The following is a 105,758-nucleotide window of genomic DNA, read 5'->3' as shown; positions in this document are numbered from 1 at the left end:
AAATAAACTTACTTACCATGACTAAACTACGACTAGGGGAAGATCACGAAAACTCATGCGGAGTCACTCGCTGCCTAAGAATGGGCGAGCGCCTCTTCCTTCTCCCTTAACTTACCTAGGGTCACCAAAGGTAAGATGGGGAGGGGATGCGGGCAGTAAGTGAGAGCAGGCTCAGAAAAGCCTGCTCGGCAGCCAAAGTTGCTCCTAGAATCATAGAGTTGGAAGGGACCTCATGGGTCATCTAGTCCAACCCCCTGCACTATGCAGGACACTCACATCCCAATCGCTCATCCACTGTCACCTGCCACCCCCTTGACCGTTCACAGAATCAGCCTCTCATGTTTCTCTGCAGAAGGCTCCCAAGGCCGGGGGGGCGGGGGGCGGGGTGGAGTCATAGGCGTTGTTCTTGAGTAATTTCTACAGCCCCAAATGTAAAAAGTTCACTGCATGTTGCCAGGTAGTAGTAATAAGTGCTTGTGAGTGCCCGGCCCAGCAGATAGAGGTTGGCACCCTTTCCGGACTCTACCATGTGACTGTGCAGCGGAGGGAGGAAATTACCTGCCACCTTTGTTCATTTTTTTTAAAGCCTTCCTGTACATAGGAGAGCTGGATCCAACTCTACTGGCCCCTTCGACTAGTAGATGTTCAGGATATAAGCTTTCAAGAGTCAAAGCTCCCTCCGTCAGAAACTTCCGGCTCTTGAAAACTCGTCCACTGAACGTCTTGCCAGACTAAGGGGCCAGTGGACTCGAACGCAGCTCTTTGATGGCAGCTCGACAGTTTCCGGACAGCAGCTATCTCCTTGCCTTAAAACATCAGAAGAGAAAGTTCTTCCCAGCATTTTTGTTTTTCATAGGGTGTCTCACAGGGTGTCTGTTGTGGGGAGAGGAAAGGGAAGGCAGATATAAGCCACTTTGAGACTCCTTTAGGTAGAGAAAAGCGGCATATAAGAACCAACTCTTCTTCTTCAGTGATATCAGGGCTGTCTCAGCCTCCCCTCCCTCACAGGGTGTCTGTTGTGGGGAGAGGAAAGGGAAGGCGACTGTAAGCCGCTTTGAAACTCCTTCAAGTATAGAAATGCAGCCTATAAGAACCAACTCTTCTACTTCTTCTTCCAAGTAAGATCAGCCCTGGGTAGCGCTTGGATGGGAGACGTCCAGGAAAACCCAAGACAGGCAGCAGCAAGACCCTCTGAACGTGTCTTGAAAGCCCCACGGGGTCGCCACAGCCGTGACCCAACAGCAAAATAAAAGGGGTGGGGGAAGAGCCATATGACTGCTTCAGTTGGAGAATGGTACAGTCCAGGCATGGTGATCCCTCTTCTTTTCCATTCCAGTTTGCGTGGGCTTTGGCCACAGCAGAACAAAGCCATCCCCAGAGGTTCGCTGCTCCGGGACAGCTGTACTTCATGCCTGATTGCTAGTACTGTATTTGCCGGCGTATAAGACGACCCCCCAACATTTCCACTCAAAATATAGAATTCGTTATATACCCGGACAGCCCCTGCATCTCTGTGGCCGGCACTAGTGCACAAGTGCGCATGTGCGAGCTCTGCGTAGACAAGGGGCAGGCCGGAGTGCCGCTGCTTCCCGCCGAGCAGAACGGGCCGGTCGCGCCGAAAAGGCTGGCACCCCTGTCTCGCTGCTGATGCTCACCACAGCCACGCTGATGACCCCCCGTGGCCACGCTGGATACCGCGCATACTTGATGGTATGTAGAATGAGGTGGGTGGGCATCGGGAGGCCACTAGGGGCAGCTCTGTCTATCCCAACTAAAGTGCACCCAGCATATAGGACGATCCCCCCACTTGGAGGCATGTTTTTCAGGGGGGAAAAGTAGTCTTATACGCCAGCAAATACAATACTTAAAGACTACATCGAGCGGCTGGGAGGGGGGTTGGTTTTAACAGAATTAAAAATTCACGTGCTGCAGCCCACCTACTTCTGATGCCAGGCCTGGGGGCCACAAGGAAACAGAAGGCGGCTGACCGAACTTAGCCCCCGCCCCGCCACGCAGGGTGGAAGCCAGAAGGCCCTGCGAGGTCCGCCTTGGTCAAGGCCCAGGAAGATTTTATATGTGTGCTTTAAGCCGGATCTCAACGTTCGAAGTTGGAGACTGTGAAACACTAGCCCCAGGGAGGATTTAGATGCTGGATGAAGACAAGTCCGGCGCGGGCCCCTCCTCAACGGCCAGGGCGGATCGCTTGGCCCAGGAAAGCTGACAGCGGCGAATTGGGAAGGCGGAAAGGAGGAGCAACGAGGACAACAGCTGGCTCTGCCAACGATCGCTGGGAATTTATTGCAAACTGGCCCATCGTTCATCCAGACAAACAAAGTTAAAAAAAACTGTCGACCAGCTCCCTCCGTTGGGCGACTGGGTTGGAAGGCAGGACGGTGCTGGGCCCCGGAGGCCTGGGCCCCGGGGAGGCAGGCGGAGAGACAACACCCCCCCCCATCTCACCCGAGGGCTATACCCACTTTGACAGCAGCAGAAGGCCCAGGGCAGCAGCTCCAGGCAAGGCTGAAATAGAAAGGGAGCACAGCTGTTAAACTAATAGGACAGAGATGCTGATTTTATGCACTTTGGCAGATGGTGATTGGGTGGGCAGGAAGGGATGGGCCAGTGCTTGTCTCTTCTGGTTGATTGCCGCTGTGAGATGGTGTCCTCCAGACCAGGCTGGATTTTGGAGATTTTTGGTGGGGGGATCACCGGGGCATGAAATTGGGGTCACTGTGGGTGGGCAGGTAGTTGTGAGTGTCCTGCATTGTGCAGGGGGTTGGACTAGATGACCCTGGAGGTCCCTTCCAAATCTGTGATTCTAGAAGATGACAACTAAGTTGAGTTTTTTAAAAGAATGGACCTTTTGTACATCATAGAATCATAGAGTTGGAAGGGGCCATACAGGCCATCTAGTCCAACCCCCTGCTCAACGCAGGATCAGCCCTAAGCATCCTAAAGCATCCAAGAAAAGTGTGCATCCAACCTTTGCTTGAAGACTGCCAGTGAGGGGGAGCTCACCACCTCCTTAGGTAGCTAATTCCACTGCTGAACTACTCTGACTGTGAAAATTTTTTTTCCTGATATCTACCCTATATCGTTGTACTTGAAGTTTAAACACATTACTGCGTGTCCTCTCCTCTGCAGACAACAGAAACAGCATCCTGCCTTCTTCCAAGTAACAACCTTTCAAATACTTAAAGAGGCCTATCATGTCCCCTCTCAACCTCCTTTTCTCCAGGCTGAACATTCCCAAGTCCCTCAACCCATCATCCTCGTCGCTCTCCTCTGTACCCTTTCAATTTTATCTACGTCCTTCTTGAAGTGAGGCCTCCAGAACTGCACACAGTACTCCAGGGGGGTCCCTCTCCTCAGGAGGGACCCTCTCCTCTCCTCTCCTCTCCTCTCCTCTCCTCTCCTCTCCTCTCCTCTCCTCTCCTCTCCTCTCCTCTCCTCTCCTCTCCTCTCCTCTCCTCTCCTCCCCTCCCCTCCCCTCCCCTCCCCTCCCCTCCCCTCCCCTCCCCTCCCCTCCCCTCCCCTCCCCTCCCGTCTCCTCTCCTCTCCTCTCCTCTCCTCCAATTTAACCTTACAATCACCCTGCAAGGGAGGTTAGGCTGAGACTCCGACTGGCCCAGGGCTGTCCAGCAAGTTTCCGTGGCACAACGGGGATCTGAACCTGGGTCTCCCAGATGCTAATCCCAAGGTTCTAACCCTGGGGTCCCCAACGGTGCCGATCCTCTAGGTGCCTTTTGCAGTCTGACAGTGTGGTGGGTGCTGCCACAAACCGGCAGCTGCACCTTACTGTCGGTCACACAGGGAAGACCTAGGCTGCCATTGTTGCCGAAGCAACGCTTTTAAGAAATGGGTACAGCCAATCAAGCCTCCAATGGCCAATGAGTAGTGCAGCTGGGCCAGAGCCGCACCTGGTCCCACCCACTTTCTGAAAACACTTGGCAGGCTCCAGGAAAGATGACAAGCATCCCGGGCACCCCGCTGGAGACTGCGGCTCTAACCAGTACACCACACTGCCAGCCAAGATGGAAGAAGCAGCTAGAGCCCCTGTCCTAAGAGGAAAGTCTCTGGACAAAGCTTTCTCAGCCAGCATTTTGTAGAACCCTGGGCTTCTTGGCGGCCCTGGAAGGGTTTCCTGAAGGGGTGGGAGCGAATTTTTAATATATATATTTTTAAACTGTTCAACATCTACCGGGGGATATGACCATATATAGTCATGTTAATCTGCTCCCCCCCCAAAGGCCAATGATGGGCCTGGAGGGGGTGGGAAGGGGAGGGGCCCTGGGTGGGCATGTCCACAGCTATGCTTCCCAACCCTATTCTGCACAATGGTGCCACTTCTGGGGTTTCTCGAAGCCTGAAGAATGTTTCAGGGGTTTTTCAACAGAAAAAAAGTTGAGTAAGGCTGCTCTGGACTCTTCAGACTCCAAGCGGTGGGCCAGTTTTGCCCTCGCAATAAAGGCAGTGTCTTGCTCTCCCCTCCGGACTGAATTATAACTGTTTAAATTAGCAGTCCCCAACCTTTCAGAGGTCAGGGACCGGCTCCGGAGGTGAGGGGAGAGCCAACAGCCCGGGTGCCGCAAAAACGCGCATGCACAGTTGCAGCACATGCGCATTTTTGCAATCAGGGGGCGCTAATGCGCACGCACAGTTGCCATGCATGCGCGTTTTCACCACCAGGGGCGCTAACGCGCATGCACGGCCACTGCACGCATGCGCGTTTTCATCGCCAGCATGCCGGCGGCCGCGCCTGCCTCTTCCCTTCCTTCTCGCTGTGGGCAGGGGGAGGTAGGCGCGGCTGCCGGAGGCCCGGTACTGTGGCCTTTGCGGCCCGATTTCGGGCCGCAGACTGAGGTTGATGACCCCCGGTTTAAATGAATGGGAGAAAAGTTAAAGGCCAAGAGGTGGGACAAGGTGGGAATTCGGCTTGTTTCTCTTCTTGTCGTCTGGCCCTGGCTTCTGTTTTTGACCTGCCACGCTTTTAAAAAGCACTCGTGTGCTCTGACAGTTAGCCGCAGTGACCCCACCCTCCCAAAAGAACAGATGCTGCCCCCTTACCAGCACTCCACAGGGGGGGGGGGCTCAGATTCGCCCGCTCTCCTTGAGCTTCGCCACCAGGTCGTCCACAGTCTCCACCTTGACCCCGGCCTTCCGCTGGGGAGGGTCATCCACGCTCAGCGTCTTCACCCGCGGGGTCACGTCCACGCCGAGGTCGGCGGGCTTCACCACCTCAATCTTCTTCTTTTTGGCTTTCTGGACGGGGAAGGGGAGACACAGAGGAAGGCTCCTTCAAAGCACTGCCCTTTGGTGTGAATCCAGCACACTGCATGCATGGGGATCTGGGCCTTTTATCCATACAGTCCCCCCCCCATTTTCTCATCTGCTCCCAGGGAAGTGTTTTGGGGATTTAAGACTTTTGGGTTTTTTTGGGCCAATTGTCGTCTGGTCCTCACGAAGGCAGAGGCGGTCCCAAAGGGTCAAGGCAAATCTCTTCCCTTTGAGTCCCTTTCCGAGCTACAAAGCTCTCTTAAGCCAAAGAAAGCTACCTCCCAGGATCTCTTGAGAACAGCTAGTTCAGGGGTGGCCAAACTGTGGCTCTCCAGAGGTCCATGGACTACAATTCCACTAAGCCCCTGCCAAAGGCAGGGGCTCATTGGAATTGTAGTCCATGGACCTCTGGAGAGCCCACTGTTTAGCCACCCCTGAGCTACTCACCTGTTCCAGTACGAGAGCAAGAAAATGTCTTCTAACCAAGCTGGTAGCGCCCATGCACCTTAGCGCATGGGGAAGAAAACTGGGATATTGTGGCCTCAGCGCTCCTTATCTGTGGGACCCTCTCGGCCCTTGCTCCACCACGACAACTTTGCTCAGCTCAGTGAGCCTGCAGACGGGCAAAAGGAAGCATTGCACGTGCATGTGCGCTCTCAGTTGTGGTGCCCACCTTGCAGAGCTGCCCGTCCGAAGAGATGAGGAAAACGCCCCCATTTATTAGTATTACTATTTATTTAATTTATATACCTCACCCCTCCCCCAGATGGCTCAGGGCGGTGTACACCACAGCCAAAAAGGCAATACAGAATTAATCACATTAAAATTTCAACATTACGCTAGTCACTCAAACCATAATTATCAGTCATCCGGTCCTCAACCCCATTGGGCATTTCTGATGCGAGTTCTGGAGAGCCCGAGAGATGCTGTTTCCTCCCTAACTTTCCAAAATGATGCAAAACTGAACTGTGAACGGGCTTTCCCACGTAGGTCACAGGGTTGCGCTGCAGAAAAGTTTTACAAAACTGCGTGGAAAAATTGGCAAGAGATTTGTTATTTCTTATACTGCCCTGTCTATTTCAGAGTCTGATTTTACTGTATGTTTATGTCCGGACTTTTAATGCAGATGTTGCTTCCAACAGCATCCTAAAAAGCAGAGACATCACCCTGCCAACAAGAGTGCATCTAGTCAAGGCTATGGTATTCCCAGTTGCAATGTATGGCTGTGAAAGTTGGACCATAAGGGAGGCCGAGCGTCAAAGAATTGAGGCTTTTGAACTCTTTGGCTGGAGAAGACTCTTGCGAGTCCCTTGGACTGCAAGGCGAACAAACCGGTCAGTCCTAGAGGAGATCAGCCCTGACTGCTCCTGAGAAGGCCAGATCCCGAAGAGGAAACTCAAATACTTTGGCCACCTCATGAGAAGGAAGGACTCTCTGGAGAAGAGCCTAATGCTGGGAGCGATTGAGGGCAAAAGAAGAAGGGGACGACAGAGAATGAGGTGGCTGGATGGAGTCACTGAAGCAGTCGGTGCGAGCTTAAATGGACTCCGGGGAATGGTAGAGGACAGGAAGGCCTGGAGGATCATTGTTCATGGGGTCACGATGGGTCGAACATGACTTCGCAACTAACAACAACAACATGGACACATTGTACCCCGTCACATGTGGCGGGTAATAAATCTAATTAACAAATAATAATGAAATAATCATAATAATATCCATGCTGCTGTGTCAGGTGACCACTTCTTCCCTGCTTCAGTTCTTTCTGGCAGCTCCAGATTTCTAAAATCCTAATTCACTGGTTATTGAATGCCCCGTTTTATAGATTGGACTGATTCACTAGCAGCTTAAGAGTCCCCGTAAGACAGGCGGCCTATGAAAGTGCGTTAAAGAGAAGGAGGAAAACAAACTCCCCCCACCTAAAGGGCATCCAAATCCCCTTGGCCTCACCATGATGTTCGGCAGGGTGGCGTAGCGCGGCTCGTTGAGACGGAGGTCAGCGGTCACGACGGCCGGCAGCTTGAGACGCACCGTCTCCAGGCCCCCGTCGACTTCACGCTCCACCTTCAGCCAGTCCCCGTCCACGGTCACTTCGGAGGCAAAGGTCCCCTGCGGGAGGGAGGGAGATGGGCAGCTATTGCTTAGAGCCAACGCACCCACACCCACCAGAGCACTGTGAAGGAGCCAGCTTGGTATAGTGGTTGGGCTTCTAATCTGTCGAGAAGGGGTTGATTCCCCGCAGGAAGGGACGGGTCAGCATTTGTCTCTCATGGCCCTTCCTTGCATACCCAGGGAATTGTTGATCACCACTGTGGGGTGGCTGGTGACTACAGGCCAGGCTGGATTCTGGAGATTTTTGCTGGGGGGGAATCACTTGGACATGAAATCGTGGGCATTGTGGGTGGGGAAGTAGTTGTGAGTTCCTGCATGGTGCAGGGGGTTGGACTAGATGACCCCGGAGGTCCCCTTCCAACTCTCGGATTCTCGGATTCCTCCCCTCGGAGTCAGCAGGGTCACCATGCCCACACCTCACAGTCCTAATTGTGCTGTTCTTATAGAGCAGTGCTATCAAGGCTCTCCCAGCCCCACCTATCTCACAGGGTGTTTGTTGTGGGGAGAAGGGAAGGTGACTGTTCAGCACCAAATAACATAGCTAAAAGTATCCCCTGTGCAAGTCCTGGGTCATGTCTGACCCTTGGGGTGATGCCCTCTAGCGTTTTCATGGCAGACTCAATATGGGATGGTTTGCTAGTGCCTTCCCCAGTCATTACCAAATAAAGATAAAGGTAAGTATCCCCTGTGCAAGTACTGGGTCATGTCTGACCCTTGGGGTGATGCCCTCTAGCGTTTTCATGGCAGACTCAATATGGGATGGTTTGCTAGTGCCTTCCCCAGTCATTACCAAATAAAGATAAAGGTAAAGGTATCCCCTGTGCAAGCACCAGGTCATGTCTGACCCTTGGGGTGACACCATCTAGCGTTTTCATGGCAGACTCAATACGGGGTGGTTTGCCAGTGCCTTCCCCAGTCATTACTGTTTTACCCCCAGCAGCAAGCTGGGTCCTCATTTTACCGACCTCGGAAGGATGGAAGGCTGAGTCAACCTTGAGTTGGCTGTTGGGATCGAACTCCCAGCCTCATGGGCAGAGCTTTCAGACTGCATGTCTGCTGCCTCACCACTCTGCGCCACAAGAGGCTCTTCTCATTACCAAATAGCGGGGTGTAAAAACAAGCTCTTCTTATTCTTCTTCTGAATGTCAAATTGCGCCTAGCTGTATGCATTTTCAATTTGGATCTGCTTTAAAAACAAATCAGAGCAGGGGTCTGCAACCTTGCTTGAGCCTCGCGGGCACCTCTAGAATGTTGGCAGAACATGTTCGGGAGAGAGGTCAGGCATAACTCAAAGGATAACTCCGCAGCATGTCAGGCGAGGAGCTCTGTTCAGCAGGAGGCCTTTTGAAGTGACCAGGCCGTTTTCGAATATCTCCTCGCGCACACGCGGCTCGCTTTCAGCCTCAGGGTGTACGTTCTTGAGCTGTGAGGGCAGCTGCTGTCAAAACTCCTCCTTCTGAAAAGCAGGCATGATGGAGTGAGGGGTGACAAACTTCTCTAACTTTCGCTCAGATAGTAGAAACTGGTTAAGACTCTGACTTCCGGAATTGTTGTTTTAAATCGGAAGGCCTAGCTTGCAGGGGGGTATCTTTTGGAATGCTGTTTTGGATAAACTTGCGGAAGGGGGATCCCTATAGCCAACATTGATGTTATGATTATGTCGAGTTGACCTAATCTCAAGGCTAAAGGAAGAAGTCACGATTGCTAGATTGGGCACTAGATTGGGGGGTGGAGTGGAAGAACTCTGTGGACGGCCTCCACTTTCCCCCAGGACCTGAAAAGGCTGCAGGGAAAGGCTGTTAGGGAACCTGGAAAGGCTGTTAGGGAACTCACCGTCAGGGGCTGCTCTCACGCAGCAGGGATCTGCAGCCTCCAAGCCTCAGAGGGAAGTGGAAGGTGGAGGGGTGGTCAGGGGTGGGGGACAGAAGGCGATTGGCTGGCCGCTGGACAGACAAGCAAGCCGGTTGGAGGAGGCACTCGGGGCAGGACAGCCGCCCTGAGTAGCACTTAAGCCATGAGGCCAGCTCCTCCTCCAAGGCCTTATCAGAAATATTAAGTGGAACAGTTTGGAGGTTGGGCGGGGAGGCATGGAAGCAGCTTTTCAGAACCTGGCAGCAACCTTTTGGGGGCTGTCTCGGGGGCTGCAGGGTCATCCCATGGGATGACCTAGGGTGGCGGAGACCTCAAGTTATTGGCTTGACCCGTAAGGGCATCACCTCTCCCTGCCTCCAATGGGAAGGTATTTAATCTCATGTAATTGCATTGTTCAGGTCCTTTTTGGGGATCCATCCCACCTGTATCAAATTTGTTTATCTATGCTTCTGCCTTTAGGAATGGACTCCGGGGAATGGTGGAGGACAGGAAGGCCTGGAGGATCATTGTCCATGGGGTCGTGCTGGGTCGGACACGAATTTGCACCTAACAACATTCTTCTGCAGCTGAATAAAAATCGTAAAAGGTTTTCCAGCCGAGGGATCATTTTACATTGTCCATTAGGCAAGCAACCCTAAAAGGCCCAGCCAAGGCCCCGGGCCACCAGGCACAGCAAATCTGATCTCCGATGACCCGTCAGAAACCCTGGCGGGCGAGAACCCCGTCGGGCTATGCCCGCTCTCTAAAAACATTTAGTGGGCGGCACAAAAGGCGTCAGAGGGCGTCGCAGTGCCCACGGGCACCCTGTTGGGAGACCCCTGATTCAAATATTTAAATTGCAGCGGCTTTTGTATGTGTAGATATACATTTTAGGGCAGGGGTAGTCAACCTGTGGCCCTCCAGATGTCCATGGACGACAATTCCCATGAGCCCCTGCCAGCATTTGCTGGCAGGGGCTCATGGGAATTGGCGTCCATGGACATCTGGAGGACCACAGGTTGACTACCCCTGTTTTAGGGTGTCAACAGATGTCAAATGCGTCACTGAGGTGGGTCAGCTAGGAATCCTGCCCATCTCCATTCAGGGTGGCCTATTCCCCCTTGGGAGCTTTCCAGAGTTCACTCCTCTGCAACCCAGCTAGGGTATTGCAGGAGTCACCCTCACACCCCACTGCCCAGATGGAACAACGTCCAGCATTACTAGGGCAACTCTGGTAAAGTGCAAGCATCCGGTTGGTCCAGGGCACCGTGAGGCTGAGGCTACGACCTGTTGGCACTGCCAGAGCTTCCCACAGTCTTCTGGACCCTATGAATGGCTGAAAGCCACAGGCATCCGCTGCAGAGAAGCTGGGGAGGGGGGAAGAGATGCACAGTGCCAAGGCACAGGCGGAGAGCCATCGGGAGGTCCACGGGTTGCCCCTTCGCCGTGATCTTGGAACCGTTTCCCATGCAAAAGGGCACGAGAGTCTCTCTCTCTCTCTCTCCGGAAACTGGGCCACTGTGCGCTAATAAGATTTCAAACGGTCATTTGCCTCCCCACCGCCCCGGTGTCTCATCTGCACGTTAATTAGGCCGCCGCTCACTGGAACAAAACAGATTGCTGGCAATTGGGTCTGCCCTGGGCGACGGCTTGGCCAGGGGGCTTCTTCCTTTCGATGGAAACAGGCGAGGAGAAAGAGAAAAAAAGGGAGATTTCCTTGCTGGGGGTGGTGGCAGCGGTGGAGATCGATCCATTCTTCTTTGGGAGGAAAGAACAATCTCAGGCTTGTCCCCTGCCCCCCCCCCCCCCATGAACTAATCATTGATGTGGTCTTTGGAGACATTTTGAGCATTATAATGAAGGGAATGTAAGGAAAAACTGTTCTTCTTGTTCTGTGTTGGGTAGTCTATGATTTTCAAACACATATACCGGTAGCCTCTCCCTCTACCTTTGTGTCCCTTGTATAATGTGACGTTGTTTTTATATATTTTTTAAAGATATTTATCAAAAATCAAACGGAAAAGAGTTGCTTGCCAGTGGAGAGTAGACAAGCTGGTGTTCCACTCCTGGTCTTGACTGACCCAGCTCCAGAGAAGGTTGTTTCATGAGCTCAGGGGGAATGAGAAGGAGGCTCAGGGGTGGAACCCTGGCTTGGCATGTGGAATGCGCCACTTTCAATCCCTGCAACCTCCAGCGAGAAGGGTCAGGAAGCAAAGGAATAAGGAATCCTCACTAATTGAGAAAATTTAGGCAATTAAAAACAGGTGGGGGGATGCTCAGGAAGGCCCCAGGTTCCATTCCCAGCATCTCCAGTTTAAAGAAGAACTCGATTTTTTCATACCCTGCTTCCATGAAAGCAGCTTGCAGACACCTTTTCCCTCTTGCAACAGGTACCTGTGAGGAAGGTGGAGCTGAGAGAGCCCCAGAAGAACTGTTATTCAAGAAGAGCTCTAAGAGAACTGTGACCAGCTCGAGACCACCCAGCTGGCTGGATATGGAGGTGTGGGAATCAAAGTGGGAGGGCACAGGAAAGCCTCTGCTGGACCCTCCAGAGAGCGGTGTCGAGCAGGGTTGGCAAGACTGACTGTGCCCCAGCCAGGGTCTTGCGCAGGTGGAATCGGTGTTCTCTGCCTGCCCTGATGGGCATGATGGCGGCACGCATGGGGAGGGAGCAAGCAGCCCATCAGCCCCGCCACCTTGGCTCACCCCTCGCCCCTGCGCTCACGTCGCACCTGAGGCCAGTCTAGAAACGCCGCTGCCATCTGCCCCGTCTGGTTGCAGTCGTCGTCGATGGCCTGGGAAACAAGCAACAGGTTGGGGAGTGTGTGTTCACACGGGGGTGTAAGCAGAAGATGAGAACCACCAAGGGCAGAAAGCCACTTCGAGGCAAGGCGCAGACTGGCCCCCTACAGCCGAAATCCCCTGCGGACGGTTCTCAGGAGTAAACCTGAGTTTCCCCCAACCTCCCACACATCTAAGAGTGTTTCACTGCTGTCCAGAGAAGGGCTCTTGGGCCAGGGGGAACGGTTGTGACACTCCAGGAAAAGGCTTACCTCCAGGTAAAGGATAACCTTTGTCTGTAGGAGGCCTTCTCTAGACTGGGCGAGGGCCCCCAGCCTAACCCTAACCTTTGGCTGTGCTTTGCAACCACGAGGGCTAAAGGCCGAAGCACAGCCGGCTGGCTGTGCCTACAGAGGCTCTGCTTCCAGGCTGGGTGTGGACCTCCGGGCCCTCCCTCGCCGGCCCGTCTCACCTGCTTGCCGAGGAGCAGAAGGTTGGCGCCCTCCTTCTTGGCCAGTGCGGCAAGGAGCTTGGAAACGTGGAAGGGGCTGAGGTGCTCGTAATCGGCGGCGGGGACTTCCACATGCAGCCCCCGGTCAGCCCCCATCGCCAGGGCTGTGCGGATGGTCTCCTGGGGAGGGAGAGAAGCACAAGAGCCGAAGCATCAAACCCATTACCTGCCTGATCTGCGTACCCCGGGGGTGAGGCCAGGTACCAGCGCCTTTCCCCCTCTGCAGTGGCTGGACAGGGCTGTTGCTACCCATTGAGCCTTCTGTGTCACTGCTAGGAATCACGCAGCCAGAAGCAGGGGGATCCAGAAGAGAGGAGGCTGAAACTTTTGCCTGGACCATTTTGGCAGAAGTGAACCAATGCATTCTGTCCTGAATGGTCTGGGCTAATCCGATCTTGTCAGCTCTCAGAAGCTAAGTCTACTACTTACTACTTGGATTGGGGACCACTAAGGAAATCCAGGGCTGTTGCGCAGAGGAAGACAATGGCAAGACACTTCTGCTCCTCTCTTGCTTTGAAAATCCTACAGGGCACCACCACCACCAAACAGACCAGGCAGAAGATACTTTTATGCCCATTTTTTAAGAGGGGGTGGGGAGGGATGGCCAGGAGGAAAGGAAGGGTAAGTCATGGATTGTACCAGCCCCAATCCCAGGGACAGGGAGAAGCGGGCCGTAAGTCGACTCAAGCCACCTCTGAGGGCCTTGACCAGTCTAGGTCTTGCAACTCCTGATCTCTCATCTGGCCACTGGAAACAGGGGCCTATCTAGGGCAGTGGTTCTCAACCTTCCTAATGCCGCGACCCTTTAATACAGTTCCTCCTGTTGGGGTGACCCCCAACCATAAAATTATGCAAGGGTTCTTTCACTGAAATTAAGCCCAAACTAACCAATGGTGTGAAGATCCATTGTTCACGATTGTATATAAATTGGTTTTTTTCTGAGGTTTCTCTGTTCAGTTGTGCCTCTTGTCCCACCATGCTGATCTCACTCTTTTCCGCTGCTCCAGACAGATGAACACTATCTTGATCTACTCCACAAGGCTGTTGTGTGGATGGTGCCCCCCCCAGCCAAGCTGCTTGCCCTGCCGTGATCCCTGTAAAAAGGTCACTTGACTCCCAAAAGGGTTCCGACCCCCGGGTTGAGAACCACTGATCTAGGGCAGGGGTAGTCAACCTGTGGTCCTCCAGATGTTTATGGGCTACAATTTCCACAAAGCGTTTGCTGGCAGGGGCTCATGGGAATTGTAATCCATGAACATCTGGAGGACCACAGGTTGACTACCCTGGATCTAGGGCACATGCCTGCCATGTTTCTCCAAAGGACGTCTCAGTAGCATCAAAGGAACTATCTCCTTTTATCTTCACAACGAACCAGTGAAGTCGACCCAACTGTGAGGTGAGAACTTGAGAATTCTGCGGCACGGTGAGCATTCGAACTCAGTCCCAGGCCCAACAACGCATTGGTTGAGAGCTTGGAAGCACTCCCCTTAATCATTTCACAGAGCCAGAGCTGGGGAAGGTTTCTGGTGCACCATGGATGGGAGAGGTTACTATCAAAAAGCAGCGCAAGAGGGGGAAGCATCGGGGTCCCCAAACACCCCCACCCCAGATTCTCTGCCCTCCTACGAACAGCGTCGAGGGGGAAGGAGAAGCGTGTCAGCAAGATCCACCGCTGTCTCCCGGATTCCCATCCTCACCTCACACCTTTTTGCATGCCTAACAACCCACACGCCACGCTTTGCAGGGCCGGGTTTTCACCCAAGCCGACAGAAGTGAGACAGCACAAGCAACACGCTCTCCCTACCAGGCGGGCATCGCGGTGGCATGGAAAATTTATTACCTGCTCTGCACAGGGCAGGATAAATAAAATATTGATGCCGAGTTTTAAGGGGGAGGGGGAAGACCCCGACGCTCGCATGCAGGAACGGGAGATCTCTTCCAGCTTTCTTAAGCGCCGGGATAATCGCGCCTCAAGGGGAGGCTGCCCCACTGGGAAGGCCGCCAAGGTGCTCGGCACATACATCACGGCTGCCTGGCGTGGCGGGGATTGAGCTAGCAGCCCCAAACGCCCCTGCCGCAACAACCAACCCCACGGTGGCAAGCGGGAGCGCGGGTGGGGGCTTACGGGGGAGAAAACAGAGAGCAAAGCCCCCCTTTCCCCTCCCCACGGAAGGCCAGCAGACTAGAGGGTTGGGAACCGGGGAGGGAAAGGGGAGCTGGGAAGAAAAGAAGGCGAGGGGAGGGGGGGAAGGAGCGGGGTGAACCGCAGAGCGTGTCTGCAGAGTGAAGGTCACCGGGAAATGGGAGAGGAAGCAGCGGTGCAGAAAATAGCTGGCGACGGTGGGGCTCTCGGGAAGCCCGCAGCCGGCAGAAAATAGAAGCGAGCCAGGTCTGCAGAGAGGAGGATGTGAGAGAGAGAGAGAGCAGGGAGGGGGGATGTCTGAACCGGTTCCTTCTGCAGGGCAGGAGTAGGCGGGTTCTCCCTCCTCCCCACGCTCTGTGTCATCGAGGGCGGAGCTTCCCCAAACGGACAGAGAGGGAGCCCCAGCCGGTCTCGGTGTAAACAGGATAACCTTCCTAAGCATCAAGGGCCCCATTCCGCTTGCCACCTCCCCACCCGGGCTGTAAAGGTACTCAAAATCCCTGTGTCGCAAAACTGTTAAAGACCCGGGGCGGGGGAGACCTCCCCCCTTTGTAGTTGGCAACTTCAAGGCTAGCAAAGTAAACTTCCGTCCTTGCACCTTTCCCAGTCCGAAACACTTCCGAAACACTTTCGTGAACCTCTGGGGTTTCTTGATGACCCTACAAAGGGGGTAATTTTTAAAATATATTTTTAAAGTTTGCTAAACATTTATTGGGTGATAGGACCGTATATGGTCATCTGGGGCCCCTCCCCTTCCTGCCCCCTCCAGGCCCATCACTGGCCACGGGGGGGGGGGGGGAATGCATGTGATATGACCATATATGGTCACCTGGAGCCCCTCCCCTTCCCACCCCCTCCAGGCCAGTGGCCAGTGATGGGCCTGGAGGGGATAGGAAGGGGAGAGGCCCCAGGTGGAAGAGTCCACAGCTCTGCTTCCCAACCATATTCTGCACCATTGTGCCACTTCTGGGCTTTCTTGAAGCCTGAGGAATGTTTCAGGGATTTCTCGATGGTAAAATATTTGAGAAAGTCTGCTCTGGATTTCACCAGCGCAGTGCTAATCAGAGTAACACCACTGAAGGCAATGGGCTTAAAGGTAAAGGTATCCCCTGTGCAAGCACCAAGTCATGTCTGACCCTTGGGGTGACATGGCAGACTCAATACAGGTTGGCCTTGCCAGTGCCTTCCCCAGGCTTAGAAGGGTGCAAATACACTTCGGAGGGGCCTGTGTGGTGCTGAAGAAATCAACACCATGCAGACCCTCCTGTGTCTCCCTGCTGCCACCTGGCGGCCCATCTGTTTCTTGGGTGCAAAACCCACGAATTAATCATGCCGCTCACAGCCTGCTGAGCACGACAGCAGATGGGAAACCGCGACCTGCCCACCTCCCAAACAGCCCTTGGAGAAAGACAGTCAGGCCACCAGAGAGGCCCGAAGCAGAAGCGGTTCGGGAAACCCCCTCCTCAATCAGGGAGAAGACAAGTTCAATGGCGTGAGGAAGCCCTTCCTGCAGAGATCGAGGGACCCGAGTAAGCGAGCCAAGCTCCGTACCGACTGTACAATAAACTCCCAAGGCAGACTGGTGCTGGGCTTAAAAAGTGCATGACCTTTAGTACGACATTCGACCCTTTATAAGTGCCCAGGAATAAAACAAGAAGCAACACACAAGAAGCTAAGGCCTTGGGGGCTTGATTCCTCAAATCCTTTGTCTCAGTTCTAAAGTAAATTCCATGGAAACTGTGCACGAAACAGACTCGATCCAACTGGATGATCCAACTGGATCCAACTGGGAGCTTCCTGGCCTCCAACTCGACAGGGGGCTGTTCTGGTTGAGGGAGGTTCTGATGCTGGTCTGTGATTGATTTCCTCTACCCAGCCATTCTGGTCTCCCTTCCACCCAAGACCTAGCCACAGCCAGCCCTGCTTGGCTGACGAGTACGGGCTAAGCTGGGCTGCAACCCTCAGGATGCTGAGGATGGGGGGGAACAGAGCACACCATGGCACTGGCCGCCTCCATGCCACCTCCAGATTATTGAGCGCCTGCACACCGTCCCGCTAGTTGTGGTCACAGCGTTACGGTGGTTGAGAACCGCTGCATTAGAAGAAGAGTTGGTTCTTATAGGCCGCTTTTCTCTACCCAAAGGAGTCTCAAAGCAGCTTACAATCGCCTTCCCATTCCTCTCCCCACAACAGACACCCTGTGAGGGAGGAGAGGCTGAGAGAATCCTCATATTACTGCTCGGTCAGAATAGCTTTATCAGTGCTGTGGCAAGCCCAAGGTCACCCAGCTAGCTGCATATGGGGGAGTGCAGAATCAATCCCAGCTTGCCAGATTAGAAGTCCACACTCCTAACCACTACACCAAGCTGGTTAATATGTGGTATTTACTGCACTTATATCCCGCTTTTTACCTTGGCAGGGACCCAGAGGGCCTGACATCCTGCTCCTCCCCTTTGTTTTATACACACAACAACCCTGAGAATCTGAGAGTGCACACCTGGCCCAAGGTCTCCCAGCAGGCTTCCCTGGCACACGTTGGAATTCGAACCTGAATCCCTCAGATCCTGAATTCGACATTGTAGCCTCCACACCACACTGGGAGAGCTTAGAACAGTAGTTCTCAACCTGGGGGTCATGACCCCTTTGGGGGTTGAACAACCCTTTCATAGGGGTGGCAAGCAGCCTGACCGGGAAGGCGCCATCCACACAACAGACTTGCGGGGTAGATCAAGATAGAGCGCTTGTCTGTCTGGAGCAGCGGAAAAGAGCGAGATCGGCATGGTGGGACAAGAGGCAGAACTCAACTGTGAAACCCCAGAAAAAAAGCAATTCATATACCATCATGAACAATGGATCATGCCGTTGGTCAGTTTCGGTTTAATTTCTGTGAAATACCACTTGCCTAATTTTATGGTTGGGGTCACCACAACAGGAGGAACTGTATTAAAGGGTCACGGCATTAGGAAGTCTGAGAACCACTGGCTTAGAACAACTTTGGGCACTCAGAGGAAGGTTCTGGTTCAAGCCTTGTTCCTTCTTCCCCCCCTCCCCAGCCCTCCTCCCTCCGCATCCAGGCACCGGGCCCTCACCTGGCACTGCTGCGGACCACAGCTGACCACGACCACCTCGGAGACCAGCTTTTTCTCCTTGAGGCGTACGGCCTCCTCCACGGCGATCTCGCAGAAGGGGTTCATGGAGTGCTTCACCCCGTCCGTCACCACCCCGGTCTTGTCTGGCTTTACCCGGACCTGTGAGGAAGGCAAGTCCTTTGAGGAGAGATCCACAACCCTGGGGCCGCACAATTCAGGGCAGCAGCCGTGCCTCATTTGGATAAGGAAGCAGCAGCATCAAATTGACTGAAGACGAGGCAGGCAGATTCATAATTTCTGACAACATCAAGGGGTGGTTGATTTATGGCAATGCTGGAGGACACAGGTCCCCGAATGGGCGCCCATGGGCACCGTGGGGCCCGCCAACACTTTCCCTGGCACCCACCTAGTGTTTTTAGGGAGTGGGTGGGCCTTTTGCCTAACAGGGCTTCCAAATGGCCACTGAAAATCTCATTGGCTGGGCAGATTTTTAAAAATACGGCTTCGGCAGGGAACCTTTCTAAAGCAATATGTTTGTAATATATCCAGCGAGTCAATACAATTTCTTTTACATCTTTTATATATCAGAAGGTACAACCATGACGGCTTCTAGGTCAATTCCGTTTTCATTGGCTTCATCAGCGGTTGAAACCTCCAATCCCCCAAAAACAGTTTGTAGTATCAAAGGTGGCAAAATCCTATTGCCTTTCCTTATATTGCTATTGTTAATATTTTAGTATCAATCGGCCATAGGCTCTCTAGGGCAGGGGTAGTCAACCTGTGGTCCTCCAGATGTCCATGGACTACAATTCTCATGGGAATTGTAGTCCATGGACATCTGGAGGACCACAGGTTGACTACCCCTGCTCTGGGGTACTGCGGGGAATGCTAGTCATTGTGAATTTTTCTTTTTTTGTATTATAAACTCTACACCAGCAAAGCCACCCCTGTAGAGAAGAAGGGCAGATCATCTCCCAATCTGGACCCAAGCACCCTTTGTCTTAATTTATCTTGAGCAAGCTCAGACTGCCCTCAACGTGAAGGAATGGCACATTCCAGTTTCTCCAGCACTAGTCTCTGAGGGGGCCAAGTAGTCACGCTGTCCTTTTTAGATGATTATTTCTCGCTCTTTCTCTTTGGCCGTGCGTGGAAATTAAATTACACAGAGAACAACTCGGCCATGACCCGGCGTTACGAGGATATGCTCAGCAGCGGCTTTTCTGATGAGAACCCCTCTGCAATTGTGGCATCAAATCGTGTCCCCAGACAGTCAGCTGGCGGAAGAAGAAGAGCTGGGAGTTTTGTACCCCACTTTTCTCTACCTGAAGGAGCCTCCAAGCAGCTTCCCTTCCTCTCCCCACAACAGGCATCCTGTGAGGGAGGTGAGGCTGAGGGAGCCCTGAGAGAACTGTGACTGGCCCAATAAAAAGTCTGAGAAGAAGCAATAAAGGTTCCACCAATACTCCAGTTGAAGTCCAAGTGGCCTTAAAAGGGGATTAGCTCAGAGGTGGCTACTAGGCACGGTGACTAAAGGGAGCCTCCGTACACTCAGCCTCTGAACAGAAGTGCCAGGAAGCAGCATCAGGAGAAGGTCTTGGCCTCGAGACCCCGTTTGTGGGCCATCCCGAGCAGTTTGTCAGTCACTGTCAGGGTGCTGGACTGGAGGGACCCCTGGTCTGATCCGGCAAGGCCCTTCTTACGCTCTGGAAGGACAACGCAAGCATGAGAAACACCTGGCAACTGGGAACCTCGACTGCATTTGCTGGCTAACTTCCCTGCCGTTGAGCCTGATTGGGGGAAAGGAACCGGGCAAGTTGGGTGCTTAAAACGGCACTGGTGTTGCTGAGACTTCTCCAAACTGCTCTGGTTAAAGGTCTTCAGGAGAAGCTTCTGTTTGCATAAGGCTTTAGGTCAAAAATCCCCCCTCCTCCTGTGTAAACATAGTACAGTCCGAAAGAAGGGTGTCTGGACCCAATCTTGACTTGCCTGGTGACTACTTGTGACCGAGGTTCCCTCTGATTTCTTTCTCCTCTCGTACTGAGCAGAGCAGTTCACATCCTGAACAGCTGTAATCTTAAAATGGGCCACAGGCAGGGCAAGAAAGACCCTGTGTGGCTCCAGACTGCTATTCAGCGAGGCTTCCTGTGTGAATGTGTGGGCGCTCATGTGCACAGTTCAGGGAACCCTGCTTGTGACTTTATTTGCAGCTGCCAGACTGGCAGTGTTTCTAGAGACCAAGGTGTGTCATTCTAGAACAGGTTTTCTCAATCTTTTTTACCGTCAAACCCCTCCTGAAACATTCTTCAGGCTTCGAGAAATCCCAGAAGTGGTGCAATCGTGCAGAATATGGTTGGGAAGCAGAGCTGTGGACATGCCCACCCGGGGCCCCTCCTCTTCCCACCCCCTCCAGGCACATCACTGGCCATTTTGGGAGGGAGGGGCAGGTCAACATGACCACATCACCCAATCAATGTTTATCACATCAAACAAAATATATTAAAAAATGAATTCCCATTTGGGAAACCCCAGGATTTCACAGAACCCTGGTTGAGAAACCTGCTCTAGAACCTTACACTGCAAATTCACTCTTGGCGTATCTTGCTCATGCTCACCCCACAGCGGCCCTGAGATGTCGATACCTTCTTTGAGCTGCAAGTGACACAGTGCTGGAGAGAAGCCCCACCTCTCTTGTTGAGATTTAGACCATTCCAGAGGGCAGCTGTGCTGCTATGCCGTACAACCATGAGATTCCAGGCCAGCAGCCTTTTAGAGACCAGCACTATTTCAGAGTATCTGCCTTGGAGAGCCAGTCTGATGAAGGGAGCACGAACACTCATGATATTATCTGGAAGGGGTTACTGAACGCAAACCTATGTGATTTTGAGAGCCAGCGTGGAGCTGCGGTTAAGAGCGGGGGCCTCTGATCTGAAGAACCGGGTTTGAATCCACATTCCTCCTCCACATGCAGCCAGCTGGGTGACCATGGGCCAGTCACAGTTCTCTTACAGCTCTCTCAGCCCCACCTACAAGAAAACCAACTCAGCTTCTGCTTTGATGAAGGCTTCTGTGTTGGCAGAGGGGGTGCTTCACTTGGCGAGCGGCCAACACCCTTTCCTGAGTCAAACTGTCCCACCAGAGGGGGCAAAATGTACAATCAACCTTGCCATACAGGCGCCACCAGCCAGGGGACCCCGATAGATGTGCAAGGCACCCTAAGCTTGTGCCAATCCCTCGGGGCTTCCTCCCCAAACTCTGCCTGCAGGTCCCCGGAGATGTCTCAAAACAAAATGATGAGTCCAGGGACACCTTTACTACCAACCAAGTCTTATTAAAGGGATGAGCTTTCATATACATGCACATGCCCAGGAGAGCTCATCCCTTTAATAAAACATGGCTGGTCTTAAAGGTGCCCCTGGCTGGACTCAACATTTGTTCTGCTGCTTCAGCTCAACAGAGCTGCCCATGTGGAAAGGCCTCAAGGCAGAGTTGGCAACCCTGAGAGCAGTCCTTCTGTCTCTGCCCCTTCTCGCCCCGCTTGCTTTCTAAAGCGGAGCCTCCCTGGATGAGGCAGACCGACCGCTCCAGGCCGGCTTCCTGTATAGCCAGGCGCATGCGCAGGAGAACGGCCAGGAAGCTTGCGCCCCGAGGTAGACTGCCCCTGCACATGGAGGCTCAGGCCGCCCTCCGCGGGACGTGCAAGCGAGGCCAGCCCCGACGGCCGCGGGGGAGAGAGGGAGAGAGGGAGGGGCGTCCAAGCCACGCACCTTCACCGCGTAGTCAATGACCCGCTTCACGCCCACCATCGCCCTCAGCCCGGACGCCGCCATCTTGGCCCTCTCCCAGCAGCCCCGCCTCCACCGCCGAGGCCCCGCCCGCGAGGGGGCTCTCCTCCCGCCCCCTGGACTGGGCTAGCTAATCGGGATAGGAGCGTCGCTACAGGGGGAGGAGAAAGGAGAGAGAATTCGTATCGCCCAATCGGGACACAGGCCCGTGTTTCTGCGAGCGAATGGAACGGCTCTGTGGGCGGGAGTAAGAGCCCCGAAGGCTCTCCGTTCCTCTTCGGTCGTCCAGTGAAGAAGCGGAGCGAACGAGGGCGGGGAAAGGGAGGGTTTGTGACGTCACGGCCCCAAGCCAATCACAGTGCGGTGGCTCGTGGGCCGGGCACCGGCGGACAGACTGTGGGGCAAAGGGCGAGACGCCGACCGTCTTTCGAGAGACCACGAGCGGCCAGTAGGCGGCTCTCCGCGTGTCCCCAGACTACAATTCCCAGAAGTCTCGACAAAAAGGCTTTTCCAGGGGTGACAGCTGGTGCATGAACTGATCATCCATAAATTTGCCCAAGACTAAACATTGGCCGTTGACTTTACAAAATGTTTGTTTTAAGTTTGGGGCACAGGCTGGTGGCTGGCTACAGTTGCCAACCTCCAGATCGTGGCCAGAGATCTCCTGGGATTACAACATCTCTAGGCAACAGAGATTTTATTTGTTTGTTTGTTGGTTTATTTGTTTGTTCGTTTGTCATATTTGTATACTGCCCTCCCCGAAGGCTCAGGGCGGTTCACATGAAACAGCACAAGCTGTACAGATAACTTAGATTAACAATGAGGAATGAAGGTCAGCCTGACTGCTTTGAAAGAGGATCTCTAGTGTTATATCCCACTGAAGCCCCCCCTTCCTCAACCTTCTCAGACTCCACTCCCCAAATCTCCAGGTGTTTCTCAACCCGCAGCTGGCAACGGTGTGGGCTGCAATGTCAACTACAGCAGTTGACTCAAAATCCTGATCTGTCCAAAGTGATCTATGCTCTTTCAGCCCTGGATTAGCCATTAAGCAAAATAAACGATTGCTTAGGGCACCAAAGGAAGGGGGGCGGCATTGCAGAGTTCGCCCCCATTCCAGTTTCAGTGACACATTCAACTTTAGTCAACTTAATACATTAATTAAAAATATATCTGCCTGCCTCTCTCTCCCTCTCTCTCTCTCTTTGCTTGCTTGCCTTTTTATACTGCCCTCCCATACGGTTCCGGCCAGATTACAATATAGGTCCGTAACATATATATGCTCCGGTATGAACCAGTACAATATACAGCAGGATCAGACTCCGTGAATTGTCTCGACATCATGAAATGTGTACCCATTTAACATTTAACTGTAACCCAACGCAAACTCAACATTTAACCATTAACTATTTAACCATTTCATGTAACCTTTGACCGTAACTCAGCAGGTTGGATGGACCAATCATATTCTGCACGATCCCACCACTTCTGGGCTTTCTCGAAGTCTGAAGAATGTGTTAGGGGTTTCTGAACACTAAAAAGCTTGATAAAGGCTGTAGGGCAAACAGCAGAAGAAAGCAACCCAGGTTTTTAACTAAGTTTCCCCATCCTTTTAAAGATATTTCATTATCTGAGTTCTGTTTTACAGATTGTCTTAGATCAGGGGTAGTCAGCCTGTGGTCCTCCAGATGTCCATGGACTACAATTCCCATGAGCCCCTGCCAGCAAATGCTGGCAGGGGCTCATGGGAATTGTAGTCCATGGATATCTGGAGGACCACAGGTTGACTTTTTTATCCCCTACCCTGATCCTGAGTTCCAGGACAGTATCAATCCTTCTGTTCTCTGGAGATCCAGAACAAATGGATGCATCATATAAATATTACAAAGGTTTATTAACAGGGGCAACAACGAACAAGAAGGGCTTTTTAAACAGGAAATATTTCTGACGTATGGTGTGTTCTGCATTACTCTGGTTGGAGACCTGTTTTGCTCCATGTCCAAATGGCATTATTGTAACCCAAAGTCAGCATCTATCACTTTCTTCATGGGGAAAATGGAAGACGCCTTCCCAAGGGGAAGCGTGAGCGTTATTTCCATGCAGGATGACGTGAAGTTTGCTGTTCTTCAGGGTAACGGGCTTGCAGCCTATGTTCCCTTGTGATCGGTCTCCTGATTCCCAAAGTTCAGAGCTTGGGCGTGTCCCCCACCACTTGGGGGCAGCAGGCCAAGTGAATTCACACAGACGTGTCCGATATGCCGCTCCTGTGTCTTGGAATGGAATCTTCCGACTCCATCAACCTGCATTCCTCAGCCAGCGTCAGAAGAGTCCGGCTGGTGCACATATTTTCGGAGAGCAGTTCTTTTTCCCATCGGGAAGCCCAGAAGTAGCAAATGGCTGCAGAGAAAGAAAGAGAGTTATTTGTGAGGGATATTGTGGGGGCGGGGGGGGAGGGGCATCGTGTGGGTCTGCAATGGTGTAAGCTGCACGGAGCTTTTATTCCAATCCCAGGTCGATCCCAGTCCCTGCCATCTACATAGAATGAGATTTCCGTTTTGATTTTGGGCGATTTAAAATTTCCCTCTGCAACGAGCAGAATTGATCTGGAGTCACGCTGCCTTAACCCTCAATATTTAGGAGTGGAAATAACCCTCAATATTTTCAGAATCGGACTGAGAAAGCATGTGGATCTCCGGCTGCGTCACATTTGCCGTGGTAGAGATGCCCTGATTGGCCAAGGCTGCCCAGGCTGTAAGCTTTTCTTAAAGGGAAAGTCCTAATTTTCTCTCCCCAGAAGCTGCAGAAGCAGTAACTTCTGTGGGTAGAGATTTGCCTTGTGGTTTTTTCTCTCCCTCCTCTGTTGTCTTCAATCCTCCCCTTCAAGAAAAGAAAAGAAAAAAAGAGGCTCCGTCTGGGCTTGGCTCCCCCCTCCCCTTTTGAGCCTCCCTGACCTCATGCAGAACACTTTCTGTTTCAATTGGGGGTGGGGGAGAGGAAGACCGAGTTGAAATCGATCTGGATTCAGCAGGATCCACACCGGAAAAAAAACAAAGTAAGTGCAAAATCAGCCAATATCCGTAAATTGAGCTAGAGTACGCAGCCTGGCATTGCTGGCTACTGAAAGCACAGACTCTGATTACGCTATTACGCTAATATAACAACTATTTATTAGAGAACCCCATTCTAGACAGGCAAAGTAAGAAGATAGTCCCTAATCTAATCTAGCTAGCTGGACGGGGAGAGACGCACCCAGCAAATGCTGCAGGCAGGCTAGATTGAGAGAGGGGGTGGAAGGAGCAGGAGGGTTGTCCCTAGGAGACTCGGTCTAGCCTCAAAGGGGGCAGCATTAGATCAGCAAGGTGAGGGGTCGGTGTTGTTCCTGTCTATCTCACTGACTCTTTGGTAAGGAATCTTCTCCTGCAGGCTGAGGCAAGAAGCCTCGCTCGCTCAGCCTGCCGTAATCTGAGCTAGCACAGTTCTACTGTGCCTGCAAAATGGAGCTCTTCCGCCAAGCATTCAGTTGAAATCAGAGGCCACCTCTATGGAATGCCTGCTGGTGTTATTGTGGGTAACCCAGATGTGAGTCCTCGGCTGGGTTGTGATAGAAATGTTCAAGCTGCAGTTGTTGAGGTGGTTGTTATTGTGGATGCTGAGGATGTAGCTACCGAACTCCTCTTGTATCAGCCGCACAATTTCTTGTTCTCTGAAAACCGCCCTGAGCCACAAAGGAGGGTGTGTGACTAATTAATGTGACTAATTAATGAATTAACAAGTAGGGTTGTGGTTCAGGCAGCTTCCTGGATGGGGGAAACTGGCCTCCCTCACCACAGCTAAGTCAGAAAAAGGCCTATATCAGTGGTTCTCAACCTGGGGGTCGGGACCCCTTTGGGGGTCACCCTTTCACAGGGGTCATGGCAGGGCAAGCAGCTTGGCCTGGGGGGGTGCCATCCACACAACAGCCTTGCGGGGTAGTTCGAGATAGAGTGTTCATCTGTCTGGGGCAGCGGGAAAGAGTGAGATCGGCATGGTGGGACAAGAGGCAGAACTGAACTGAGAAACCCCAGGAAAAAAAAACAATTCATATACAATCATGAACCATGGATCTTCACGCCATTGGTCAGTTTCGGTTTAATTTCTGTGAAAGAACCCTTGCATCGTTTTACGGTTGGGGGTCACCACAACATAAGGAACTGTATTCAAGGGTCGCGGCATTAGGAAGGTTGAGAACCACTGGCCCATATGCATATTTCTTCCTTTATTGGTGTGTGTGTGGGGTAATTCCTTGAGCACAGTGTTGCCAGCCTTCAGGTGGTGCTTGGAAATCTCCTGTGATTACAATTCATCTCCAAGTGACAGAGATCAGTTTCTCTGGAGAAAAAGGCTGCTCTGGAAGGTGGACTCAGGGTCTATCACTAAAATCTCCAGGTGAACCCAAACCCAGAGCTGGCAACCTTGCTTGGAGGATCCCTAACATGGCTTGGCCTTGCCTGCTTGATTGACTGTCTCCCTCCACTGCTTGCTGACTTGTCTCTGGCTTCCCCTCTTAGGCCTAGTCTGCACACATAGCATAATGCACTTTCAATGCACTTTAGAAGTAGATTTTCCTGTTCTGCACAGGAAAATCCAGCTGCCAAGGCACATTGAAAGTGCATTATGCTATGTGTGCAGACTAGGCCTTAGTCTCCCCATGGTCTTCCCTAGTTTTCATGGCCAAGCCTGACCGGGATTGTGTTTGTGCTCAGCTTTACTAGAGTCGCCAGCTCTAGGTTGGGAAACAGCTGGAGATAGGGAGGGGGCGGAGCCTGGGGAGGGGCGGGACTTCAGCCGGGCGCCATGCTAGAGGGTCCACCCTCCAAAGCCGCCATTTCCTGCAGGGGTTCTGCCATCGGGAGACCAGCTGCAGTCCGGGGAGATCTCCAGGCCCCACCTGGAGCCTGGCATCCTTGGGACCTGTGTGTTAGCTATCAGAATTGATATTGACAATGTGGTGGCTGACTGTAGGTTTACCCACTGCTGCTTGCTAGTGGTGACCAATCTCCTCCCCAGGGATGCTCCTGTGGTCAGTGGCCAAAAGCAAGCCGGCAAAATGGGGAGTAGGTGGGTGGGTGGGCCAGGAGGTGATCGCTCCACAGTGATTACCTGCCTCCCTCCAGATCCCGCTGGAGGCCGATCCACCCATGAAAGCCCTATAGGCTGAGTCAGGTTCGGTGCCTATTTCGGCCCTCTCCTCCTGCAGGCCGCCTCCCCGCCCCTTTGAGCGCCGCATCTCCTACCTGCCACAAAAACCACAATCACCGCTAACCACCCGGCAGCCAGTGACCACGAGAGGTAGGAACCGGACTCTCTGGTTGCGTTGCGCATGAAATTGAACAGGCTCATGGCTCCCGTGAGGCCTGACGGAAAAGAGCCAAGGACAACGAATTAGGCTGCTGCCATGAGTTCCAAACTAGGTTGGAGCCATTTTGGCTTGGAAAAAATGGAGTGTGTGTGTGTGGGGGGGGTGCAGGTCCCCAGGGATGCCACCTCTGGGTTGGGAAGTACCTGGGAGGTTGGCGGGGGGGGGGGGGGAGAGCCTGAGGAGGGCAGAGATTGTGAAGGGGAGGGACTTCAATGGGGTATAAGGCCACAGAGTTAACCTTCCCAAGCAGCTGTTTTCTCTGGGGGAACTGATATCTGTCGCCTGGCGATCTGTTAATAAGCCCCGATCTCCAGCCACCCCCTGGAGGCTGGCAACTGTACAGGACCCCTCTCTCCACTGCAATCCTGAGCCAAATTTGGACCCTGCAGGGTTTAAAAATGACGCCTGCATGGGCCACATCTGACAATCTGGGCCCAACTCACTTTAAAAAGCACTTTGTAGGTTGGCCCTTATCCATTCGTTAATTTTTTAGGCTTCTTCTCTTCAACTACGAGGGCTTGAAGCAGTTTCCGACAATGAGCGGTACACCAGTTAGATCCATTAAAAGAAATACAAAATACAACAGAAGAAGAGTTGGTTTGTATATCCCAGTTTTCACTCTCCGAAGGGGTCTCAAATCAGCTGACAATCGCCTTCCCTCTCCTCTCCCCACAACAGGCACCCTGTGAGGTAGGTGGGGCTGAAAAAGCCCTGACATCATTGCTCGGTAAGAACAGTGCTATCAGGGCTATGACTAGCCCAAGGTCAGCCAGATGACTGCACGTGGAGGAGCAGAAAATCCAACCCTGCTTGCCAGGTTAGAAATGGCTGCTGCAGCAGAGGGAACCAACCACGACACGTCAGGTATCAAGACTACATACGTGCCTAATTTTTAATGCTTCAGCACTTCAGGCAGAAGCCCTGTCGAACAGGATGCTTTTAAATCTGCAGAGTGGATCCGAAGCCCTGCTGGGAAAAAAGCCTCACCCACTCTCTAAAAGCACTTTCTAAAAGTGGGAAAGAAGACAGGTGTCAGGAAGCACCATGGCTCCCATGGATACCATGTTGGGGACCCCTGTTATATTCATTATTAATAAACATGGTATGAACTTAGCATTCTGTGTATGGCTGATTCAGACTGATGGAATAGGCAATGTCTGGTGTACAAGGAAGAAGAGAAGAAGATCTTGCAGCTAGAAGACTGTTAGCTAAGATAGTGAGGACAGGACCTTCTCTCCTGTTAAGTGTCATTCCTTGTCTGTCACCAAATTGCTACTCTTAGGGGCAATTTTCTGCTTCTTCTTGGAAGCCACAATTCTCTCTCTCTCTCTCTCTCTCTCTCTCTCTCTCTCTCTCTCTCTCTCTCTCTCTCTCTCTCTCTCTCTCTCTCTCATAGGCATGTAGTCAGCTATTATCTCTGTCCCTCCTCTGCACTATCATCATCAAGTATATTAATTCCTGAATAAATCTTTTTCTACTCTTTAATCAGGTTGTGCAACCTCGCTGTGTTACTTACTCCGCTAACACAAAGGGAAATGAGCTTTCAATCTGTCTTATTACTATTATAACACTGTTTCAGCCTTTCTAACATCCTTTAATTAATTTTATTTATTTATTTCAAGACAGCTTCCATCATTCTCCTCTCCTTCATTTTATTCTCACAACCATCCTGTGAGGTAGGCTAGGCTAAGAGTGTATGCTTTCAACGTACTGAACTCATAAACACCCTGAGATCTAGAGATCAAACACTACCATCTTAATGGTACCACTACCAGCTCCCAGTTGGTTGACAGACCCAATGCCAAGTGCTTTTACGGCTCCTCTAGTGAAGGATGGCAGAGGTCGTCTTTTTTTCAGGAGTAGCCTCAGAGAGGGTGATTTTTAAAGACAATGCCCCCTCCCTCCCTCCCTCCCTCCCTCCCTCCCTCCCTCCCTCCCTTCCTTCCTTCCTTCCTTCCTTCCTTCCTTCCTTCCTTCCTTCCTTCCTTCCTTCCTTCCTTCCTTCCTAGCAATCCAGACTGTACACACTAACAACTGTAATCCGATTTTTAAAATCCCCAGGAATGTCTAATCACAGATAACCTGAGTTTACACTGTTGGAATTTGCAAAACCTGCAGTTTGCATGACTGAATAAAATTGAAAGGGTGTCCTGCAGGGGGCAGTGTAGGAGATGTACATTTAGCATAGATGATTTCTAAATTCTCTCCTCCAGTGTCCCAAGTGGCTCAACAGGAGACTTCCTGCTTTGTGAGCATAACTCCCCCCTGTTTGCCTCGAGAAAAGCAGTTGGTCAACTGAAGAATGACTGCAAGCAACAGCTAGCAAGCTGGTTGGCTCTCTTCTCCCCTATTTGTTTCTGTTCGGAATAAAAAGTAAAGACAAAAATGGGTGGGGGTCAATTTAAAGGCAGGGGGCAGTCCTCCATAGTCATCTTGGGGATCAGAGGGAAATCTTACCAGAGACGAAGCATAGGGAGGTTGCAAGCCACGGCCACGATATCGCTTTTAGACGTGGCAAGGGCGTGAAACACAGCGTCCCGCTGATCACCGATCCGTAGCAGGCCGTCACCGAGATCAACATCAAAAGCATGGAGCCCACCACATACACTGGAAAGGAAAAAGGGCAGGTGAGCTGGCTTGGAACATGCAAGACCTGCAGTGTGCATAACTGAGCAGAACATAAAGAGTGCCCTGCAAGGGGCATTGGAGGAGAAGTGTAATTAGCACAGATAGGAAAGAAAGGCATGTCCTCCAGAGTCCCAGTTGGCTCCACAGGAGCCTTCCTGCTTTTTGAGCCCACTTTGTCCCTGCATGACTCCAGAACAGAGCCTGCAGACAACAGCTAACTAGATAGTTAGGTCTCTCCTCTCTTTCTTCCTACACGTAGTTGTTTCTCTTCAGAATAAAATCTCTTTGTATATTCCAACTCTGCCAACATGCTGTCGAGAATTCATTCTAGGTCTTCTCTTGCTTTGGGTGTCACGGCACATGTGTTTCCCAAGTGGCTGACCCCCAGGGAACCCTCTCCCCACTGACTGGAAGGCTGAAGAATTAGATTGCCACCTCTGGGTTGAGAAATACCTTGAGATTTTGTGAGTGGAGCTTGAGGAGGCCAGGGTTGAGGAAGGGGAGGGGCTTCCACCTTCTAAATCGGCCATTTCCTGCCACCCGGAGAGCAGTTGTAATCCCGGGAGACCTCCACCCAAACACCTGTAGGTTGGCAACCCTATCAATGCCTTGCCAAATCCGTGGAAAAGCTCTTGGAAATGTTGTGGGTTATTTGAACAGAATGAGCCTCTTGTGGCACAGAGTGGAAAGGCAGCAGAAATGCTGTCTGAAGCTGTCTGCCCATGAGGCTGGGAGTTCAATCCCAGCAGCCGGCTCAAGGTTGACTCAGCCTTCCATCCTTCCGAGGTTGGTAAAATGAGTACCCAGCTTGCTGGGGGGTAAACGGTAATGACTGGGGAAGGCACTGGCAAACCACCCCGTATTGAGTCTGCCATGAAAACGCTGGAGGGCATCACCCCAAGGGTCAGACATGACTCGGTGCTTGCACAGGGGATACCTTTACCTTTACCTATTTGAACACAGTGTTTCCCCTCCCCTCTTTATCATTGGGACCAAAATCTGGGAAATCCCTGTTTAATGAGAGCAGCAACACGGTCCCTGCCTTGCCACAAGTTGATTACGACTTGACAGGACTTACACATGTCTGTATAAGACATTCTGCAATGCACTGCAGCTCAGGATCGGGACCAACCTTTTCAGGCCTTTTGACCATGGAAGAGCCCCTGAAATAATTGGTCAGCCTTTGAGGAACCCCGGAAGTGGAGTCAGCTGGCCACATCTCCCTGCCACGCCCCCAGAAGTCACCGGAAGAGACATCACCACCTGCATTAACAGGCAGGCTCCGAGGAGGACTGAGGAGGGGGGGGGGACAGGAGGTGGTTTAAAGTGGGAGGAGACATGCAGGCTCCACCCCCTCCCAGGTGCAGAAACCACAGGAGGACTCACTAACCCTTCGGAGGGGGGAGGGATCAGTGGAAGCAGTTGGTTCCCTAATGTGGCTGAGTCCATTAAGGCAGGAGGGGAAAGGCGATGGACCCCCTCTTGAGCTTCTGTGGACCCCCAGTTGAGAATTCCTGGTCTAACCTCTTGGTTTGCCCCATTCTAGATGCTTGGTTTGCTCCCATCCTCCATGTGTTCAAATCATGTGCAGGCCAAAGGGTTTCTCAGCTACCTGGCCAACAGGTACATGGGAAAGATGCCCAGAAGGTAGGAAGACTAAAAAACCCTGAACTTATAAAAGAGAGATCGTAGGTCAAGTTTAGGTCATCCTGTCTCTTCCTTGCAATTCCAGGGAATATCCAGCAGATGGTGCCAAGGATTTGTGGGAAAGCAGGGAAGACGCAAATAATCTCTGCGGGGGGGGGGGGGGGGGGATGTCCAAAACTGGGAAATTGTAGTGAAGAAATCTATAGCGTTTTATGAGCAGGCTTCAGCTATGATAAGAGAACCCCAAATTACAGTTTACTGAAATATGTAACACTAGCAAGTCGATTACTGTTTAAGCCCTTAGTTCGTTGCGAAGGGAGAGCCTGTAGCTCAGAGGCCGAATATCTGCTACTCACGGAGAAGGTCCTGGATTCAAATCCCGGAATCTCCAGTTGAAAGGACCAGGTAATAGGTGAGGCATAAGACCTCTACCTGAGACCCTGAATAGCAATCGCCAGAGTAGACAATATGGACATTGGTGGACCAAGGGTCTGATTCTACATATGGTGGCTTTAGGTGTTTTTCCCCTACAGCACCAGGAAGGCTTGTCTACCTGTTAATTTGTTTGAAGCGCTATCCCTCCCCCCCCCCTATATATGAATCCATCCTTTAAACAGCCCTGGGCGTCTGAGGTATGTGTGTGAGAGGTGGGGTCACTAGCCAATAGGTGCCTTCCACAGATTCCCCCACTGACCGAATCTTCCAAAGCTCACCAGAGAAATATATTTTCTCAGAGCACCCGAACTGCAATGGAATTGCCACTCTGAAAACGTTGCGTTCGCCTTCCAGGGACTCTTTGCTACAGAAACGATACCTGAGCCTTTTACAAAGTGGGGCGGAGTCCGTTGCCCTTACAATGAACTTTTTCGGGACGGGCACAGCTCCCCATCTGGCAATCGATCCACAGACCCCGGAAAACAAAGATCCCCCGGACAAAGCGCTTGACCCAGAATTCTGTCGCAATCGTGATCGTCACGAGGGTCGTGGCAATGCACGAAAGGAGGATCCCGGCCAGCCGGCATCTCTCGATCTCGTCCAGGCTGAAGAACCACCAAATCGGGGGAGAATGATAGATGGCAGAGCAGCAGCGGGCAACAGGCTGGCATTGAATCGTGCCCGAAGGATTGGGAGTGCTGGACTGACACCCGCCCATTGTCGACACCTTGGGGCCCGATCCCTTGCCGATGACTGGGTTGAGTCTCGCTGGAAGGGCCTTGACCCTTCAGGTGAAACTCACAGATTCTATTGGGGAATAAAGGGGATTGGTGCCACCATAGTAACGCCAACCATAGAATCATAGAATCATAGAATCATAGAATCATAGAATCATAGAGTTGGAAGGGGCCATACAGGCCATCTAGTCCAACCCCCTGCTCAACGCACGATCTAGAACCTCTGTGGATTCTGCACAACTGCATTAGTTCCAGCAGGGCCCGTAGCTCTTCTGGGAGTTTATTCCACCAGGCCAGGGCCAGGTGGACCTCATGAGGGTTGGGGATCACAACCTGTTAGTATTCACAGAGCAGAGTGCCCTGCAAGGGGCATAGGGAGTAAGACGGTTCTGCAGACTACACATCAGCGTTTGACATAGTTGATCATGAGCTCTTCATTTACCACCTTGCTGACTCGGAAATACGGGGGACAGCCTTACGATGGTGGGTCTCCTTCCTCCCAGGTCATGGACAGAAGGTTGCAATTAGTGAGAATTTATCACAGCACTGCCAACTGCTTTGTGGAGTGCCACAGGGTGTGGTCCTCTCCCTATCTCTGTTCAACATCTTGTCCACTCTTGCCCAGCTTGTTTGAGAATTCGGACTGGAATGACACCCAGCTCTGTCTCCTGATGAGCGGCCACCTGGACTCGCTCCCAGAGTCATTTACCAGCTTCCTGGAAGCAGTGATGAGATAGATCAAGCAGAGTCATCTGAACTCTTCGAAGACAGAGGTCATGAGGCTGGGTAGAGAAGGGCCAAGTGAGCAAGTGCACCTCCCCTCTCTCGATGGTGTTCAGCTAACAGCTCTTCACATTGCCAGGAATTTGGGTGTGGTCTTCTATGCCTCCCATGCTGGAGGCAGAGGTCACAAGAGAAGCACATCTGGCATTCTTCCATCTTTGCCAAGGTAAGCTACTAGAGCCCTACCTGGCCCGGGAACACTTAACCGCAGTGACCCATGCAACAGTCACCTCTAGGCTAGACTTCTGTAACTAACTTGATGTGGGCCTACCCTTATCCCTGACCCAGAAATTACAAAAGGTCCAGAGTGCAGCTGCCTGGGTCTTCACAGGAACTTCTTGGAGGGCCCACATTCAACCTATCCTTCAGCAGCTACCCTGGCTTCCGGTTGAATTCCGGATCAAGTTTATGGTTTTCATCATGAAGGCCATTCATGGTCTGAGCCAGGCGTACCTAAGGGACCAAAGAGCTCTACATTCTGTAGATTCCAACCGGTTGGTAGACTCTGGCCTTGAGGAAGCATGTCTTGCTTCAACCAGGGCCAGGACGTTTCCAGTCCTGTCTCCTACTTGGTGGAATGAGCTCCCCTAGGAGATCCTGGTCCCATTAAAAATGACACAGTTCCACAGGGCCAGCAAGGCAGAGCTCTTTCAATAAGCTTTTAGTTGGGGCCAGTGACCTAATAACATCAAATTGTCCCCCCAAGGGAAATTTTCCACAGAGAATAGCCCTTATAGACTACGCCAGAAAGAAATTGCACGGAGATGCATTGACAGATTTCAGTGGCTCTTTATTTTTCAATGTTTATTGTTTATGGATGTGTAATTAATTTATATTACTGCAATACAATGCCCTGTGGGCAGTATATAAATCAAATCATTAATTGAATAATAATGATGATGATAATAATAATAATGATGATGATGATAATGATAATGATAATAATAATAATAATACATTTATTTGTAACCTAGTCTTCCCCGGAGGCTCGACATGGGTAACATATATATAAACCAGGAAATAACTCAATACAAACGCTATCATCACAAACATCAAAATCATTGATTTGCAATTAGCTTAAAATAAACCATTCCAAGGCCGCTGCCTCTCTTCTAGTGAGAGGGATATTTATTAGTCTGATGATAGTTGGGCTGATGTTTTGACCAGGGAGGCCAGAGTTCCGGGGTTATCTCTGGCCTCAACCATAGGCTTGGTGGAACAAGTCTTGAGTGCCATGCAGAGCTGTCCAAGGTCCTGCAGTGCCCTGATCTCCACCCGGCTGGAGCCATGACTGGAAAGGCCCTGGCCCTGGTTGAGGCCAGTTTAACATCTTTGGATTGTAAATGATGTTTTTATAGACTGTAATAAAAGCTGATTGTTCACCAGTAACATTTGCAAATGTTTGCAATTTTTTTAAAAAGCCAATCCCCCCCCCCCACACACACACACAGACACTTACCAATTTTTAAATGTGTACAACAGCACCTTCCAAAGTGAGTATCAAGAATGTATTGGCGGCTGGGCTGGATAGGTTGTTTGAGTTCCCCTGATGGAGACAAAGGCTCCTGTCCCTTGAATGTGTTGCACGCTGAGGACTTCCTTTGCATAGCTGAGGGGTGGCCAAACTGTGGCTCTCCAGAGGTCCAGGGACTACAATTCCCATGAGCCCCTGCCCTGGTAGAGCCAGTTTGGTGTAGTGGTTAGGAGTGCGGACTTCTAATCTGGCATGCCAGGTTCGATTCTGCCCTCCCCCACATGCAACCAGCTGGGTGACCTAGGGCTCGCCACAGCACTGATAAAGCTGTTCTGACTGGGCAGTGATATCAGGGCTCTCTCAGCCTCACCCACCCCACAGGGTGTCTGTTGTGGGGAGAGGAATGGAAAGGTGACTGTAAGCCGCTTTGAGCCTCCTTTAGGTAGGGGAAAGCGGCATATAAGAACCAAGTCTTCTACTTCTTCTTCTTCTTCTTCTTCTTCTTCTTCTTCTTCTTCTTGATGCTGCCTCAAATGAAACAGGGAGATTCCAGTCTCTTTGCCTGATATTTGACTCTTGATAACTCATACCCTGAAAATCGCTACAGGGGAGAGTGTAAGAAATCTCTTTTTTGGAGCAGCAGCTGGTTGCAAATAGCTGGAGTCTTTTTGCTCAGAGAGAAAGTTTTCCGACCAATTATTTACATGAAGTAAATGGCCTTTTTTTCGATCAGGATTGTTTGGAGAAGAGTTCACAGAATCGGATGATTTGATATGATAATCCCCTGGATAAAGCATGTGCGAAACAGGAAGGCCCAGTATTTGTTGGGGAGTTTTTCCTCGTATCTACCGGTTGTCCTGGCCAGGAGTTTCCTAGATTGCATTTGAGGATTCAGCAGACACAGTGTGGAGACCTGGAAGTTAGAAGATTGTGCTCCTTTTTATGGGACTTATTATGTGGTATGTGTGTCAAAAATATGTCTGTGACAGATATGTTATGTAATTCCTTGTAGAAGTGAATAGCGAGTGTGTTTGCTGTTTTGTGTCATTCATATTTAGATTTTCTGTATAACTGTAGTGAGATTTTTTTTCTAATTTATTTTTCTTAGAGAGCCACCTTGGTGTAGTGCTTAGGAGTATGGACTTCTAATCTGGTAAGCAGGGTTTGAATCCGCACTCCCCACATGCAGCCAGCTGGGTGACCTTGGGCTCGCCACAGCACCAATAAAGCTGGTCTGATTGAGCAGTAATATCAGGGCTCTTTCCGCATCACCCACCTCACAGGGTGTCTGTTGTGGGGAGAGGAATGGGAAGGCGACTGTAAGCCGCTTTGAGACTCCTTCAGGTAGAGAAAAGCAGCATATAAGAACCAGTTCTCTTCTTCAATAATATTAGAGCTCTCTCAGCCTCACCCACCTCACAGGGTGTCTGTTGTGGGGAGAGGAAAGGGAAGGCAAATGAAAGCCACTTTGAGACTCCTTCAGATAGAGAAAAGCAGCATATAAGAACCAATTCTTCTTCTTCAGTGATATCAGGGCTTTGAGCCTCCTTCGGGTAGACCTAAATTACAATTTCTTTGATTAATGTTTTATTGTTTATTACAATTTATTGTAACCAAAGGTTTGTAATTTCAGATGGGAAGGATGGATTATAAGAATAAATTTATTATTATTATTATTATTATTATTATTATTATTATTATTATTATAAAAATTGGGCTGTGACTTGACAGGATGTTCCATTACCGATAATGGAGAGAGGATACCCTGGTTGAGAACGCTTGCTTTAGAGCAGGGGTAGTCAAACTGCGGCCCTCCAGATGTCCATGGACTACAATTCCCATGAGCCCCCTGCCAGCGAATGCTGGCAGGGGGCTCATGGGAATTGTAGTTCATGGACATCTGGAGGGCCGCAGTTTGACTACCCCTGCTTTAGAGTCTCTCCCCTGCCCTCCCCAAGCCCCGCCCTTAAACCTTCAGGAATTTCTAAGAGAGCCGCTGGCAACATGTTGTTGGACTGTAGCACTATCTCTTTTATAATCCAGACTCTTGTTTTGAATCTCTGTCTCTATCATTGCCGAGGAAGGTGGAGAATGATTTTAATAGCTCTCTCTTTTTTTTTAAGCTTTCCTGTTAGAAAGCATGAGGATCCCAACTTGCTTTTGTTGATGTGGAACAAATCTTCTGGCATGCCTCGTCAACTGGAAATGGAGATGGATGTGACATCTGTTGTCCCAACCACAAAATGAGCCAGAAGATGGAGGACCCAGCCAGTGGCCGCACAAGCCTCTGGGGCCTGGGCAGCCCCTGCACAACTCATAGGGGCCGAGGCAGTGGATGACCTCCCCCAAGGCTGAGGCACTAGCTGCCTCACCCCCAAGGCTGAGATAGAGAACACACAAGCCCCAGGGCCGAGGCAGCCTCTGTGTGACCTGCAGGGGCAGAAGCAGTGGCAGAGGAGCAGATAAGAAGTAGGGGCTGGGGGGGAAGGGAGTAAGTGAGTGCGTACTCGTGTGCTTATACTTGTGTGCATGCTCGCATGCGTGTGTGTGTGACCCATGGTGATAAAGACAGCAGGTAAGCAGAAGGGGGGAAGTGAGTGTGTGTGCACACATATGCATGTGTTTGCTTGCTTGGAGGGCGGGAAGTTGGGAAGCCATTAGGTAAGGGGGGAAATGGGAGGGGAGAGGGCAGTAAATCTCTGTCTGTGTTTGTGTGTGTGTGTGTGTGTGTGTGTGTGCATGTTTGCTTGCTTGCTTGGAGGTAAGTTGGTTGGGAAGCCATTAGGTAAGGGGGGAAATGGAAGGGCGGTAGGGAAGTGAATTTCTGTTTGTGAGTGTGACCCTGACAAAGTCACATGCCCTCTGAGTGTCAGGACAAATTTTTGAACAAAACTTGAGTCCAGGGGCACCTTTAAGACACAACAAAGTTTTATTCATGGCATGGGCTTTTGTTTGCATGCAGACTTCCTCAGACAATGAAACAGGAATCACCCCAAGACAGATATAAGGAGAGAGTAAATTAGCGGTAAATTAGTAAACAGCATGGTGAAGATCTCCGACAAATATACAGCATAACCAAAGGCCTTGCTGTCAAGCGTTGCAAGAACTCACAACAAGCTTCTTTACTAAAGAAAGCGTTTATTGAGAAGTTACTTCATACACCTAAGCTAAGAAAGTCAAATCTGCCTGAGTTCACATTTGCCTCCTCTTATCAATAGTGTTCTCCCGCCCAAAACTTGAGAGTTCCCAGGGGAGGGGGGGATGAGGCGCCAGGTGCCATAAACCCTAGTGTTACTTCTCGCACGTCCTTGGTGCCTCCGGACAAGATAAGATGTTATGGTTACAAAAGGCAGACCCAGCCGGGAGGTTCAAAAGACAAATAATTCACAGCTCCCTGAGATAGCAGGATGCAGCAGAATAGTTTCGATTTCAGGCATGCAAGCATAATATATGGGCCTTGGTTACATGGGGCCCCAGGAACAGAAAGGCAAAAAAGGCAAAGCAAACAAACATGGAGATTCTCATGTCAATTCATGGCAGGAACAAGCAGTGATCCTGACACTTGCTAGAATGACTTGCTTTTGCAAAGCTGATTCCAAAGCTATCAGTTCCCCATACACAGTCAGGATTGTGTGTCATGGTCTCATAAATTCATGGGTCAGCCTAGTTTCTTAGGCGCCTAGTTTCTCACTCTAATCTACCTACTGTCCTCAAAACAAGAGAATGGGCAGAGACCATCCTCTGAAGCAGCCATTTTCTCCAGAGGCACTGATCTCTGCGACGGGGAGATCAGTTGTAATTCCAGGAGATCTACAGCAGGGGTAGTCAACTTGTCGTCGTCCAGATGTTCGTGGACTACAATTCCCATGAGCTCCCTGCCAGCAAATGCTGGCAGGGGGGTCATAGGAATTGTAGTCCATGAACATCTAGAGCAGGGGTAGTCAGCCTGTGGTCCTCCAAATGTTCATGGACTACAATTTTGGTTTGGGGGAATGTCTCCGTTGTAAGTTTCTCCTCTTTGCTTCTGCAGTTCCGGGCTCTCACACTCTCTCGTAGCTGGAAGCGGGGGAGCGTAGGTGCAGAAGAAGGCTCAACGCACCTGCCAGGAAGGGGGGGGGGAGAGAAAGGTAAGGTGAGTGCCTGAAGTTAGAGCCAGAGTGAGTGCTTACTCTGAATTATAATGAACTTACCTTCTTGTTTCCTGTGTGCCCAGAGCCGCAAGGGGAGGGGGTATATAAATATAAGGAATAAATAAAATAAGGGCCGCAGATAGACTTAGGTGGGTCATTGTGTTAGTCTGAGGAAGCAGGACAACGTTTGAGTTCAGTGGCCCGCTTAAGACCCACCAAGTTTCATCCTGGGTATAAGCGTTGGTGTGCATGCGCACTTCATCAGATAGAGGGAATCAGAATATTCCTGACCATTCCATACAGATAGAGAGAGATTTAATTGCCAGAAAGGGCTGGCGGGAGTGAAGATGCATAGCAGATAATGGCTGAGACTGGATTAAGACCAGAATCAAGATCTGTAAATTGCTGCAAAGAAGCATACAGATACAAGAACTAGCAAACAGACCTGAGAAGGAGTTTGAGTCCCTTGTCAATGCAAAAGTCAACAAGGACCACAATCAGGGCTGCTTTATCTGTGCAGCACATGCTACAGGCCCTGTGCTTCTGGCGGCCCCCTCACAGCACCTTCCCCCCATGGATGCTCAGAGTGACACCCCTTTCCACTGTGGGAACCCCTCTACCCCCAGGCTGGCTGCTCCCACCAGAATTGTACTCCCCCACCTTAAACTGGCTCTGGTGTTATGGGCCCCGTGAATCCTTAAACCCCTCCTGTCTGCAATAGGACCTTTCCTTCTTCAGATCCCAGCTCTTGAGCCTTCTTCCCGCCACACCCTTTGACCCCTGAGCTCACCGGCCAGCAGAAGCATGGGGAAGGTTGCCCACGCGAGGTAGAAGGACCACTCGTAAGTGCGCTGGATGCTGGAATCTTTGTTCTCCCAGGATTCTGCCGTGTACACGGCCACGGCGATGAGCGTGCAGAGTCCTGCAAAGAAGACACAGACAAGACGTTAATTCAAGCCCCAAAATCACGCAGGAACACCTCTTCATCCTCGGATCACTGGCAGGGAAGGCGGATTCGAGTTGCCTGTGCCTGAGGAGCGTACGAGAAGCTCTGTTGCTGTATTATTTCTGTCTCCATCTGTTTCTTATGGCAGGGGAGGACTTTGCTTTTGAAACACTGATGTCCTCCATCCGTGGTTCAATTGTGATTGTGGGAGGTCTCCATTCCCTACCTGGAGATTGGCAACCTAAGGAACAGCTCCATACTCCTGGGGGGGGGCACCACCCCACGCATTCCACCTCACACCATCCATAGCCATGCAGTTTGCCAGCCTACCAGCTGAGAAGGCCGACATGGAAGCGATGAAGGATCCCCGTACATTGTAGATGGTGTGTCGTGTGAACAGGGCAATGATAGAAACCGTGAGTGCGAAAGCTGCCAGGGAGGCCAAGATCAGGAACACGCGCGTGGCCACAATGTAATCTGCAAACAAAGCAAATGGCTACTAAAGGTTAACAGACACGCCCCCCCTCCCCGTTTCTTAATGAAGGAACACACCGGAACCAAATAGACTTCAAAAATAAAATTGGGTGCCACGCTGGTTGATCAACCAAGCAACTTTTATAAAGAAAGGTCTGTGCATGAAAATGGGGCTCCTGATGCCTGCCAGCCAGGTGAATCAATGTTTAATTTCCTTTCTACATGTCAGGAATGCTACCCATATGGATATTAATACTCATGCCAATATGGATCTGGCCCTTTCATGAGGGAGACTGAGCTAGCCACCAGGAACAGAAGTTGACAGCTAATGTAGAATTATGTTTTACTATATGGATCATACAATTTGGTTCCTCTGCCTCCAGATCCAGATCCTCTGCCTCCTTTATCCATATTTTTTTTAAAAAACTACTTGGTCAGTGGAAGGTGCTTCCATCAGTGGAGCAGAACTTTCCTGCCTCCTTGCCTCCTTCTGCAGTTGACTGAAATAATTCTCCTGGGGGAGAACTGGGAACGCATCAGAATGGCATAGAGGCAAATGGGGCATCTACAGACAGAAGTGGAAAGTGGCGGAACTTCCTTCTCTCCTTCCATTAACTGAATTTTCAGTTTGGATCCAACCCCATATTTTGTAAATAGAAAGCTAGTGATCAAACGAAGCACAAGCTTAGAAAACAGGAAGATGCAAGCAGAGATCCACAGGAATTTTGGAAAGAGTGATTCCCCCTGCTCTTCTGATCCCAGCTTTGCCATGGCAGATTTAAGTCTCCAGATTGTGGTGCAGTTTGTTATTACATATTTTGATGTTCATATATGAAAATAAATACTAATGAAGAACAATTTATAAGATCTTAAAATGAATAGTAGGTATGTGAACATTTGCCCAGACAAGTAACTTCATGGTGGAAAGTGGTATCAAGTCATAGTGACCCTGTAGGGCAGCCTTCCTCAACTTTTTTACCATTGAGAAACCTCTAAGATGTTCTTTAGGCTTCAAGAAACCCCAGAAGTGGTGCGATCGTGCAGAATATGGTTGGGAAACAGAGCTGTGGATATGCCCACCTGGGGCTCTTCCCCCTTCCCACCCCCTCCAGGCCCCTCAGTGGCCATTTTGGGAGGAGAGGGGCAGGTTAACATGACCATATATGGTCCTATCACACAGGGTTTTTTTTAATTAATTCGCTCACACCCATTCGGGGGCCCCTTCCAGGGCCATCAAGGAACCCCGGGGTTCATGAAACCTTGCCTGAGAAAGCCTGCTGTAGGGGTTTCAAGGCAAGAGATGAACAGAGGTGGTTGGCCATTTCCTTCCTGCCGACAGCAACCTCCAATTTCCCTGAAGCTCTCCTATCCAAGTACTAACTAATCTTCTGAGATCTGATGAAATCAAGTGAGCTTGGGCTATCCAGCTCACGGCTTGGGAAGCTTACTCAGAAGGGTCTGTACCAGGTGTGGACAATCTGTGGCTCTCCAGATGTCCGTGGACTGCCAGGAGTTAATGGGAACTGTAGTCCATGGACATCTGGAGAGCCACAGATCAGCCATCCCTGGTCTATTGGAGCTACATGTTGGGATTCCGTGGCTAAGTTTGAGATCCCTCCATTGTGCTCCTTACCATCAGGCATTAATGGGGCAAAGCAGTGTCCCCCACGGCAAGTCTTCCAGAGGCCACTGTGGGCTATATCTTTTGCTCCATAGGCCACTAGCCAGTAGTCAGTCACAAGCGCCATCAGCAGACAGGCAAGGCTCACACAGGCCACCAGCAGGTTGAGGATTCTGCAGGCCAGCATCTTGTAATGGTCCAGATGTTTCTGTTGGATGGGCTTCTTGCCTGAGACCAGAGAGAATGGAGTTTCATGAGCGAGAGCATGGGACTCAATGCACAAAGGGGAGGGGGTGAATACCCAGAGGTGACAACCAAGAAATGCCAATCCGGCTACAAACAGACCCGTCTTTATTTAGAAAAGGTGGACTCTTCCGCAATCTTGTTTTTATCAGTTGTGTGTCTCTATTGCTGTTCTGCCCATGTTTTGCTCCCTCTAGTGGTCAATTTGGTCTTACATTGCTGTATGTTCGGCATATCAGAATTTAGGCAGATTGTTGTGAGCTTAGGCAGTGGGTGGGCAGAAGGGATTGACTCTTGTGGCCCTTTCTTGCATTCCCAGGGAAATGACGATCACCAATTTGGCATCAGGAGGCAAATTTCCTCCTGGCCAATTGGCCAGGGATTCTGGTTTTCTTGGGGGGGGGGGCATCATCTGGACATGGAACTGGAAGTCACTATGGGTGGGCAGGTAGTTTTGAATTTCCTGTATTCTGCAGGAGGGTTGGACTAGATGACCCTGGAGATCACTTCCAACTCTCTGTTTCTGTGATTCTGTGATCTCCTTGCAGAGTTAAATGGCTGTTTTGTTTAATGCTGGGCACACAGAGAAGTAAGATTGAATTGGCCACTAGAGGGACCAAACACATGCAGAAAAGAAAAAAACACACACACATACAAAGCAAGTGAAAAAATGAGAAGGCAGAAGGGCCCTGTGTTATGTCACTTCTCCAGAAGGGGTTGGCTCATAAAACAAAAGCATTAAATGATTAAAGCAATTATCACTATAAATGAATGGTGCATGTGTTATCAGGTCCCAACGTACTCAGAGTGAGTCTTTTCCTCCTAATCCATATAACTCCCAATGTAGCAAGATGGCCAGGTCCCTCCTGCCTCCTACCTTTATAAATTTATAAAGAACAGGTAATTGAATAATAAGAATTTTTATTTAAATTCCCCTCCCCCTTTATTATGTTATATATGGTGAACTTTCTGTTTGGATCATTGTTAATGTTAATATATATAATAAATATATAATAAATGTTTAATATATGATAATATGTTTCACATAGAATCAATAGTAATGATGAAAATTAATGACACGGTAAAATGGACGAGTTGTAAAATATTTGAAGCAAGTATAGTTATCATTAACTTGTTAACTATTAGTTAATGTTACAGTTATGAAGAGGCAAAGATGGGAGAATTCTTTTGCTTTTTTGCTTGTCTTTTATATATATATCAGCGTACAGCAATTTTTGAATGCGATGATTTGTTAGACACAATCCTTTTCTTCAACTTTCCAAATGTTTTATCTTTTTCTTTAAAAATACGAACACGGACACTTCCTCGTCTTTTGGGGAAAGGGCAGACGGGTGGGAAATAGAAGCTGAAGAAATTTGGTGGTCATCACCTGTCACACCCTTTTCACGCCCTGCCATTCTAATTCTAATTCCCGCCAAGTCTCTGGCTGTGGGAGTCAGCCATTTCGTAGAAACAGATCAGAGCTAAAACCTTCATCTGCCTCATATGACCCCTCCCCCTTTTGCCCCATATGAGAGACAAAATTATGGTCAACTTTAATGTGTAATACGTAATCCTGGGTTTTAATGTTTAATTTTAAAATCTAATACTGGTTAATTTAAATGTTATTCTACATTTTTGTAATTTACGTGTATTTTATATTAGCGTAATCCGCCCTGAGTTTCCAAAGATAAAGCGGAATATAAATTCCTAAATGAATTGAAACGTGACTGCCCCTGCGTGAGAGCTTGCCTCCCCGCCCACTTCAAGCAAAGCATGCTGGGAAAGAACCTTGACTTTCCTCTGCTCTGGATTTCGACCAATGAATGGCTGAAATACTGCCACCGGCTCAGTTTTAAAAAATGGCCCAGCCAGTGTCATTTTTTATTTAAAAACCAAGAGGCAAGATCATCCCCCCCTAGCTTTTCTTTAAGCCACACACGCTCAATAGCTTAATACTGGGCTCTGTCTAGGTTTGTCAGCTCTGGGTTGGGAAAGACCTGGACACTTTGGGGGTGGAGGCTGGATTGGGTGGGATTGGGTCTGGGAGGAACTGCCAAGGAGTAGAAGATCAGATGGGGCTCCCCTGGAAGATAGGCTTCCACACTGGCCCATTGGCATGGCTGGTTATCACACCCATCTCCCAGCCATCCTGGCTGCTAGAGGAAGGTGTTAAGATAGAGTATTACTATTTCTGCTATAGGGTTTTTGTATTTTTCTGCCATTTTATGGGGGTTTTAATTGGGGATTGTATTATTGTTCTGAACTTTGTCTCTCTGGGAAAAGCGGTCAATAAATCCAACAACAACAACAAAGCTATGGAATTCACCTTCCAAAGCAGCTATTTTCTGCAGGGCAAGGAATCTCTGTCACCTGGAGATGAGCAGTAAAACCAGGGGATCTCCAGGTCCCACCTGGGGACTAGCATCCTTTGCATCCATCAGCAACTTTGGGGATCTGCCCTCTGGCCCCCACTCCAAGAGCTGAGATACTGAATCCAAAAGTGGGGCTTCTTAAATGGCTAAATATTGGCTTGTGGACATTAGAGTCTCAGCATTAAAATCCTGCTGTCCCATATTGCTTAGAGATATAAGTCCCTAAATCTTACAAGGAAGTGAATGTTTTTATTTAATATTAAAAATGACCCAGTCCCGTGTTACAGTGAAAGGTGGGTCTTCCTAGATCATGAAGGATTAAATCCAGGGATCCAGACACATAGCATAGTGGTTACAGTGTTGAAGTAGCATCTAGAAGACCCAGGTTCAAATTCCGTCACCCACTCCCAACAAGAAAGCTTGCTGTTTGACCTTGGGCCATTCACACTTTCTCAGCATAATCTACTCTACAGGGTGGTTGTGAGGATAAAATGGGGGAAAAAAGACATTGAATAGTGAACTTTCAATCCACTTTCAATCCACTTTTTGTGAAATAGCAAAACCCACTTGCAAATGAACACTAAAGGACACTGAAAAGGGATTGTAAGAGGGTTGTTCGTATAAGAATCAACTCTTCTTCTTCTTCTTCTTCTTCTTCTTCTTCTTCTTCTTCTTCTTCTTCTTCATGATGACCTTGGGACCTCAATCAGCATCCATTTTCTCCAGGGGAACGACGCCGGAACATAGTCCTCCATAGCCTGGAGATGAGCTGTAATTCTTGGGACTGCCCAAGTCCCACCCCGAATGTGGCCTCCCTACCTTGAGCTCTATGCCTTGTCCGTTTGCTCTGCAGGGAAACCGGTTGGCCGCTGGGTGAGTCGGGATGCTGAACGAGATGTTCTTAAAAGCTGCTGTTTTTGAAGCCCAAACGGTTATCCAGGATGCTGTTTGAAAGCCAGGGGCACCAATCTAAGTGCACCAGCTCCTTCTGGCGGGAGACACGACGGGGGCCCAGTGGCCACAGCCATTCACGGAATAGCTGCGTGCGCTTCGCCTCAAGCCACTTCCTGAAGCTCTCTCTCACCTCTGAGGTCTCCATGACGTCAATAGAAACCCTCAGCCTAAAACTCCATTCTCCCCCCTCCTGTCATGCACACCAAAAAAAGAGGCCTTTCCTTGAAAGACGGGGGACTGTCCTCAGCCTCAGTCCAGGTTGGGAAATTCCTGGGGGTTGGGGCTGGAGCTCGCAGAAAGCCAAGTCAGGTTTTTGCTGCTACAGACTCTCCCCCCCCCCCCTGAAGCGGCCATTTTCTCCTGGGGAAGTGATCCCTGTCGTCTGGAGATACCAGGAGAATGCCAGGACACACCTGGAAGTTGGCAACTGCTGGGGAGGGCAGAGTTGGCAACTTCTGGGCAGAGTTTGGAGATCTTCCAGAATTACAATTGATCCCCAGACTAAAGGGATCCATTTCCCTGGAGCAAATGGCTGCTTTAAATCCCGCTGAGACACCAGTTTTTATGTCGTCAGAGCTTTTAAAAATTTTATACCGTTATTACTGTGTTTTTTCCCTCTTTTTAATTGTCTTAGTTTTTAATTGCATGTATATGAATTTTAGTCTGAATGACCGTAAATAAATATTGATGGATGACATTTCAGTCGTTTTTCCAAGGCCATCGCTAGGGTTGCCAACCTCCAGGTAGGGCCTAGAGATTCCCTGCTACTGTGACTGATCCCCAGACAATTCCCTCACAAAAAGGAGATTCCTGTGCTGGCAGCTGCTGCCAAAGCTGTGTCTTTTAAAACAGCTGCACAGCCAATCAAACCCCCAATGTCCAATCAGAAACATTGCTGAGCAAAAGCCATGCCTAGCCCCACCCATTTTTGTGGGCTCTAGAAAAGGATTTCAGTGGGCACCACATTGGAGACCCCTGCTCTAACCACACCAGGGGTAGTCAAACTGTGGCCCTCCAGATGTCCATGGACTACAATTCCCAGGAGTCCCTGCCAGCTTTTGCTGGCAGGGGCTCCTGGGAATTGTAGTCTATGGACATCTGGAGGGCCGCAGTTTGACTACCCCTGCACTATACTATACCAACCTGAGACCGAAGATGCTGAAGTTGCCTCTTTCCCCATTCCTGTTAAAGAAAGAGGAAGGTTTTCCAGGGGTCTTTCTATCCTAGTAAGGCGACCAGATTGTCCCACTTTTGGAGGGACATCTGGGGGTACCTGGCAAATTGTACTTATGTTGAAATTAAATACATATATATATTACAATACTATTTTTGCATTCTAGGCGTTCTATGAAACTTTTTGTTGCTCCATGTAGACCAAATTTTTAATCAAGAACCCCCCCGGTCAATGGTGTCCCACTTTACCAATGTTAAAATCTGGTCACCTTATATCCTAGCTAAGTTTGACTTTGGGTTCTACCTGTGCTAGGCATGAAAAGGGCTTTCTACTGGCGAGTGCTGAAGGCATTTTCAGAATTCTCTCCCAATCTGTCATCTCTTCTACTAAGGGTTATAGAGCAGGGGTAGTCAGCCTGTGGTCCTCCAGATGTCCATGGACTACAATTGCCATGAGCCCCTGCCAGCAAACGATGGCAGGGGCTCATGGGAATTGTAGTCCATGGACATCTGGAGGACCACAGGTTGACTAGCCCTGTTATAGAGGACCAAGGTGTTTCCCTCCTTACCTGAATCGCCTTTCAGAAGGGAATCCTCAGTTGGCGATGATTGATCCTGGGCAGGAAGTCCTACAGAAGAAGCAAAGAACCTGGGACTTGACCAGAGGAGTCAGTGAGACTGCTGGCCTTCCCCTCCGAACGGTCCTTCTCTCCTCTCCTTTTTCAGGCCGGATTCTCTTTCCTTCCTGCCCACCCCCCCTCTCCCCATAACTCTGCTGTAGCTTCTCACAGCTGAGGGCGGGGGTGTGAAACAGACATTTCTGTGGCCAACCCCCCTCTGCCTGCTCAGGCAGCCTGGCCCACTTCCTGCTCCCACCGAAGAGGCAGTCGTCTTTCTTCTCCCCGCTCTGCTCTTGCGCTGCTCACAGCAGCCTGGCCCGTGGGCTGACGTGGAGATGAGACCAGCTTTTCCTTGCTAAAGTTCTTCTGCTGTTGGGGTGCACCGGACCACAGCGATCTTTTCAAAAAGTTCAACAAAACTGGAGTCTAATGGAACCTTTAAGACCAAGAACAATTTATTCCAGGCATGGCATTCGTGTGCAGGCACGATTCTTCAGACACGGCTACCCCTCTGAATCTGCCTTTTAAAAAGTTGTCATCATGCTCGTCACACAATTCAGCTGCTCCAAGCAGGAGATGCCCTTTGCCCTGGCTCTGGGCAGAACTTTTGTGCTTCCAGAATTCCGTGATGGATAGAAATAGAGTTGCAGATTCCCTGGATATCGGGGGTGTTTTGAAGAAGGGAAGGTGTTGTGTCTGCAGTTCTGCCAAGTACCAAGAGAGAGGTCCCAGTCAGGATTATAGGGCTACACTAAAATTGACCAATTAAAGGACAACTGACCCATAGCATGCACTGGCAGGAAGATCTATTGTGGGGCTTGCGTATATAAGTTGTGGTTGGTTGTGGGTTTCTTCGGTTCAGTTTTAGGGAATCTCGTACCATCATGCTGGGGTCAAATGAACTCCCAGTGTCCTGGAAGATGACTAAGAGGTGATATGATAGCCATCTTCAAGTACTTGAAGGGCTGTCACAGAGAAGATGGAGCAGAGTTGTTTTCTGTTGTCCTCGAGGGTCAGATCAGGACCAATGGGGTGAAATTAATTCAAAAGAATTTTCAGCGAAACATCCGGAATAAGTTCCTGACTGTTAGAGTGGTTCCTCAGTGGAACAGGCTTCCTCAGGAGGTGGTGGGTTCTCCTCCTTTGGAAGTTTTAAAGCAGAGGCTAGATAGTCATCTGACAGAAATGCTGATTTTATGACCTTAGGCAGATTGTGAGTGGGTGGGGAGGGAGGGGTGTGCCAGTGTTTGTCTCTTGTGACCCTTGTGGTCCAAAATGAGGGAACTGCTGATCATCAGTGTGGGATGGTCGGTAAATTCCCTCCAGGCCAGGCTGGATTCTGGAGATTGTTGGTGAGAGAGATCACTTGGGCATGAAATCGTGGTTACTGTGGGTGGGCAGGTACTTGTGAGTTCCTGTATTGTGTAGGGGGTTGGATTAGATGACCCTGGAGACCCCTTCCAACTATGATTCTATGGTTTTTGGATCTAACATAGGGACTTCAGTGGGGTGCAAAGGGGCTGGCCTGTGTATATGGGGAGATCTGGGCCTTCGAGGCTTGGCTCCTCTCCCTTCACTTATGGTAGCCCTGCAGGGACACATAATTCCCCATTCGGCTTTGCTCTACTATGCTTTTGAACTGGAGTTGAATCCAAAGGACTATTTAGTTCATAATTTGGTGTTGTGGTTAAGAGTGGTGGCTTCTGATCTGGAGAGCCAGGTTTGATTCCCCGCTCCTCCTCCACAGGCAGCCAGCTGGGCGACCTGGGGCCAATCTTGCTCCTGTTACAGCTGTTCTCACAGAGCAGTCCTGTCAGGGCTCTCTCAGCCCCACCTCCCTCACAGGGTGTCTGTTGCAGGGAGAGGAAGGGAAGGTGATTGGAAGCTGCTTCGAGACTTCTTTGGGCAGTGAAAAGCGGGGTATAAAACCAAGTCTTCTTCTGTATCTTAAAAACTCAGCTTGTTTGGTATTTTCATGATGCTGTTTACTAATTTTCTGCTCATTTACTCTGTCCTTATATATTTGTCTAGTGACTTCCATATCATTGTCTCAGGAAGTGTGCATTCGCATGAAAGCTCACACCTTGCTTAAAACATTGTTGGTCTTAAAGGTGCCACTGGACTAAAACTTTATGAGACTTTTTTCATTTTTTTTTTTAGGGAATCCAACCCCATACCAGGAATGCACGTGACTTGTGAGTCTCCCAACATTTGGGGGGGGGGGGGGAGAAAGCACATGGACCAATAAACACCTTTCTGTTCTTGTTTAAAAAACAAGCAAAAATCTGCACATTTACTCATGGCAGTTTTTGAAAAAATGAGGCTTATATCCATTCCAGGATATCGTGGGGAAAAGGTAGGGTCACCACGAATCAATCATGCATGTTGCAGAGGGAAAATTTAAGGCGTTCAAATCCAAATGGAAATCGAATTCAGTGTAGACGGAAGGGATTTAGTCGATCTGGGAGCAGGTCAAAAGCCCCGTGCAGACTACAACCAGGTTTCTTTGTGGCAGCTTACAGCCTAAACCGTTAAACCAACCAAACAAAAGAATGAATATCAACTAATCATACCGATCAGAAACAAGCCAAGTTGGCCAGACAAAAGAAAACATGGCATCTCAGCCTAGCCCTACCTCACAGGGATTTGTGAAGATAAAATGGAGGAAGAGCAAACTTTGGGAGACTCTTTGGGTCCCCACAAAGGAGAAAAAGGGTTGGCAAGTGAGCATAAGTGAGGGAAATGAATAAATAACACGCACAGTTCCCATTCTGGAAAAATTATCCATCTTTGATATTGATGGTCATCAGTTACCAAAATGGGGGTGGGGAGGAAAGAAATGATGAAAACTCAGTTACGGAAAACACGGCACACATTTATTATAAGTACTGGGGATTCTCAAAATACCTCAAAACATCACATTTGGGAAGGCTGTGAAAAAATATAAGAGAACCTGGGCCGGAGGCCTCAAGCGAACGGATGGCCATGGGTAAAAACAGCAGAGAGGTGTAGCAAAGGGGTTACTCCTGAGTTCTGACTTTAACAGAAAGCTGAGAGGCCACCAAGTTGAACTCCTAGACAGGATCCAAAAGGAATGCCCTCGGGGACACTTCCTTGGGCATCATTCTTACAAGAGAGGAGAAATCGTTGCTAGCGTTGCCAGAGAAAGAGCAACCTGACAGGCCTGCGTTCACTTGCTAGTGAGCCCTTCATCCTAATGGGCCGTATTTCTAGTTTCCTTTTGTTTAATGAATTGCACAGCTGCTTTCTGATGACAAATGCTCCCCATCTGTTGTGGGCTGTCGTTCGAAATCACCCCCTGCCTTGATTGTCTGATTTGTATCTTTAGAAGGGAAAACGGATGCCTTTTTCACAAGAGAAAGGCAAGAGAGCCTTCCTGTAAGAGGTGAATCCATGCAGACCGCAAAAGCCTGTCTCCCCGTACTGACGATGGTGGAGAATAGCCAACTGATTAGCAGCAAAGGTTCATCCCCTCTCCCCCCACCCCCAGCTCAATTTTTTTGAATGGAACTTGTCTATCTGTGCTTGTGAACAAACCTGGTCCAATTTTACCTCTTAGTTCAACACTAAGTGTTCTTGGACAACAACAAAAAGCCCATTTTAAGGACCATTCAAGGTGTCATGACAGTGGTATTTTATCCCCAAGGATATAGATTAGTTTTGGACACTCTCCTCTAGGCCACCCTAGAGGGAAGCAAAGTACTTGCCAGAAGCTCCAATATCCGCCCCACCCCTGAGGAACTCAAGAGCAGGGCGGGAAATAAGACCTACATGGTGACGCTCTAGGAATTTTCCCTGGTCTCTGTGGAGAGAACCATAGAGACTGGAATGGGGGCAGCCTAAATATCACTCAGAAGTAACTCCTATCCTTCCCAAACCTCACCTTCCCCAGACATCCCCCCCCCCAAAAAAATCTACTAGCAAAGGTAGAGTGTGAGGAACCCTACTCTCATCATGGGTTCAAAATGGGGTCCTTCCCATTTTTGAAGGGCAATTAAAAACAAACACAGACACACCTTGGCTGAGCGCGGGCAAAGAGACAATGACAGAGCCTACAACATCACTTTCCGCTCTGGGAACAAATGAGTTGCGTCTTTGTATTCAGACAGACCAGCTGCGGTAGGCGGGAAGAGGAAAACACACCCGGCTGCTACATCCAAGTTGCAGTCGAAATACATGCTCTGATACCACCCCGTGATCCACGCAGGAGAACTTAGAGGAGGGTGGAACTCATACAGATGGAAGGAACCAGGAAGGCGTTGCTCCCCGGGTTGGTAGGGTTCCCTTGACGGGGGAGGACTAGGGATCCGACAGCCATGTTGTCCCCGGAGGCTAGTTCCTGCTCTTGCTCTTCAATGAAGATCTGGTTGCCATGCCATCCAACAGCCGTGACTGGATAGAGGATATGCGTCACCAAGCTAAAGAAACCTGGGGAGTTAGGAAAGGGGGGGGGGGCAGGGGATAAATCAGTCCAGCCCTTTGTTCCAAGCCAGTGTGTTTGATGATCAAGGAAGATCCAAGTTCTACTCCACCCTGTGCCCCAATCTACATTTAAGGATTTTCAATTTTCGGTTTGGAGCCAAAGGGAAGTGCTGCGGTTTCGTTCCTCTGTTTTTTAAGCTTTTAAGATCTTATATTTTCATTCTTTGAATGCCTCCACTTACTTACTTGGCTTTGTTTCTTGTTGCGTTGCAAGCAAATGGAGCAAAACACACACAGACACACACACACCATCTACCACACTGGCCTTAGGAATCTACCTACCAGGCGGGGCTGTTGTAGAAAGAAAACGGGAGTTTCATGCATGTGACTTGCATAGAACTCCAGATCCCACCTGGACCGCATCCACGTGAGGGATTTGGCTGCCCTCTCGGTTTGCATCCAGGAGAAGGATCTGTCCAGCCGCTCAAGACTGCCAGTGAGAGGAAACTTACCACCTCCTGAGGCAGCCCATTCCACTGCAGAGCTACTCGGACTGTGAATTTCCCCCCTGGATATCTAGCTGATATCATTCTCTATGTAGTTTAATCCCAATACTGTGGGCCCTATCCTCTTCTGCCAAAAGGAACCATTCCCTGCCCTCCTCAAAGTGACGACCTTTCAAATACTTAAAGACAGCCATCATGTCCTCTCTTCTCCAGGCTGAACATTCCCAAGTCCCTCAGCCTTTCCTCCTAGGGCTTGGACCCCTGGCCCCGGATCATCCTCATCGGTCTCCTCTGAACCCTCTCCATTTTCTCCACATCCTTTCTGAAGCGAGGCCTCTAGAACTGCACACAGGACTCCAGGTGGGGTCTGACTCCAGGTGGGGTACACAGTGGGACTGTGACATTTTGTGGTTTAGATGTGATGTTTCTGTTGATACAGCCCAAGACTACATTCTCCTTCTCCCCAATATGGGCCTGAAGATGAACTCTAGTTCTAGCAGCTCACGCTAAGAACACAGGTAACAAGATAAAGGTAAAGGTATCCCCTGTGCAAGCACCGGGTCATGTCTGACCCTTAGGGTGACACCCTTTTGCGTTTTCATGGCAGACTCAATATGGGGTGGTTTGCCAGTCCCTTCCCCAGTCATTACCGTTTACTCCCCAACAAGCTGGGTACTCATTTTACCGACCTCGGAAGGATGGAAGGCTGAGTCAACCTTGAGCCGGCTGCTGGGATCGAACTCCCAGCCTCATGGGCAGAGCTTCAGACTGCATGACTGCTGCCTTACCACTCTATGCCATAAGAGGCCTTGCCCACAGAACATAGAAGAACACAGAAGAAGGCATAAATATCTGAATGAGCAAAAAAGAGCAATTGAAACAACTAATGGTCAGGGGAGCTGGAAGTTCTCCTGTGCCTGGAAAATATGGGGAAACATGTGAGGCTTCCCTGCTGGATTATGCTCCGTGACTCAGACCTTTCCTCCCCTTCGCCACTCCTGATGGTTCCCAGTATCTGTCGCCAGAGGCTCCATGCCTGTCCCCCCTCCCCATCCCCGGAAAATCAGCCTCCAAGGGTTTGAAAACTCACCATTCATGAAGTAGAGAGAAAACACCAGCCAGGCGAGGCAGAAACTCCATGTGAAATGGAGGTGTCCGATTGTGGTCATCTCCCTCCAAGAAATGTCGACTGTATACAAGGCCATGCTGGCGTACCCACATGTGCCTGTGGCAAGCCAAGAACAAAGGGTCATGCACTCCAGCCAAGGAATTGGATATAGCCTTGCAGGTTGGGTTTAATCTGGTCTGGAGTTCCACAGCCTGCTTCCTGAGTTGAGACGCAGTCCCGAAAACCAAGCCAAAAGGAATCTTCCATGGTTCTGCAGTATTTTGGAGGCTGGATGGCATGCGCCATGTAGCATTCCTTTTGGGGTTGGGTTTCCAGGCCTACCGGTGGGGGTGGGGGTCCCTCACTTTCTGGACTCCACCTCCCCACCCAACTAACCTTAAACAGGAAGAACAACTCGTATTAATGTGACTTGCTGACACCAACTGGAAGTGACATCAGCATGCTGGGGTCATCAGGAGGTCAAAACTGTGGTATGAGGGCAAAACTCTATGGTTTTAAGCAAATTTTACCATAGAGTTTTGCCCAAAGGTAGAGAGATTTCCCTCCCCCATGATCCCGACTTTCCAACTTTACTTCCGGGTGATGTAAAAAAATTGAGATTCTCCTCCTTGCTCCCAGAAAGCTCTCCCCATCTCTTGCTGGTAGCTGCAAAGTACATGGCAACCCTATTTTGGGGTCCATCATGGCTCTCCCCTCCCTGTCGTCAGTGCACATGTGATGTGCGCCAATGTCCATGCCCAAAAGAATGTTGATACATGTTGATATCTATATAAGATCGAGGGCCCCTTCTCAGTTCGGCCGGGACATCCGGCTCTCCTCCGATCACATCTTCTCCCATGAGGTGCCAGATGGGGGAATTGTGGAACAGACGGGGGTGGGGGGAGGGTTAGTCAGTCATCAGACTTTGAATGGTTTTAAGCTGGGGATGGTTTATATTTTATTGTGGGGTTTTAAATGTTGTAGCCCGCCATGAGCCAGCTTGCAGGGAGTGGTGGGTAATCAATCAAATAAATATATGATCACTTACAGAGTGCTTTTTTGTAGTGTTTTATCACCGGTGTGTGCATTGGTGAAACACTACAAAAAAGCACACTCTCGAAGAGATCCTATAGAGCAGCCTTTTGACTGTGGAGGAACCCCTGGAATAAATTTTCAGGCTTCAAGGCCCCCCTGAAGTGATGTCAGCTGGCCACGCCTCTCTGCCACACCCCCAGAAGTAACATAACAACACGCACCCGTTGCCCGCCTCTCACTCCCTCCCCTCACGTTTACTCCTGCTACAGTGGCTCTGCCTCATGTAGGCTAGAAAGAAGGGCAGGAGCTGAGAAGGCAGCCTGAACCCCCCTACTATGCCTCAACCAACTCCCCCCCTTTTGATTCATATACCTGTGGCCTACCTATTGAGCTCTCTGGGTGGAGGTGGCCAGTTCCTTAGCTTGTGGCCAAGTCCATTCAGGTGGGAGGGGAAAGGCCACAGACCCACTGCGAATCTCCAGGGGCCCAAGGACCCCTGGTTGGGAATGCCTGCTATGGAGAGTCGTATCATGATTTGTGAATTTGGAAGGATGCTCTCCTACCTGTAGTGAAGCTGGCCACTGCGGAGACGAGCATGTTGGATATTCTCCCATTGGGTCTGATGCAGCGGCAAGACACAAAGAGGGAGAATGCGGCAAAGAAACCCGTGGCAGTTGCCAGGACCAGAAGGATCCGTGCAGCTTTTGTAAACTCTGCTGGGAGAAAAAAATTAGTTTGATTTGTTTTAAGCCCAAAAGCTTATTCACATCAAAATCACAAGATGTCATAGTCCCATTGTGTATGGCACTGGTCAGACCACACCTGGAGTACTGTGTGCAGTTCTGGAGGCCTCACTTCAAGAAGGACGTAGATAAAATTGAAAGGGTACAGGGGAGAGCGACGAAGATGATCTGGGGCCAAGGGGCCAAGCCCTATGAAGATAGGTTGAGGGACTTGGGAATGTTCAGCCTGGAGAAAAGGAGGTTGAGAGGGGACATGATAGCCCTCTTTAAGTATTTGAAAGGTGGTCATTTGGAGGAGGGCAGGATGCTGTTTCTGCTGGCTGCAGAGGAGAGGACACACAGTAATGGGTTTAAACTACAAGTACAACGATATAGGCTAGATATCAGGAAAAAAACTTTCACAGTCAGAGTAGTTCAGCAGTGGAATAGGCTGCCTAAGGAGGCGGTGAGCTCCCCCTCACTGGCAGTCTTCAAGCAAAGGTTGGATACACACTTCTCTTGGATGCTTTCGGATGCTTTGGGCTGATCCTGCATTGAGCAGGGGGTTGGACTAGATGGCCTGTATGGCCCCTTCCATGGTTCTATGATTCTATAAGCTTTGCCCTGGCCTGGTTGAGCAGACGCAAGAACCGCAAGCACGAAACAATCAGCATCTCGGTGCGGCGCATGCCCCATGGCTGCAGTGCATGCATTGCAAAAGGTAATGCACCAGAGATGCGAGATGATCAGGGAGGCACCAAAGCCCCCGGGGCTGGGGCAACACCGTGATGTGCCAGGATGAGAAGGGGAGGTGCAAAGAGAAGACCAGGCAACATGGCTCTGATCTGAGCATGATTACCGCTGTCCTTGTTCGCCCGGATGCAGATCGGTTGGGTGCACGTTGCCTCTGTGGGGCCAGCAGGGTCTTTCGTTTCTGGGGTGATGACCTCCATCCAAGAGGGACTAAAAAGAGAGATGGACAGGAGGAAGAAGCTGATGCAGGTAGCGGCGGAGCTGCTGGCTCGGTAGGACAGCTTCAGCTGAAGCCACCAGGGAGTGCTGGTTGGAGGCATCTTGGCCAAGAGCAGGGCAAACTTGGGAAGGGCTGGAAACCTGGAGAGATTCACATCCACGAAGGTTTCTGTTTTTCCCACACTCTTGAGCAGCAAGAAACCTCTTCCCTTCTAGGACGATGACCACACAGGTGGATGATAGTCCGGGAGACCTCCTCCTCCTCCTCCTCTCCCCCTGCTAATTCTTTCCCCACAGTTCTGGTGTTCACGGTCCCTATGGAGACCCTTGGCTCGTAGCAACTGCCTTGGAATCTTCCTTCTGGGGGTGGGGCTGGAATAAGCCTCGCCTTCTGAGCCAAGAGTGACAGCTAGCTTGGGACACGGCTTAGGGAGGAGAGGAGAGGAGAGGAGAGGAGAGGAGAGGAGAGGAGAGGAGAGGAGAGGAGAGGAGAGGAGAGGAGAGGAGAGGAGAGGAGAGGAGAGGAGAGGAGAGGAGAGGAGAGGAGCATCCTTTTTGGATTTCAAAATGCTCTCAATGCCCTCTGCACCTGGATTTTCCTGTATCAAATGGCAAAATCCACTTGCAAATGGGTTTCTGGAATGGGTCCAAACTGGATTATTTAGCATGTGCAGAAATGTCCTTCGTAAACAACATGTACGCCTTTTTGTGAAACCCTTGGGTTTCTTGATGGTTTGGAAAGGTTTCCCAACCAGGTGGGAGTTAATTCATTTTTAATATATATTTTAAAATTTGTTAAACAATTATCAGGTCATATGACCGTATACGGTCATGTCAACCTGACCCGCCTCCCAAAATGGCCAATGATGGGCCTGAAGGGGGTGTGAAGGGGAGGGGCCCTGGGTGGGCGTACCCACAGCTCTGCTTCCCAACCTCATTCTGCACCATTGTACCACTTCTGGGGTTTCTCGAAGCCTGGAGACTGTTTCAGGGGTCTCTTAACAGTAAAAATGTTGAGAAGAGCTGGGTTAGAGCATCAGATCAGAATATGGGAGACCCCAGTTCAAATCGCTTATCAGCCATGGAAGGTTACTTGGTAGCCTTAGGCCAGCTGGACTCAATCACAGTCTAATCCACCTCGTAGGATTGTTTGAAGGCTAAAATGGAAGAGAAGGAATGATATAATGTGTGCTGGATCCCCATGGGGGAAAAATGGCTGTAGGAATGAAGTTGTTTCTTAAATAAAACTTGTGATCCTAAGGATTTGGGTTGGTTTATTTGGGGGTTTTTCCCCCACCAAGTCCCAGCTGACCTGTGGTCCCCCTCTAGGGCAGCCTTTCTCAATTTTTTCACCACCAAGAAACCTCTCAAACTTCCTTCAGGCTTCGAGAAATTCCAGGAGTGGCCCAATGGTGCGGAATATAGTTGGGAAGCAGAGCTGAGGACACGCCCACCTGGGGTCCCTCCCCTTCCCACCCTCTCCAGGCTTATCAATGGCCATTTGGGGAAGTGGGGGAAGGTCAGCATGACCATATTTGGTCATGTAACCCAGAAAATATTAACACATTTTAAAAATACATAAATAATCCATTCCTACCTACCCAGGAAACCCATGCAGGGATGTTAAGAAACCCCAGAGTTTCACAAATCCCTGGTTGAGAGAACCTGCATTAGGGTTTTCAGGGAAAGAGAGCTCAACACGGGGTTGACCATTGCCTGTTCTGTGGTATTTCTCAGTGATTTGCCTTGCAAATACTGACCAGGACTTACCCTGCTTAGCTTCCAAGAGCTGATAAGATTGGACTATCTGGGCCAGGGAACTATTAGGGATGCCAGGCTCCAGGTGGGACCTGGGGATCCTCCCGTTTTGCGGCTCATCACTGGAGAACATGGGTGCCTCGGAGGGTGGATTCCACCTTGATACACCATTTTTCCCTCTCTTGTTGTAACTCAGTAGCCCACATTTATATATTTATGTACACAATATTGGAGAAATATTGTTTTATTCGTATTTGTACCATGTTGTTTTAATTGTGCTTTGTAATGGCCTTTGGCTATATACAATAAATGTTATCGTATCATATCGGGTGGACTCTGAGGTCCCTCCCCACGTCAAATCCTGCCCACTCCTGGCTCCAGCCCCCAATTCTCCAGGTATTTCACAAACCAGAGCTGGCACTTGTAAGGTACGCAAAACAAAATACTTACAACTGCGTGAATGCAATTAAATCTTTAATATATCTAAGAATTAACCTTGCTATGAATCTTTCCCTGCATTTGGACTTCTCCTCATCACAGGGGGGGGGGAGGGGAAAATAATGGTGCCCCTGAAACCAGTCTGTTTGTTAAAATGTTTAAAATGTGAGAGCCAGCGTGATGCAGTGGTTAAGAGCAGTGGCTTCTAATCTTGTTTGATACCCCGCGCCTCCACAAGGGTGACCTTGGACTCATCACAGCCCTGATAGTGCTGTTCTCGCAAAGCAGTTCTGCCAAAGCTCTCTTAGCCCCACTTACTTCACAGGGTATGTGTTGTGAGGAAAGGAAGAGAAGGCGATTGTCAGCTGCTTTGAGACTCCTTTCAACAGTGAAAAGTGAGGTATAAAAGCCAGCTTTTCTTCTCTTTCTGTCTTGTTCATACCATCTTTCCTTCCGCCTTATTTCTTTGTTTTTAAGAAGCGGCAGCCACTTGCAATGCAAATCCCACGTCTTCCTTCCCAAGCTCTTCATGAGGTTCCCCTTCCCTGCCCTTCCAACCTGGCTGTGCTTGCATCCTTCATGCCTCCTGTTCTCCTACCCTGGGCCACCTGCACTGATTCACATAAAGCAGACAGCTAGGGTTATCATAGACTCAAAAATGGAACGGTTATTATCTGTAACTGCTCTGTAGGAGCGGTATAAATAAAGCAGTAGGGGCAAGGGGGTGGGCAGAGTCCGGGATGATGGAGGCCCTGCTCCTTTCCCAGCTGGGAACCTGGGGCCCGGGGCAGGAGGGGTGTGGAAAATGAGGCTTCTCCGCCTGGGAAAGGAGCAGGGACCCTGCTCCTTCCCCCGCACCGCGGCCGGGGTCCCAGGGGGGAGGGGATGGGGGCGCCGCCGTGCCAGGGGGGGCCCGCCCAGGAACAATGGTAGCGCCCGCTGTATTCAGCATATAGCAGGCTTGATTTCTAGTTACCCATAATAAATGGTAAAAATAATGAAACCTGCAGAGATGGCTAAACTTCTTTGATCAGAGAAAAGACAATATCTACATTTATGGCTGGCTGGAAACCATCGAGTAAGTGATAAGTTCCTAGTTTTACGTATATTTGTCGCAGAGATAATCGGAAGCTTCTTTATTTATTATATTTCCCCCTTTTTATCCTTCTCTTACGTACCTTTGGCCTTTGGCCTCAAGACCAATCATTTGCCACAGGCATGAAAGAATAAAAGGGTCTGTTTAACAAGCCAATGATTTAAACAACATACAAGTTACGGACAGCGTTCCTTAAGAGGGGTGACACCACCATAAAGACCCTGTCCTCAGTTGCCATCTGCTGCTCCTCTGAAGAAGGGCACCAACAGTAGGGTTGGGTAGATCTCTATGGAAGAAAATGGCCCCCAGGTACATCCATCCCTTGGTCTGTGGTAAAAGGTAAAGGTAAAGGTATCCCCTGTGCAAGCACCGAGTCATGTCTGACCCTTGGGGTGACGCCCTCCAGCGTTTTCATGGCAGACTCAATACGGGGTGGTTTGCCAGTGCCTTCCCCAGTCATTACCGTTTACCCCCCAGCAAGCAAGCTGGGTACTCATTTTACCGACCTCGGAAGGATGGAAGGCTGAGTCAACCTTGAGCCGGCTGCTGGGATCGAACTCCCAGCCTCATGGGCAAAGCTTTCAGACAGCTGCCTTACCACTCTGCGCCACAAGAGGCTCTCTTGGTCTGTGGGTCTTTGCCTAATCACAGATGCAATGAATACCAAACAGCGTTGCAGGCTAGGCATTCTTTACTCTCCCACCTCGACTACCACCAATGTGCGGTAGCAAACAAGATACAATCTGAAACATCTGAAGAATAAAACCACCAGCAGCAGGTGCTACGCATGGTGCTCCCAATCATGGATCTGGAAACGGAGTTCAGGCAGGGGACTGCTTTTTCTAAAACAAAAGTTGAAACAAGAGTTTGTCCGTCTTCGTGGAATTGGAGGGCATTTGTTTAAATTAGCCTCCTCGCCCAGTCTTACGGTTCTAGAACAGTTGCATGTGCTTTTTAATCTTCTAACATTTAAGGAACATGCTGGGTCAGGAATTTTATCTGCAGGCCCATTTCATTAGTACAGTTTTCCCAGCTTAGAGAGGGATCTCTTCAGGATAGACTTGTGATCACCTGGGATGCTGTCCCCCCATCCTGTGGATTGCTGAGGCAGAGGTGGCCCATGGTGGCCCATGGCCCTCCAGATGTCCATGGACTACAATTCCCATGAGCCCCTGCAAGCACATGCCCTGCACATGTGCTGGCAGGGGCTCATGGGAATTGTAGTCCATGGAAATCTGGAGAGCCACAGTTTGGCCCACCCTGGCCTGGGGTGTGTAAATCTGCTTGGTGTAGTGGCCAGGAGTGTGGACTTCTAATCTGGCGAGCTGGGTTTGAATCTGTGCTTCCTCACATGCAACCAACTGGGTGACCTTGGGCTCGCCACAGCACTGATAAAGCTGTTTTGACCAAGCAGGAATATCAGGGCTCTCTCAGCCTCACCCACCTCACAGGGTGGAGAGGAAAGGGAAGGCGACTGTAAGCCACTTTGAGACTCCTTCGGGTAGAGAAAAGCAGCATATAAGAACCAACTCTTCTTCTTCTTCTTCTTTCTCCCCAACTGCCTGTCCTTTCAGTGAAGCTGAATCCTTTGTTATGTGCAGAATCTTAATAACTGTAGATTGTTTATCCTTTGTTTATCCTTGTGCCATCCCATCTAGCAAATGACTGCACAAAGGATTGAAAACAAAATATAATATTGAAGACAGGGTAAGAAGGGTGTCACAGAAGGGAAGGGAGGAAGACGAGCAATTTCCCAATTCCGAATGCAACAGTATCAACATTTTTTTTTATTTTACAGGCCTCAAAACACCCAAGAGAGTGGCAATCACATACATGCACACAGAGAGAAGGCCAGCAGTTATAAAGTCTCCTGCAATCAGGTAGGCAGAGTCATTAGATCAGCTGTGATGTTCATTTCATGCCCATAAACAACAGCCAAAAAGATCCGTGCACACATTCAAATGCAGTCATAAGACCCAGCAGAGGAGACAGGCCTAATTCAGACAGGCCAGAGAGGGAGGTGCTCAAATGTTGAGGAAGTGGAGCAGCATGTGTATCAGAGGACCGTGGGCTATGGATCCAACTCTGAATATTCTTATGCATGCAAAATTCCCCGCAACTAGATAACTAGCACTAAGCTCCGGCTTAATTTCTTGTGCTAGTTTTCTACTGGCAGGGAGTTTTTAAAAATGAGGAAGTCTCCTTTCTCCTCTGCCTGCAGTGTGGAATGGTACCATTTCTGGTCATTGCCCTCAGCTTCATTGTCTCACAGGTGTGAAATCTGGCCCCTTCTATTACAAATGTAAGCAAGGGTTTCAGTCTATGGCAGGGTGGCCAAACCGTGACTGTTTGGATTTCCATGGACTACAATTTCCATGAGCCCCAGGGGCTCATGGGAATTGTAGTCCATGGACATCCCGACAGTCATGGTTTGACCACCTCAGGTGTACAGGGAAAGGAGGATGAGGGAAAGAAGTGTACTACCTCTGATAACTGCCCCCCTTCAGTTAGGGTTTTGTGCCCTTTACCCTGTGACTGCTCCCCAGCCCTTTCCCAATCTTGGCCCGTCAGAATGCTCGCATGCTGCCCAACACCATGTCGTTTTGACAGCCACCCTGTACGCTCATCTTTACATCTGAGATCGAAGATCGGCTTAAGCTGTCCTGGTCTGCTAAGCTGATGCGATGGACCGGCATGAAGTAGTGGGCCAACAGATTCACGAAACCTGTGGAGAAAAGCCAGGAGAGAGGGCTAAAAGGGTTAGCCAGGACGTTAAAAGCAAAATCTCACGTCTGGACTGTCTGGATCAGGGGTAATCAAACTGCAGCCCTCCAGATGTCCATGGACTACAATTCCCAGGAGCCCTTGCCAGCATTCGCTGGCGAATGCTGGCAAGGGCTCCTGGGAATTGTAGTCCATGGACATCTGGAGGGCCGCAGTTTGACTACCCCTGGTCTGGATGTTTATTTCTTTAAGCCTGGCCTGACGGAAGACTCTTCCGGGGGAGTTCAGAGCTCGGCAGGACCTGGGGCAGTTCCACAGAGCCCGCAAGGGGAGGCTGTTCCGCCAGGCCTGTGGCTGAGGCCGGAGACAACACGAACGAACAAATGAACAAACTCTTCCATCCGTTTCCCATCTCTCCCTCCAGCAGCACCATTGCTGCTGCTGCCCATTTACTAAGGGCCCAGGCAGGGATAGTGAAAGGAGCCATCTTAAGATTTCGTTATGCCTGACAAGCAACTGTCCCCATCGTCCTTCTCACCTGATATAGCAAAGATTGGTCCAAGGCACCAGGCCAAGTAGAAAGTCGGCTGGTAGGTGACACGAGCTGTCTTGGTGATTCCTCGCTTGGTGACAAAGACGGTGTATATCATTGTGGCAAGCATGGTCAAGAAACCTGGTGAAGATACCACCCTTGGTCAAATGCTAGGTTTAGAATGGCAGAAGAGATCGATGGATCCTGAATTTACTACTCCCCCCTCCCCAACCCCCAGTTATTTCCAAACAAAATCAGGGGGTGGGGGGGGATGGACTCTTCCAGACGCTCAACAAGGTTGCCCAACAAGATAACAACCAAGTTCTCCTGAAATATAATTCAGCCAAGCTTCTGGGTCATTCCCTGCACATCCTTAGTTCTGCCTTTCTCCATTTTTTTTTTACCGTTGAGAAACCCCTGAAACGTTCTTCAGGCTTTGAGAAACCCCAGAATTGGCACGATGGTGCGGAATAGGTTTGGGAAGCACACCCACCCTTTCCCAGTCTCACCCCCTCCAGGCCCCTCATTGGCCATTTTGGGAGGGGAGGAGCATGTCGACATGACCATATATGATCACATCACCCAATAAGTGTTAAACAAATTTAAAATGCAGATATAAAATAAATCAACTCCCGCTCATTCCGGAAACCCTTTGAGGGTCATCAAGAAACCCCCGGGTTTCACAACCCCCTGGTTGAGAAAGGCTGCCTTAGCCACTAACCAGGCCATGACAGCTATGCTCCAGGGTTGCCAGTTCTAACGTGTTGACCTGATGATTCAGGTGCCCTGTGCATGAAGAAGATGTGAGCATGAATGCTGTGGCCCCGTCATCCACACAGCTGCCCAGTTGTCTGCACAGTGCAAATGTGTGGAAGAAGTGTCTGCAAGTATCCCTCCTACTCCATGGTCTTCCTGACCTTATTGTTGTTCATGGGGAAGGAGAGTGTGCATGGCCACTCCCTCAGCATTGGACATACCAGAAGATGGCTTATGACTTTACCAAGGCCAATTATCCCTCCCAAGGGCAGGAAGTCAATACTTGGAGGGGTGTTCTGCACAGGGCTAGAGACTTCTGGCTTTCTATTCAGGGTCCGCAGGGGATGAAAGAAAATCTGAGAAGGGGGGGGGGCAAGGAAATGATAGCTAAGCTTATTAACAACACTGCAACTGCCTATCACCTTTTTGATGGACATCACAAGACGCACCTCCTATCAAAATGTAGTGGGGAGATTTTAAAGTACAGCTGGATCAATCTATCGCGGAATAGTTGATGCTTGTGATGGTGTGGAATATTAACATTCTAGATGATCTGACACTTTATTATTATTAATACTTATTAATAAATATTATTATGGGATTTTTAGGCCACCCCTCTCCAAACATTGCCTCAGGGAGGCTTATATCAGGGTATGAAACATGTCAAATAAGGATACAAGTGAAACAAGATGGAGGATAAATGCTAAACTTCTTACTGACCGTTTATGCACTGGAGGTTTCATGGCGGGCTGCAGGCTGGAGTTTTAGTCATGGCAGGTTGCCCCACCTCTTCCTGCACTCACATGGGGAAGCATTTGGCCTGGTGTACCTCATCCACCCCCAATTTGTGTTCCTGCATGGAAGCTGGGGAAATGAAGTTCCCAGTGCATAAATGGTCACTGTAATCCAGGCTTTCTCAACCAGGGTTTTTCTGGAAGGGTTTCCTGAATGATGGAAATTAACTACTTTTTAAAAAAGAATTGTTAAACATTTATCAGGTGATATGGCCATATATGGTCATGTTGACTCCCCTCCCAAAATGGCCAGCAATGGGCCTGGAGGGGGTGGTAAGGGGAGGAGCCCAAGGTGGGCGTGTCCACAGCTGTGCTTCCCAACCCTATTCTGCATGATCACACCACTTCTGGGGTTTCTCAAAGCCTCAAGAGCATTTCATGGGTTTCTCCATGGGAAAAATGTTGAGAAAGGCTGCTGTAATTGCTCCATCTCATAAACTGCCTAAAAAGCCAGGCCTACAGACCGACTGCATGGACTGGCTCAAGATGGGGGACTTGCAAGTGGGCAGTAACGGTTACTAATGAATCCCAGATGCGGGATGGGCAGAGGGCACATTTAGATGTTAGAGCTGCGATCCGGGGACGCAACCAAATGCTCCATTTTGCAGATCCTCTGAAACTTTGGAAGCTCTATGAGGGCCTGCATTTCTGCCAGCCTGGAGCCAGGGCCAAATAAAGCCCAGGCTCTGGCCACAACCAGGCCACAACCAGGCCACAACCAGGCTCTTTAGGGCCATTTGCTGAACGAAGCCCTCTTTGACCGTTTATGCACTAGAGGTTTCATGCCAGGCTGCAGGCTGGAGTTTTAGTCGTGGCAGGTTACCCCACTTCTTCCTGCACCCACACGGGAGAGCATTTGGCCTGGTGCACCTCATCCGCACCCGATTTGTGCTCCTGCACGGGAGCTGGGGCAGTGAAATTCCCAGTGCATAATCGGTCTTTGTGAGGCAGATTTGGAGGTGGTCCCTCAGTTACGCCGGTTCCAGACTGCGTAAGGCCTTGAAGGTTGTAACCAACCCCTTAAACTTTATATTTATTATATAGTCTGTACATTTATTGATAAATTCTATTCTAATTAATATTGTATATTCCAGCAGAGAACCTGATTAAAGCGAGTGACAGCGATACTCCTAAAAGAGGCTTCCTAGGGGGTGGATTCCTAGAGCAGTTCTCGACTTTCGGGTAAACTCAGCAATCCTACCTGTAGCAAAGCTGCCTGTGGCAGAACACAAGAACCGGGGTAGCGGATAGCTGGGCAAGTAGCGGTAAGTGAAGAGCATGTACGAGGTGCAGAAGAAGCTGCAGAATAGGGCAAGGACGAAGAGGAATCGGATGATCTGAAAGTATGCTGCGGTGGGAGAAGGGAAGAAAGGTTAGAAGCATGGGGGACGGGTGGGAAAGCCATGCTGCACACATGGGTTGCCAGTCTCCTGGTGGGGCCTGGAGTCTCCAGATGACAGAGACCAGTTCCTCTTGTGGAAATATAGGCAATGGAAAGTGGAGAGCAGAAGACATGAAGCAAACTGAATACTTTAAAAGCTAAAACATTTTGAAATAATATTTATTTATGACGTTCCATTGTTATCACTCGGGAGATTTATAATACTAGCAAGAAAGCTCATTGCAACCAGGAATGCAATGGACGCTAGGACCCAGGGGACGCCAGCAGGCGCTTTCCTGCTGGTTGGTCATCCTTTCACTTCTGCCTCTGGCGGAAAAGGCAGTTTTGGAGGGTGAATTCTATCGTCACGTCCCTTCTGAACTCCCTCCCTTTCTCCAGGAATTTTCCAACACAGAGTTGGCAACCCCGCCATGTTTGCGCATGCAAGTGTGTTTGTGCATGGATGCGCATGTATGTGCATGCGTGCACAACCACATTCTTCACATTAATATTACTGAGAGTCAGTGTGGTTCGGTGGTCAAGGAGCAGCAGACTCTAGTTTGAGCACCAGATTCCCCACTCCTCCAGATGTAGCCAACTTTGAGCTGTTCTCACAGAGCAGTTCTCTTAGAGCTCCCTAAGCTCCACCAACCTTTTGTGGGGACAAGGAAGGGAAAGGTGTTTGTCAGCCGCTTTGGGTAGTGTAACATTGGGTAAGAAAACCCAGCTCTTCGTCTCCAGGCTTACGTTTCTCGACATGGACAGGAAGCACAGTTGCTAGGCCCAGCTTGAGTTATAAGCAGCGGTACTGTGATGCCTCTGTCTGGTTCATATCATTCCCTTTCTAGTACAAATTGTTACTTGCAAAAAACCCTTAGCCTGAATTACCTTTGGCTACATTGATGGATTACTTCATGTTCTAATACAGGGATTTCACTTACGGGACAATGTTTGCCGGTGAGGATTTGCAAGAGATAATTGTTAAAAGGGGTCCTCTCTCCAAGAACCTGTGTTTGCTTCACAATTACCTTTTCTTCACCCGGGACAGCGCACAAGGCTGCCACTGGGTGTTTGGCCCGGCACAGGTTGCCCTGCCTTTTCCCGGGTTAGTATGGGGGAGCATTTTCCCTGCTGCACCTGGTCCACCCTGGATTTTAGCCTCCAGACGGTGCAGCTGGGATGGTGATGTTCCGCCATGTGGTGGAACATCACCACCTTTTTGCCCTTTTTGCCCTTTCTTTTTGCCCTTTCCGGGATGCTGTACTTGGCTATGGGTGGGGAGGAGTCAGGCCAGGACAGCCCACCTTTTCCCTGTCAGATGGCCCTGGCATGACATAGGCCCCGATGATGCCCACGGCAAGGAAGGGAATGCGGAAGAAGTGTTGCCTTGCCACAGGCCAACTGAGGGCCTGAGCTGTGTCAGGCCCAGGACTGTCCCAGGCCAACGTCATCTGGAAGCAGGCATTAGCCAACAATGACATACCTTGGACTCAACAAGGACATAGGCTTTTTATCTCACTATGCATGCTAACCTTGTTTAACTCGTATATCCACATTCCTTACAATCTTCTCTTCTTTTTAATTTATTTAATTTATTTTATTTGGGACAATGTAACTCTAAGGTGATGTTAGTAATATATCATGTAATTTTAAATTTAACCCTCTGGTAGGACAAGATAGTTGCCAGCATAGCTTTCCACTTGCAGGAATGTTTTCACACTTGGGTGAAGACAGATGGGGCCAGCAACAAATGGTTAAGTGACAGCCGTTAGCCACTAACATACACAGTTTTATTTCTCCTACGTTTTTGTGAACTACAACAGAATTCGAGGGGACTGATTGGCTGTTTTAGCAAAGAATTATCCTATGGCTGAATTTGGATGTTGTGACATGGTTTATTAATTTAACATAATTAACTTTTGGCTTTATATTTCCACTGTTATGATGGTGGTTCATAGTCTGAGGAAGAGCGCTTGCACTCGAAAGCTCATGACTTGAATAAATCTTCGCTGGTTATAAAGGTGCTACTGGACTCTGATTTTGTTGTGCTTTACTTTGAGTCCAACTACTGGTCTATCCAGGGTGTAAACTGCACAAAGCTTTTATTCCAATCCCAGGTCGATTCAGTCCCTGCCATCTACACAGAATGCAATTTCCATTTTGATTTGGGGCGATTTTAATTTTCCTTCTGCAGCAAGAAGGATTGATCTGGAGTGACCCTACCTTTATTGTGTGATATCTTAGAATGCTTTTAACCCTCAATATTTCAAGATTCGGATTACCTCCGTGGTAGAGGCACTCTGATTGGACAAAGCTGGCTATGTGACAAGCTTGCCTTAAAGGAGAAGTCCCTAATTTCTCTCAACTTCTGTTGGTCTTGGAGTTTTCCCTCCCTCCTCTGCCTTCTTCGATCCTCTCCCCTCCCCTCCAAGAAAAGAAAGAGCCTTGGCTCCCCCCCCCCCTTCTGAACTACCCTAACTACATGCAGAACACTTTCCTGTTTCAATGGGTGGGGGGAGAAGAAGACCCGAGTTCAAATAGATCTGAATTCAATAGGATTGACAATGGAATAAACAAAGTAAGTGCAGACTCTGCCCTGGTTAACATAGTCTATCCTGGCAAAGACTTTAGAGGGTTCTTGGATTCTGTTTTGGATTGTTTTTAACAAGAGATGCCTGTGATTGAACTTGGGACCTCCTACATGGAAAGCAGATGATCTATGATTGAGTCACAGCCCTTCCCCCTAACAAGGCCACATGAAGATGCCTTCTACCCAGTCAGACAGTGGAATATGAAGAACATTATTGTCTTCCATAGCTTCTCTGGGGTCCCGTGAGGCCTTTTACGTTCCCAACCATCTGATCCTTCTCACTGGAGATGCCGGGGATCGAACCTGGGAGCTTCTGCAAGCAAAGCAGGAGTTCTATCATCGAGATATTAAGGCCAAGGAGCAGAACAAGTCTTGGGCCTTCTTCTCACCTATTTTGGCAATGATACTGTTGCACACCATCTTTGTGCAGATTTTCCAGATGCCGCTGTGGTACATCTGTTTGGCGGACTCAATGCGGAGCCACTGGTGGCTTGTGACAACCAGGATCAGGATGAAAAGTGTGAAGATCGTGCATCCTGCAGCCAGCAGTTGGTGCCATCCCATGTCTCATAGGAGCTCCCCTAAACGAAGCCAAGTTAAAACAAAGGTATACACTCTTGGAACACTTAGTTTTCTCAAATTGAGTTCTATTATCTAGCTCAGAAGGGAACCCTGATGCTCTTGGAGCATGCTGTTCGGATCTCTTCATCTAAGGTCGCCACTCTACATGAGACCTGAAGATCTTCTGGAGCTGCAACCGATCTCCACATGACGGAGATCAGTTCTCCAGGAGAAAATGGCTGATTCAGAGGGTGGCGTTATACTAAGATGACCAGATTTTAACATTGGTAAAGCGGGACACCATTGCTCCGGGGGGGGGGGTCTTGATTAAAAATTTGATCTCGATGGAGCAACAAAAAGTTTCATAGAACGCATGGAACACAAAAATAGTATTGTAATATATATTTTTAAGAGCCTCTTCTGGCGCAGAGTGGTAAGGCAGCAGACATGCAGTCTGAAGCTCTGCCCATGAGGCTGGGAGTTCAATCCCAGCAGCCAGCTCGAGATTTACTTAGTCTTCCATCCTTCTGAGGTCGGTAAAATGCATACCCAGCTTGCTGGGGGGTAAACGGTAATGACTGGGAAAGGCCCTGGCAAACCACCCTGTATTGAGTCTGCCATGAAAACCACTAGAGGACATCACCCCAAGGGTGATATATATAAGTGCAATTTGCATAAGTGCAATTTGCTAGGTACCCCCAGATGTCACTCCAAAAGTGGGACAATCTGGTCACCTTACATTATACCCTGTTGGGATCCCTGTCCTCACCCGGGCTCCGCCCCGGTCTCCAAACTTGGACTCGGCGACTCACTCCCAAAATGATCCTTCAGCTTCCACTCACTCCTGGTCACATCGCTCCCTTCTTCCCCACCGGCAACTGCCACGGAATGTCCAACTCTGTTGTTCAAGAAGGCTTCCCAACGGTCCCCGCCAGGGAACAAGGAACACCCCCCAAGGGACTGAAGCAGGAGCTGGCAGGGGCTCCTGGGAATTGTAGTCTACGGACATCTGGAGGGCCGCAGTTTGACTACCCCTGGACTGAAGTGTGTTGAGCTTCCCAAGGATGGTGCCACCCAGCCATTGAGGGAGATGTTTTGGAATTCAGAGCTCACGTTCATATCTTGAATCTGTACATTTCTGTTTTAAGTGGGAAACCTCAACTGTTTGGAGGAAAGGGAAGGTGACTGTAAGCCGCTTTGAGACTTCTTCGGGTAGAGAGAAGTGGCATATAAGAACCAACTCTTCTTCTTCTTCTTCTTCTTCAGTAATATCAGGGCTCTCTCATCCTCACCTCCCTCACAGGGTGTCTGTTGTGGGGAGAGGAAAGGGAAGGTGAATGTAAGCTGCTTTGAGACTCCTTTGGGTAGAGAAAAGCGTCATATGAACCAACTCTTCTTCTTCTTCAGTAATCTCAGGGCTCTCTCAGCCTCACCTCCCTCACAGGGTGTCTGTTGTGGGGAGAGGGAAGGGAAGGCGAATGTAAGCTGCTTTGAGACTCCTGCCGCCTTTCTGTACCCGAATGAGTCCCAGTGCAGCTTACATTTGCCTTCCCTTTCCTCTCCCCACAACAGATACCCTGTGAAGGTGGGTGAGGCCGAGAGAGCCCTGATATTCCTACTCTGTCAGAACAGCTTTATCAGTGCTGTGGTGAGCCCAAGGTCACCCAGCTGGCTGCATGTGGGGGAGTGCAGAATCAAACCCAGCTCGCCAGATTAGAAGTCCACACACCTAGCCACTACACCAAACTGGCTCCAAGGAGACACCAACTATTCCATTACAGCTGGGTAAGGTAGCTGAGTTATCGAAAATGATAAAACTCACCTCGAGAGTCAATAGAACTGGACAGGACCTAGTGTCATCCATGGCAACACTAGGGCTCTCGCAATTTGTTGTTGGCCCCACCCATCAAGCAGGTCACACCCTGGATCTTATTTTCGGCGCAGGTTTGGATGTGGATCTGGTCACAACAACAGCCGTGCCATGGTCAGACCACTATGCTCTAAAGGCTCGGCTAAGGCTCCCACCACCTCCTCAGTTGGGCGCCGAGCAAATTTTAGCTCGCCCGCAGAGACTTATGGATCCAATAGGATTCCTGACTGCTCTGTGGGAACCAATGCCTCCCGGCACTTCTCTCAACGGCCTGGTCAGTGACTGGCATAACAGACTGTTGACTGCCATTGATGAGATAGCTCCCCGACGCCCTCTCCGGCCCCGTCTCAAGCGAGCCCCCTGGTACACCGAGGAGCTTCGCGACAAGAAACGGGAACTGAGACGGCTAGAGCGAGTTTGGAGGAAGACTCGTGATGAAGCCTCGAGAACATCTTATAGAATGCAGATGAAGGCCTATGAGATGGCGGTGAAGTCAGTAAAACACAATTTTTACTCGGCTACCATCGCATCTGCAGACTCACGCCCAGCTCAATTGTTTAAGGTAGTTCGATCCCTCACTGCCCTGATTGAAGGGCAACAAAACAGTAGCCAATTGGACATCAGCTGTGAGGCATTTGCGAGTCATTTTGCGGACAAAATCTCGACACTCCGCCACGACCTCCCTCCAACCTTAGATACAAAAAGTGAACTAGAGGCCCCTTGGCCATCTTTGGAGAAAACTATGAGTAACTTCAGACGACTCACGCTGACCGAAGTGGACAGGATTCTAGCGACAACAAGACCAACTACATGCCCACTAGATCCTTGCCCATCCTGGCTCTTGAAAACAGCTGGCATAAAGATAATGGGCCCCCTCCAGGAGATAATAAACCTGTCTCTAACAACAGGAGAATTCCCGGAGGGTTTGAAAGAGGCTGTGGTACGTCCACTGTTGAAAAAAACATCTCTAAACCCACAAGAGCCTAACAACTACAGGCCCGTGTCTCACTTAGCGTTTCTGGGCAAGATGATAGAAAGGGCAGTCGCAAACCAACTGACAGAATACCTGGAAGAAGCTTCGGTCCTAGACCCATCCCAGTCTGGCTTCCGGCCTGGCCATGGGGTAGAGACAGCGCTAGTCGCCCTGACGGACGACCTCCGTCGCCAGTTGGATCGAGGCGGGTCGGCACTGCTGATATTATTAGACCTCTCAGCAGCGTTCGACACAGTCGATCACGAGCTTCTAGCTCGCCGCCTCATCGATGCTGGAATACAAGGGACAGCCCTTCAATGGCTGATCTCCTTCCTCCAGGATCGTGGACAGAGGGTTGCAATAGGAGAGAAAACATCAGGCCGCCGGCAACTTACTTGTGGAGTCCCACAAGGAGCGGTCCTCTCTCCTATCCTATTCAACATCTTCATGCGCCCTCTCGCACAGCTGGTACGGATGTTTGGGCTGGGTTGCCATCAATATGCAGATGACACCCAGCTCTTCCTCCTGATGGATGGCCGCCCTGACTCTCCCCCAGAAGCATTAGCCAGCTGCCTGGAAGCAGTGACGAGATGGCTCAAGCAGAGTCGTCTGAAGCTCAATCCTTCAAAGACGGAGGTCCTGTGGCTAGGTAGGAAGGGCCCATGCGAGGAAGCGCGCCTGCCTACCCTGGATGGCGTGCAGCTCTCTACGGCTCACTCTGCCAGGAACCTAGGCGTGATTCTGGACGCCTCCCTGACAATGGAGGCCCAGATCACAAAGGTAGCGCGGCTGGCATTCTACCATCTCCGCCAAGCCAAACTACTAGCGCCCTACCTGGCCCCGGAACACCTAGCCACAGTGATCCATGCGACGGTCACCTCTAGACTGGACTTTTGTAACTCGCTCTACGCAGGCCTGCCCTTAGCCCTGACCCGGAAACTACAACTAGTTCAAAATGCAGCAGCCAGGATCCTCACGGCAACACCGTGGAGGTCCCATATCCGGCCTATTCTCCATCAGCTGCAATGGTTACCAGTTGAATTCCGGATCAGACTAAAGGTTCTGGTAATTACCTTCAAGGCCATACGCGGTCAGGGCCCAGTGTACCTGAGGGACCGCCTCCCCGCCTATGCCCCCAAAAGAGCTCTGCGCTCTACTGCCTCCAATCAGCTAAGGATCCCTGGCCCTAAAGAAGTCCGTCTGGTCTCGACCAGGGCCAGAGCATTCTCTGTTCTGGCCCCTACCTGGTGGAACGAGCTCCCAGAGGAGATCAGGGCCCTGACGGAGCTTAAACAGTTCCGCAGGGCCTGCAAAAAGGAGCTCCTCCACCAGGCATTTGGCCGAGACCAGATGTAATCTACAGCGACCAAGGGCCCCTGCTCCCCCCCACCCCCCCTCAGAATTCAATCAATAAGCCACCCCCCTCAGAATCCCATGAACAAGCCCTGGACCTGTTTGTGTTATGATTGTTTATTGTTATACTGTGTTGTGTTTGGTTGCAATTGTTGGTTATTGGTGTACATGTTCTACAGACTGTTTTATGTATGGTTCTCTGTTATAATGTAAACCGCCCTGAGCCTCCGGGGAGGGCGGTATAAAAGTATGATAAATAAATAAATAAATAAAATAGAAAATCGCCTGAAGAATACCAAGAACAAAGGCATTTTTATATGGATTACCTCTGCAATTGATCTACTAAGAAACCACCTATACTCCGAGAGGGGGAGGGTGGAAGGTCTGTGTTGCTATTTGTAATTGCTCATCATTCTTTCTGTTATTCTTAAAACCAAATAAAAATATTAATATTAAAAATATTAATAACAATGGTAATATTCAGTTTTTATACTTTCCTTGAAGGAGTCACTGATGAAGTTCTAGAGAATGAAAAGGTTTGTTTATCAGTCTGATGTTTGGATGATTTATTAAAAGGCTCAGAGAATGTAAGTAATTCATCAGTGTCTTTTGTTTGGAGAACCAGCCAGGCTTTTATTGTTTTATGCCTCCAGAACAGAGCCGAATAACAAAACAAACAGACTGTAGGACTGTCTCTTCTCTCTCCCTTTCTACACAAAGTTGTTTCTTTCCCCAATGAAACGGTTTTATTCTTGAAGCAGCCTGGTCCTTCAACCATTTGCATATATGTCGGCCCTGGGTGGGTGGGTGTTGGGCTGTCAAACTGCTTCCAGGTTATGGTGACATTATGAATTAAAGACCTCCAAAATGTCCTATTATTAACAGCCTCACTCAAGGAGAGCCAGCATGGTATAGTGCAGGGGTAGTCAAACTGCGGCCCTCCAGATGTCCATGGACTACAATTCCCAGGAGCCCCTGCCAGCTAATGCTGGCAGGGGCTTCTGGGAATTGTAGTCCATGGACATCTGGAGGGCTGCAGTTTGACTACCCCTGGTATAGTGGTTGAGAATGATGGCCTCTGATCTGGAGAACCGCTTTTCATTCCCCGGTTCTCCTCCACATGTAGCCAGCTGGGAGACCTTGGGCAGGCCACAGTTGTCTCTCAACTCTCCTAGCCTCACCTCCCTCACAGGGCATCTGTTGTGGGGAGAGAAAGGGAGGGTGATCGTCAGCCACTTCGAGACGCCTTTGGTTAGTAAAAAGCAGGGTATAAACCTATAAGATGTGTGTTTTACATTGAGCAAGGGGTCAGACTAGTTGGCCTGTTTGGGCCCTTCCATCTCTATGATTCTATGATGGGGACTGCTTGAGAAGGAAAGAATAGGACAGGGAACTGTGGCCCCCATTCAACTGGGTCAGTTTTCCGAGGTAGACGCTGCTGGGAGGGGCTGGAGCTTAGGACAGAGAGGCTGTTGGGTGGGAAGGAGATGTGGTTGCCAACTCCATGTTAGGAAGTTCCTGGAGATTTGGGGTAGGGACCGGGGAGGGTGTGGTTTGGGGGGGAGGAAACTCAGCAAGGTATAATGCCATATAGCCCACCCTCCAAACCAGCTAGTTCTCCAGGGGAACTAGGGCTGCCAACCTCTAGGTCAGTGGTTCTCAACCTTCCCTTTAATCCAGTTCCTCCTTTTGTGGTGACCCCCAACTGTAAAACTATGCAAGGGTTATTTCACAGAAATTAATCCGAAACAGACCAATGGTGTGAAAATCCATTGTTCATGATTGTACATAAATTGGGTTTTCTGCCGGGGTTTCTCAGTTCAGTTCTGCCTCTTGTCCCACCATGCCAATCTTGCTCTATTCCGCTGATCCAGACGAACGAACGCTTTGTCTCGATCTACCCCACAAGCCTGTTGTGTAGATGGCAACTCCCTGGACAAGCTGCTTGCCCTGCCGCAACCCCTGCAAAATGTTGTTTGACCCCCAGAGGGGTCCCGATCCCCAGGTTGAGAACCACTGATCTAGGTGGTACTGGAGATGGGCTGGAATTACAGCTGCTCTCCAGATGGCAGAAATCAGCCCCCCTGGATAAAATGGCTGGGCGTGGACTGTACGCAATATACCCTGCTGAGGTTGCTTCCCTCCCCAGACCTGGCACTCCCAAGACTCCAACCCCAAATTTCCAGGAATCTTCCAACCTGGACCTTAAAAGGAACTGATTTCTGTAGTTTGGAGATGTGATTTCAGATCTCCATGTCCTACCTGGAGATTGGTAACTCTAATGGGAGTGAAGCAAGAAAGACCTCACTGGCAGTCTTCAAGCAAAGGTTGGATCCACACTTTTCTTGGATGCTTTACGATGCTTTGGTCTGATCCTGCGTTGAGCAGGGGGTTGGACTAGATGGCCTGTATGGCCCCTTCCAACTCTATGATTCTATGATTCTATGAAAAGGGGAGAGCTTATGGGGGCTTTTAGAAAAGAGAAGAAAGAATGGGAAGGGAAAAATGAGATTCCTCCCGCAAGTAATACTTGTTTACCCTTAACCTTGATCCGGAAGTTGCAGCTGGTTCAGAATGCAGCTGCCCAGGTCCTTACAATGGCCCTGTGAAGAACTCACATTTGACCTACCTGGCAAGTGCCTGGTAACTGGACCCCATCAGCTACCTAACTCCTGCATTCTGAACTTGCAGAAGCTTCAGCTTCTGAACACTCTTCAAGGGTAGCCCCAAGTAGAACACATTGTAGTAGTCCAGTCCTGGACCAGGGACCCTCCTTCTCAACCTAACCGACTTGACAAGAATGTGGTGAGGCTAAAATGACAAAGGGGAAGCCACGTATATTGTTCTGAGCCTCTTGGAGGAAGGGTGGAATAGAAATGGTTGAAACAGGGTTCAATGCTTCTAACCTCAACAAACGTGAGAACATGGAAATTTATAGGTCAGCTGCCACATGACCCCCGGTGTCATTGCCAGTTTTGTGGCTGGGACATCTACCTTGCGGCATCTATTATCTGACCGGCCCCATCTCTCCCTGGCAGCCATTTTGTGGTGGTGCCTTTCCCCTGCTCTCAGATTTTTAAACACGCCCTCAGGATCTCCTGGGCAGCTGAGTCTAAAAACTTGTGCTAGCATTCTGTGTCTGATCATATCACTTTCACCACTGTCAGGCCCTCAAGATAAATCCAGCATTTATTATCAAAGAGTTATCAACGCAGCAAGCTGACTTCTGTCAAAGGGGGAGGGTGGCATGCATAATGGAAGCAAAAGGTTTACAAAAGGGACAACGCCCTGATTTCTGTACAATACATAAATGATTCCTGTCTTGCATTCTGACCATGTTTGGGCAAGATATCGGGCTGGGGAGAATTGTACTTTCCTAAGGAAGCAACCGTGCCCGTATGTCCATTCAAACACGTTGCACACCATCCCTGCTCATGTTCATGCACCGGCTGCCTCTCGTCTGGCTTCCCTTCTTTCTTGGGACCGTCTCCGATGTAACACGCTCCTTCTCCACAGGCGAGTATCCACAAAACAAACGAAACACGTGGTGTAGCTTTGACATGCATTCCTTCCTGGGCATTAGAAGTATAAACCTGGCGTTCACATCACTCCATATGCACACCCAATTCCAGATAAACTTTGCTCAATGGATCTGTCTGCGTCGACTCCTATGGAATCGGTCTCAGTCGTGTTCTCTGGACCGACCGGACATGGAGGGGGCATTATAGCAGATTCCTTGATTTTTACCAGGACAAACAGGACCCCTGGAAAGAAAGTGAGAAGCACTGTCATTCTCGTCCCATCAACCCCATCACTAGGCAAAAATCAATCCAGTATAATGTGTACAGGTTAAAACAATCACATATATCATCATCATCATCATCATCATCTACGCACCTAACGAGTGATTCATACTTCTGACAACATGATGAATGTTCCAAAGACACCTATTGGTGGAATCTCCTCCCCTCAGGGCCAATTGCTGCTCTGGCTCAGGATTCCGCATCTCCCGTGTCCTATCAGGCCTGCTGTGAAGGGAGCCTGACAGGGAGGCCACAGAAAATCCCCTTCTCCCTTGAAACACTTCTGTGGCCTGCCTCTTTGCTGGGCGGAAGACGCAGTCAAGCCATGTGGGTCTCTTTTCCCCCACTCGCTGAACCTTTGAGGCCTACCATTCAAGGTTGTTGTGCAGATGAAACTGGATACCATTCTGGGGGTTCTTTTGCTTCCTGTTTCATCCGCACAACAACCCTGTGCAATAGGCCTCAAGAGGTTCATCTCCACAACAGCCTGTGTGGGAAGCCTCAAAGGTTTTCTTTTCTCAACAGCCCTATTCCCCCCCCCCCAAAGTAGCCAATTCTGCCTCTACAGTCTGGAGACGAGCTGTAATTCCAGGAGCTCTCTAGGCTCAAGCTAGAGTTTGGCTACACCTAGGCTGAATATATTCCTGGAGGTTTGGAGGTGGGCCTTAAAATGGTACAATGCTTCAGAGTCCACCTTCCAAAGTAGCCATTTTTGCCTGCAGAGCTGATCTTTATAGTCTAGAGATGTGTAGCGATAGTAGAGATGATGGTAGAGGCTTGCGGACTGAGGTTGGGATGGAGTGGTACAGGTGTGTTCTACCTGGGCTATGGGCTTTGGACAGCCCTTATCAGCAACTGTTTGCATTTTGGGGTGCAGACAGACAGACCAACATGGCTCCTGCGAGTCTGGAAAGTGCAGGATCTAAATATTTACAGCCTGAAACTGTAAATAGTGAACAAGTAAATGGCTGGAGAGACATAGGAACTGAAGTGACTTTTTTCAACCTTGGCCTGGTAAATAAAACTCAGTATTTTCCAGGAAGGGCCAATGAAATCAAAGGCATCAGTGGCCCAGAAGTTCAAGTGGAGTTAGTTTTACAGGGAAGTAAAGAGTAAGACTTTGGGGGAAACTAAGTGATCCACTATTATGAGGCAACAGCTTGGCCTTGCAGACAACAACAGGGACCGCAGTTGCCAGCAGTAGGCCTCAGGCTTCAGAAGGGCAGAAAAACTGTATTTGCCAGGCCAATCAGAGGGCTGGAATGCTGCCTCCTCAAAGACCTGCCCATTACTTGTCCCTTTTGAATGTGGCCTCCCTTCTCTGCTGCTCCCACAGCTCAGCTGTCAGCCCCCTTGGCTCTGCTGGGGCCTTGGAGGCCCACCTGCCTCCATGCCCCCCAGCTCCCACAACTCCTGAGATGATGACCTGTCTCTGTACCCTGCCCCATGCAGCTAGTGCTGCCTATCTGAGTGCCATCCATCCCCAAGACCTGCCTTCCTTATCAATGAGGAATGCCCCTGGCTGGATGTGCTGTTCCTCCCTCCCACTCCCCCATGTTCTCAGCATCCACCTACCCTCCTCTCGGGATGGCAGCTCTTGACGCCACCCCCCCCCCCCAATTTTTGTAACCATTCTTTGCGGCCGGTCTGCATGCAAGAGCCTGCCCCTCCGCCGCCTGAGCTCCCCTGATACACTTTATTTGCAGCTGCCTTCCTCAGACCAGACAAATGTGCAGAAAGCCATATCTGTCTGTCTGTCTCTCTGTCTGTCTGTCTCTCTATTAAATCCTGTCCACCTGGAGTAACCTCTCTGGGGCTGAATCTGCATGGAGCTTTTATTCCAATCCCAGCTCAAATAAATCCCTCTTGCCTCCACTGAATGAAATTTCCATTTTGATTTTGTCCGATTTAAACTTTCCCTCTGCAACAAGCATGATTGATCCGGAGTGACCCTACCTTTCCCCTGCAATATCCTGGGTGTAAACTGCACGGAGCTTTTATTCCAATCCCAGGTCGATTCAGTCCCTGCTATCTACACAGAATGCAATTTCTGTTTTGATTTGGGGCGATTTTAATTTTCCTTCTGCAGCAAGAAGGATTGATCCGGAGTGACCCTACCTTTATTGTGTGACATCTTAGTGCTTTTAACCCTCAACATTTCAAGATTCGGATTACCTCCATGGTAGAGACACTCTGATTGGACAAAGGTGGCCATATGACAAGCATGCCTTAAAGGAGAAGCCCCTAATTTCTTCCCCCCTTCAAGAAAACAAAGAAAGAGTCTCCATTTGCCTCCCCCCTCTCTTCTGAGCCTCCCTAACCATGTGCAGAACACTTTCCTGTTTCAATGGGGGGGGGGGGAGAAGAAGACTCGAGTTCAAATCGATCTGAATTCAACAGGATTGACAATGGAATAAACAAAGTAAGTGCAGACTCTGCCCTAGAGTGCATATAACCCTCAGTATTTGAAAAATCGGCATGAGAAAACATGAAGAGTTCTCTGCTTGTTCTGAACTTGCTGCTGAGCCTCCATGATAGAGAAGCCCTGATTGGCCAAGCCTTCAGTTCAAAGGCTTCCTCGTTCCCAGCCTGCAACCCTGCCTTAAAGGGGAAGCCCTAACTTCTCTCAGCAGAAACTCCAGAAGCCTTAACTTCTCTCAGTAGAGATTTGCCTCTTGGGTTTTTTTCCCTTCCTCAGCTATCTCCAATCTGCGCTTGGCTCTCCCCTTCTGAGCTTCCCTAACCACATGCAGAACATTTTTCTGTTTCAAGGTGCGGGGGAGGAAGACCCAAGTTCATATCGATTTGGATTCTGCAGGATCCACAACAGAATAAACAAAGTAAGTGCAGATTCAGCCTGGGGCTCCGGAGTAACCCAGGGGTTGCTAGTGATCCTGGTTGAGAATGACTTCTGTGATGGTTCTCCTGGTGAGAAAAGACCATAGTCAGCTCTTTTAGCTCCTTATGATCCTTCATCCTCTCTTTGATCAGCTGCCTTATTCTACCAGCCTCTGCACTGGTTTCATCTTCTCCTCCCCCCCCCTCCCAAATACATAGAACCACTCACAGCTGATGAAGAACAGGATGCAGCCAACACAGCATCCAATAAAGGAGTAGGAGAGAACATAGTGGAATTGGATCTCCTCTGCCTCGCGTTCCTCTCTGAAGAAAGTGAGTTGGCTCATGACGGACACGCTGAACAGCACGATTGCGAGCAGCGACGTAAGGGCTGCGAATGCAGAGGAAGACAGAAAGAGATATAACCAATGGCAGACAGGCATGACCTAGACCAGGGGTAGTCGACCTGTGGTCCTCCAGATGTCCATGGACTACAATTCCCATGAGCCCCTGCCAGCATTTGCTGGCAGGGGCTCATGGGAATTGTAGTCCATGGACATCTGGAGGACCACAGGTCGACTACCCCTGATCTAGATGGCCCAGACTGGCCAGATCTCGTCTGATCTCAGAAGCTAAGAAAGACCAATCCTTGTTTTTTCTTGGATGGGAGGCCACTAAGAAAATCCAGGCTTAATGTGCAGAGGCAAATTGCCTCTGAGCATCTCTTTCCTGGAAACTAAGGGATTTCCTGGGGATCTGATAGCCATCTTCAAGTATTTAAAAGGCTGCCATGTAGAGGATGGAGCGGAGTTTTTCTCTCTTGTCCTGGAGGGACGGACCAGAACCAATGAGATTAAATTAAATCAAAAGAAGTTCCTGACAGTTAGAGCGGTTCCTCAGTGGAACAGGCTTCCTCAGGCGGTGGTGGCTTCTCCATCTTTGGAAATTTTTAAACAGAAGCTGGAGAGCCCTCTGACGGAGAGTCTGATTCTGTGAAGGTTCAAGGGGGTGGCAGGTGACAGTAGATGAGCGATTGGGATGTGAGTGTCCTGCATAGTGCAGGGGGTTGGACTAGATGACCCAGGAGGTCCCTTCCAACTCTATGGTTTTATGATTCTATAATCCTAAACTCTGGCATGAAAAATCCCTGGGGATTTTGGGGAAGGAACCTAGTTTTGGCAGGGGGGTCAAGGAATAATCCCATAGAGCAGCCATTCCAAAGCAGCTATTCTTCCCCTCAGGGGAACTGATATCTGTAACCTGGAGAACAGTGGGAATTCCAGGAGATTTCCAGCCACTGCCTAAAGGTTGGGATTTTTACTTGAAACCCATGATAGGGTGGCCTTAGAAATCACTGAGAGTGATTTAAAGGCAGTTTCCAACACCCCTTCCCCATGGCCCTGACCCCGTTGGCCCAAGAGAGCCCTAAGGGTCAGCCCTGGTTAGTCCCTGGATGGGAGAAGTTCATACCCAGTTGCAAGCAACGGTAAACTTGAAATTTTGGGGTCACTGTGGGTAGGGTAGGCAGGTTTGTTGTTTGTTCCTGCATTCTGCAGGGGGTTGGACTAGATGACCCTGGAGGTCCCTCCTAACTCTATGATTCTATGATTCTTTGATTCTATGAGTGTCAAGACAGCTGTGCTCAACATTAGAGTGACAAGCTTTTCTGCATTCTCATTTTCCTTGTATTGCTATTGCTTCAGTCCTCCCCCTCCCTTTTCTGTGGGTGTTTGGCTGGTCAATTCAATATTACCTTGGTTTACGTCCAGTGTACCTCCTATTTAAACTCAGCGAAAAGCTATGTAATATAAAATCAACCACTAGAGGGAGCAAAACACCTGGAGAACAGGAACCCCTGCCCTAAGCAACACGAGTGTGCATGCAAAGAAAATGAGAATATGGGAAAGCCCTGCGACCCCCATAACAGATAACTTTGAGCTTTATAAAGTTTTGTTTCATTCTGAATCCTCTGCATTTCTGCTATGGGGTTTGTTTGATGAAGCTGACATTCAAGCTATGTGGGGACCTCGCAGAATGGGGAAGGGAGAGTGAGAAAGAGAATTTTGTACCTGTGGCAAGGCTCGTGATGAGAGGCCACTTGGATTGGCCAGCTCTGGGGTTGGAGATCAATCCTGCCGAAACTGCCACCAAGCCGGACAATGTGCTTATTGACAAAAGGATCCGACAAGTATCTAAAATCGCTGGGAAGGGGTGAAAAGACCAGTGATGAAGTGCGCAGGTCTCAGTTCCGGCATGCACTCATGTGTTGCTTTCTTTTCAAACTGTGCTCGGCATTTGGGGTCATAACTCATCCCGCACTTCCACATTTCACACCAAATGGGTGAAAACTCTCCTCTAATGCCACAATGGGTAACCTTTAGTGTGAGGAGTTAATTAATAAATTTATTTATTTATTTATTTATTTATTTATTCACATTTATATACCGCCCTCCCCAAAGGCTCAGGGTGGTTTACACTAAACTGAGAACTATACAAATAACCATATGATTAATTAGGGTTCCTTTTTGCCCATTCCCAATAAATCACTCCGTGAGAAAAACGAACCTTTTGTATATTTTTACTGCAGCAGAAATATAGACACAGGGGAGTTCCCAAATCTGTGTGTAGAACAGAGGATTGCATGAGACTTTATAATATCCCGTTGAAGGCAGGGAAAGATGATGTCCTTTGGGTCGAACCAATAACCTGGGATCTCCACTCCTTGCACATCCCATAGGACCAACCCATTGCCATTATGCTAAGTCACAGGAAAAAGGTTACTAAAGTTCACTTGTTAATCTAAACAATTACACCCAGCCTTGCAAATTGAACATATCAGATACAGTCAAAAACAAGTTTCTGGGCCTTCTGTTGCGAAACAGTCTGGTACACCAAGCTCTATCTATCTATCTATCTATCTATCTATCTATCTATCTATCTATCTATCTATCTATCTATCTATCTATCTATCTATCTATCTATCTATCTATCTATCTATCTATCTATCTATCTATCTATCTATCTATCTATCTATCTATCTATCTATCTATCTATCTATCTATCTATCTATCTATCTATCTTCACCCCTTACTCCCTCACATACATATAAATAACTATAACATTAATATTACTAATTGATGATAACAGGGTATCATAGAATCATAGAGTTGGAAGGGGCCATACAGGCCATCTAGTCCAACCCCCTGCTCAACGCAGGATCAGCCCTAAGCATCCTAAAGCATCCAAGAAATGTGTGCATCCAACCTTTGCTTGAAGACTGCCAGTGAGGGGGAGCTCACCACCTCCTTTAAGCAGCCTATTCCACTGCTGAACTACTCTGACTGTGAAAAACTTTTTCCTGATATCTAGCCTATATCGTTGTACTTGAAGTTTAACCCCATTACTGCGTGTCCTCTCCTCTGCAGCCAACAGAAACAGCATCCTGCCCTCCTCCAAGTGACAACCTTTCAAATACTTAAAGAGGGCTATCATGTCCCCTCTCAACCTCCTTTTCTCCAGGCTGAACATTCCCAAGTCCCTCAACCTATCTTCATAGGGCTTGGTCCCTTGGCCCCAGAGAGTGATTTAACAGAACCACATTAAACAGTAATAATACAAATAGGTCCAGGAGTGGAATGCCTTGATGGATGTCTGGGGGTGGGGGAGAGGGAGGGGGCAGGGCCCCTGCAGATGTTGTTGGTTGTGCCTGGTCTCAACCCAATGCCTGGTGGAAGAGGTCCCTTTTGCAGGCCCTGCAGAACTGTTTAAGTTCCGTCTGGGCCCTGATCTCCTCTGGGAGCTCGTTCCACCAGGTGGGGGCCAGGACAGAGAGTGCTCTGGCCCCCGTTGAGGCCAGGTGGGCTTCTTTAGGGCCAGGGATCATTAGCTGGTTGGTGGCGGCGGAGCGTAGGGCTCTTTGGGGGGCATAGGCAGAGAGGTGGTCTCTCAGGTACACTGGGCCCTGACCGCGAATGGCCTTGAAGGTAATTGCCAGAACTTTTAGCCTGATCCGGAATTCAACTGGCAACCATTGAAGTTAACAGTGATTCAATGCTGTTTATCTTTCCAAGTACTTTCCAAGAACACAACAGTTCCGAACGCCACGTCCAGTTCATTTCAGTGAACCTTGCACAAAAGAATACCTTCAGGGGATTGTTATCCTGGGTCAGATTTGCAAGTCTCCCATTCAGCCACCCTTAAACACACCCACATGTCCTGCTTCAGGTAGCCATTTGGCCTGGATTATTATAATCTCTTTTGGACAGCAATTTAATGTAAAGTCTAGAGGACGAGCTCAGGTAGCATTATAGAGCTAAGCTAGAAGAGAGGAGAGGGAAGGGAATGGATGGGGAAAGGCCAGGGGGGACAGGAGGAGAGGAAAAAGGCAAGAGAGGGGACAGGAGGATAGAGGAGAAGTGGAGGGAACAGGACAAGATGGAAGATGGGGAAGGCTGGGAAAGGGGGAAAGGAGATGGGAGGAAAGGGACAGAAGGGACAGAGAAGGGAAGAGCTGATGGGAGGATAGGAGAAACATAAGAGGAGAGGAAGGGGAGGAGACAGTAAGGGGAGGGAACAGGAGGGAAACTAAGAAGAAGGCAGGAGAGGCACAGGAGGAGAGGAGAGGGAGGGGAGAGTAAGGGAAGGGTACCTGAGGAGAGGCACAGGAGGGGAACGTGAAGTGAGAGGGTAGGAGGAGAAGGGAGCAGAACAGAAGGAAAGAAAAGGTAGCTGAGGGAGGGGAGCTAACTTACGTGCATGCCCTGAAACTTCACGACAGGTGTTGTCTAAGCAAATGTTCCAGAGACCCAAGTTGATCTTGGAAAGGGTGCTGTTTATCCTGATCCAGTTCGGTGTGATCAAAGTGACAAACAGGAACAGGAGACCCACACAGCCTGAGATCCTGCTGTAGAACCAATACTTCAATATGAGCCGAACTTGTTCCGCATTTTCATATTCTGGGGAGGAGGAGGGGGAGTATGCATTTACTTATTTAAGACACTGTCTATTTATCCTGCCTCGCCCATGCTCCAGGTGGCTCACAACATCTATAAAACACAAAACATTACCATTTTGTGAAAAGAAACAAGCCACATGGAAGAACGCCCGTCAATCATGAACAGAACGGTTGAAAATCCAAACCCGCTGGTGCTCCGACCCGCTCTAGCCTGCCTCTTAAGCCTCTACTGAAGGACACAAAACGCTCCTCTTCCCCGCTGGTTCCTCTCGAATGACAGCAATTATTCTCTTCAGGCTAGGCCAGTGGTTCTCAACCTTCCTAATGCCGCGACCCTTTAATACAGTTCCTCCTGTTGTGGACCCCAACCATAAAATGAGGCAAGGGTTCTTTCACATAAAGTAAACCGAAACTGACCAATGGCGTGAAGACCCATTGTTCTTGATTGTATAAAAATTGGGTTTTTTTCCCAGGGTCCCTCAGTTCAGTTCTGCCTCTTGTCCTACCATGCTGATCTCGCTCTTTTCTGCTGCTCCAAACAGATGAACGCTCTATCTCAATCTACCCTGGCCAAGCTGCTTGCCCTGCCGCGACCCCTGTGAAAGGGTCGTTCGGCCCCCAAAGTTAAGGTGACCAGATTGTCCCACTTCTGGAGGGACATCTTGGGGTACCTGGCAAATTGTACTTATGTTGAAATGAAAATAAATACATTACAATACTATTTTTGCGTTCGATGCGTTCTATGAAACTTTTTGTTACTCCGTATGGACCAAATTTTTTATCAAGAACCTCCCCCCCCCCCCCGGTCAATGGTGTCCCACTTTACCAATGCTAAAATCTGGTCACCCTTACCCAAAGGGGTCCCGAGCCCCAGGTTGAGAACCACTGGGCTAGGCGCCTTCCTTGATAAATGTTCACCGGTTCGGCCTAATCCTGTTTTGTGAATGTCATACCAGACATGCCGAACAAGAGGGGGCTATTTGTAATGTCTGTAGTCTGTTTCGAACACCCGCTCTCAGGATTTACACATATCCCCCCCCCCCATTGTAAGAATGGACAGATACAGATTTCCTCAATTCATGGCCACGTCACTCACCATTCCTGTCCATCATGATTTCTCCCTTTCCCTTTGCTCCCTAAATCTCTGGATTTCTTCACTTGCCAGATGCTGGCTTCTAATATTCCTATATCATTGCTCCCCTAGCCCTAGAAACCCGCTCGATAAGTTACATCTCCCTCCCTCACCCCTGGAACCTCTTCCCATCTTCTAGGGCTGTTCTGGAGTCCTCCAGCAAAGCTCTAACTGCCATAGAACCTTCATTAGCCACCCTTAGAAAGAACATCTTCATTCATTTATTTATTTAAAAACCAGGATCTCGGCAGGAAAGGGACAGCCGAAGGGATCAGATAAAGGGACAACCGGGCTTCCCAAGTGGGCTGGTTGGAAGAGGTGGCCTTCATTCCCAGCCATTAACCTCTCTTCCAAATCACCCGCCAAGAGTTTCAGAACTTGAGCGACAGCGAGGGATTGTGAGACAAAGAGGTACACCCTTGGTCGTATTTCTCCCTTGTGGCTCATACTTGCTTGAGGTGGGAACCATGCTGCTGGGGAAACCTTCTGGTCAGGCTATAAGACATTTTCCTCAAGGCTGTGCCCTTGGCCCTTTGGTTGGGAAGGGATCACCTCTCATTGCAAGAAAAGCAGTGCTCGGCTTAAAGGGAATCGTCACGGATGGCAGCAAGGCACGCTAGGCCATGGTCCCATTTCAGGAGGGTTGTTGTTCCCTCCCCTTCCTGGTTTAGTCTGGCTCTGAGCTAGAGGGAGAATCTGGACATGGCAGCAGTAATAATTGACATAACGTTCCCGCTTCCCCTGGTAATATAAAGAGGGGCCTGAGAATTAGCCCGGCCGCCATTGATGAAGTGGCGTGGGAGAGCAGAGGAGGATGGCGCAATAAAGGAGCATGTAGGAGACCGTGGGGGGGGGGATGCGCAGCAAGGATGTGCCACATCAGCAAAAGGGAGGGGGGAGGGAGCGAGTGTGTGGCACTATGAAAGGCGCCATGCGCTCACTCTCAACCGCTTTCCCCCCCGGCTGGCAGAGCATGCTGTTCCCACCCACCCATTATGTTATGGTTATGAAAGTGGTATATAAAGTTGAAGCATGTTGAATGCTTGTTTAAATCTATAACAGGGGTAGTCAAACTGCGGCCCTCCAGATGTCCATGGACTACAATTCCCAGCGAATGCTGGCAGGGGCTTCTGGGAATTGTAGTCCATGGACATCTGGAGGGCTGCAGTTTGACTACCCCTGATCTATAAGAATAAATGGGGGGGGGGGAAATGTCACAGCTGGTGGGAGACAAGGGGATAGAGCCTGAATAAGGAGACAAAACAAAGGGAAGGAGATGACTCCCTTTGGTTGGAGACATTGGTGAGAAGCAGCAACAAAAGATGGGGCCGACCCGGCTGGGTAGTCCCAGATGACTGGAGGAAGGTAGACTGGAGAGGGCTGAGGGAGGTCTATGCCTCCTGAAGCTTTCCAGCTAACCTTGGTATGCTATATCCCACAGCAAGCGATCCGGTGGCCTGGCAGGGGACCAGGACCAGATACCAATGGCACTGTATGGGGGCTAAGGGTCGGATGACCCAAAAGGCATTAGCCAGGTTCCCTCTCCCCTCGTCAGCCAACACTTTGTTGTGTTAGAAGTTAAATGAAAGCTGTGGCCTGTTTGCCAATAATTATATGGTTTAAGCTTCATCCTTGCCCAAAATCCATGCTTCCAAGTGAATCTAGTACATGCACTTTGATTGTTGCGTTCCGGCATTTATTTACTTAGAATCATAGAAGCATAGGGTTGGAAGGGGCCATACAGGCCATCTAGTCCAACCCCCTGCTCAACGCAGGATCAGCCCTAAGCATCCTAAAGCATCCAAGAAAAGTGTGTATCCAGCCTTTGAATGAAGACTGCCAGTGAGGGGGAGCTCACCACCTCCTTAGGCAGCCTATTCCACTGTTGAACTACTCTGACTGTGATAAATTTTTTCCTGATATCTAGCCTATATCGTTGTACTTGTAGTTTAAACCCATTACTGCGTGTCCTCTCCTCTGCAGCCAACGGGAACAGCATCCTGCCCTCCTCCAAATGACAACCCTTCAAATACTTAAAGAGGGCTATCATGTCCCCTCTCAACCTCCTTTTCTCCAGGCTGAACATTCCCAAGTCCCTCAACCTATCTTCATAGGGCTTGGTCCCTTGTTTCATTTACTTGTTTCATTTATGGTCTGCCTTTCCCTGAGACTCAAGGCAAATTAATTAGTGATAAATTGCAGTCGAGTTGCAATCAATTTATGACAACCCCTCCAGGGTTTTCAAGGCAGGAGGCAGTTTGCCATTGCTTGCCTCTAGCTCTCGACCCTGGACTACCTCATGGTCTCCCATCCAATGACTAATGAGGGCCAGCTCAAGTTCCAAGATCCGAGACTGGGCTAGCCTGGGCTACCCAGGTCAGGGCAGAGGCAATTTGCCTTTGCCTGCTTCTGTGTGGCCACACTGAGTCATACTATCCAAATCCTTACCTGGCTTCAAAGTATCTGACAGCCTTGAGCTAGTCTGGGCTTTTGTTGTTAGGTGCGGTCTAGTCCGACCCATCGCGACCCCATGGACAAGGATCTTCCAGGCCTTCCTGTCCTCTACCATTCCTCGGAGTCCATTTAAGCTCACACCGACTGCTTCAGTGACTCCATCCAGCCACCTCATTCTCTGTCGTCCCCTTCTTCTTTTGCCCTCAATAGCTCCCAGCATTAGGCTCTTCTCCAGGGAGTCCTTCCTTTTCATGAGGTGGCCAAAGTATTTGAGTTTCATCTTCAGGATCTGGCCTTCTAAGGAGCAGTCAGGGCTAATCTCCTGTAGGACTGACCGGTTTGTTCGCCTTGCAGTCCAAGGCACCTTGCAGTCTCAAGAGTCATCTCCAGAACCAGAGTAGAAGTTGCTAATTTATAAATGTAATGTCGCTTGAGTTATTTGATTTCTAGACCGCCAACCTCAGTAGTCCAAATCTGAGCAATGTACAACGTTTTATAAAAAATTAAATATTAAATAGTTAAAAAGTTAAAATAACAATAAGGACTGTTCGGTAGAGAGTACTCAATCCTAGTCTCCTCACAATTCGGTTTCTGCCGTTTCTCCTGTCAGACAAAGGTCTCGATCTTCCCTGATTTGAATAAGATAGAGCTGTGTGGGAGGGTAGGGCCCATAGAGTGTTGATGTTAACAATTCATAGGCTCCAACGGAAAGCCTCGCAGAAGAGCTCTGGTCTACAGGACCCGTGGAACTGCTCAAGCTCTGGCAGGGCCTGGAAGCTTATAGCCCAACGATCTTGCTGGCCTCTAGGATGCGACTGGACTCAGATTGAACCATTAAAAAAACAATGCGATTATGAAGAAGAGTTGGTTCTTATATGCCGCTTTTCTCTCCTGAAGGAGTCTCAAAGTGGCTTACCATCGCCTTCCCTTTCCTCTCCCCATAACAGGCACCCTGTGAAGTAGGTGGGGCTGAGAGAGCCCTGATATTACTGAAGAAGAAGTTGAGCTGGTTCTTATATGCCACTTTACTACCCGAAGAAGTCTTAAAGCGGCTTCCATTCACCTTCCTATTCCTCTCCCCACAACAGACACCCTGTGAGGGAGGTGAGGCTGAGAGAGCCTTGATATTACTGAAGAAGAAGAACAGAATTAGTTCTTATATGCTGCTTTTCTCTACCCAAAGGAGTCTCAAAGCAGCTTACAGTCGCCTTCCCTTTCCTCTCCCCACAACAGACACCCTGTGAGGGAGGTGAGGCTGAGAGAGCCCTGATATTACTTTAGAAGAAGAACAGAATTAGTTCTTATATGCCGCTTTTCTCTACCCAAAGGAGTCTCAAAGCAGCTTACAGTCGCCTTCCCTTTCCTCTCCCCACAACAAACACCCTGTGAGGGAGGTGAGGCTGAGAGATCCCTGTTATTCCTGCTTGGTCAGAGCAGTTTTATCAGTGCCATGGCGAGCCCAAGGTCACCCAGCTGGTTGCATGTGGGGAAGCGGGGAATCCAACCCGGCTCGCCAGATTAGAACTCCGCACTGCTAGCCACTAACTATGCCAATAATATAAGACACAGGATAAAATAATGAAATAGTGCAGCATGCGCAACAAGGAATGCTACAAACTATCTTATCTAATATTATTCCAGGCATGCTGCTCCTACCATTTCAAGGCTAAATGGCGTGTTGCATTTTGAGTCGAGTGCTTCAGTTCTCTGATGCTGACTTTTCCTTCCCGCAGCGCCTCAACTGAACCTGCCCAATGAACGGCTGCATGGTGACGCACGGGGTCCTCTCCGCCATCAATCTCTTGCTCCTCCTCATCGTCACCGTGTCCCCCTTCTGGATGGTGTGCCACCACAACACAGGGGATGTCCACATGGGGTTGTGGTTCTCTTGCCCAAAGGAGAGGTGTGGCTACCTTGCTATCAAAACAGGTCAGAGCCAAGACAGTTTCAGATATCCCAGCCCCCCTTCTGCTTCCACCTGAAAACTTTCAATTTGGCTTTTCCTTTGTGCAGTTCAAGCCTGGGAATCTCTGTTTTTACCCTTTTCCAACTTAAGCTGGATGGAATAATTCTTAATAGGCCGCTCGATGGCTTCATTTCTACACCAACTTCCTGTATTGCAGCATTTTTAAGCAATGTTTTGAGAATTAATTCTATGTTCTTAATGAATGGCATCGCTAGTTTGGTGTAGTGGTTAGGAGTGCAGACTTCTAATCTGGCATGCTGGGTTCAATTCTGCACTCCCCCACATGTAGCCAGCTGGGTGACCTTGGGCTAGACACAGCACTGATAAAGCTGTTCTGACCGGGCAGTGATATCAGGGCTCTCTCAGCCTCACCCACATCACAGGATGTCTGTTGGGGGGAGAGGAAAGGGAAGGCAACTGTAAGCTGCTTTGAGCCTCCTTCGGGTAGAGAAAAGCGGCATATAAGAACCAACTCTTCTTTATTGTACGCATATTTTACCCTATTGTTTAGTAGTATCACATGCCCTTCTGAAAAAACAGTATGCTTTCCACAACATGAAGGTCTGATCAATAAAGCATTAAGGATCAATAAATCAGACGCTCCTGTTCTGTCGTGGTTAGGGGGTCAGTGTGAGATTTGGGGAATGCTGGTTGAAATCCCCACTCTGCAGCGGAAGCATGTGGGGTGATGCGGGGACAGTCTTAGCCTAACCTACCTCACAGGGTTGTTGTTATCAGGGTAAAACGGAGAAGGCAAGACTGCTGTAAGCAGGGCCAACTTCTCCATTCGGCATAGTGCCGAGGGCCCATAAAATGTTTAGTGGCCCACGGAAATGTTTTAATTCCTTTTAAACCCAGAAGACAAAACTTAGACTTTTAGAGTTGAAGAAAATGTTTTTAATTTTTTCCCCTCACATCAGGGGAAAAAATGAAATATCGCAGGCCCATAAAAATCTATTAGTTTCCCCTCTAGAGCAGAACGCATGGGTGGATTTCTGGGAGGGAGGGACCAGGAGCCCTGTAGATGTTGCTGGTTATGCCTGGTCCCAACCCAATGCCTGGTGGAAGAGCTCCCTTTTGCAGGCCCTGCAGAACTGTTTTAGCTCTGTCAGGGCCTTGATCTCCTCCGGGAGCTCATTCCACCAGGTGTGGGCCTGGACAGAGAAGGCTCTGGCCCTGGCTAAGGCTGAGCGGGATTCTTTAGGGCCAGGGATCATTAGCTGGTTGGTGGTGGCAGAGTGTAAAGCTCCTTGAGGGGCATAGGCAGGGAGGCGGTCCGTCAGATACACTGGGCCCTGACCAGGTATGGCCTTAAAGGTGACTACCAGAACCTTTAGCCTGATCCAGAATTCAACTGGCAACCACTGTCGTTGATAGAGAATGGGCCAAATGTGGGTGTTGCTGTGAGGACCCTGGCCCCTGCATTTTGGACCAGCTGTAGTTCCCGGATCAAGGCCAAAGGCAGGCCTGCATAGAGCAAGTTACAGAAGTCCAGTCTAGAGGTGACTGTTGCATGGATCACTGTGGCTAAGTGTTCCGGGGCCAGGTAGGGCGTTAGTAGCTTGGCTTGGCGGAGGTGGTAAAATGCCTACCGTGCTACTTTTGTGACCTGGACTTCTATTGTGAGGGAAGCATCCAGGATCACACCCAGGTTCCCGACAGAGTGAGCCATTGAGAGCTGCACACCATCCAGGGAGCGTAGCCGCACGTCCTCACATGGACCCTTCCTAACCAGCCACAGGACCTACATCTTTGAAGGATGGTTTTATATGCCATTTTTCCTCTACCCGAAGGGGCTTACAGTCACCTTCCCTTCCTCTCTTCACAACAGACAACCTTGTGAGGTAGGTAGGATGAAAGATCTCTGACAGGGCTGCTCGGTGAGAACAGCACTATCAGGACTGTGACGAGCTCAAGGTCACCCAGCTGGCTGCATGTGGGAGTGGGGAATCAAACTTGACTCACCAGATTAGAAGCTGCTGCTCTTAACCACTACATCAAACAGGCTCTCTACCGAGCTGGATCTCTGGCATTTATACAACACACCGACCTATCACCAGTGCTCATGGCGAGAAGCAGAGAACTGAGAGCATCAACGAGAAGCGAATATTAGACTGCATTAACCCAGCTTTTTTCACCCAATCTCAGCCAATTCCATTCTTTACTACAGCCTCCAACCTGTGTTGCATTTCTCCACGAAGATCCCATGATCCTAAGTGGAACAATTTTTGGTCATCGTAGAGGACACATTCCTCCTTTTTTGGCAGTGAGAAAAGTGGTTGGATCTACCCCACAACAAGAACTGAATCAAGCATCTTCAGCTCATTCCTAAGAAAAACATAGTAGGGGGGTCTGGTCTCTCAAGGCAAAATTGTACGTTCCTTTGTTCTGTTTAATTCCTTTCAGCTAGTCTGAACGTGGCTCAGGGGATGGCGATCATAGGCCTCGGGAGTTGTCTCTTTGCCTTGATGTCCTCCATGAGAATTTTACCTCATTTAATGAAATGGAAGATAAGTGAGAACTTGATTTCTTCAGTGGCTAACTTCATTACAGGTAAGGGAGCTGTGGTGTTAATGGTAGTAACACAGAGCCTTTTGGAGGATCTGCTGAAATTCACAGTGCAATGTGATCATTCTCCAGTTCCACCGAATTTTTCCACTGATTTGGTGAGGGAGATGGGGGGAAAAAAGGATCGATAAAGAGACAAGATATGCCCTGATGGGCAATAGGTTCAGGACAGACAAAAGGAAATACTACTTTACACAGAGAATGATTAAAATGTGGATTCACTGCCTTGGTCTGAAAACTACAAATACTGAATTTCTACCACCACGTTTTAATTCCACGTTCCATCTAACCTTTTTCTGTGTGCTTAATAAAATCTCTCTTTTTAAGAACTTTAAATCGGCCTCAAGTGTCACCCACAAGGGGTTTAGGGGCTAAAAGCCAAATTATCTATCAGTGGTCTGCAATTTAAAAACTACACACTACTTGAGCAGCTCAGTCAGAAAGGGAACAGAATCTTTTTTTTTTTTTTTAAGGGGAAATTTTACCTCAGTGTGGGGGAAGTGGGAAGGGGGAACTGTCCTGTTGAAGCTCAATCTGTCCTATGGGAGTACTGTAGGTTATAGCCAGCATAGACCCAATTAAAATCTCCACTCTGCCACAGAAGCTCCCCTGGGGATCCCAGGCCCATAATGCTCTCTTAGTCCAGTCTAACTGGTTGCACTGAGGATATAATGGAAGATGGGAGAATGATAATAAGCTGGTTTTGATACCTGCAGTGGCCGATTCTATATTACATAGGAATATGTCCAGCTTTAAGACCTCAAGCTGGAATCCTTAGGGAGCTATGCCAAACATAAGCTGATACAATATCAAATTGACCGTTAGAGGGATGGAAAACACACCAGGAACAGGAAACCTTTCCAAGCACCTGTGCGCTTACTCAATTACACCAGTTCTGCTGGTGCAGAATTTTACAGCTAAGCTCTGGATGTGAACAAGGCTTTCACAGGGCCCTGATAAGGTTTCTGCCTTTGCCTGCAGGTTTCTGCATGCTCAGTACTGCAGTGATTATGCATTTCCGACTCCGGCTTCTGACGGATGCAGGCATCACGCCACTGGTTCCAAACTGGGCTTTCTTCCTGAGTGGTGTCATATGTTTTCTGAGCTTCATGTTGGGTAAGTACACCAGAAAGGAACAGGGGAACGGCGGTGGTTCAGTGAAGAGCCTTTGCTTCACATGCAGGAGGTTCAATTTTTGGCACCTCTAGCTAAAAGGATCAGGTAATAGATGATATGAAGGATCCCTGTATAAAACCCGAAAAGGAATTGTCAGTCTAGACCAGTGGTCCCCAAACTTTTTATCACCGGGGACCAGTCAACGCTTGACAATTTTACTGAGGCCCGGGGGGGGGGGGTAGTCTTTTGCCGAGGGACATCGCTCCCGCCGCCTGAGCCCCTGCTCCGCTCGCTTTCCTGCCGATGCCCCTGACTTCCCGCTGCCCGCAGTACCATGCCGAGAGGGAGCCCCAGCCATGGCAGCTGCTGGAGAGCACTAAAGGTGAGCTGGCAGCAGAGTGGCAGGGCAGCCCCCGAGGCAGCAGTCGGGGAGGAGGACGAGGAGGATCCGCAGCCTGGTACCAACTGATCTATGGACCGGTCCCGGTCTCCAGACCGGGGGTTGGGGACAGCTGCGTGGGAGTGTCGCACATGCGCGTTTGTAGCCACGCATGGTGCAAACACACATGCGCAACCTGGCTGCGCATGCGCGTATGCGCAAGAGTGCTGCGCATGCGCGTTTGCGGCTGCGCATGGCGCAAACGCTCATGCGCGGCCTGGCACAGCCCTGCGGAGGCAGGGAGCCGCAGCCCGGTGCTAGACAATATTACTGATGCTAGATCAGTGGTCCAATCCAGTATAACACAACACAACTTTGTGTGTTCATCTGTTAGGGACAGGGCAAGGCTAAGTGGCAGAAGATCTGCTCGACATGCAGAAGGTTCCAGGTTCCATTCCCAGCATGGAGAAAACATATGGCGGGACAGAAATCGAATGATAAATGAATAAATATCATGTGTGACAAATTCAGTAATGACTATCAAGTGGCTTTCAGTCTACTCAAATTGCCAGTACTGGTCATAAATGATGTTCTGTTAGTAGACCAGGTGTCCCACAAGAGATTTCATATTACAGAATTGTATCATACTCTGGAATTCACTTTAATTGCTTTTGAGTGAGTGTATAGTATAACATTTACATTGTTTTTCTCTTGAGTCTAGCTGTTGTTGAATTTGTCATACATGATATGAAATTCTTGGTTTGTAGCTTTTAAAAGAAGGTTATTTATGCCACCTCTAAATGTAATACCAGAATGTAATTGGCTGCTAAGGAAGTCTATTGAAAAGCCAATTCAACTGGTGTGGTTTTCAATCATTGCTTTGAATAATCGGAGACACTTATCACGGTTTAGTTTAGAGCCTCAACTCAGTGATTTGTTCCTTGGTTTGAACCTCCAGGTAGAGCCTGGAGTTCTCCAAGAACTAGAATGAATCACCAGACTACACAGTGGTAGCTTTTTATTTATTTATTTATTTGGGGGGGGGGGATGCCAGATTTTGACTCATCTCCCTTTCTTCAACAAACAGTGCCTTCCATGGGCACCACCCTCAATTCTGCAGGTATTCCCCAAGCCATCCATCTGCTCCATAAGTGGACATACATGGAGAAGATTTCATGGCTCCACTTTTGCCTTGCTAGATATAAAACCATGTCATGACAGTTGTACATGAATCAGACCCTTGATCCATCACGGTCAGCATTGTCTGCTCAAACTAGCAGCAGTTCTCACAGGGTCTCAGGCAGAGGTCCTTCCCATTGCCTGATCTTTTCTGCCGGGGATGCTGGATGTGAGGTTTCAGCTGATATCCCAATAAGCAGATTTCGCTGAAGAAAATCTCTTTATTAAGGAAAAAGCAAAGTGGGACATCTCCAATCTCTTGCTAAAACTGAGATACCTCTAAGCAAGTCTCTTTATATCTACACGTCCCCTTTTCCCCCCGATCCCAACTTTGGGTGCAAACACTCTGGTTGTCCCCTCCCCCACTACTTCTCACAGCGAAGCAAAACTAAGTGGAAGGTGACACAGCTTGGCCTGGGCTCTAAGGACATGGAGATAAACTGTGCCCAAATGCACAGCAGATTGGTAGCCTGTCCCTCCTGGCAGAATGGCAGAGATGGCAGATATCAGTCTCACACCCCGATTTCCTGTACCTTCTGCAAATTCATATCCCACCCCCACCACCAGCCTAAGCAAATGCTAGCACACAAAATGGAGTTACAGTAGTCATGGTCAAAGCTGGAGGATTGAACCGGGACCATCTGTATCCCAAGCAGATACTCTACTGCTGAGTCGCAGGGTTCATCAAGGTCTCCATTTCTTTTCCAGGTGTACTAAGTCTGGTCTGGTATCAACTGTTGGACTCAGCGCAGCAAAGGTTGGGCACCCAGAGGGGTCCCGTACAAGTGAAGGAGCCGACACTGGTAGATTTCATGGAGTCTTCACTATAGCCAATGGGTCCTGCCCCAAACAGCAGACAATTTGTGACCTGAGACTAGAGGCCTGGAAGCTTATTGGAGAACAGGCATTCTAAGTGATGACATTACTTAATCCACAAGCCAACTGGGACCTGGAAGAGCCTCTGTGAGATCACAGAACAGCAAGCGTGTCAATGATCCCTCTGAAAAATCATTTGCCAGAACCGACCTCTTAGATTTACTGTTCCCATCCAGTCTAAAGATATTTTCTCTTCTGAAATATTTAATAACATCATTTCTGCTAAAGCTTGTTCCCTGAGCTATGTCCGTCTCTCTTAGAGCATTTACCATCTCCCATGACCTATAATAAAATCTCTGGCTTGAATGGATTTTTGGCCTCAGGACTGACAGATTATGTAATCTCTTTCTAGTCCCTATATTACTGAATAAGTTAGAAACCCAGATATATCTCAGAATGTTGATTTCTGGCCTCCGGCGCATAACTTTCAGCCTCTTCCCTAATACCAGAATTTAACAGCACCCAATTAATGTGAAGGGTGATACATTCAAGACCAGGGGTAGTCAAACTGCGGCCCTCCAGATGTCCATGGACTACAATTCCCAGGAGCCCCCTGCCAGCATTCGCTGGCAAGGGGCTCCTGGGAATTGTAGTCCATGGACATCTGGAGGTTTGACTACCCCTGTTCAAGACAGATAAAACCCTGCATCACTCAGTTGTTGTGGAGTTCACTGCCGGTGATAAGATTGCTTCCAAAGGGATCAGGAAGTTCTATCCAGTTGCAACCTGGAGGATTTTCAAATTTTAAAAAAGCAAAAATTGATGAAAGGCATTCCACATTTGGTCAGAGGTACTTTGCCCTTCTGCACATCCTTCAGTCAGAGTAAATTAAACAATAATTAATTATCTTTTTTTTAAAGTCCAAAGTACATGCATCCTTAATGGCCAGTGTCCTGGGAACTGCATCCATTCCTCAGACATTTTTTTTTAATTCCAATTTGAGATGAACCAGCAGGCTTATGTTCTCACAAAACAGTGGAGGTGGTGGGAAGTACCAGCAAGTTGCAACTAACTTATGGTGACTAGGATTTTTAAGGCAAGAGACATTCATGGTTGGTCATAATATGATGCCTTAGAACAGTCATGACATTATGACTACTCTGCTTTTTGATGAGGTGAACCAGGCTTTCTCAACCAGGGTACTGTCTGCACTCACATTTTTTCCCTGCTCTCAATTCTGCTGAATTCTGATCAATGTGAACATGCAACAGATCTGCAACGTCCCTTTATTCTGACTCGAAACAGCTTTCACTAAGACGCTGTCTTCTGCACTTGAATTGTTCCAATTGTCAATCTACTTTCTCCTTACTGCTTGATCGTGGGGTGTGGGGGCAGCCACGTGGCAGTGCCTGCAGGTGCCTTTTATCTAGAGTGCAAGGGGCGGGAGAGAAACGGGTTGTGTGAAGTTCCAGTTGGCATTGAAGGAGCAGGAAACTGGGGAGGGTTTTATTTCCAGCCTTTTGTCCCCCTATTCTACAGCCAGAGCAAGCTGAGGGAGGGAGAACTGCCAAAGGAAGAACACAATGTGGCTTCCTCCCCCCCCCCCCCCCGGTCTGGCTCTGCTGCCAGAGCAAGTTGGGGAGGGGCAAGTGGAAGTGGCAGCCTCCGGGAGAACAGTGCTGAGGGTAGAAAGCCCAGTGCAGAAACCTGCAGGTTCACCTCAAGTATGAGCACAGAAGAGATTAAGTGGCAGCCCTAGACTTTGCCATGAAGGAAATTCACAAAAGACTAACTTGTAACTCTGCCAGTTTGGTGTAGTGGTTATGAGTGCGGACTTCTAATCTGGCATGCCAGGTTCGATTCTGCACTCCCCCACATGCAGCCAGCTGGGTGACCTTGGGCTTGCCACGGCACTGATAAAACTGTTCTGACCGAGCAGTGATATCAGGGCTCTCTCAGCCTCACCCACCCCACAGGGTGTCTGTTGTAGGGAGAGGAAAGGGAAGATGACTGTAAGCCGCTTTGAGCCTCCTTCAGGTAGGGAAAAGCGGCATATAAGAACCAACTCTTCTTCTTCTTCTTCTTCTGCTCCTCAGGAAAAGCTTTCCCACACTTAACAGGTAGCTCCATAACACTTTGCAATATGAGGCAAAAGGGGTGGTGGTGGAAAGATCATATTCACCATACAGGGCTAAATAACAAGCTAAGAACCTACTGATCTGTCAAAAGATATTTAATATTGGGACGAGTGGGAGGCAAGTGCCTATATTCTCTGGAGAGAAAGATATCATCCTAGGGTGAAGGGACGCAAGAAGAGAATTGGGGATATGTCCTCGGATCATCAGCAATTCCTTCTGTGTTGCTTGATGGGATGGCAGAGAGGCCCGGAGAGCCCCAGAGCAATTATGCTGACCCCCAGTGGTGCTGAATATTGTCAGTCCAGCCAGTGGGTAAAACCTGGCAAGGAAGCCAAGTCTTTAGGGTGCTTTCATCATTGGGAGAGATGAGCAAAACAGGATCCAATGCTGGCTTCAGAGAGCTCTCGTCAGTGCTGCTTACTATTCTGGACTCACTTCCGAGGCTGCCATCGGGGTCCCCCAGAGTGAGAGTTTGTAGACAATCAAGTCATAGATACCTGAGAGAGAAACAAGGGCGAAAGATGGGCAGCAGGGACTGAATCCTCCTTCACCCCAATTCTTGGCACAGTGTACCATCAGGAGGTCCACCAACGAGGCCAGAACTCCAGAAACCCTCCCACTGTTGCCCCCCAAGGACCAAAAATACAGGGAATCACTACCCCAGATAGAGTGTACCATCCATATATGGTGCCTAATAGCCACTGATGGACCTCTGTTCCCTACCCGGAAGTTGGCAACCCCACCTGGCACCCAAGGCCAAACCTTCAATTTGTACAGCTCCCCAATTTGAGTAAGCCACCGGATGAGTCCAAGGTGATTCCCCAAGGTGCTGGGAGGTCCACTGGGGATTGGATTTATTGTACACAATACAATGGAATATCCCCTCCCCCTCACATGATTTGTATGAGTTGGTTTAGTCTCACAGGGTGTAGATCAGGTGTAAATCCTTGAGATCTCAGTTGACAGTAGGGATGTGCACCAAGAAAAAAATTGGAAAGGCATTCATTCGGATCAAATTGATTCAAGAATACCCAAATCAACCGGATCAGTATAGGGATTCATATTTGGGTGTTTTGAATACAACCAAATTGATTCAGTCACAGCTCAACAAACTGCTGGTCCATGGAGATAAGCCTCTCTCCATGGAGCAGTTGTTTGGGGGAATTTAAATACCTCCCATCCCTGCACAGTACCCAAAAAATACAGTATTTGCTGGCGTATAAGACTACTTCCTCCCCCTGAAAAACATGTATCCAAGTGGGGGGGGGTCGTCCTATACACCGGGTGCACTTCAGTTGGGATAGACATAGCTGCCCATAGTGGCCCATAGTACTGTAATGTAATGTAACAAACTCTATATTTTGAGTGGAAATGTTGGGGGGTCGTCTTATACGCCCAGTCGTCTTATACGCCGGCAAATACGGTAGCTGTGGATCAGCTGTTTGGCAAGTCTTTCTCCCCAGCAGACCTCTCTGAGGCTCTCTTCAGCTTCAGAGAGGTCTGCTTTGGGGACATTTCAAGACCCTGCCAAACAGCAGATACTCAGGATCAGCTGTTTTGGGTTTTTCTTTTCTTTTCCCTACAGCCAACTCCATCTGAGGTTGTGCAGAGCCCACTCTCTGCAGCTTCGGAAGGGGAGGCATTTCATGATCCCACCAAATAACTGAACATCAGGATCAGCTGTTTGGTGAGATCTTCTCAATCAGCCAAGTCATGTGTCAACCAAATGAAGCCCAAATCAACTTGGCCTTCTCTGATTTGGCTTATTTAAACGGATGGGATGTGTGATTTGGCTCCGATAAGCCAAAGTGAAATATTACAGTTCCAAGGGTATCTGGCCAATTATAACACTTGTAGAGTTGACAACCTCTAATTGGTACCTGGAGTTCCCCTGGAATTACAGATGATCTTCAGACATCAGAAATGAGTACCCTTGGAGAAGATGGCAGCTCTAGAGTGTATAATTTATGGCTTAACAGTCCTTATGAGCTCCCTCCCTTCCTCAAACTCCAATGTCTCTAGCCTCTACTCCCAAATAACCAGGCATTTCCTTACCTGAAGTTGGCAACCCTACCCTTTTCTCCCCTCCCTCAGTTTGTTGATGGGCACCCCCAACATTTTCACAATATTTCTCCCCCCCCCAGCAATTGAGTTTAAAAATGCTGACTGCCTCTAAATGCCTAGTAGTCAAAGGCTGGTTTTCATGCAGAGCAGCAAATCCATACTGTAGGGCCAACCACTATGCTGATTTCACATTGAAATGGCAGGTTTGGGGGGGGGGTGGAATCTGTACCAGACATAATATACCTGTCAGCAAGCTCAGGACGCAGATGATGCAGCTCAAGTAAAAAGCCCACTGTCTGGGAGGATATCTGGGTTTCTCAGAAGGTTTTGACTCCCTTACTATGATATCAAAGATCACCACAGAGACCAGGACAAGGATTCCTACATGGCAGAATGGAGAGTGTTAAGTTCTGACAAGAAAACGTGTTCAGCACTGACCATACTATGGCTCTTGAAATATACAGCTCCTGGGCCTTAGTATTGGTCATGGTTCCAAAATTCTTCTCTTGTCTGTCCTTAGATTTTTCAGCCTGCATTAGGAATTATTCTACCATTGGTCACCCCACACATACACCGAATTTTGCATAGAGCATTCAGTTTGTATGACTCTTCTGTTACATCAGTGTGCTTGTTCATATGGAGTGGGAAAACATTACAATATGCAATTCATACAGCTAGATCCTTATGATGGCAAAGCTAGGCTGTCCTTTGTAAGAATGAGGGCAAATCTAATTACTGTAAAGCAGGGGTAGGCAAACTGTGGCCCTCCAGATGTCCATGGAGTACAAATGCTGGCAGGGGTTCATGGGAATTGTAGTACACGGACATCTGGAGGGCCACAGTATGCCTATCACTTCTCTAAAGCAGCGGTAGTCAACCTGTGGTCCTCCAGATGTTCATGGACTACAATTCCCATGAGCCCCTGCCAGCAAATGCTGGCAGGGGCTCATGGGAATTGTAGTCCATGGACATCTGGAGGACCACAGGTTGACTACCCCTGCTCTAAAGCATATGGGAAGAGCTTAAATAATGAATACTGATTCCTTTAATCAGCAGAGCCTGTCTCCACTGATGGATCTAGAGGGACACAGAACTGAACAGATCAGTATAATTCAGTCACGGTACCCTGTACCGGATGACTTCTTGAGAGATAGGGGTACTGGACATAATCTCAGTGACTGGATTTATCCTTCCTTCCTTCCTTCCTTCCTTCCTTCCTTCCTTCCTTCCTTCCTTCCTTCCTTCCTTCCTTCCTTCCTTCCTTCCTTCCTTCCTTCCATCCATCCATCCATCCATCCATCCATCCATCCATAAGACCTTCATTGACATTATACAGAAAGAGAGTCCAGTTGACCAGACATGTAGCAGTAGTACATACAACAAATAAGAATTCAGTTAATACTATCTCAACAACTCCGGCCAGCAAAATGAACACTCTGTAGGAATCTAGCTGCCTTCTCAATTCTCTCGGGCATCGTGTCGACAAAACTACAGAGTCTTTTTGTATCAGAAAGATCAGTGTCCTCAGCAAAAAGGCTCCCGATATAAATTTTACATTGGAACTCATAAAAAGCATAATAAAACATCATGTGAACTAAGGTCTCTCTGTCTTTAGCACGGTACATAAGCTGTCTTCAAAAGATATCCTCTGAGATCTACCTTCCAAAACTGCTGAAGACGTTACATTAAACCCAGCCTGAGAAATGACTCTATGCAGAGATGGGCTAATTAAAATACTAATCAATTCGGCCATTTGGCCTGGATGAGGGAGGATACCAAAGTTCGAGGGAGAACATGTTATGTAAACACCAAGAATGAATTTTTGGTACTCTAGCACGATTAACCCTTTTTTGAGACTGGATTTATCATATGGATGCTGTGATTGATAGCTTCAAAATTTCTCAGTCAAAGACAGCTCCTTGTTTTAATTTCTTTTAAAAAGATGATATAAGAATACCTTATTACCTCTGTTCCATTAAGGATGACTCTTACCTATACAAGATTCTAAGCTATACCTACAGATCTGCAATTTGGTTCATTTGCATGTATCCCAAGATGCCAGTGTGGGAACCTGGAAGCTAAGGACTTTATGTTTTAACATGTCCACTCAACAACGAGCCAAGGAATAAACATTTTTATGTTAATACCGGATATACCCGCAAAGCCAGATAAATTGATTTTTCTGTTGCTTGATTCCGGCCCACATGCTTGTAACAGAGTGATCCTTTATGACAGAGGTAGTCAAACTGTGGCCCTCCAGATGTCCATGGACTACAATTCCCAGGAGCCCCTGCCAGCATTCGCTGGCAGGGGCTCCTGGGAATTGTAGTCCATGGACATCTTGAGGGCCGCAGTTTGACTACCCCTGCTTTATGACCTTGCAGCCAGGAAAATCAGAGCTAAACCGGAATCCCTGGACCAGGCTCACTCAACCAGGGTTTTGTGAAACGCTGGAGTTTTCTGATGGCCCTGGAAGGGTTTCTGAGTGGGTGGGGGTTAATTAACTTTCAATATGTTTTTAAAATTTATTACATATTTATTGGGTGATGTGACCATATATGGTCCTGTTGATCTGTCCCCTTCTCCCAGCGATGGGCCTGGAGGGGGTGGGGAGGGGAGGGGCCTTCGGGTGGGCATGTACACAGCTCCGCTTCCCAACCACAGTCTGGACCATCACACCACTTCTGGTAGGACGGAGGTAAATGTCATTAGCAGGAAACAGGAACAACAAAGGAAGAAGATCTATTAAAAACAATTTAGGATGCTGGGTGCCGATCAGGTAACCAACCCCCACCCCCACCCCCACCCCTGCAGAGAAGTTATTGTTTTTTTTTGCCCTAGAACCAGCTGCACCCTAATACGGTGGGAAGGAACCCCTGATGTTCATTCATCACAACGATACCTGTGGTCAAGTTGCAGGTGGCAGCCATCAGCCCTTGAGGGAAAAAATCTACGTTGCAGTTCTTTAAGTATTGCCAGTCTGCCGAGCACAGAATGGCAATGAGGCAGGTCAATACAGCGATCAGCATGAAGCTCCGGACGACATTAATTTTCTCTAAAGGGAACAAGAGGCCATGGGAGTTAGTGACAGTGGTTTTCCTCTACTCAACACCATGACATTCTGCCTTCCTGTTGTGGTTCTTTCTGCTGCTGAAAGGGAAACCGCAATGATTAAGGGGCTGGACTTAGGCTTGCCAATCTCCAGGCGGGAGCTGGATATCTCCCTGAATTACAACGGTTAGGTTCTGTAGGTCTGGACTGAGAAATACGTGGAGAGTTGGGGGGGGGGGGTTGGAGCATGGGGACTGTGGGCTTTGGGGATGGATGGACCTCAGAAGGGCATAATGCCACAGAGTCCATGCTCCGAAGCAGCCCATTTTCTCCAAGTGAACTGACCTCTGTCTGTAGTCTAGAGACCAACTGCAATACCGGGTGATCTATAGGGACCTTCTCAATGCCAAGGCGATGAGCCATCTATGAGCCACAGTCCCTTTCCACCTACCATTTTAGGACAATCCCCTTCAGGCATACTGTACCTTCTCTGGAGTTCAAGTAACTGCATTTATCTTCCGAGCAGTACATCCACAGACCTGTATAATAGGTCTGTATTGTATAGATGTACGCTACCCATCCGGCACCCACATGAACAGTGACGAGAAGCACAAAAACGATGCAGGAAAGAATACAACTGAGGAGCTTGTGGGGAATCATTTGGCACCACAGCAGATCTGAACAAGATCTGCCCCCCCTCTTTTTTTAAAATTTCTTTCACCCCCGTGCTTCAAACAAGCACCGGAGACAGAAAGATAAATGCAGAAGTATCCGAACCAGAAGCTCTGAGGGAAAGAGCGACCCAGTGAGGTATCTCTTAATGGTTTGTTTCCTCCATTCCTCCATTCTCCAACTGCCATGGAACCTTCCTCTACAGAGAATACGGAGGGTAGAGGTGGGGCTGGACAACTGGCACCTGAGCGTTGCCAGCTCTGGGAGGAGACGTTCCTGGAGATTTGGGAATCGACCCTGGGGAAGACAGGGTTTAGGGAGCAGAAGGACACAAGTCATAGACTTCACCTTCCAAAGCAGCCATCGGTATCCAGAGCCTGGAGGGCCACTGTAATTGCTGAAAACCTTCAAGCCTCACCTGGAGACCAACCACCACGTGTGTGTATTAAGTGCTGTCAAGTCACTTTGGACTTATGATGGACCTATGCATCCATGTCCTCCTTGCTCAGATCTTGCAAACTGAGGGCCACGTAGGGTCGCCAGGTCTGGGTTGGGAAGTACCAAGAGATTTTAGGAGCTGAGCCTAATGGTGGCGGGATTTGGAGAAGGGCAGGACTTTGTTGGAGTATAATGCCACAGAGCCCGCCTTCCTTTTCTCCATCACCTAGAGATAACTCATAGCCCCCTGGGAGATCTCTAGAAGCCACCTGGACGTTGGCCACCCAAGAGACATGGCTTCCTTTGACTGAATCCCTTCTTCTTGTTTTGGGTCTTCCCCATGACCTGCTGCCTTCAACTTTTCCAAGCATGATTGTCTTTTCTGCTGGCAACCAGACACTGCTTTTTAATTATGTATTTTGACTGGGGTAGTTACCAAGATTTTATAAAATTGTTTTATAATGTTGAATTTGACGTAGTCCCTTTATCGGGAAATGGGAATAGAAATCTCAACAGTTGTAAAGATGCCCAATCCTCCCCTGCCCCCCATGATTTTACTTGAAGGGACGTTAGTTTAAGTATTTTATATTTTAAGTATTAAAATTATATTTTAAGTATTAAATATTTTAAATGTATCTCCAAAACTTCCTTAATCTGTCTTTCTCTTCCAGTTTTTTCTTAAGAGAAAATGAATATTCATTCATTCATTCATTCATTCATTCATTCATTCAGTTATACCCTGCTTTTCTCCCCAGTGGGAAACTAAAGCAGCTTACTACACCATTCTCCTCCATTTTATCCCCCCCAAAATAACACCGAGGTAAGTCAAGCTGAGGGAGAATGGTCATGCAGTAATTGGGTTTCCAGACCAGGAGACACTTGTCCGTTTGAGGAACCATAGAGTTTTCACCAGTTCCTAGAGTGGCATGACATCAGCCAACAAACCTTTTCTTGAATTTTATTTTCTCCTGTTGGTGCTCTGAGTAGCAACGGGAAACACCTGATTGTGTGTGTGTGTGTGGGGGGGGCTCCTGCCCCACCAGGAGACTGGCAGCCCTGTATGAGGTTTTGCAGCTGAACAGAGATTTGAACCTGAGTCTTCCCAGACTGTAGCCTCCCTATAGCATGCCCCTGGCCGACTCCTGAAGAACCTCAAGGCCGTTAACACAGAAACTCACATTGTTGAAAGCAGACTTTTTTCTCTTCCCAGTCCTGAAGAGCAGGTTGGGCCAACCAGGTTGACAAAATGTCCCACCTACCTTCCGCTTTGACTAAGGAACAAGATGGCTGTCAGATATTGTGTCCCGTTTCCGCCCTTCTCCTCTACGCATTCTGTAGCAACTGAGCATGTTAGGACATGTCCTCCTCCCCGCCCACTCCATCATAAAACAGATAAG

The 105,758-nt window shown here is 49.2% G+C and overlaps 7 protein-coding genes across 12 annotated transcripts; 1 reads left to right on the top strand and 6 right to left on the bottom strand.

Moving 5' to 3' along the window:
• Positions 1-2,269: 2,269 nt before the first annotated feature.
• LOC143837278 (electron transfer flavoprotein subunit beta-like) lies at positions 2,270-21,686 on the bottom strand. The gene is made up of 7 exons (XM_077336907.1): positions 21,529-21,686; positions 17,765-17,923; positions 12,494-12,652; positions 11,973-12,035; positions 7,228-7,386; positions 5,068-5,262; positions 2,270-2,520 (listed from the first exon to the last, which is right to left on the bottom strand). Exons 1-6 carry the CDS (start codon positions 21,589-21,591, stop codon positions 5,092-5,094), a joined length of 774 nt encoding a protein of 257 aa, XP_077193022.1. The 5' UTR covers positions 21,592-21,686; the 3' UTR covers positions 2,270-2,520; positions 5,068-5,091.
• A 1,817-nt stretch (positions 21,687-23,503) lies between these two features.
• Positions 23,504-32,369, bottom strand: LOC143838853 (lens fiber membrane intrinsic protein-like). Its single transcript, XM_077340763.1, has 4 exons — positions 32,072-32,369; positions 29,399-29,548; positions 26,817-26,936; positions 23,504-23,940 (listed from the first exon to the last, which is right to left on the bottom strand). Exons 1-4 carry the CDS (start codon positions 32,367-32,369, stop codon positions 23,780-23,782), a joined length of 729 nt encoding a protein of 242 aa, XP_077196878.1. The 3' UTR covers positions 23,504-23,779.
• Positions 32,370-37,620: 5,251 nt separating this feature from the next.
• LOC143838998 (protein NKG7-like) lies at positions 37,621-47,293 on the bottom strand. Of its 2 annotated transcripts, none has more exons than XM_077340893.1 (5): positions 47,131-47,293; positions 41,829-42,044; positions 40,052-40,198; positions 39,566-39,697; positions 37,621-38,744 (listed from the first exon to the last, which is right to left on the bottom strand). In XM_077340893.1, exons 2-5 carry the CDS (start codon positions 42,001-42,003, stop codon positions 38,686-38,688), a joined length of 513 nt encoding a protein of 170 aa, XP_077197008.1. In that variant the 5' UTR covers positions 42,004-42,044; positions 47,131-47,293; the 3' UTR covers positions 37,621-38,685. The 2 variants fall into 2 exon arrangements, with proteins under 2 accessions (XP_077197008.1, XP_077197007.1); XM_077340892.1 differs by lacking the exon at positions 47,131-47,293 and adding an exon at positions 45,254-45,402.
• Positions 47,294-51,368: 4,075 nt separating this feature from the next.
• LOC143838997 (uncharacterized) lies at positions 51,369-54,942 on the bottom strand. Its single transcript, XM_077340890.1, has 3 exons — positions 54,837-54,942; positions 53,221-53,355; positions 51,369-51,630 (listed from the first exon to the last, which is right to left on the bottom strand). Exons 1-3 carry the CDS (start codon positions 54,868-54,870, stop codon positions 51,416-51,418), a joined length of 384 nt encoding a protein of 127 aa, XP_077197005.1. The 5' UTR covers positions 54,871-54,942; the 3' UTR covers positions 51,369-51,415.
• Positions 54,943-59,970: 5,028 nt separating this feature from the next.
• On the bottom strand, positions 59,971-69,542 carry LOC143838995 (uncharacterized). Of its 5 annotated transcripts, XM_077340889.1 has the most exons (6): positions 69,367-69,498; positions 68,426-68,617; positions 65,267-65,413; positions 62,522-62,656; positions 61,893-61,984; positions 59,971-60,101 (listed from the first exon to the last, which is right to left on the bottom strand). In XM_077340889.1, exons 2-6 carry the CDS (start codon positions 68,598-68,600, stop codon positions 60,081-60,083), a joined length of 570 nt encoding a protein of 189 aa, XP_077197004.1. In that variant the 5' UTR covers positions 68,601-68,617; positions 69,367-69,498; the 3' UTR covers positions 59,971-60,080. The 5 variants fall into 5 exon arrangements, with proteins under 5 accessions (XP_077197004.1, XP_077197001.1, XP_077197000.1 ...); XM_077340886.1 differs by lacking the exon at positions 59,971-60,101 and having other exon boundaries at positions 61,027-61,984; positions 69,410-69,542; XM_077340885.1 differs by lacking the exon at positions 59,971-60,101 and having other exon boundaries at positions 61,027-61,984.
• A 6,637-nt stretch (positions 69,543-76,179) lies between these two features.
• Positions 76,180-85,623, bottom strand: LOC143838994 (uncharacterized). The gene is made up of 5 exons (XM_077340884.1): positions 85,485-85,623; positions 84,186-84,389; positions 81,504-81,635; positions 79,664-79,825; positions 76,180-76,557 (listed from the first exon to the last, which is right to left on the bottom strand). Exons 1-5 carry the CDS (start codon positions 85,498-85,500, stop codon positions 76,394-76,396), a joined length of 678 nt encoding a protein of 225 aa, XP_077196999.1. The 5' UTR covers positions 85,501-85,623; the 3' UTR covers positions 76,180-76,393.
• A 63-nt stretch (positions 85,624-85,686) lies between these two features.
• Positions 85,687-96,098, top strand: LOC143838993 (uncharacterized). Its single transcript, XM_077340883.1, has 5 exons — positions 85,687-85,931; positions 89,708-89,903; positions 92,347-92,493; positions 93,490-93,624; positions 95,891-96,098. The coding sequence occupies exons 2-5, from the start codon at positions 89,729-89,731 to the stop codon at positions 96,010-96,012; spliced, it is 579 nt and encodes a 192-aa protein (XP_077196998.1). The 5' UTR covers positions 85,687-85,931; positions 89,708-89,728; the 3' UTR covers positions 96,013-96,098.
• The last annotated feature ends 9,660 nt before the right edge of the window (positions 96,099-105,758 follow it).

This window comes from Paroedura picta, chromosome 5 (assembly GCF_049243985.1).
Source record: "Paroedura picta isolate Pp20150507F chromosome 5, Ppicta_v3.0, whole genome shotgun sequence".
Taxonomy (NCBI): domain Eukaryota; kingdom Metazoa; phylum Chordata; class Lepidosauria; order Squamata; family Gekkonidae; genus Paroedura; species Paroedura picta.
Note: the sequence above shows the minus strand (reverse complement) of the source record. Positions and strands in the feature narration are given on the sequence as shown.

Excerpts from the sequence above, each read along its gene's own strand:
- LOC143837278 (XM_077336907.1), bottom strand. The coding sequence starts at position 21,591 with ATGGCGGCGTCCGGGCTGAGGGCGATGGTGGGCGTGAAGCGGGTCATT. Across the intron at positions 17,924-21,528 it reads TCATTGACTACGCGGTGAAG|GTCCGGGTAAAGCCAGACAA; the intron begins GTGCGTGGCTTG and ends CCTTCCTCACAG. Across the intron at positions 7,387-11,972 it reads CGTTTCTAGACTGGCCTCAG|GGGACCTTTGCCTCCGAAGT; the intron begins GTGCGACGTGAG and ends TCCCTCCCGCAG.
- LOC143838853 (XM_077340763.1), bottom strand. The coding sequence starts at position 32,369 with ATGGGCGGGTGTCAGTCCAGCACTCCCAATCCTTCGGGCACGATTCAA. Across the intron at positions 29,549-32,071 it reads CCGTCCCGAAAAAGTTCATT|TGTATGTGGTGGGCTCCATG; the intron begins GTAAGGGCAACG and ends TTTCCTTTCCAG. Across the intron at positions 26,937-29,398 it reads CTCCCTATGCTTCGTCTCTG|GCCTCACGGGAGCCATGAGC; the intron begins GTAAGATTTCCC and ends CTTTTCCGTCAG.
- LOC143838998 (XM_077340893.1), bottom strand. The coding sequence starts at position 42,003 with ATGCTGGCCTGCAGAATCCTCAACCTGCTGGTGGCCTGTGTGAGCCTT. Across the intron at positions 39,698-40,051 it reads CATGTCGGCCTTCTCAGCTG|GACTCTGCACGCTCATCGCC; the intron begins GTAGGCTGGCAA and ends TCTTCTTTGCAG. Across the intron at positions 38,745-39,565 it reads CCCCATGCTTCTGCTGGCCG|GTGCGTTGAGCCTTCTTCTG; the intron begins GTGAGCTCAGGG and ends CCTTCCTGGCAG.
- LOC143838997 (XM_077340890.1), bottom strand. The coding sequence starts at position 54,870 with ATGCTCGTCTCCGCAGTGGCCAGCTTCACTACAG. Across the intron at positions 53,356-54,836 it reads AGTGGCCAGCTTCACTACAG|GCACATGTGGGTACGCCAGC; the intron begins GTAGGAGAGCAT and ends GGCTTGCCACAG. Across the intron at positions 51,631-53,220 it reads TTCTCTCTACTTCATGAATG|GTTTCTTTAGCTTGGTGACG; the intron begins GTGAGTTTTCAA and ends CTAACTCCCCAG.
- LOC143838995 (XM_077340886.1), bottom strand. The coding sequence starts at position 68,600 with ATGGGATGGCACCAACTGCTGGCTGCAGGATGCACGATCTTCACACTT. Across the intron at positions 65,414-68,425 it reads CAGTATCATTGCCAAAATAG|CATACTTTCAGATCATCCGA; the intron begins GTGAGAAGAAGG and ends CTCCCACCGCAG. Across the intron at positions 61,985-62,521 it reads ACCAATCTTTGCTATATCAG|GTTTCGTGAATCTGTTGGCC; the intron begins GTGAGAAGGACG and ends TTTTCTCCACAG.
- LOC143838994 (XM_077340884.1), bottom strand. Across the intron at positions 81,636-84,185 it reads TGAAGTTTCAGGGCATGCAC|CGATTTTAGATACTTGTCGG; the intron begins GTAAGTTAGCTC and ends ACCCCTTCCCAG. Across the intron at positions 79,826-81,503 it reads CATCACGAGCCTTGCCACAG|CCCTTACGTCGCTGCTCGCA; the intron begins GTACAAAATTCT and ends CTGCATTCGCAG.
- LOC143838993 (XM_077340883.1), top strand. The coding sequence starts at position 89,729 with ATGAACGGCTGCATGGTGACGCACGGGGTCCTCTCCGCCATCAATCTC. Across the intron at positions 89,904-92,346 it reads CTACCTTGCTATCAAAACAG|CTAGTCTGAACGTGGCTCAG; the intron begins GTCAGAGCCAAG and ends AATTCCTTTCAG. Across the intron at positions 93,625-95,890 it reads TTTTCTGAGCTTCATGTTGG|GTGTACTAAGTCTGGTCTGG; the intron begins GTAAGTACACCA and ends TTTCTTTTCCAG.